Source organism: Aotus nancymaae, unplaced genomic scaffold, assembly GCF_030222135.1.
Source record: "Aotus nancymaae isolate 86718 unplaced genomic scaffold, 86718_ANA_hifiasm-v0.15.2.pri h1tg000124l, whole genome shotgun sequence".
Taxonomy (NCBI): domain Eukaryota; kingdom Metazoa; phylum Chordata; class Mammalia; order Primates; family Aotidae; genus Aotus; species Aotus nancymaae.
The window spans coordinates 1,957,977-2,092,755 of NW_026988539.1; the positions used below are offsets into that span (position 1 = coordinate 1,957,977).

The following is a 134,779-nucleotide window of genomic DNA, read 5'->3' on the forward strand; positions in this document are numbered from 1 at the left end:
ACTATCTGTACACACCCAGGCTAGACCATCTGTACACATCCAGGCTAGACCATTCATTCACACCCAGGCTAGACCATCATTCACACCCAGGCTACACCTTCCATTCACACCCAGGCTAGACCATCCATTCACATCCAGGCCAGACCATCTGTATTCACTCCAGTTAGACTATCTGTACACACCCAGGCTAGACCATCTGTACACATCCAGGCTAGACCATTCATTCACACCCAGGCTAGACCATTCATTCACACCCAGGCCAGACCATCCGTACACACCCAGGCCAGACCATTCATTCACACCCAGGCTAGACCTCCTCTGCTCCTCCTGGCCAGAGCCCAAGACCCCTGTTCTAGGAGGCTTGGGGCTGAGAAAAGCAGTCATGCCTCTTCAGGAATTACCAGCAGGGAATGCCCAGCCCTCTTGATGGTAGCAATAATTAATAGGTTTATCCCCAAAGGAGCAGAACTGTGGGGTCCTCCCTGGCAATAGGACTCAGGGTAGGGGCTAAATCGAGCCCTCAGTGCCTGGGACGCAGGTCCATCCTACCCACCAGCCGGCCCCAGGCCTCCATTCCTCAATCCTTCCAGGATATCGTCAGGGGTTTTGGGATCCCCAAGTGGTCTGAATCCAGGTTTAGGGAGTGTCCGTGGGATATAAATTAGACTCTGCTGTGGCAATAAATAACAGGGGGTGGGGGGGCCTTGGGCGCCAGGCCCAGGCCTGTCCTGCAGGCTCACACGAAGTTCTCTTCCTCCTCCGCCGATTCACCATCTGGGGGCTCCTGAGGGGTGCCTACAAAGGTGCCTGCAAGTGTCGATAAGAGCAATGAGGGCGCAGGGCAGGAGGCTCTCTGTTCCCCAGGACAGGCCTGTCTCCCCCGCCCTGCATCGGCACCTGCGCAGCTGCCTGAGTGGCGCACGCCGATGGAGCGGCCCAGAAAGCAGGTGGCCTGGCGCAGGTGGCACGAGGAGATGTAGGTGACGTTGTTGTTGCCGCAGAGCTCCTGGCCGGGGCTGGCGGGCACAGGGCAGGGTGCCGCCCGACACACCACGCAGTGGGCACTGCCAGTCTGGTCCACGACGCACGACTGCGGCCGTGAGCACACCACACGATCACAGGACTCTGCAGGCCAGGTGCCAGGGGCGGTTCAGGGGGCATCTCGCTGAGAACCCCGAAGGGCTCTTGGCCCCAAGACCCGCCCTTGACCCCCAAGTTTCGAGAACCCTCTGGTGGGAGACACAAGCCCCGCCACCTCCGTAAGCCCCACTCCACCCGACCCCTCGGGCTCCACCCACAAGCCCTGCCCCTCCGATTGTACCCAGGAGCCACACCCCTTTCGAGAGCTCAGCCCCTTATGTTACCCACAAGTCCCACCCCCTACAGCTCCCATAAGCCCCGCCCCCGATTGTACCCAGGAGTCACTCCCCTACCAGAAGCCCCATCCCTTGCATTAGCCATAGGCTCAACCAGCTTACCACCCACAAAGCCCCGCCCACATCAGGCTCCACCCCCAAGCCTTGCTCTTCCTATTATACCCAGGAGTCACACCCCTTCCATGAGCCTCGCCCCCTTGTTACCAACAAGCCCCGCCCCTCGATCGTACCCAGGGGTCACTCCGCTTCCAGAAGGCCCATCTATTACCTTAGCCATAAGCTCCACCCCTTACCAACCACAAAGCCCCGCCCCTCCACCAGCTCCGCCCACATATCAGGCTTCACCCACAAGCGCTGCCCCTCCCGTTGAACACAGGAGCCACACCACTTTCGTGAGCCCCGCCCCTTGTTACCCACAAGCCCGTCCTCCTCGAGCCCCGCCCACTAAAGCTCCACCCACATCCCGCCCGTCTCCACCCAGGAACCACGCCCCTGACAAGAGCCCCGCCCCTTACAGTCTCGCCCCGGTTCCATCTGGCCACTCTGGTTGCCCCCACCAGCCCCTCTCTAAGTCATGCTCCCACTCTAGTCATGCCACGTATCTCCTGCCCAATGTGAGCCCCAGAGGCCCCTCGGAAGTACAAAAGCGCCCTTAATCCTTAATTAGGCCCCACCCCAACCCGTGTAGCCTACACTCGGCCGAGGCCCCGCCCCTAAGCACTGCGGCAGTGACCACGCCCCTCCAGCCGGCCCCGCCCTCACGCATTGCGGCAGCAGCCCGGGTACGTGACGCGCAGGTCTGGGCGGCCCCGCCCCATGCCCCTCCCCGACGTACTGCGGCAGCGGCCGGGGTACATGACGCGCAGGTCCGGGTGGCCGCGGCAGCGCGCGGCGCGCAGTTCGCACTCGTCGCGGTAGGTGGCGCCGTCCGAGCCGCAGACCTGCAGGCGCGCCGGGAGCCCCGCGCAGTCGGGCGTGCACTCGCAGCGCGGGCGGCCCCCCAGCAGGCGGCACGCCTTGCCCGGGCCGCACTCCACCCCGTCGCACGAATCTGCGGACACAGGACACGCGCGTGGGGCCGGGCGCGGGGAGGGTCCCGGGGCGCGGGGCCGCGCGGAGGCCTCGGGGCCCTTCCCCGCGCGCCCCCTGCAGGGCGGAGGCGGGGGCGCCGTCCCAGGTCAGGGTCAGTCGGAGTCCGGGCGCTCGCGCTCCCGGGGGCGGGGGCGGGGTCCGGGGTCCCGGGGGCGCCTGCGCTGGGGGCGAGGGCTGGGGTCTCTGCCCAGAATCGGGGTCCGGCCGAGCTGCACGGCCCGGGCCGCTCCCCCTCGCAGCTGGCTGACGTCTGTGCCGATGCACGCGCTCTTCTGGGAAGGCCGGAGGGGGCCCGGCTGCGTCAGCCCGGAGTGTTCCGTCCTTGCCAGGCGCGAGTCTCGGGCTGCCAGGACCTTCCCCCAGGAGGCGTCGCGGAGGGCGGGGCGCTGGACGCCCCTCCTGGCCTGGGGAGCGTTTCCAGGGGAGGGGGCCCTCCGCAGCCCTAGGCCTCCGAACCAGGAGTTCCCCTGCACCCCCAGTGCTCAGGCAGGGATCCTGAGGTCCTGCTAGGGAAACTGGGGTCCCCGCTCCCGCTTTTAATACGCTGCCCGTCGCCTCCCACGCTCATTGCATCCTCCCAAGTCGTCATTTTACAGATGGGGAAACTGAGGCCTGGTCGCAGATGTGAGTGCAGGGGACCAAGCACCTCAGCTTGAAAGCTGCAGCCAGGATCCAGATGACCGACCCCCTTTCTGTTGTCTGGGGGTCTGGTGGGGCCTCTGAACACAGCTCTTGAGTTATGTGCCAGCCTCAGTTTCTCTGTGTGTAAAGCGGGGCTGACGGGGGAGTGAGTCCCACTTAGGGGATTGTCAGCGCCCCCCACGCAGCCCCTACAGGGCATGTGGGCCGCACCTGGGCGCCCCCACACACAGTGGCTCACAGGCACATCTGGAAATGCTCTGCCAGGGTGCTTTCATGCAAGTGAGAACGGAAGGGGGCCTGACCTCCCATCCCCGGGGGCCAGATAAGGTTGGGGGTGTGGGGTCCTAGGCCCTCTTACGCCCAGGCCAGGCACTTTTTGAAGTCTGTCCTCCCAGAAGCCAGAGGGGTTCTGGAGGGAACAGGAGTATGTCGCAGTGAGTTCAGGACCACCCAGCCAGGCTGATGTGGGATTAATCACATCTCAGGGGCCAGCTGAGTTTCTCATCCTGGCCTGCCTGTCTTCAGCCCTCAGCTCCAGCGTCTCCCGGCTCTGCCTGACCCCACCCACCAGGACCCAGCCTTAAGCCATGGTCTCTCCTGAGCCCCTCTCCCTTACCAGCTGCATCTGGCAAATTCCTAATCATCCCCCTGTAATGCCCCCCTCCTTCAAGTAGTGCCCCAACAGGCCGAGCACGGTGGCACACGCCAGTAATCCCAGCACTTTGGGAGGTCAAGGCTGGCAGATCACTTGAGGTCAGGAGTTTGAGACCACCCTGGCCAATGTGGTGAACCCCTGTCTCTACCAAAAATATAAAAATTAGTCGGGCATGGTGGCGGGGATGCCTGTAGTCCCAGAACTGGGGAGGAGAATCGCTTGAACCCGGGAGGCGAAGGTTGCAGTGAGCCGAGATCCCACCACTGCACCGTAGCCTGGGGGTGACAGAGCGAGACTTCATCTCAAAAAAAAAAGGGGGGCCAGTCGCAGTGGCTCACGCCTGTAATCCCAACACTTCAGGACGCCGAGGTGGGTGGATCACCTGAGGTTGGGAGTTTGAGACCAGCCTGTCCAACATGAATAAACCCGCTCTCTATTCAAAATACAAAATTAGCTGGGCATGGTGGTGCACGCTACTTGGGAGGCTGAGGCAGGAGAATCGCTTGAACCTGGGAGGTGGAGGTTGTGGTGAGCCGAAATTGCACGACTACGCTCCAACCTGGGCAACAAGAGGGAAGCTCCGCCCGGGGGGGGGGGGGGGAACCGTTATCTTCCAGTTTAGAGAGTGTATTTTAACTCCTTCATTTGTTCTGTGCCACCCACCAAGAGCCCCTAGTCTTGTGTGGGAGGCATCATCTCAGAACTGCAAATGCTCATTAAACACGCAGCCGTGACCCCACCACAGACCCTGGACTCTGCAGTGAAGGGCCCTGGTGTGGACATTTGGGGTCACAGGCCAAAATGGCAAACCCACCTTCCCAGGAGCTGTAAGCAGGCCTCTGTCGACCAGCTGGGAAGAGCCACCCAGGCAGAGAGCTCAGCCCCAGCAAAGGCTGGAGTCAACCGGGGGGTCCTCAGAGCCTCTTCCTGAGTCCTGAGCTGCAAGAGGCTGAAATGTGGGACCTGGGAAGTGCCCCCCAGTCCCTTTCTGAGGCTGGGATCCCCCTGCAGCCTCCTGCATACCCCTGTGACGGGGAGCTTACTCCCGGACGTCCTGCCCTCGACCACCTGACTGTTGCTGGCTGATCCCGAGCTGAGATGCCCGCCGCCCAGGGTCTCACCTCTGCAGGGGAGGCAGCGGGCGAGTCCCAGGAAGCCAAGGAGGTTGACCTTGTTCCCCGGGTGGGTGACGTTGGACCAGGCGGTGTCAATGTTGCCGGAGGCGCAGCACTCGGCCCTGGTGACGTTAGTCTGGAGCACCAGGCTGCAGGTGGCCTCCTGGCCCTGCTGCAGCCAGCAGACACCAGCTGCGGGCACAGGGACGGGGTGCTCTCCTGGGCCACTCCCGACACCCAGCCTCCACCCACCCCAACAGATGCACGCAGGCGGTGCGCAGTAGTTACGCAGGGATGATCTACCCCGACCCAGGAGGAAGGCACAGGGAACCACGTGGGTGTCCCCACCCTGGCTCTGGATCCTGGAGATCCCTCCTCCCCTCTGAGCGCCAAGGCCCCCTGCAGCCTCACCACCAACCCCCACCCATCCGGGGAGGCCCTCCTCTTTCCCTCCAAGCCCCCAGACAGGGGACTGGCACCCTGCCCAACCCCTCAAATACCACCAAACACCAGGCACTGGGCATGTCAGGGTCAGCGGGCCCGGGAGCCGCTTCTCCCACCTCTGCCCTCTGTCTAGACAGCACCCGAGGACGAAGGCACTCGGGAGCCCCGCGCCTGGCAGCCCCCCCCACCGCCGGGCCCGCCTCTTACTCACTCCAACTTGGGAACATTCCCCTCGCATGAGCTCACTGTCTCCCCAGGGACGTGGCCTTCGGGGAGGGGGCTCTGCTCTCCCTTTGGCGTGGGGCTGGGGTGGGGTGGGGCTGCAGGGATGGGGGCTGGGGAGGCAGAGAGCCCCCAGTTTCTTCCCCCATCCCTGGGGGCAGGAATGGCCGCAGCCCCCTTCCCAGAGCACTTGCTGGTTCACAGACACTGCCAGGAACCAGCTTGGGGAACTTGGCACCCATCATAGGAGGGGAAACTGAGGCCAGAAGTGGGTCTATCTCCTGCCTGGCACCTCCCAGCAAGTCCCAGCTGTGAGTCTCCACGTCCCATCTACCCGGGACTCGGGGAGGCTCTCAGCCCCAGCTGGAGGGCCTGGCTCCAGACACCCAGAGATGCCTCTCGGGACACCAGGACCATCCCAAATGGTCGCAGCTTGAATCCTGGCTTTGCCGCCTACAGGCTGTGTGACCCTGAGCCTCAGTTTCCCCATCTGGAAGACGGAGATGAAGAGAGCCCCCGGCACTCCTGGGGTCGTCGGGGTTCAGGGAGGGAAGAGGTAGACACTAGGCGCCCAATAAATGTCGGCGGTGGTTGTGGTGGGAAACCCGTGCTCTGCTGACCTCCTGGTGACCCCCTTCAGGCCCTCCTGGCTTCGGCTCGCGCTGGACACCTCCCGCGCCCCCGCCGCGCCCCCCGACATCCCCCGGCCCGCAATCCGGGCAGCCCCACGTGGGTGGCCCGCCCCGCCCTCCCCTCCGGCCGCCCCACTCACCGGGCGCGGGGTCCCCCGAGCCCATGGAGCCCACGAAGCCCACGGCCCAAGCCAGGGCCCCCCAGGGCAGAGGCCAGAGTGGCCCTGGCGCCCCGGGACGCATGGCGAACGCGGAGGCGGCAGCGACACCGACTTCCCAGCGCGCGGCCGGCGCTCCCTATAAAGGTCCCGCGGGCCGCGGGCGGGGCGGGCCGCGGGGCGGGGCGCGGCGCGGGAGTGGCGGGGGCGAGGCCGTGTCCCGCGCGGGGTGGGCAGCTGGGGGCGCGCGCCCGGGTCCCCTCCCAGAGCCAGGGAATGCGTGTGGGGAGATGCGGCTGTTCCCACGTGGAAATGGGACGGGGGCGTGAGTTCCAGGTGGTGGCCGCCTTCTGGGTGGATTGAGGGGCCGCCTCCAGGAGTCAAAGTGGGTTTGGGGGTCTTCAGTTGCAGGGGTGGCCGCTAGCTGGCAGGACCCCGGGAGGAGCACATCTGGATCCCTGCACCCCGCTTCTGTGATTTCCATGTGGTCACTTTCATGGTCCTGAGCCCCCAGCCCGGCCTCCTCGGGCCTGACCCACCCCACGCACCGAAAACCTCAGCCAGACATGGTTCCCTGCTCTCAGTGCAAGCCGCCCACCCATCCACCTGGCCGCTGGAGCCGGCATGTGGGTGGGGCGAGGTTGGGTGTGGGACAGACCCAGAGACCCAGCTCCTCCCAGCATCGTGGACGGCAGCAGGCCTCGCCCAGCCAAGGCCCCCAGGGAGGCCCCTGCGTGTGCGTGCGTGTGTGCCTCCCGCATGTGTGTGCACGCCTGGCTTCTGTCCTGGGCCCCCAGGCAACGCCGCCCCCAGCCCGCCAAGCCCTTGCCAGCGTTCCCTCGGGTCACATCCACAAGAATGTTTACTGGGTTTCTTTCCCTCTCCCTCTGAGATTCAGCAGACGCTGTTTCCAGCAGAGGCGTTTCCCGCAGTTTATGACAGCGACACTGCGTGGGCCTGGAGGCGCTGCGCCCGAGGGGGCTCTGGCGCAGACACACGCATTTCCTACTTTGGAGCCGATTTCGGTCCCGGGGGCCTCTGGATTTGTCAGGGCGCCCTTGACGAGCTCAAGGGTTCTGCAGAGGCCCTCTGTGCTCCTGCTTCTAGGGAACCGTAGGTGAACATCTGCCGTCAGGAAGGACCCTGCAGGGGGTTGGGGTACCTCGGGGACCAAGGCAGACCTTGTCACTCCCTCACCCAGCTCCTGGTTGGGAGAAGCCATAGACAACACAATACGAAGACAAATTAATCTTTTTTTTTTTTTTTTTTTTTTGAGACAGAGTCTCGCTCTGTGGCCAGGCTGGAGTGCCCTGGCGCGATCTCAGCTCACCGCAACCTCCGCCTTCTGGGTTGAAGCTATTCTCCTGCCTCAGCCTCCCGAGTAGCTGGGTGTACAGTTGTCCACCACCACGCCCGGGTAATTTTTTGTGTTTTTAGTAGAGACGGGGTTTCACCGTGTTAGCCAGGATGGTCTCAATCTCCTGACCTCGTGATCCGCCTGTCTCAACCTCCCAAAGTGCTGGGATTACAGGCGTGAGCCACCGCGCCCAGTCTCAAAGACAAATTAATCTGTAACTTCAAAGAGTGGTAAATGCTTTAAGGAAAATAAAAAAGGTTGATGTGGTGGCGAGCATTTGGGCATCTCCTGGGGACGCCTGCGTCTGGTCACCTGCTGTTCCGGCACTGCTCCCCCCCCCCAGGTGTGGAAACCGAGGTGTCCAGCAGCCTCACAGCACAGCCTCTTTGCCTGGCATGAGTGAGATCTGCGCCTACAGAAGCCACACCCATACCCTTTCCCTGACCTTAGCTGCCCAGCCGGACTGTGTCCCCCAGCAGCCAGTGGCCAGGGGCCAAGTTCCTGCCCTAGTGGCACTGAGGGAGGGCACCCCACTGTCTTGCCCTGGCCTTGGCCCCTGGCATTCCCCCGGGATTCTCCCCGAGTTGGGGAGTGGGGCAGGGACAGGACCCTGTGTTCTCACTGAGGGTATGTGGGGGCTGGACAGTGTGACCTCAGCCAAAACCTGACCCCGCTGTAGCTCAGCCGCTCCGGCCTGGGCTGTGCGAATCAAAGGGTCATTGTCTGGCTGACGTGGGTTCCGGCCTCTCCGGGGAAACCGAGGCTCACTGCCAGTGGCCTCCTGCTCCCGGCTCTGTCTTCCTCCCTAACCCAGAGGCTGTGTGCGGGGTGACCTCAAATAGGTCACTGACCCTTTCTGGGGCCCCCCTCCTCCTGAGACCCCTTTCTGAGGCAGCCTCCCCCCTCCCACCTCTGCCCCTCTCCCCAGCCTGTCCAGGCCTGAGGTTCATCCTAGGACTTCCAGCCCCAGCCTGGCGCCTGCAGCCCACCTCCCACCCCAGCCGTAAGGCTTCTCCGTGGCTCAGACTCCCACCGCGGCGCCCTGTGCCTCTGCTCACCTCCCCAGGCTTCTGTCTCCCTCGAGGTAAACCCCGACAGGGAAACAGACAGTGAGAATCCCATGTTGTTGTGTGTCAGAGGATGCCCAGATAGCAAAGGTGCCCCAGGCCTGACGCAGCCTGGGGGACACCGAGGAAGACTTTCCAGAGGAAAGGGACGTGGACGCTGAGACTCGTGGAACGGCCGGGGTGCGCGCTGGGCACAGACGGTTGCGCTGTGAGCGAGTGGCAGTGCAATCGGGGTTGGTCAGCAGAACACAGCCCCAGAGACCACAGGGGCCTCTTCCCTGGAACCCGTGGGTGTCCCACCCTCCCTGGCCACGAGGGCTCTGCAGATGGGCCTGAGTTGAGGACTTTCAGACCGGAGCTCGTCCTGGGTTCTCTGGGTGGCCCACTGTCCTCAGAGGGCAAGGACCCTTTGAGGAGGAGACGCCTGGCCCGGCGCAGTGGCTCACACTTGTGGTTCTAGCACATTGGATGGGCAGATCACTTGAGATCAGGAGTTCAAAACCAGCCTGGCCAATGTGGTGAAACCCCGTCTACTAAAAATACAATAAAAAATAGCTGGGCCTGGTGGCGTGTGCCTGTAATCCCAGCTACTTGGGAGGAGGCTGAGGCAGGAGAATGGCTTGAACCCAGGAGGCAAAGGTTGCAGTGATCCGAGATCGTGCCACCGCACTCTATCGTGGTAACACAGTGAGACTCCATCTCAGACTGGGCACGGTGGCTCACGCCTGTCATCCCAGCACTTTGGGAGCTCAAGGCGGGCGGATCACCTGAGGTCAGGAGTTCGAGACCAGCCTGACCAACATGGAGAAACTCCATCTCTACAAAAAATACAAAATTAGCCGGGCATGGTGGCTCATGCCTGTAGTCCCAGATGCTCCGGAGGCTGAGGCGGGAGAATCGCTTGAACCTGGGAGGTGGAGGTTGTGGTGAGCTGAGATCACGCCGCTGCACTCCAGCCTGGGTGACAAGCAAAATGCCATCTCAAAAAAAAAAAAAAAAAAAGAGAGAGACCACCTGCTCTCTATGGTTAGAGACAGGACTAGAGAAGGACTTGGCTGCCGTTGGGGGATTTGGAGATGAAGGAAGGGGCTGGAGCCAGGGAATGTGGCGGCCTCTAGAAGCCGGGAAAGGCGTAGAACAGATTCTCCCCTGCAGCCGCCAGAAGGAACGCAGCTCTGCCAATACCTTGATCTTCCCCCGCCCAGACCCATGTGGAACTGTTTTTTCTGTTTGTTTTTTTTCAGTTGGAGTCTCGCTCTGCCAGCCAGGCTGGAGTGCAGTTGTGCGATCTCGGCTCACTGCAACCTCCGCCCCCTGAGTTCCAGTGATTCTCCTGCCTCAGCTTCCTTAGTAGCTGGGATTACAGGCGCCTGCCACTATGATCGGTTAATTTTTGTATTTTTAGTAGAGACCGGGTTTCACCATGTTGGCCAGGCTGGTCTCAAACTCCTGACCTCAGGCGATCTGCCCGCCTCAGCCTCACGAGGTGCTGGGATTACAGGCGTGAGACACCGTGCCCCGCCCGTGTGTTGCTTTAAACCACGTAGTTTGTGCAGATTTGTTAAAGCAGCTGTCGGTGCCCACTGTGGACCAGGCCCTGGGACCCCTCTATGCCTGTTTTTTTTTTTTTTTTTTTTTTTTTGAGACGGAGTCTCGCTCTTGTTACCCAGGCTGGAGTGCAATGGCGCGATCTCGGCTCACCGCAACCTCCGCCTCCTGGGTTCAGGCAATTCTCCTGCCTCAGCCTCCTGAGTAGCTGGGATTACAGGCACGCGCCACCATGCCTAGCTAATTTTTTTGTATTAGTAGAGACGGGGTTTCACAATGTTGACCAGGATGGTCTCGATCTCTTGACCTCGTGATCCACCCGCCTCGGCCTCCCAAAGTGCTGGGATTACAGGCTTGAGCCACCGCGCCCGGCCTTTTTTTTTGTCACTCAGGCTGGAGTGCAGTGGCACGATCTCGGCTCACCACAACCTCTGCCTCCCAGGTTCAAGTGATTCTCCTGCCTCAGCCTCCTGAGTAGCTGGGATTACAGGCACCTGCCACCACACCCGGCTAATTTTTGTATTTTCAGAAGAGACAGGGTTTCACCATGTTGCTGAGGTTGGTCTTGAACTCCTGACCTCAGGTGATCTGCCTGCCTCAGCCTCCCAAAGTGCTGGGATCAGAGGCGTGAGCCACCACGCCCAGCATCTTTTTTTTTTTTTTTTTTGAGACAGAATTTCGCTCTTGTCGCCCAGGCTGGAGTACAGTGGCATGATTTTGGCTCACTGCAACCTCTGCCTCCCGGGTTCAAGTGATTCTCGTGCCTCAGCCTCCGAAGTAGCTGGGATTACAGGCATGCACCACCACGCCTGGCTAATTTTTTGTATTTTTAGTAGAGACAGGGTTTCACCATGTTGCCCAGGCAGGTCTTGAACTTCTGAACTCAGGTGATCCACCCGCCTCGGCCTCCCAAAGTGCTGGGGTGCCAGGCGTGAGCCACCGCGCCCGGCCTATGCCTGTTTTCTTATCTGTGAAATAGACACGGACCCCAGTGTCACAGGTTTCAGCTGGGATGTGGACAGTGCCGGGGACAAACAGTAGGGCTACAGGGTGCGTGCATGGGTTCCTGTTCATGACCTAGTTAATAGGTCCTCGCCCAGGACGGAACCATGATGAGGCCGCCTCGCTGCCTTCTGGGACGCTAGGCAGGCACCCAATTTACAGCGGCGCAAATGAGGTTGGAGGGTGGGAAGTGATTTTCTTGGAGTCACACAGCCCTGCAGAGTCAGACCTGGGGTCAGCACCAGGTTTGCAAGATTCCAGGACCTGTGTGCCTCCCATGGACTGCACGATGAGGGCCAGCCCAGGGCTGGATTCCCTCCTTCTGCCCACAGCACCATATTTTCCTTTGGGGAATTATCTCCTACCCTCCCAGCCCGAGGGACCTCAGGAGTGGACACCCACCCACTCCCAGCCAATTAGTGAGGCTTATCTGGCACACAGAAAACCGAACCAGGCACAGTGGCTCCCGCCTGTAATCCCAGCACTTTGGGAGGCCGAGGCAGGTGGATCATTTGAGATTAGGTGTTCGAGACCAGCCTGGCCAACATGGTGAAACCCCATCTCTACTAAAAATACAAAAATTAGCCGGGCATGATGGCACATGCCTGTAATCCCAGCTACTTGGGAGGCTGAGACAGGAGAATCGCTTGAACCCAGGAGGCGGGGTTGCAGTGAGCCAAAATCAAGCCACTCACTCCAGCCTGGGCGACAGAGTAAGACTCCGTCTCAAAAAAAAAAAAAAAAAAAGAAAGAAAACCAGGATGACTCGGCCCCCTGGAATTTTTGCTGGGAGAGGGACCCCCGCTTCCTGTCTGGGCTGAAAGCCTGTGAACCTGAAGCTGCAAGTGGCTCTTTCTGATGGCCAGGGAGAGGCCAGCCCAGTGGGCCACAGAGCTAAAGGGGACAGCAGTAAATCCCAGTGACATTGGAGGTTCCTGGATCCAGCTGTGCCTGAACTCCTCCTCCACAGGGAGATGAAGCCAGTTTAAACCGAGTTTCTGTCCCTTGGGGCTGACAATACCGCCTTTGCAATAAAACAATTTGCATTTATTCAGGGGGAGCCTTTAGGACCCAGAGTTGCGGGCTCTGCGGGGCCCTAGGGATCTCACCCTGAGGTGCCACCCTCGGCCTCCAGGATGAGATGTGGGTCATGGCTTGGTACCAGACACAGGGACACCCGGCCCCATGTTCCTGAGCCAGAAGATATTTGTCATTGGCTCACCGTCTGTTGTCTGCAGCCTCTGAGCTAGAACTTGTAACCCCCTTGCTCCAGGAGGCAAAGCCTTGCCGGGCCTCTGCTAGGGGCTGTGCTGGTGATCGCCACGGCACAGCGCTGAAGACTTGGCCTGCTGGGCAGTGTGAGAACGCAGGGACATGAGTTGGGCCCTAAAACAACCCCATTGGCTGTATGCACTGCCTCCCACCTGTGATCCCAGCACTTTGGGAGGCCGAGGCGGGCGAATCACTTCAGGTCAGGAGTTTGAGACCAGCCTGGCCAACGTGGAGAGACCCTGTCTTTACTAAAAATGCAAAAATTAACCAGGTTTGGTGGCGGGCGCCTGTAGTCCCAGCTACTCAGGAGGCTGAGGCAGGAGAATCGCTTGAACCCGGGAGGCGGAGGCTGCAGTGGGCCGTGATCACGCCACTGCACTCCAGTCTGGGCGACAGTGAGATTCTATCTCAAAAAACAAAAAACTGGTCAGGCCTGGTGGCTCTTGCCTGTAATCCCAGAACTTTGGGAGACCGAGAAAGGCGAATCACTCGGGTCAGGAGTTTGAGACCAGCCTGGCCAATACGGTGAAACCCCATCTCTACTAAAAATACAAAAGTTAGCTGGGCGTGGCAGTGGGCACCTGTAATCCCAGCTACTCAGGAAGCTGAGGCAGGAGAATTGCTTAAACCCTGGAGGTGGAATTGCATTGAGCTGAGATGGCACCACTGCACTTCAGCCTGGGTGACAGAGCAAGACTGTATCTCAAAAAACCAAAAACATAACAAACGCACAAAAAACACTCCCGTCAGAGGTACCTCCGCAGCTCAAAGACCACACGTGGCTCCTGACGGCCCTGGGACCAGTCCAGCTCCTTCCCATAGCAACTCTCCATGCTGGTCCCCGAGCATCCCCACCCCATAGCTGGCTGTTCTCTTTCCCTGACGAGGGACCTTATATTGTGTGAGATTCAGGCAGCCAGATTTATAAAAGAAGGCAGGGCCGGGCGCGGTGGCTCACGCCTGTAATCCCAGCACTTTGGGAGGCCGAGGCGGGTGGATCACGCGGTCAAGAGATCGAGACCATCCTGGTCAACATGGTGAAACCCCGTCTCTACTAAAAATACAAAAAATTAGCTGGGCGTGGTGGCGCGTGCCTGTAATCCCAGCTACTTGGGAGGCTGAGGCAGGAGAATTACTCCATCTCAAAAAAAAAAAAACCAAAAAACAGAAGGCAGGGCCCTACCTCAGCCCCAAAGGTGAACCCTGATTGGCCAAAAAAGATCACAGTGATGTCAGTCATCCCCCTTGCTGGTCATTGTGCTGGAAATAGATGCTCGGTGCCTCAAAGAAAATCAGCACTGAGACAAAGGATCTTTCAGCAACGCAACTTTTACTTCCCGGAATGCAGGAAGGGGACCCTCACTAGCCATCGTGCCACAAGAGTACAAAGAACAAAGGAAAACACGCAAATTTATCCCTTACGCATTTGGGGTGGTCCTTACTGCCGTGTGTGATCTCCGTCGGCTGGAGCCAGACCTCACAATCTAAACTAAAACCCAACTGGCTGACAACTTACAACTTTTCTTTTCTTTTCTTTTCTTTTTTTTTTTTTTTTTGAGACGGAGTTTCGCTCTTGTTACCCAGGCTGGAGTGCAATGGCGCGATCTCGGCTCACCGCAACCTCCGCCTCCTGGGTTCAGGCAATTCTCCTGCCTCAGCCTCCTGAGTAGCTGGGATTACAGGCACGCGCCACCGTGCCCAGCTAATTTTTGTATTTTTAGTAGAGACGGGGTTTCACCATGTTGACCAGGATGGTCTCGATCTCTTGACCTCATGATCCACCCGCCTCGGCCTCCCAAAGTGCTGGGATTGCAGGTGTGAGCCACCGCGCCCGGCCTATTTTTTCTTTTTTTTTTAAGATGGGGTTTCACCATGATGGCCAGGCTGGTCTTGAACTCCCAACCTCAGGTGATCCACCCACCTCAGCCCCCCAAAGTGCTGGGATGACAGGTGTGAGCCACCGCGCCCGGCCGACTTAAAACTTTCCTAACCAGGTAAGAGCCGTGGAGAGCTGGGACATGCCTGTGAGCACGTCCAGCACAGATATTCTGGTTAAAGTGCAAGGACATAGGATGTACTACGTGCCCGTAAGCATGGCGGGTCTGACAGCTACGGAGGACGGGGCTTAACGAAGTTATTAGCACACTTACTCTTCAAGAAAGGGAACTTTAAAAAGGAACTTTCTGCTTCTCCCATTGGTTCAGGTGCAACCATGTGACCCGTCTCTGGCCAATGACAGAAGGGGCCACCTGCAGCTTCGAGGCCTCTGGGAAACCCCCAAACACCCAGACTGACTGGGGGCAACCCGTCATAGCTTGACGTTTGAGTGTCCTATCTGCTGCTGTAACAAACAGCCCAAGCACAGCAGCTGAAAGCAGCACGGACAAATTACCTGACTGTTCTGGGGATCAGAAATCTGACATGGTTCTTGCTGGGCTAAAATCAAGTGTGTTTGCGGCCTTCATTCTTTTCTCTTTTTTGAGACGAAATCTCACTCTGCCTCCCAGGCTGGAGTGCAGTGGTGCGATCTCAGCTCACCGCAACCTCTGCTCTGGGTTCAAGTGATTTTTGTGCCTCAGCCTCATGAGTAGCTGGGATCACAGGCGGGCATCACCAACCCTGGCTAATTATTTTTTGGGGGTGGGGGGTACAGAGTTTTGCTCTTGTTGCCCAGGTTGAAGTGCAATGACGAAATCTTGGCTCTCTGCAACCTCAGTCTCCCAAGTTCAAGCGATTCTCCTGCCTCAGCCTCCCGAGTAGCTGGGATTACAGGTATGTGCCACGAAGCCCGGTTAATTTTGTATTTTTAGTAGACACGGGGTTTCTCCATGTTGGTCAGGCTGGTCTCGAACTCCAGACATCAGGTAATCCTCCCACCTCGGCCTCCCAAAGTGCTGGGATGACAGGTGCCCGCCCGCGCCTGGCCATTTTTTTTGTGTTTTTAGTAGAGATGGGGTTTCACCATGGTGGCCAGGTTGACCTCAAACTCCTAACCTCAAATGATCCACCCGCCTCGGCCCTCCTAAATGCTGGGATTGCAGGTATGAGCCACCGCACCCGGCCCTGGCCCTTTTTGGGGACTTTATTCATCTGGTCATGGTGCTCGCCGCTGGTTGGGTGGAGGGCTGGTTTCAGACAGGCGTTTGCTGCATGGGTTCCCTGCCCTGGCACACAGCAGAGGCTCCACGGCGCCTGATGGAGGAACGGTGACACAGCCCCTGCCAGGATGACGGGGGGAAGGACTGTTTCCTTCCCCAGGAGGCAGCCAGTTCAGTGTACCCCGGGCAGTCGGCCTCCTCTGGGGGCTTGAATTTCCTTGTCTGTGAAATGGGGGTAGTTGGGGCTGGGGCAGGGCGACTGGGAGGAGTGACTGCACAGTGATGCCCCTCGGGCTTGGTTTACCTGGGATGTGACAAGAGCTGTCAACAGACTTCCCTGCCCCAGCAGGAGGGGTCCTTGTCATTCCTTCATGAGTCATTGAGGCTCCTGTGGGCAGAGGCCCCCAGGCTCCACGGACCGGACTGGATCCTGAATGGAAAAAGGGGCCAGGAGAGCTCATGGCCCTGATCCAAGCCCACAGCTGTTGAGGTCTCTGGGGAGAGGAGCTAGGAGACAGCAGGATGCCAGTGTGTGGAACCAGGGTGCAACCAGGGTGTCCGTGTGTGGAACCAGGGTGGCCCGTGTGTGGAACCAGGGCGCAACCAGGGTGCCCATATATGGAACCAGGGCGGCCCGCGTGTGGAACCAGGGCACAACCAGGGTGCCCGTGTGTGGAACCAGGGCGCAACCAGGGCGGCCCGTGTGTGGAACCAGGGTGCAACCAGGGCGGCCCGTGTGCGGAACCAGGGCGCCCGTGTGTGGAACCAGGGTGCCCGTGTGTGGAACCAGGGTGCAACCAGGGCGGCCCGCGTGTGGAACCAGGGCGCAACCAGGGCGGCCGTGTGTGGAACCAGGGTACCCGTTTGTGGAACCAGGACGCAGCCAGGGTGTCCGCGTGTGGAACCAGGGTGCAACCAGGGCGGCCCGCGTGTGGAACCAGGGCGCAACCAGGGTGGCCGTGTGTGGAACCAGGGCGGCCCGTATGTGGAACCAGGGTACCCGTTTGTGGAACCAGGGCGCAACCAGGGTGTCCGTGTGTGGAACCAGGGCGCAACCAGGGCGGCCCGCGTGTGGAACCAGGGCGGCCCGTATGTGGAACCAGGGTACCCGTGTGTGGAACCAGGGCGGCCCGTATCTGGAACCAGGGTACCCGTGTGTGGAACCAGGGTGGCCCGTGTGTGGAACCAGGGCGGCCCGTGTGTGGAACCAGGGCGCAACCAGGGCGGCCCGCGTGTGCAACCAGGGTACCCGTGTGTGGAACCAGGGCACAACCAGGGCGGCCGTGTGTGGAACCAGGGCGGCCCGTGTGTGGAACCAGGGCGGCCCGTGTGTGGAACCAGGGTACCCGTGTGTGGAACCAGGGCAGCCCGTGTGTGGAACCAGGGCGGCCGTGTGTGGAACCAGGGCGCAACCAGGGCGGCCGTGTGTGGAACCAGGGTACCCGTGTGTGGAACCCGGGCGCAACCAGGGCGGCCCGAGTGTGCAACCAGGGTACCCGTGTGTGGAACCAGGGCGCAACCAGGGCGGCCGTGTGTGGAACCAGGGCGGCCCGTATGTGGAACCAGGGTACCCGTTTGTGGAACCAGGGCGCAACCAGGGTGTCCGTGTGTGGAACCAGGGTGCAACCAGGGCGGCCCGAGTGTGCAACCAGGGTACCCGTGTGTGGAACCAGGGCGCAACCAGGGCGGCCCGCGTGTGGAACCAGGGCGGCCCGTATGTGGAACCAGGGTACCCGTGTGTGGAACCAGGGCGGCCCGTGTGTGGAACCAGGGCGCAACCAGGGCGGCCCGCGTGTGCAACCAGGGTACCCGTGTGTGGAACCAGGGTGCAACCAGGGCGGCCGTGTGTGGAACCAGGGTACCCGTGTGTGGAACCAGGGCACAACCAGGGCGGCCCAAGTGTGCGACCAGGGTACCCGTGTGTGGAACCAGGGCGCAACAAGGGCGGCCGTGTGTGGAACCAGGGTGCAACCAGGGCGGCCCGCGTGTGCAACCAGGGTACCTGTGTGTGGAACCAGGGCGCAACCAGGGAGGCCGTGTGTGGAACCAGGACACAACCAGGGCGGCCATGTGTGGAACCAGGGTGCAACCAGGGCGGCCCGTGTGTGCAACCAGGGTACCCGTGTGTGGAACCAGGGTGCAACCAGGGCGGCCCGCGTGTGGAACCAGGGTACCCGTGTGTGGAACCAGGGCGCAACCAGGGCGGCCCGAGTGTGCAACCAGGGTACCCGTGTGTGGAACCGGGGCGCAACCAGGGCGGCCGTGTGTGGAACCAGGGTGCAACCAGGGCGGCCCGCGTGTGCAACCAGGGTACCCGTGTGTGGAACCAGGGCGCAACCAGGGAGGCCGTGTGTGGAACCACGACACAACCAGGGCGGCCATGTGTGGAACCAGGGTGCAACCAGGGCGGCCCGCGTGTGCAACCAGGGTACCCGTGTGTGGAACCAGGGCGCAACCAGGGCGGCCCGCGTGTGGAACCAGGGCAGCCCGTGTGTGAAACCAGGGCGGCCGTGTGTGGAACCAGGGCGCAACCAGGGCGGCCGTGTGTGGAACCAGGGCGGCCCGTGTGTGGAACCAGGGCGCAACCAGGGCGGCCCGCGTTGGAACCAGGGTACCCGCGTGTGGAACCAGGGCGCAACCAGGACGGCCCGCGTGTGGAACCAGGGCGCAACCAGGACGGCCCGCGTGTGGAACCAGGGCGGCCATGGGGCTCGGGGCAGGCCGCGCGTCTGCGTCTGCGCGCGTCTGCGCCCGTGCGTGTCTGCGTCTGCGCGCGTCTGCGCCCGTGCGTGTCTGCGTCTGCGCGCGTCTGCGCCCGTGCGTGTCTGCGTCTGCGCGCGTCTGCGCCCGTGCGTGTCTGCGTCTGCGCGCGTCTGCGCCCGTGCGTGTCTGCGTCTGCGCGCGTCTGCGCCCGTGCGTGGCTGCGTCTGCGCGCGTCTGCGCCCGTGCGTGGCTGCGTCTGCGCGCGTCTGCGCCCGTGCGTGGCTGCGTCCGCGCGTCTGCGCCCGTGCGTGGCTGCGTCTGCGCGCGTCTGCGCCCGTGCGTGGCTGCGTCTGCGCGCGTCTGCGCGCGTCTGCGCCCGTGCGTGGCTGCGTCTGCGCGCGTCTGCGCCCGTGCGAGGCTGCGTCTGCGCGCGTCTGCGCCCGTGCGTGGCTGCGTCTGCGCGCGTCTGCGCCCGTGCGAGGCTGCGTCTGCGCGCGTCTGCGCCCGTGCGTGGCTGCGTCTGCGCGCGTCTGCGCCCGTGCGTGGCTGCGTCTGCGCGCGTCTGCGCCCGTGCGTGGCTGCGTCTGCGCCCGTGCGTGGCTGCGTCTGCGCGCGTCTGCGCCCGTGCGTGGCTGCGTCTGCGCGCGTCTGCGCCCGTGCGTGGCTGCGTCTGCGCGCGTCTGCGCCCGTGCGTGGCTGCGTTGGTGCTCACTGGCCTGTTTGAACATGCTGCCCCTTCGGGGAAGAGCAGCGGCTTTTTGGTGTGTTTCGTATAAGGGGTGTCCGGCACTGTGGTGCTCCCCTGTAATCCCTGCACTTTGGGAGGCCCAGGTGGGAGAATCCTTTGAGCCCAGGGATTGGGGATCTCTCTGGGCAACACAGCAAGATCCTGTCTCTACAAAATAAAAATTAAAAAAAAATTAGTCGGGCGCGGTGGCTCATGCCTGTCATCCCAGCACTTTGGGAGGCTCAGGCAGGCGGATCACCTGAGGTCAGGAGTTCGAGACCAACCTGGCCAACATGGTGAAACTCCGTCTCTACTAAAAATACAAAAATTAGCCAGGTGTGGTGGCAGGCGCCTATAATCCCAGCTACTCTGGAGGCTGAGGCAGGAGAATCGCCTGAACCCAAGAGGGACATTGCAGTGAGCTGAGATTGCGCCACTGCACTCCAGCCTGGGCAATAGAGTGAGACTCTGTCTCAAAAAAAAAAGGCAAATTGTGAATAATGGGGTTGAGGGTTGGGGTGCCCGGGGCCCTTTCTAGTATTCCTGCAGCTTTTCTGCAACTTGTAAATTATTTAAAACAAAGCAGCCAGGCGTGGTGGTCACACCTGTAATCCCAGCACTTTGGGAGGCCCAGGCGAGCAGATCATTTGAGGTCAGGAATTTAAGGCCAGTCTGGCCAACATGGTGAGACCCCATCTCTACAAAAAATACAGAAATACAAAAATTAGCTGGGCGTGATGACGCGTGCCTGTAATCCCGGCTACTCAGGAGGCTGAGGCAGGAGAATCACTTGAAGGCTCACTGTAAGGTGAGTGGAGATCGAGCCACTACACTGCAGTCTGGGCGACAGAGGGGGACTCTGTCTCAGAAAAATAAATTAATTAGGCCAGGCGAGGTGGCTCACACCTGTAATCCCAGCACTCCGGGAGGTCGAGGTGGGTGCATCATGAGGTCAGGAGGAGACCAGCCTTACCAACGTGGTGAAACTCGGTCTCTAATGAAAATACAAAAATTAGTTGGGCATGGTGGCTCGTGCCTGTAATCCCAGCTACTCGGGAGGCTGAGGCAGGGGAATTGCTTGAACCGGGACCCGGAAGGTGGAGGTTGCAGTGAGCTGAGACTGTACCATTACACTCCAGCCTGGGCGACAGAGTGAGACTCCATCTCAAAAAAAAAAAAAAAAGCTGTGCATTCCTTCACGTTCCCACTGTTTCCAGCACCTGCCTGGGCCCAGCCCACGGTAGATACTCACCAACTGTTCATGTATTCGAAATCCAGGGAGCACCTATGGTGCACTGGGTATGGGCGTCACACATGGGGAGACGCCATTGATAACCCGTGAATTTGAGGATGGCCGTGGGGGATGGAAAGGGGGCTGAGAAGTGGGGTGCAGTGGGGGATGGGGTAGCCCCCAGGAAGGGAGTGGGGCAGCCTCCTAAAAAGCAGGGGGAAGGCCCAGGTGAAGTGGCTCATGCCTGTAACCCCAGCACTTTGGGAGGCTGCGCTGGGTGGATCACGAGGTCAGGAGATTGAGACCATTCTGGCTAGCCTTGTAAAACCCCGTCTCTACTAAAAATACAGAAAAAAAAAATTCGCCAGGCGTGGTGGCCCACCTGTAATCCCAGCTACTCAGGAGGCTGAGGCAGGAGAATCGTTTGAACCCAGGAGGTGGAGGTTGCAGTGAGCCAAGATCATGCCAGTGCACTCCAGCCTGAGTGACAGAGCAAGACTGTGTCTCAAAAAAAAAAAAGCAGGGGTCTGGTCAGGCGCAGTGGCTCACGCCTGTAATCCCAGCACTTTGGGAGGCCAAGGCGGGCAGATCACCTGAGGTCAGGAGTTCGAGATCAGCCTGGCCAACATAGAGAAACCCCGTGTCTACTAAAAATACAAAAATTAGCCAGGCATGGTGGTGCATGCCTGTAGTCCCAGCTACGAGGGAGGCTGATGGAGGTGAATCACTTGAACCTGGGAGGTGGAGGTTGCATTGAGCCGAGATTGTGTCACTGTACTCTGGGCGGCAGAGCCAGACTCCATCTCAAATAAAATAAAATTAAAAGCAGGGGGAAGGGCCAGTCGCTGTGGCTCATGCCTGTAACCCTAGCACTTTCAGAGGCCAAGGTGGGCCGATCACCTGAGGTCAGGAGTTCGAGATCAGCCTCAGCCTGACCAACACGGTGTAACCCCGTCTCTACTAAAAATACAAAAAAACTAGCTGGGCGTGGTGGCGTGTGCCTGTAGTGCCAGCGACGTGGGAGGCTCAGGGAGGGGAATCGCTTGAACTCGGGAGGTGGAGGTTGCAGTGAGCCGAGATCACCCCACTGCACTCCAGCCTGGGTGACAGAGCGAGACTGTCTGTAAAAAAAATAAAAATAAAAATAAATAAAGCAGAGAAGTAGAGGGGACTTGGGGAGAGGAACTACCAGCAGAGGCTATGGCCTTGCAAGGTCCAGAGGGGTGAACCTGCTCAGCCCACAGAAGGGGGCCAGTGAGGCTGGGGAGGGGTCAGCGAGGGCCAAGTGACTCAGGGCCGGCAGTAGAGAGCAGAGCACAGGAGGACTCCGGAGGGGCCAGGGGTCCTCATGTCTGCCCTGAGCCTACAGAAAACCAGCATGTTCTGCTGCATGCTCAGAGAGGCTAAGCCACTTGCCCAGGGACACACAGCCAGTTTGCGGTTTGGTGTCGTTTGAACCAGGCCTGCTGCTCCTCCTACAGAGTGAAGGCTGGCGCCAGGGCTGGGGCTGCGAGGACTGGGGTTGAATCTCCAAGTCTTGCCTCTCCCGGGCCTGGGGTTTCCTGGATTCCCAGGGACGGGGCCCATGCGCCCTCTGGTGGTCAGAGCAGGAATGACTGCATTCCCACCGCTGAAAAGACCAACAGGAAGAAAGGAGTCTCAAGTCCCTGTCCCCAGCCTCTAGACCTTCAAAACCCTAAATGCAGGCCTGGTGCGGTGGCTCACGCCTTTAATCCCAGCACTTTGGGAGGTCGAGGCAGGTGGATTACCTGAGGTCAGGAGATCAAGACCAGCCTGGTCAACATGGTGAAACTTCGTCTTTACTAAAAATACAAAAATTAGCAGAGTGTGGTGGTGCCCAGCCGGTAATCCCAGCTACTCAGGAGGCTGAGGCAGGAGAATCTCTTGAACCCGGGAGGCAGAGGTTGCAGTGAGCCAAGATCGCGCCACTGCACTCCAGCCTGGGCGACAGAGCCAGACTCCATCTCAAAAACAAAAACAAACTCTAAAGGCACAGTCTCCAACTCTTAATTCCTCAACAGTCTGGCTCCAATGCCTCACTTTGCAGGAAGTCCAACTCCAGCGAAACCCTATTCATCCCTCAAAGCCCTGATTCCAATGTCCTTTCCCCTTAGAGGCCTTTTTTGTCTCCCCAGGCAGAGCCAGGGCCACCCTCGAGTCCCATCCTCCGGTCCAATCTCATGGGGCTGGAGGTGTCTGCGTGCATTCAGCACAGGGTCTGGTATGCAGTGAATGTTGAGTGAATAAAGAAATAAATGCATGATTGGGCCAGAGCTGACCTCAGAAATCATCCTGCGCTGGGTGATGCTACTGTTTCTTCTGCTTAATTTTCTTTTTTTAATTTCTTTCTTTTTTTTTTTTTTTTTTTTTTGAGAGGGAGTCTTGCTTGCTCTGTTGCCCAGGCTGGAGTGCAGTGGCGTGATCTCGGCTCACTGCAACCTCTGTCTCCTGGGTTCAAGCGGTTCTCCTGCCTCGGCCTCCAGACTAGCTGGGATTACAGGCACCTGCCACCACGCCCGGGTAATTTTTGTATTTTTAGTAGAGACGGAGTTTCACCATATCGGCCAGGCTGGCCTCGAACTCCTGACCTGGTGATCCGCCCACCTCAGCCTCCCAAAGTGCTGGGATGACAGGCGTGAGCCACCGCGCCCGGCCTCCACTGCTTAATTTTGGAAGCGGGGTTAGGTTTCCTGCCCTCTCCTCCCTCGAAAGGCGCCTGGGCGTAGCATCTTGGAAAGTAAGGCCACACCCCACAGACCTGAGCCTGTCTGACCCCCGGGTCCCGGTGAGGCGCAGACTGCAGCCGAGGTCTGCACGCGCTTCGCAGCGCAGATGGAATGCCTGCCGGGTGTCAGGCGCTGCCGTGGGTGCGAACGTCCCTTTGCTGCGCGGCTGGCCTTACAGTGCATGGGGTGGGGATCAGTGCCGCGGAGCCGGAGGGCGGCAGAGGAGACCCTGGGAGCTGACATTTGAGCAAAGACCCGGAAAAAAGCCACGCGGGCGTCGCGGGAGGGGCACCGGCCCCGGTGCAGACGCCCGGAGCGGAGAGAGCGCCTGGAGAGCCCCGGGAACAGTGGGGACAGGCGTCTGCAGTACCGTGAGGGGACAGGACGATAAGCAAGGGAAGCTCTGAAGGAAACGAGGGCCTTGGCAGCTTTGAATGGCGAGGAGGGCCTCGGCCCTGCCCCGCTCCGGCCACGCTCCTCGTCTCTGCCGCCTGGGCTTGGCCCCGCCCCTCCAGAGCCCCGCCCCTCTTGCCCCGCCCCCGTGCTGGGCCCCGCCCATCGGCTGGGCCTAGTTTGTCTCTCAGCGGCTACCGTCGCCCGGGCTGCCGCCCGCCGAGTGCGTAGCCTTACGCCGCTGCCGCTGCCGCGCCCCGCCCCACGTGCCGTGCGTGCCGTGCGTGAGCGTGCGTGGGCGCGTCGGCCGGCGAGGGAGCAGCAAACGGCCGGCGGCGGGCGCCGCGCAGGGGGCGGGCAGCGCGGAGTAGGCGGCGGCGGCCATGGCCGAGGCGTCGCCTCAGCCCGGACGGTACTTCTGCCACTGCTGCTCCGTGGAGATCGTCCCGCGCCTGCCGGTGAGACCCGGGCCGGGGCGGCGGGCGGTGGGGTCTGTTCCGCAGGCCTGAGGCAAGGCCCGGCCCGGGATGGAGGTCGCCGGCGCCCGCTCCTCGCGCGAGGTGGTCGCGACTGGGGAACTGAGGGTCGGGGCAGCGCCGGCCCAGGGTGGATCCGCGGGGAGCCCGGGCGGTGCGGGCGCGAATCCCGTCCTATACATGCGGGAAACTGAGGCCCGGAAGGGGGGAGGCGGGGCCTGGCCGGGGCGGCGCAGTGGGGTCGGGTGACCCCACGTCCGCTGCCTTCTCGACCCGAGGGGCCGCGGGGACCCCAGGTGGGACCCCTCCCCCGAACTCGGTGAGGCTGGTTTTGTAAACGGAGAAAGTGAGGCGAGCAGAGGGTATTGCCCAGGGGCGCGGCGCGGGGCACGGGCCGGGCCTGGGGGAGCGCAGACCCCGAGAATAACGCCAGGGGACGCCCGCCGAGCGCGCGGTCGGGGGCGCCACTGCCTCGTGGAGCCCTGGCCGCCCCCTGGGAGTCAGGCCCAGGCCCGGAAGGCTCCAGGCACCGTCCCGGGGTCCGACCGCGGCCCGCCGGCAGGGCTTTGTGACCGGAGCCTGCGTTCTTCCCCTCCCGCGGCTTGGTGGAGCAGCCCACCCCTTCTCGAGGTGTTTACAGCCACCCCTCGCCCAAGGGGACCCCGGGCCTGGGTGTTCTGAGTGTCACTTCCTGCTCATTTAGGGCGATGTTTCCCACGCGGACCTGATGTCACCTTGGGGGGGAGGTGGGAGCGGTGCTCGTGGAAGGTGCCATTTCCAGGCCCCTTCTCCGGGGTTTCGGAGTCAGCAGGTCTGGAACGGGCTCGGCAGTTGGCGTTTCTATTATTATTTTTAGGGACAGGGTCTCACTGTGTGGCCCAGGCTGGTCTTGAACTCCTGGGCTCAAGTGATCCTCCTGCCTCGGCCTCCCAAAGCGCTGGGATTACAGTTGTGAGCCACCGTGCCCGGCGGTGGTTTCCCTTTCTCAGGCTAATGTGGAAAGTGGTGATTTTGTCGAGCCACGCTTGCAGATGGGGAAACTGAGGCCCGTGGTGGCTCAGCAGAAAAGCGGCAGAGCCTGCTTAGTCGGGAGCTGCCTGGCCAACTTGAGGGGAGCAGGTGCAGGAGGTGGAGGGGTGTCTGGACTCCCTACCCTGTGCCCACGGGAAGAGGCTGCAGGCGTTGAGGATTTTCTGAGCTCTCTCTGTGCGTTACCACCCTGCTGTTGCTATGCTTTGACCCGTTAGAGGTGCCCAAGCCCTCCAGAAGCAATAGCGTTCCCTGGGAGCGGAGACCCAGGAAGGGGCTGGAGGGAGTCAGGAGAAGCGGCTTGTGTCTTGGTCACGGAGGAGGAACCAGTGCTAGAGTTGGGGCATGGCTGGAGAACGGTGACACAGCCCAGGAGTGGAGAGAGTAGAGAGGTGTGGCTTCCTCTCTGCTGAAGCCACAGGGCTTCCCCTCCCCAGCAGGAGGAACAAACCAAGTGAAATCCTGGGTGCGGGGTGAAGATTAGGGAGCCGAGGCTGAGCCTTGTCTTGCTCCTGTGCCTCCCAGGGGTCTCACTCCTGCCTCTTCCTGTTTCCTGTGCACCCTGGCCGTGACAGAAGGGGTTGGTTGCCTGACAGCCTGCCTGCTGGGGTGAGTTTCAGGGCAGCCCCTCACAGCTGTGTGAGCCCTGGGACAGGTCCTGGGAAGCCCCTGGAAAGCCTGGAGTCGTGGCTGTTGGAGGCGGCCAGCTGGGCATCCACAAAGCAGCCCTGACCTGCTGACACTTAGCTGCTCTGGGAGCCTGCACAGGGCTGGATCCTGGTGTGGTGGAGCCACTTCCTGGCCCTGTGGCCTTGGACAAGGAGGACCCTGACCTCTTCCGACTGTCACTGGGCCTGGGGAGGACCTTCCTTTAGTCACGGGAACTCAGTGGTGTCTGGTAGTCCTGGTCTGTACTCTCACGGAATTTATACGCTGGCCAGGGAGCCAGCATTGAACAGCGATTGACAAATATTTAATCACGAACGTTGGTAAATAACTGCAGGGAGGGGGTGCGGGGGTGGGGGGAGTGCCTGTCTTCACCCTGCAGTGATCCCGAGGGCACCTGCTTGTGCCTTTGGAGCAGGACATAACAAGGTGCCAGCAGACAGTGTGGCAGTGTCAGGACTTCATTGTACAGGGCAAGACTCTGTCTCTACAAGACATTAAAACAACAATTAGTGGGGTGTGTTGTTGTTGCACGCCTGGAGTCCCAGCTACTTTCGGGGCTGCGATGGGAGGAGCGCTTGAGCCTGGGAGGTGGAGGCTGCATGGAGCCGTGACGGTGCCACCACATTCCAGCCTGAGTGACGAGCAAGATACTGTCTCAAAAAGAAAAAGAAAAACGAATTTTCTGTGCTAGGAGGTGGGTGCACCTGTTGTTCTGGGTCAGGAAGGCTGCTCCAAATCTGGTAATGGGGAAAGTCCCCAGCCACCACCAGCACCCTCGAAGTGGGCGTCTCTGCCGGTTTCTCTCTGAGAAACCCTGTCTCTGCCGGGCGTCTCTCCTCGGGGCGTCTCTCTCCTCAGACTCTTGCCCCGAGGCTGAGTCTGAGGCAGCGCCACTGCTGCTGAGACACCTAGGCTGGTGTCAGGAAGCTCCTACGGGCCTCTGACATGGAGGGGACTGGCTGCCGGGGGCTGAGTGCCTGTGTGTGGTGGCTTCTCCCAGGCAGCTGGGCAGTTGCAGGCCTCCATTGCCATTCTGGCTCTGGGATCAGGCTGAGGCCCTGAGCGGCTGGGCCACTCTGATCTGGGCAGCCTTGGCCTCAGTCTCCTACCTGCCAGGCGTGTTTGGTGATGCGATCCCCTCCCGTGGCATCCGGTGGGTGCATGTGCAGAGTGGCTGGCACCTGGCCACTCTCCTGGCGGCTCGTCGTGAGGGCGCCCTGAGCGGAGAGCTGCATTTGCAGTCGGCGGCTCTGACAGTTGTCCCCATGAAAGGCAGTGATGGTCGGGTGCGGTGGCTCATGCCTGTAATCCCAGCACTTTGAGAGGCTGAGGTGGGTGGATCACTTGAGGTCAGGAATTCCAGACCATCCTGGCCAACATGGTGAAACCCCCTCTCTATTAAAAATGCAAAAAATTAGCTGGCGTGGTGGCAGGCAACTGCAATCCCAGCTACTCCAGAGGCTAAAACAGGAGAACTGCTTGGATCCAGGAGGCAGAGGTTGCAGTGAGCCGAGATCGTGCCACTGCGCTCAAGCCTGGGTGACAGAGGGAGACTGTCTCAAAAAAAAGAAAGGCGATGACAAGAGCCTCTGGGTGTCTGAGCAAAGAAGCCTCAGCTGGAGTGAGGCGTGTGGCTGCGGTACCGTGGCTGTGGGGTGCGGGCGAGAGTGCCCCGTGGGCAGGGACTCGCTGAGCGCACTGAGGCCCCGGTAGCCGAGTGGGCGTGGGTGGTGGCCCTGGGTGCCGGCCTCAGCCCTGAATTCCCTGTCTCCAGGTTGTCCCTAGGGCAGTCCCAGCACTGCCTGCCCACCGCCCTCCCCCAGTACCTGCGCGGTCTGCAGTGTCCCTGAGTGGTGGTGAGAGGACAGCGGGGTGCCAGGTCCTGCTGCCCACAGTGGCGGGGAAGAGCTGGCGTGGGCGGGGAGCCTCCCGGAAGCGAAGGCTGCTGCACCCTGTGTCACTATTGGCGCTGGGCAGGAAGTCTCCCCAGCTGCCCCCTCTCCCCTGCCCTGCAACCCACCCTGTCTTTTCCTCACACCTGCGGTGGCCTGGCCCTCCCGGGCCTCCTGAGCAGCCCTGGCCACAATCTTCAGATGATGGCCCAAGTCCTCCCAGGCTGTGCAGTGTCTGTCTCTGGCTACCACCTGCTCTGTGTGTCTGCGGTTGTGGCAGACACTGTGACGGTGACTTCCGGCCAGCACCCTGGAGTGGCTCCACGTGGCTGGGTTCTCGGGAACTGGCTCCCAACAGCATCCTGTGAGCATGGAGCCTGGCATTGGGATTGGGTGCTAGCAATACCCAGGGAAGCTATGGATGTTGGCCCCACCCTCTTGGGCAGGCTGGCGCAGGGGTCTGTGTCAGGCGGGTGCTGAATTTCCTCCCACTTGGAACTCTGCCACCACAAAGACCTTCCTCTGAGCCTCCGCCAAGCTGTAGCACCCAAGCACTGGCACATACGGGCACATGTGGGGTCCCGGTCCCTATGGCAGTTCCTGAAGCTGCCTGGGAAGAAGGAGAAGGCAGAGTTCCAGGCCTGGGCCTAGGCACCTCTGGGATGTGAGGCGGAGCCCCCACAGGCCCCAGCAGGTCCAGGCAGCGGCTTCGCTCATGCCTCCTCCGTCCAGCCCGTCCCAGGAGGCCCAGGGACAGACGGTGTGAGTATGGGGTATGGTGGCAGCTGCTGGGGCGGGAAGGAAGGGGTGCAAGGCGCCGCGCGTGCCCATGCCTCTGGGGCTGTGGGGCCCACACACCAGATCAGCTGAGAAGCTCTGGCATCCTGTAGGAAAGCAGGCTCCTGCCGAGGGCTGCGCCGTGACCTTCCCTGGGGCCTCCTGATGCGCACAGCTGCCTGAGGGGCCTGCTGCCCACGGGGCCTGAGTCACCGTCGCTGGGCAGTCATCTGGGGCCAGCAATTTCCCCAGCCCACTCTCTCCACGTGCCTGGCCCTGGGCCCTCAGGACGTGCAGGCCCTATGGATGAAAGGCCCCTGCTGCCCTGCCGGGTCCCACCCGGGGATGCGGTGGTGGCTCTCCCAGGGCTGTGCGGTGGAGGCCGGCTCCTCCTACCCTTGCTGCCTGGCCAGCTGTCGCTATGGTGACGATGTGGGGAGATCTGGTCTCCTCCACCTGTCCTCCAAGGGAGAGGTGAACAGATTCACTCCTGGGAGCCGTCCTCTGCTAGCGCCAGAGGCTCCAGTGGGGCTTCTGTGGGGGCCCCCAGTGCACACCGCCCCCAGGAGAAGGTGGAGCAGCTCCTCATCTGGGCCCCCTTGCCTGGGCACTTCTACCTGTGGCCTCTGTGGTCTGGTATGACACCGAGCCGTCTCTGGGCTGTGCCCTTGGAGGAAGAGGGTGGCTGGAGACCCCAGGTGCAGCGCCTCCCACCACCTGCAAGCAGAGACTCAGTTTCCACCCTGGGCATCTGCGATCCACCTGTCACCAGCCTCGGTTCTGGTCTTTGGTGGCCCTGGAGGGGCTGGCCGGGGGCCTGAGGGACAGAGCCCAGGAGTTGGGTGGCAACCCTTGGTGTCCTTGATGACAGCCGGATTTTAGACACGAGTGAGTGTCGAGGCCTTCTTCCATGACAAGGTGGAGGCTTGGAGCAAAGAGGTGACCTTTGAACCCCCCGGGGTGGGTATTCCAGCAGCAGGCGGATGTGCGCAGGCCCTGACCGCGGAGTCGGTGCTGCAGGGAGGGTTCTGGGCAGCACGGTGGCACCAGGTCCTACGGCTGCTGTGGGTGGGACAGCTGGGGCAGAGAAGTGTGCGTGTGGCCAGGTCGGGCTGTCTCGAGTGGCAGTGCGGGTGGCGGCCAACAGGATAGAAAACCAGGTGATGTGCAGGGGCTGAGCTCGGCACGGCAGGGCCTCTGAGCGTGTGCGGGGCCCTCACGAGTGCTGTGCGGGGCTCCGCACTTGTCCGGGAGAGATTGGGGGCTGGGGCTGGCAAGCCCGGTTCCTCAGAGGGAGATGGCTTCTCCCTCAGGTCCTTCCGGGGCTGCCCATCCCGGTGGATGCACCTGGCAGGAGAGACAGCGGTCTGGGTGGCGGCACAGCTGACACGTCCTGTCCTGAGTGGGGGCCGGCGCAGCTGCTCCAGGTCGACTGGGTGGTGCTAGCCTTGGGAGCCAGCCGTGCAGGGAAAGCCTGTGCCCTGAGCCCACCACGCCAGTCCCAGAGATCCACGCGGGCCATGGAGTGGCCCTGGGCTCCCGGTCGGCTGGCGGGCGGACGCCTGCAGACCCTCGGCCCAGAGGAGCCCTGATAAACCTGACATCAGCAGAAACCAGGGGTTCAGATTTGACTGCGAAGTCTCAACATAGTTAAATAGGGGCATCTAAGTCCTGACACCCTAAACTCACCCCCAAGAAACCTATGCCTGGGGGGAGTTGCCACAGCCACTGTGACAGAGCCGCCCCTGCTTCCGAGCACAGGGCTGTGGGTGGTGGGTGCTGGCTCGCCTCTGGCTTGCTTCTTTCTCTTCTTTCTCTCTTTTTCCTTTCTCTTTTTGTTTCTTTCTCTTTCTCCTTTTTTTCTCTTTCTTCTGTTTCTATCTTTTTTTTTTTTTTTGGAGACAGAGTCTTGCTCTGTCACCCAGGCTGGAGTGCAATGGTACAGTCTCAGCTCACTGCATCCTCCGCTTCCCGGGTTCAAGCGATTCTCCTGCCTCAGCCTCCTGAGTAGCTGGGATTACAGGCATGTGTCACCATGTCCAGCTAATTAGTAGAGACAGGGTTTTACCATGTTGGCCAGGCTGGTCTCGAACTCTTAACCTCAAGGGATTTGCTCACCTTGGCTTCCCAAAGTGCTGGGATTACAGGTGTGAGCCACCGTGCCTGGCCCTTTCTTTTTCTTTTGGAGACGCTGCCTCACTCTGTTGCGTCCGTCTCGACTCACTGCAGCCTCTACCTCCCGGGTTCAAGCGATCCGACCACCTCAGCCTCCCTAGTAGCTGGGACCACTGGGCCTACTTATTCTAATAGCTTTATTTTGATATTTTCACACACCGTACAATCCACCTGTTTAAAATGTTTGTAGTTTATTCATAAAGTTGTACAACCACCACCACAGTCCAATTCCAGAGCGTTCTCATCACCCCAAAAAGAGACCAGCTTTGTTCCTATCGGCCGTCACTCCCCTTCTGTCTCTGGACGTTTCATAGAAACGGGACCACACACCGCGAAACCTTCTGAAGCCTTCTGTGTCTGGCGTCCCTCACTGGGCGGGACATCCTCAGGTGTGCCACCCCCCACCGCCCCGCCAGGGTCTCAGCCTCGCTCTTCTCCGTGCTTGAGCCTGTTTTATGCTGTTTCCACCTGCTGGTGATATTGAGAACTGCGCTGCTGTGAACATCCACTGCCAGTTTTGGTGACGAGTGTCTTCTTCCTCTGACGTGTACCTGGAGGGAAAATGCTGGGTCGTGGGGTAATCCCATCTCGGGGACTTCCGGGCTCCCAGCAGGCCTGGATGGGGTTGCGCGCCTCCTCCTCACTGGCCGGCTCCACGGGACTTGTGGTGGGAGCTGCTTTTCCGGTGTATGTTTTGGAGGTGTGCCCCTTACGTGTCCTTTGCCTGATTTTAGTTGGGTTGTCTGTTTCTCTTTTTCTTTCTTTTTAGAGGCAGGGTCTTGCTCTGTCACCCAGCTATAGTGCAGGAGTGGGACCACAGCTCACTCCCGCCTCAACTTCCTGGACTCAGGCGATCCTCCTGCCTCCCCCTCCGTAGTAGCTGGAACTACAGGGACACCCCAGCACATCCAGCTCGTGTTTTTTGTAGACATGGGGTTTGGCCATACTGATCTCAAGCTCCTGACCTCAAATGATCTCCCCACCTCAGCTTCCCAAGGTGCTCGGATCGCAGGCGTCTTGCTACGCCCAGCCAGCATGTCTCTCTTGTTTGTCTTTGAGACAGAGTCTCATTCTGTCTCCCAGGCTGGAGTGCAGTAGCTCGATCTCGGCTCACTGCAACCTCTGCCTCCCGGTTTTAGTGATTTTCTTGCCTCAGCCTCCTGAGTAGCTGGGATTACAGGCTCGTGCCACCGTGCCCAGCTAATTTTTGTATTTTTAGTGGAGACAGGCTTTCACCACGTTGGTCAGACTGGTCTGGAACTCCTGACCTCATGAGCCACCCACCTTGGCCTCCCAAAGTGCTGAGATTACAGGCGTGAGCCACCGTGCCCGACCACTTTTTTTTTTTTTTTTTTTTGAGACAGAGTCTCACTGTCACCCAGGCTAGAATGCAATGGTGCAGTCTTGGCTCACTCCCAGGTTCAAGTGATTCTCCTGCCTCAGCCTCCTGAGTAGTTGGGATAACAGGTGTGCGCAACCGCACCCAGCTAATTTTTATATTTTTAGTAGAGATGGGGTTTCACTATGTTGGCCAGGCTGGTCTTGAACTCTTGACCTTAGGTGATCCACCCACCTTGGCCTCTCACAGGTGTGAGACGTCACACCCGGACAGCACTTTTTATATATTGTAGATAACGTCTTGTCACCCTCCTCTCTTCTCCCCGCATGCTGGGTTCGTGTGCTCCTGGGGTCCTTTGCTCACCCGGCCTCAGCCCCTTCTACCCGCCCAGCCTGTGCTTCAGCGGCAGGAACAGTGAGGCGGCCATGGCGCAGTGTGGGCTGCAGGACCCAGCTATTGGCGCTCCCCTTGGGCACTGCCCTCCAAGCCCCCATTTTGCCCCAGAGTCAGCGGGTGAGGCTGGGATCTTGCTTGCTGGAGAGGGGACCACAGCTGGCCAAGTTCCAATCACCAAGAAACTTGTGTCCCCAGAGCCTGGGGTCCCCCACGGAACCTGCATCTTCAGACCCTGGGGTCCCCGTGGAACCTGCATTCAAAGCCTGGGGTTCCCGTGGAACCTGCATCTCAGAGCCTGGGGTCCCCGTGGAACCTGCATCTCAGAGCCTGGAGTTCCCCATGAAACCTGCATCCCCAGAGCCTGAGGTCCCCATGGAACCTGCATCCCCAGAGCCTGAGGTCCCCATGGAACCTGCATCCTAGAGCCTGAGGTTCGCCTTGGCTCCCCTCACAGCAGTGCCCCATGCACCATGGGAGCCTCCTCTCCCTGTTTTTGTCTGTGTTACCTGGGGATGACCTGGGGACCCCGGTGTGAGTCCCTGACGTGATGACAGGTGCTGTATAAGGCCGTTTTCACATTGCTGTAAGGAACACTTGAGACTGGTAATTTACAGAGAGATGTTGATGTGGCTTCCCGTTCTGCAGGCCACGTAGGAATCGTGGCGCTGGCATCTGCCTGGATCCTGCTAGGCTGGAGGCACCACATGCTTTTCAGCCCAGGTCCTACGAATGCTTGGCGTGCCCCCATCAGCAAAGGCCAAGCCGTCCGTGAGGGGCCCGCCCCGCAAGCTGGCGCCCCCAGCAGCCCTTCCAGCCCAGGGTGAGGTCTGCAGAGTACGGCATCCAAACTGCCATGTGGCCTGCTGGGCGAGGCTGTGGCTTGAGGCCAGTTCTGGGGAGCTGTGACCTTGGTTTTGGGGCTCACACACAGCTGTCTTCTGGCAACTTCTGGGACATCACTGTGTTGGCCTTGCGTTGGTCCTTGGCTCTAGGGGGACCTGGGGATGGGGTCTTGCACAGGTGTGACCAGCATGGGCGTGGCCTCCCCCCAGCCAGGGGAACGGGCTGTGTGGGGCTGCCAGAGCGTTTTGGAAATGCCACTCTGTGGTGTCCGGGCAGTGCCTCCTGTGCGAGGAGGTGCCAAGGCACTGGTGATGCCTGTCATGGTGGGGGCAGGTTGGGGTGGCCCAGATCACTGGGAGCCATAGCAGGGTCAGTTGGTGGCCGGCAGAGCCAGGTTTCCTCGGCCTTGTTGAGGGCCCCGCCCACCAGGACCCACAGATCGGAAGTGGCCCCTGCCTTCGAGCGCCTGGCCAGCCAGAGACCGCTGGGTCAAGAGCCCCTCCGTCCTCGCCCTTGAGGGGCTTTTGCAGGTGACCTTGAGGTGGTGCCGGGCGTTGCTGTGACCCAGCCTCCCGTTCTCCCCTGCAGGATTATATCTGCCCAAGATGCGAGTCTGGTTTCATCGAGGAGCTTCCGGAAGAGACCAGGTAATGCAGCCCCTTGTTCGAGAGGCTGGAAGAGCCGTCGTAGGGGTAGCAGGGCCCGCTGGGTCTGTGGCCAGCAGGGCCTGGTGCCCGTGGCTCTCAGAGCACTTTTCTCTGTGCAGGCAGCAGCACGCTGTTCCCGTCTGTGATGGCCGGGCCGGGGCCAGAGGGGAGGGCCGGTGACCTGTGGTCTGTGATGACCGGGCCAGGGCCCTGTGCAGCCACTCACTTCCCCCAGCCTCGGCGCCTGATCTGGTGACCCAGGCCCTCTGGGGTAGGGGCCATGGGGGCTCTGTGCACGTCCTCACACCCTGGAGGTTGTTGGGGTCTGCACCAGTTTATAGAGACACCTTGTGGATTACCGGCAAGGGAAGAAACGGCGGGTTATGGCGCCATATGCTGGTGTGAGGCCACCCACACACGTCAGGGTCGGCTCCACGTGGCGCTGTGGCGAGGGTGGCCCAGGGAACTCCCTAAGTCTGTGGTGTTTCCGTGGTGACTGCAGGGTTTCGTCCTGAGGTGGTGGTGGGCGGGAAGCTGTGCCGAGGACAATTTCTGCTTTTCCAACACAGGCATTTGAAGGGAGGGAGCGCCTGGCACGTGGGGGCCCGGGGTGGCTCTTTCTGCTGACACGCACTCTCTCCCCAGGAGCACAGAAAATGGTTCTGCCCCCTCCGCAGCCCCCACGGACCAGAGCCGGCCGCCTTTGGAGGTGAGTTGCCCACCCCACCCCCGCCGTGCTCCTGAGCCTGTCTGCCTTGCTCGGGGCCCGCCTCACCTCCCAGGGCTCTCCCTGTCCGCACAGCGGAGGAAATGTGTCCCTGCCGGGGGCCAGGGCCGGGGCTCACTGGTGGCCCGTGCTGCTTGGTTGGGCTGATGGTTTCTCAGGTGAAAGTGAAACTTTTGTCGAGGCGTCTCTGCCTGCGCCATCTCACACTAGCGGGGCAGGCTGTGCCCGATTCCCGCCTCCCTTTCTGTGTCTCCCTCCCACCCGGCACCCAGCAGGGCCCGGCGTGCTGTCTCCTTTGTATTTGTCCCCTGGCGCCCCCAGCAGACCGCACGAGCCTGAGCCCCCTTGGCCGCCCCGGCCGCTGAGCCTGCTCTGAGGTCACACCCACCTCTTCTCCCCAGAACGTGGATCAGCACCTGTTCACGCTGCCTCAGGGCTACGGACAGTTTGCTTTCGGCATCTTTGACGACAGCTTTGAGATCCCCACGTTCCCTCCCGGGGCGCAGGCTGACGACGGCAGGGACCCCGAGAGCCGGCGGGAGCGAGAGCACCAGTCCCGGCACCGGTACGGCGCCCGGCAGCCCCGCGCCCGCCTCACCACGCGGCGGGCCACCGGCCGACACGAAGGCGTCCCCACGCTGGAAGGGTGAGGGGGCCCCGGGGGTGGCCAAGAGGGCCCCACATTGTGAGGTTATAGGTTCCGGTGCTTAGAATCCAGCATGGGTTCCATGGAAGCCCGGCGTCATCCGCAGGCTCTCTTGAGAGACCTCTTGGCCAGGCGCTCCAGCGCCCCCCAACCCGGCCCCCATATTCTCCGAGAGCCTCGGGCTGTGTCCCATTGGGAGCACGGGCCCCACACGGCCCTTCGGAGACAGAAGTGTGCTGGTTCCGGGTGTGTGGGCTGACCACAGAGCGGGGCCCACGTGCATGGGAGGCTGCTGTCCACGTGCATATTGTCAAACGCTGTCCTGACCTTGGCCTGGACCAGAGCCTGGGGGACGTGGCTGGGCCCACTCCTGGTGGACCAGAGCCTGGGGGACGTGGCTGGGGCCCACTCCTGGTGGACCAGAGCCTGGGGGACGTCACTGGGGCCCACTCCTGGTGGACCAGAGCCTGGGGGACGTGGCTGGGCCCACTCTGGCTATTGATCCTTCTGTGGTTGCGTGTCTCACCTGCTGGAAAAGTCATCTTTAAAAGCGGCTAGTTTTGCCAGGCGTGTGGCTCAGCGCTGTGATCCCAGTGTTCTGGGAGGTCGAGGAGGGAGGATCGCTTGAGAACTGGCTTTCACGAGCAGCCTAGCAACATGGGGGGCCCTGTTTCTAACTTTAAAGAAGTAGGCGGGAGCGGTGGAGCTCTGCTGTGGCCCCAGCTTCTCAGGAGGCTGAGGCAGAGGATGAGCCCAGCAGGCCGGGGCTGCAGTGAGCCAAGATGGAGCCACTGCTCTCCAGCCTGGGCATCAGAGTGAGACCCTGTTCGTGATAAAACAAGTAAATAGAAGCTGATTTAGAAGCCGATGCTGGCTCTGCCCTTGGTGCCCACCACGACCTGGCAGGCCTGGCCCTCTCCTGTACGTGGGGCGTCCTCGCCCCATGACTGCCCCCTCTCTTCCAGGATCATCCAGCAGCTCGTTAACGGCATCATCACGCCCGCCACCATCCCCAGCCTGGGTCCTTGGTGAGTAGGTGGGGGCTCCTGTCTCCACCCCCAGCCGGTACCCCTGGTGAGTGGGGTGGGGGAGGCGCCTGCCCTAGCCGCCCATCAGCCACTCGAACCCCACCTTCCACCCCCAGGGGAGTTCTGCACTCAAACCCTATGGACTACGCCTGGGGGGCCAACGGCCTGGACGCCATCATCACACAGGTACAGTGTGGCCACCGCCCGGAGTGCCTGCTGGGTGCGGGGCTGGGCTGCCCAGACCCAAGAAGCCCCACAAGGTCAAGGGGGATCGGGCATGGAGGCACCTCTGGCCTTCCTCCTGCCGTTTCTGAGTCTTGGCAACCTTGGGGCTTCTCCTCCTGAGTTCACGCGGAGAAACACTATAGCAAAACCTCGCAGAGGACTCAGGCAGCCACACGGTCCCTCAGCCCTGACCTGGTTCCAAGCGTTGCCAGTCCCAGCCTCGCCGAGGGGCCCTTGGAGCATTTGGTCACTGGCGGGACCTGCCCCTCACAGCAGCCCACCCCACTCCGCCAGCGGGGACCCGGGAGCGGGGCAGTGCCACGTGGGTGCCACAGTGGCCTTCAGCCCAGGACAAACGTGGCCTCGGTGCTTTTGCAGGTTCTGCAGCCTCGAGTTTCCGAGCCCCGGGCCGGGCCCCTGAGGAGCTCCCGCACTCTCGCCTCTTGTCTTTCAGCTCCTCAATCAGTTTGAAAACACGGGCCCACCACCGGCAGATCAAGAGAAAATCCAGGCCCTCCCCACCGTCCCCGTCACCGAGGAGCACGTAGGTATGAGAGCCCAGTCGCACCGCCTCCGCTCTCAGGGTGTCTGTCTGCTTCTTTGAGACAGAGTCTCGCTCTGTCTCCCAGGCTGGGGTGCAGTGGCGCGATCTCAGCTCACAGCAACCTCCGCCTCCTGGGTTCAAGCGATTCTCCTGCCTCAGCCTCCCAAGTAGCTGGGACTACAGGCGCCTGCTGCCATGCCCGCCTCGTATTTATAATTTTAGTAGAGATGGGGTTTCACCATGATGGCCAGGCAGGTCTCAAACTCCTGACCTCAGGTGATCCGCCGCCTCGGCCTCTCAGAGTGCTGGGATCACCGGCATGAGCCACCGTGCCTGGCCTCGGGCATTTTTCTGAAGGTCGGCTTAGAGGAGAGGGTTCTGTCCAGGTCCCTCCAGCGGCCCAGGGGGCATACACAGTTTTTCCTCCCCTGGCTGAGCTTGGGGGTGGCCTCTGGCCGAGGCTGTGGAGAAACCTGCCCTGGAAGGCTTGGCAGGCCCCCACGCCACCGTGACCACACCCCCCCCACAGGCTCTGGGCTCGAGTGCCCCGTGTGCAAGGACGACTATGCGCTGGGCGAGCGCGTGCGGCAGCTGCCCTGCAACCACCTGTTCCACGACGGCTGCATCGTGCCCTGGCTGGAGCAGGTGAGTGTCCGCCCGCCCGCCCTCGCCGCCGCCGCCTGCCCGCTCTAACCCGCCCCTTCTCCCGCCCTTGCCTCTGTCCCTACAAAGCACGACAGCTGCCCCGTCTGCCGAAAAAGCCTCACGGGACAGAACACGGCCACGAACCCCCCGGGCCTGACTGGGGTGAGCTTCTCCTCGTCGTCCTCCTCCTCCTCCTCCAGCTCGCCCAGCAACGAGAACGCCACAAGTAACTCCTGAGCCCGCGGCGGCCGACACCCACCCCTGCCCGCGGCGCCCGAGGCTGCGGGGAAAGTGCGGGGCCTCTCCCCCCCACCCTCAGCCGGCGCCACGTGGCACCCACAGACCGGGTGCCCCAGCGGTGCCGCTCTTGGCTGGTCAGCACTGCAGGCCCGGCCTGTTCCAGGGCAAGACCCGGGCCCGGCTCACCGGCCCCCGGCTTGGGAAGGCGTGGGCCACACGGTCCCCTCTGGGGCACCCCAGCCTGCCCGTCCTCTGTCTAACCTCACCCTCTAAACATTCAGCGGTGGAAAGATTTTTATAATTTTAAATTATTACTGCTTTGAAATAAATGGACGTTTGAGCTCACATGGCGGCCATGCATGATCTGTGGCAAGATGGGACCCAGCTGCTCCCCCAGCGCTGCGAGTGCCGCCAGGACAGGCTGTGCGGGCCCCCGCCTCCGCCTCGGGGGCTCGGGACCATGAGGATGACCAGCAAAGTTAAAGAACAAAACTGCTCCAGCAGACTTTTTTAAAGGAAAAAATATGTGTATCTTGAAAGCTATTTAAAATACACCACTTAACAAAGAGAAGCAGGTGGCGTGGCGTGGCTTTCCTTCTGCGCCCGTGTGGCAGGAAAGGGCCACAGAGCTGCGAGGCTGGCTGGGCTCTGCACGGCTGCATCTGCCGCCAGGCATCTGTGCCTCCTGCAGGGCCTGCGGCTCGGGGCCCGGGGCTCACTAGCGAGCTCCCGAGCTTAGGCCCAGTAGGGCCGACCTGGCGACGTTCCGCAGGGTGGCAGTGTTGCTGGGCTGTGACATTTAAAACCAGAAACGCGAACCAGTGTTAAAGTGTCAGGGCCCAGCACCTCCACCTCACCCTTGGTCGCCCCTCCACCACTCGGGGACCGGGCCCCTTCTGAAGAGCCGGGCCTCGCTGCTCAGGGCGGTGGGATGCCTGACCTGGGGCGCAGGGGGCACGGGCACAGCTGGCGGGGCGTAGGGGTGTGTGGGCTCAGGGAGCCTAGGTGGTGGGTTCATCTCAGTTGCTGAAGATCCCACAATCCCGGGACCCAAGCATCAGGCAGTGTAGACGGGTAACAAAGAGGAGACTCCGCAGGACCACGCGTGTCCCCCGCTGTGGATTGCTCCTGTGAGTGGGAGGCACGTGCCCCCGTCCCCACCTGTACTCCAGAGACTCCTGCCCTCCGCTTCTCTCCATGGTCTTCACCGCCATGTCCCACGACGTGTCTGCGTCAGCCTCCTCGGCCAGGCAGCTCGGATCCCACCTGTCTGAACCGCGCCCTGGCAGCTTCTGGGCTTCTGCTGCTGAAACAGCGCCATGGTGAGCCCTCCGGGTGGACGCACTCGGGGTCACGGAGCCCGAGAGAAGCGTTGTGACTTCAGCGACCGTGGCCAGCAGGGCAGAGTGCCAGCCCTGAGGACAGCCAGGCCACCTGCCCGGGGCCCGCGGACTCAAGGTAACAGCCGGCGCCCGACGATGAGGTTGTGTTGAGGACGCTGACGTAGGGAGGCGACTGCGGATCGTCCTTGACTTCAGGACTTCTGACCTCTGCACTGAGAGAACAAATGTGTTTCAGGCGCCGAGTCTGCGAGATTGATGCGGCAGCTGGTGGGGGCTCTTGCAGGCCGAAGCCGGCTTCCTGTTGGAAAGACAGAAGCTTTGAGTCGGGAGGCGTCTAGGGAGGCGAGGCTTGGGTTCTATGCGTCTGTGGTGCTGCTTGGGAGTTGGAGCTGGAGGGGAGAGCTGGGCAGGTGAGGCCTGGGGACTCAGCTGGACGGCCATGTCAGAGGTGCCGCCGGGACGTGCCTGCACACAAGGCTGGCACTTCCCTCCTGTGGGGCGGCCGGAGGAGCAGGACCGGCCACGTCGCCCCACCCGGGCACGAGCCTCGGGGCGCTGGGCCCGGAGGACACTGGCACCCCGGTGGGGGCTGTGAGGCCACGTTGCTCGCAGATGAGACAGCGGTAACGAGCGGCTGACCTTGGTGCCTTCACCGCCCCAGGTGCCTGCTGCACGGGCGGAGGTGGCGCTGTGAGGCCCGCACTGCTGCGTCCCCGGCCCCTGGCACCGCTGCCACCCTCTCGCCATCGGCCCTGTCGCTCAGGAGTTTTGTAAGCGGAAGCACAGTTTGCAAGTTTGGGGTTGGCTCATTTTTGCTGCTTGCGACCTCCTGGAGAGTGGCTGGTGCTGTGTCCCCCTGGCTGCTCCTCTCTGTTGTGGGGCCCCCGCCCCACTGCCTGAGGATGCCGGAGGCACCCAGGTTCTGGCCTGTGAATCCGCTGCTGAGAGCATCTGCGTTCTGCCTTCTGTGTGAACAGGGGTGTCTCTGCCCTGGGTTGTCGGTGCCCAGAAGTGCTGGCTGCATGCTCGTTTCACGTTACAGTTTGGAACGAACTGCTGACCCTTTTCTTTGCAGCACATGTAATGTTCCTGCGTGGGTGCCAGCAATGGTTTTACTTCAGCGGTGGACCATGTGCAGCCCCAAGCAAGAGAACTCAAACAGCGATGCCCTCTGAGCTGACCGGCAGGGGCAGAGCTCCCCTCACACTGCCACCCTGGGGCCGTCCTGGGCGCGGCAGGGTGCTGAGCACGGCCCTGGCCTCCACCCGCTCCACGCCAGCCAAAAGCGTCTGCTGGGGAGGGGTCCCCTTCTCTGCAGGGCGAGCAGAGGTTCTCGGGGGTGGGCACAGCCCTCCCTTCCCAGAAGGGTGTTTCCTCTCAGGCTGCTAAGTGCCTCCCAGCAAGTGTCTCGGCCCAGTTGTCCTGGATGTATGTGGAAGGCGGCAGCTGGGGCTGGAGCCCTGGCCATCCCCGGGGACTGTCCCCTTCACCAGGAGGAATGCCCCCCGCCCCGGCAATGGTGCTGTCACCCCATGTGCAGACCCAGAGATGGGCCCATGGGGTCGCTGCCTGGCCCAAGGCTGTGGAGCGGGGGTGGACCTGAGCTCTGGGCTCTGCCCTTTTCTCTGGCTGGAGTTTGACTCCCAGGGCTGCAGGGAGAAGCCCCAGCAGAATCAGGATGTCAGGAGGGCGCTGGGCACCGGTGAGGCCGCCCCCACCCCATGGCTGGCCCTCCCTGCACCCTGCAGGATGGTGGCACAAAGCCCCCAGGCCTGGCCTGCACTGGCACGGCTCCTGCCCTCAGCTTCTGCCATTCCCGGGGGGGTCCGAGGAACACTGAGGCTTATTTCATCATTGAAACAATTTCAGATACTGCGAATTTCTGACATTGCTATAACGAAGGACCACACACTTGACAGATTAAAGCAAAACATTTATTTTCTGGCAGTTCTGGAGGGCAGAGTCCAAGATGGGTCCCACTGGGCTAATATCAAAGCAGGGCAGGGCCTGTCCCTCCCGGGGGGCTCCAGGGGCTCCCGCCTTTCCCAGTGTCTGGAGGCACCCGCATCCCTCGGCTGGGGGCTCTTCCTGCCTGTCATGGCCACAGCACAGCCCATTCCCATCTCTCTGGCTCTCACCCTCCCACCTCCTGCGTGGGGACCCCATGAGGACACTGGGGCCCCAGACCCCCCACCCCGATGCCCGCCTATCTCCGTCCCACCTGCAGGTCCTTTTGTCCTCGTCAGGCACCGCATCTGCAGATTCCCGGGACAGGAACGGCTTCGAGGTCTATGTCACCATCTCCCTGGCCCATTCCTCACCCTTCCCCTTCCCTCCTCTCTTCTGCCTTCCCCTGAGCGCTTGCCTCTGTGGGGCCCTGCCTGGGACGCCGCCTCCACCTTCCAACGTCCGCATCTTCAGCCCAGGAGGCGCTGTGTGCTCCTCGAGGTCCCATCTCAGGACCGGACCTGACTGGTGGCCGCCCGCCCGCCCCTCAGGCTGGGGCTCCTGTGCTGTGTCCCCAGTGCCTGCACACAGAGGGCACTCAGTGTTTACGGAGCCAGCAAGGGGACGAACAGGCGCGGCTGGGGCCCTTCACCGCTGGCCCAGGCACCTTCGGGAGCCTCTCGGGGCCTCAGGAGACCAGGACAGGCAGGAAGTGGGTGGACAGGTGGTGCCGCCGTGTCTGGCCGCCCAGCCGGGCCGCCCCCTTCCTGTCCAGTGCCAGGAACATGGGCTGGCCGTGGTGGCGCCAGCGCTGAGAGGCGTAGGTGTTGTGGCCGTTCTCTTCGATGCGCTCCCGGAACCTGCAGTCAACGGTGTAGAGCCGCTGACGGGGGTGTGAGGCCAGCCGACCCTCCCCACCCGCCCGAGTCGCCCAGCCCTGCCCGGCACTCACCGACCCGTAGAGGCGGCCCCGGTGGTTCATGGCCACGTAGAAGCCTGAGGACACTGCTTTGATGGCCACGACACCCACGCGTACAGAGCGGATCTCCAGGATGCCTGGGGGAGGCAGGGGGCAGGCAGGGCTTTGCTGGCTCACACCTGCTCACACTGGCATGAGCTCACCCTGAGCGCTGCTGGGTGTCCACCGTGCTGCGTGCAGGGTCCTCAGGACCACGACAGGCACCAGAAGCCCCCCCACCCTCAGACCACGATGGACACCCGGGACCACCCCTGGGACCACGAGTCCTCTCCCGACCACAACAGAAACCCGGGAGCCCCCTACCCCGAGACTGTGATGGACACCTGGGAGTCCCCCCAGCCTCCGGACCACGATGGACACCGGGAGCACCCCCCCAGGCCACGACAGATACCCAGGATCCTTTTGGGGACCACGAGGGACACCCAGGAGCACTCCTAGGACCTCGAGTTCTCTCTCGACTATGACAGACACCTGGGAGCCCCCCCCAGGACCACGACGGACACCAGGATCCCCCCAGAGACCACGACGGACACCAGGATCCCCCCAGGGACCACGACGGACACCAGGAGCAGCCCCAGCACTTGAGGGAGAAGCAAGGAGCAGTCGGAGGGAACGGGAGGTAGGATGGCCCCCACAAGCTGTAGAGAGCGCAGGGATTGATGAGGACCCCGTGGGAGAGCCCACCAAGCCCGTCAGCACTGTCCCTGCAGCTCAGCCCAAGAGCAGCATCTGTGCAGGGGTGTGGGGGGTCCTAGACACCCAGAGGGACACCAGGGGTGCAGGAACACGAGGGAGGTTGGGAGAGGGATGTGGGAGTCAGAGGGGCAGGGCCTGCCCGGACTGCTAACGGTAAATGGGCCCAGTGACAAGCGCCACCCCGTGGAGCCCCCAGTCCCGGCGCTGACAGCTCAGCAGCTCGGCCCACGCAGTCACTGGGACTCGGAGCTCCGGACTGGAGGCCGGGGATTTGTGGAACACCACAGGCATGCTTTGAGCGCTGACTGTATGCCAATTGTTCTATGCCCTCTGCACCCTACCAAGCCCACTCAGCAGCCCCAGGTGGGAGGTGCCAGCTGTGCCCATGTCGCAGAGGGGCAAACTGAGGCCCAGGAGTGGCAAAGCCAGATTTGGACCCATCATCTGTGGGTGGCCCTGGGTGAGCCCTGCCCCACCCTGAGCGTAAGTTTCTTGTCCAGCAAGGACCCTGGGCCTGGCCCACACTCCTCACCCACACTTGCTCACCCTGGTGCCTGCCGCTCCCTCAGCCAGGTGCACAGTTCTTCATGTGCCTGGCCGGCTCCCTGTCAAAGGGCAAGCTCCTCAGGGCAGCCTCCCGGCCCAACCTTCCAGAGCACATGGGAATGTTTTTGAGACCGTTCCGTGGCATCTGTCACCATCTCCCCGGCAGGGTGCCTCCCAGCACCACTGTTCTCTTCCCTGTGCACCCACCTGCACCCTGTTCACATGTCTAACTGCTCTGGGAGCCCCAGGACAGTGGCCATCTGTCACCGCTGGGTCCCCCATGCCCCGCACAGCACCCGTGAGGTGCCCGATGGGTGACCAGCGAGAGCATGCATGTCAGGAGAGCCCTCAGCTAGCCCTGACCCCATCACTGTCTCAGGCCACGCAGCGGAGCCAGGCCTCTGCCCTGGCCCAAGGCCACCCCGCCTGGCCATGCCCGCCACGGATGGACCGGCCCAGCCAGTCCCCCATCCGCCCTCGTCGCGTGCAGCCTAATGACGGCCTTGGCGCCCAGATGAAAGCTCTGGGAAGGGCAGGGGATGATTCAGGCAGCCGCCAGCGGCACTGGCCAGCGGGGACACCGACTCCCCTGGCCTCCAGGTTAGGCCCTCATCCCCTGCTATGCCTGGCTCTCCTCTCCTGCCAGTCCCCTAACACTGAGTGCCTGCTGTGTGCTGGGTAGGCCCTGGGGATGGGGACCGCGCTTCGCCACCCATCAGTGTGACCCTGGGGAGGTCCCGTCCCCTCTGTGGCCTCCTCGTCCTCACCTGCCACGTGGGGTGTCTGGGAAGAAGCAGAGGGGCCCCCGCTCAGGCTGCCTGACGATTTTGTGATGTCAGGGGTCCGGAGGTCAACCTGACCTCTGCCCCCATGCAGCCGGGCCAGCCCCAGCTCCTCTGGAGCCTCAGTTTCCCACCTGCAGATGGAGGGGACCCTCTCCACCCCTGAGCCGGGCCCCCCACTGCAGCCTTCGCTTTAACAGTCCAACCCTCCCACGAGGCGGGCTGCGTCCATCGCACAGTCGCGGGAAACTGAGGCCGACGCTGCACAGAGGAGCCTCCGGGACTCCCCCGCGGGCGCAGGTCACCGTCATGCCGCTGGCCGCCCCCCGCCCGGGCCCCGCCGCCCCGCACTCACTGTCCTGGCCGTGGCGCCAGCGGGTGCCCTGCACGCGGCCGCCCGGGTCCACGCGCAGGAAGAAGTGAGTGGAGGAGAAGAGGCGCCGCCAGCGCACGTCGCCCTCCAGGTGCGGGTAGCTGCGCGGTTTCCGCGGCGCGCTCGGGGTTCTCGTGGCGCCCCGCGCCAGCAGCAGCCAGGCCAGGCCCAGCCACAGGCGGCGGCGCATGGCCCGGAGCCCGGTCCGCAGCGGGCTCTTCGCTCCTGGGGTCCGCGGTTCTACCTTCTCTCGGCGGGGCCAATGGGACGCCTCGGGGGCGGGGCCCGACAAAGGAGCTGCCCAATGGGGGTGCCTCGGGGGCGGGGCCGACAAAGGCAAACCAATGGGGCGCCTCGGGGGCGGGAGGGGGCGCGGCCGTGAGGGACGCTCGGCCTCCGCGCGCGTGTTTGTCTCGCGGGGCGTGTCCGTGAGTCAGCCGAGTCCCCGGGCGGGCTAGGACCTCGGGCTGCGGGGACAGGAGGGTGAGACGCAGGCCGCAGAGACCCAGAGGGAGACAGAGACAAGAGACGGAAAAGAGAGACAAACCACCCAGACGAGGAGCACGGGGAAGATGGCAAGGAGAGACGCAGACGAGAGACAGGCGACAGATGGGGTGCCGGGGGACAGAGGGACGGGGAAGGTCCTGCCCGGGAGAGACGCAGACGAGAGACAGACAGGTGGGGTGCCCGGGGGACAGAGGGACGGGGAAGATGGCAAGGAGAGACGCAGACGAGAGACAGACAGGTGGGGTGCCGGGGGACAGAGGGACGGGGAAGGTCCTGCCCGGGAGAGACGCAGACGAGAGACAGACAGGTGGGGTGCCCGGGGGACAGAGGGACGGGGAAGATGGCAAGGAGAGACGCAGACGAGAGACAGACAGGTGGGGTGCCGGGGGACAGAGGGACGGGGAAGGTCCTGCCCGGGAGAGACGCAGACGAGAGACAGACAGACAGGTGGGGTGCCGGGGGACAGAGGGACGGGGAAGGTCCTGCCCCCGGCAGCCCCCACCAGCCAGGCTCCTGGGCATGCCGTGGTAGGACCCCCCCCACCCAGATGGTGCTTTCCTGAAAGCCAGGCTCACCAGAATTGGGGATGCAGGTATATGAGCAGCTGACGGCCGGGGACCTGTGTTTGGGCAGGTAGGTGGCGGGAGGGAGGATAGCCAGGCAGACCTGTGGGTAGCTGGCTGGCAGGGCACATCGGAGGCGGCAGGAATGCGGCGGCCCTGTTCACACCCACACTTGCTCCTCGCTTCAAGCCACGCCCCAGGACCCACAGGGAACCACCCAGCAAGGTGGTTGGCCGCCACCGCTCCCCTGCCTGCCCCATGCCCTGGGCCCCAAAAGGTGAGCCCAGTGCCCCTCACAGACTCACAGCCAAGAGGAGGCATTGACAAGTGGGGAAACCGAAGCCTGGGGTACAGCGACCTCCAATGTGGGGACACAGGGCACAACCCCAGATTCCATTCCCTTCCCTTGGCTCCCAGCAGCCCAGTCCTGGTCCTGCGGCCACAGCCCCAGGTGGCACACGCCTTTAAATAGCACCAGGGTGAAGACATGATGACCAGCTTGTCCTGCCGGGGAACCCTCTGCAGGGACAACCGGTCCAGCTGGACACCGGGATGCCTTCCTCGTGGCTCAGCGATCTCCTGACCCTCTCTTCCTGGCTTAGGCGGGTCACACAGAGGGTGTGGCAGGTGCCACAGTCTCAGGGCCCTGCTACTGAGATGAGGTCAGGGTCCCCGTGTCTGAGGTCCAGCCTGGCCTGGCTTCCCCCACTAGAGCCCTGTGGCTGGCACCCCAGGGACCCTGCAAGCCTCACTCCACCTCCCCAAGCTTCAGTTCCGCCTCTGTAAAATGGGCCGGTAAAGAGCCATCTGGAGGAATAAAATGAGACCCTCCACGGAGCACGCTGGGCAGAGGGCACAGCAGCAGGCACTGAAGAAACGGCCTCCACCTTCTCGCCAGCAGGAGCACAGGTCTTCCTTCCCGGAAGGGTGATCTGGGGCCCTGTGTGGAAGGACAGGGTATGGGACACACACCTGGGAGGCCGGCCCCACCGCAGGCTTCTGTTTCTTTAATGACTCCTTGAAAAGTTCATTCATATACCACAAAATTCACCCACTTATACCCTGTGGCTCAGTGGTTTTAGTACCTCACAGAGCTGTGCAACTACCACCGCCGTCTAGTTCCAGAAAATTCCATCACCCCAAGAAGAAGCCCCTTCCCCATCAGCCGTCACTCCCCATCCCCTCTGCCTGCCCCCGGCACCCACACATCCCCTTCCTGCCTCTGTGGACAAGCCTGTCCTGGACATTTCATATAAAGGGGATCACATGCTGAGTGGCCTTCTGTGTCTGGCTTATCTCACTGGGCGTGGCGTCGTCAAGGTGCATCCCCGTTGTGGCGGGCATCAGAGCCTCGCTCCTTTTCACACCTATAATCCCAGCTGCTAGGAGGCAGGGGCGGGAGAATCGCTTGAACCCAGGAGGTGGAGGTTGCAGTGAGCTGAGATTGCGCCTGGAGCCTTCAGAAGCTGGGAGAGGCAGGAAGGAGCCTTCGGGGCCTCTGGAGGGAGCAAGGTCTGCACACGCCTTGATTTCAGCCCAGTGTTTCCTGATTTAGGACTTCCCGTTTCCAGAAATGTAAGAAAATGAATGTTGCTTTGGCCGGGCGCAGTGGCTCACGCCTGTAAGCCCAGCGCTTTGGGAGGCCGAGGTGGGCGCATCACAAGGTCAGAAGATCGAGAACCGTCCTGGCCAACAGGGTGAAACCCCATCCCTACTAAAAATACAAAACATTAGCTGGGCATGGCGGCACACGCCTGCTGTAGTCCCAGCTACTCCAGAGTCTGAGGCAGGAGAATCGCTTGAATCCGGGAGGCAGAGGTTGCAGTGAGCAGAGATCGTGCCACTGCACTCCAGCCTGGGTGACAAAGTGAGATTCTGTCTCAAAAAAAAAAAAAAATAGAATGAATGTTGCTTTAAGGCACCGTTTGTGGTCATTTCTCACAGGGTCCACAGAGACCTGGGGCCGGCCCCTTCCATCTAGCGATTCTCGACTTTCTGGGGTTTGTTTTGTTTTGTTCTGGTTTTTTATTTTATTTTTTTGGGACAGTCTCCCTCTCTTGCTTAGAAGGGAGTGCAGTGGCACAATCTCGGCTCACTGCAACCTCTGCCTCCCAGGTTCAAGTGATTCTCCTGCCTTGGCCTCCCAAGTAGCTGGGATTACAGGCACATGCCCCCATGCCCGGCTGATTTTTGTATTTTTAGCAGAGACGGGGTTTCACCATGTTGCCCAGGCTAGTCTTGAACTCCTGACCTCAGGTGATCTGTCCGCCTCAGCCTCCCAAAGTGCTGGGATCACAGGTGTGAGCCCTCATGTGCGGCTGAGAGTAACTTTCTTGCTGCTAAGAATCGGGAACCTGGCTCTTGGGGAAACACTGGTTTAGGGGGTCTGATGTCTCATCAAACAGAAGAAAAGACTAACCCATAAGGGATGGTGAAATAGTTCAGAAGTCTTGGTTTCCACCTAGGTTCCTGGCTCTGCCAGCCTGCAGGAGTGCAGGGGATGTCTGTAGGTCTTGGGACACCAGGCCCTGCTCATTCAGGAACAGGAAGGTAACCCCAGTAGTGAATGAGGTCTGAGGTCACAGCCCGCTGGGGCACCCTGGGGTGGACTGAGGCGGGTGAGGGAGGATGCTGCTATCTGTTGAAAACATTCCCAGCCAGTGGCATCAGCGCGCCCAGGCTGGCGTGGGCAGCAGCGTCTGGAATGTGCCGTAAGGAGGCTGCCAGGCGCTTCCAGAGTGAGGTCCAGTCCTCATTCTGGGCTGATGGGGAAAGTGATGACAGCTTGAGCCGAGGCCTCCCAAGCCCCAGTGTGGTCGTCCCCAGCCCCACTCTGCTCAAATTGCTCCAACGTTCACACTCGTTCCTGCCTCAGGGCCTTCGCACTTGTTTTGTTTTGAGACAGGGTCCTGCTCTGTCACCCAGGCTGGAGTGCAGTGGCATGATCTCAACCCACTGCAGCCTCAACCTTCTGGGCTCAAGTGATCCTCCCGCCTCAGTCCCCCAAGTACCTGGGACCACAGGTGTACACCACCATGCCTGGGTTTTTGTTTGTTTGGTTTTGAAAGGGAGTCTTGCTCTATCACCCAGGCTGGAGTGCAGTGGGGGGATCTCCACTTACTGCAACTTCCGCCTCCCAGGTTCAAGTGATTCTCCTGCCTCAGCCTCCCAAGTAGCTGGGACTACAGGTGTGTGCCACCACACCCAGCTAATATTTTGTATTTTTAGTAGAGATGGGGTTTCACCATGTTGGCCAGGCTGGTCTCGAACTCCTGACCTCATGATCCACCCTCCTCGGCCTCCCAAAGTGCTGGGATTACAGGCTTGAGCCACTGCGCCTGGCCCTTTTTTCCCCCCCTTTGGTAGAGACTGGATCTCACTATCTCAGTTGCCCAGTCTGGTCTGGAAATCCTGGGCTCAAGCGATCCTCCTGCATCAGCCTCCCAAAGTGCTGGGATTACAGGCGAGAGCCACCGGACCCGGCCCCCGTTGCACTTTTTATTTTTTGAGATGGAGTCTCGCTCTGACATCCAGGCTGGAGTGCAGTGGCGAGATCTTGGCTCACTGTAACCTCTGCCTCTGGGGTTCAAGCGATTCATGTGCCTCAGCCTCCTGAGTAGCTGGGATTACAGATGCTTGCCACCACACCCAGATAACGTTTGTATTGTTACTAGAGACAGGGTTTCACCCTGTTGGCCAGGCTGGTCTCAAACTCCTGACCTCAGATGATCTGCCTGCCTTAACCTCCCAAAGTGCTGGGATTACAGCATGAGCCACCGAACCGGCTCCCCTTTGCACTTGTGACATCAGCTTGGAACGCAGTTACCCCCAGATATTCCTAATCTCACCCTTCACATGCCATCTGCCCCCAGAGCCGGTGCTCCCCGCTCTGGGCTGTTCCCCCAGCTGAACGACACAGGTGGGCACGCCTTCCAGGTTCCATTCTAAAGCTCTGGCCCTGCTTGTCCTGGGGAGGATCACGGGGAGACCAGGACAGGCTCCGGGCCCCGGGGGTTATTTCATTCCCGTGACCTTGCCCCACTTAGCAGGTGAATCCACGCCCGCTGCTCCATTCTGCCCCTGCCCCTGAGGGCTTGGGGACTAGAGGGTAAACTGATGCTGGAGGCTGGAAGTCTCGTGGACTGGGGCTTTCTCTCCTTCCAGCCTCCCTGAGGTCGCGCGTGCTGTGTCTCCGGCAACTTGGTCGACTGCTCTGAGCCTCCGAATCCTCCACGAAGACGGGATCCTAATAGCTCTTACCCCAAAATTGTCATTGGAGCAATGAAGGTTGCGGACAGGAATCTCTAGATTGCAGACGCTGTCCTCATTATAATATGAGTATTCCATTTATTTTTATTTATTTATTTTTTTAAAGACGGGGTTTCACCATGTTGGCCAGGTTGGTCTCAAACTCCTGACCTCAGGTGATCCACCCACCTTGGCCTCCCAAAGTGCTGGTTACAGGCGTGAGCCACTGCGCCCGGCCTAGATGAGTGTTCCAAAAAAACCGGGGCACGGTGGCGGCGTCTGCAACCCCCACGCTTTGGGAGGCCGAGTGGTGAGGATCTCTTGAGCCCAGCAGCTCGAGGCTGTGTTGAGCTATGATCACGCCACTGCACTCCAGCCTGGGCCACACCACGTCCAAAAAAATAAAAAAAAAAGAAAAAGAGAAAGCATGTCCCGGGTTGAGGTCCTCGCGAAGACAGCCTGAGAGTCCACCCCCAGTTACCACGGCAATCTATCTGTCCCGCCCCCTCCTTAAAGACAGCGAGAGGAGCCAATCCGAGCGTTCCACTAGCGCATGCCTTCGCGCCTCCGGGCCCCGCTGCATCCTGGGAGTTGTAGTTCTGGAGGTGCACTTCCGGCCGCGGCGTCCCTTTGCGGCCGCCGTCGGCCACGAAACTACAACTTCCGGTAGGCGGGGTGGACGCATGCGCAGGCGCCGGCTGCGGCGGCCGGGGCGGCCGCTCGGAGTCTCGAGCGTGATGGCGGTTCTCTGGGGTCGCGGTGTGGCGCGTCTCGGACGGGGCCTGTGGCCCTCCGGCCGCCCAGGGCTCCCCACCGAAGAAGGTAAAGCGAAGGGAAACGGCCAGGCAGCCCGGGGGCCACGCCGCGGCCGCTCCTCCTCGTGCGGCCGTGATGTTTGGCTTTTCTGGCTCACGGGGCCCTTTGGCGCTTTGACCTTTGCCCTTTGCGGCTGGGTGTGCGGAGTCCACCGACCGAGCCCCGCTTTCCCCCGCCCTTGCCCGCTCTCCCGGCTGAATCTGCTCAGTGCACTCTGACCTTCGACTCGTGCTGTAGCCTCCTGACCCCACGTGTGGGGTTTAGGGCTCTTAACCTTTGACCCACTGCACCTGGAGTGCGGGGAGCCCTTTCTCCGCGGTTCTGCGCCCGTGTTCGCCGCGGCGGGGCCCTTTCCACCTTCGCTCTGTTAGTTCGTTTCCGACTTCAGGCCCGTGCTCAGCGAGTTTCCGCCGCGGTTAGGGCTCTTTTTCCCTTCCACCTGTGGCTTCTGCCCTTACGGAGACGCCCGCCCATACGCCCGGCCCGCCTCAGCCGCCCTCGTCTCTCCCGCAGGGACCCTCGGTGGCCTCTGCGGCCCCAGGAGGAGCTCGTCCGCCAGCCCCCGGGAACAAGACCAAGATCGCAGGAAGGACTGGGGCCACGTGGAGCTGCTGGAGGGTGAGCGCGACCCAGCACGGCGAACCCGGGAGAGGAGAGTCCGCTCCCGGCTGCCGGGAGGAAAGGCGGAGGCTCAGACTGAGACAGGCTGAGGGCGCTCTCCACCTCTCCGGTCCCAGGACCCGCCCAGACGGCGTTGCTGGAACCTCCCGCGCCGCTCCTGGGCCCGGTCCTTGCCGAGCAGGCTCCTAGGGCTCTCATAATCTCCCCTTCCCAGAACCTCACCAGGTACCCCCCCTTTGCAGGAACACAGGTGAAGCCCAAGGTTATGTCTGGAGAGACCCCCACCCCCGCTCCCACCAAGGCCACATGTGCAGAGCCAGGACGTGAACCCTGAACTGATTCCGCTTGCCTGCCCTGGCTCTCTGGGGGTGGGCGCCTGATGGAGCCTGGATGACTGCGGGGCCTGTGAGGGACAGCCTGGGTCCAGCGGTGCCAGGTCCTTGGCCTGGCCTGGCCCGGCCCGTGGTGTCGGAGGGAAGCGGGGGTTCTGTGTGCTTGCTTCCACCGGTGCTCCTGCCCCACCTCCTGAATGTGTCCATCAGCCAGCCAGGGGGAATGGGAGAGCCTTTGAAAAGGGAAAAAACCAGCCGGGCGCGGTGGCTCACGCCTGTAATCCCAGCACTTTCGGAGGCGGAGGCAGGCAGATCATGAGGTCAGGAGATCGAGACCATCCCGGCCAACATGGTGAAACCTCATCTCTACTAAAAATACAAAAATTAGCCAGGCGTGGTGGTGTGCGCCTGTAGTCCCCGTTACTCGGGAGGCTGAGGCGGGAGAATTGCTTGAACCAGGGAGTCGGAGGTTGGAGTGGGCCAAGATCGCGCCACTGCACTCCAGCCTGGCAACAGAGCGAGACTCCGTCTCAAAAAAAATTGATAATAAAAATAAAAAGGGAAAAAAGCCTATTACAGAAAATTCCAGCGTACTCGAGACGCAAGCTCAGGGAACCAGCAGCTTCACCGGGAACCTCGTTTTCTCTCTTGCTCATCCGATACTTCTTTTGAGACAGCGTCTCACTCTAGCCCAGGCTGGAGTGCAGTGGTACAGTCTCAGCTCACTGCAGCCTCTGCTTCCCTGGTTCAAGCGATTCTCCTCCTGCAGCCTTTTAAATAGCTGGAATTACAGGCGTGAGCCGCCACACCCAGCTAATTGTTGTGTTTCACCGTGTTGGCCAGGCTGGTCTTGGAACCCCTGACTGCAGGTGATCTGCCCGGTTTGGCCTCCTAAGTGCTAGGATTACAGGCATGCGCCACTGCGCCTGTAAATATGTTTTTTGAGACAGGGTCTCACCCACTGTCACCTGGCTGGAGTTTAGTGTCAGGATCACAGCTCTCTTTGTCTCAGCCTCCCAAGGAGCTGGGACCACAGGCGCATCACCATTCCTGGCTGTTGTAAATTTTTTGTAGAGACCGGGTGTCGTTGTGTTGCCCAGGCTGGTCTCAAATTCCTGGGCTCAAGCAGCCCTCCCACCTCGGCCTCCCAAAGTCTCCGGAACACAGTGATCCTTCGTGCCAGGCCTTGGTTGGGCTTTCATGTGTGACACGTGCCCCCCCGCCAGACCTCGTCACAGCTTCACGTGTTACCCATCTGATGTGATGGCAAAACCAGCTCTGCCCGGGTGCCACCTCCTCGGCAGGAAACCAGTGCCCGTGCAGCCCCCCACGTCACTGCATTTTCTTCTCAACGCATTCCAGCCTTACAAGCGCTCACCACTCAGCGTAGCTCCTGAGTTTTGGAGCACTCTGAGGGCGGACATCACGCTTGTCTTTTCATTTTATTTCAGCAATTTCTGTTTTGTTTTATTTGTTATTTGGGGGTGCGGAGTTTCACTCTTGTTGCCCAGCTGGAGTGCAGTGGCACGGTCTCGGCTCACTACAGCCTCCGCCTCCCAGGTTCAAGCGATTCTCCTGCCTCACCTCCTGAGTAGCTGGGATTACAGGTTCCTGCCACCAGACCTGGCTAACTTTTTGTATTTTTAGTAGAGACGGGGCTTCTTCGTGTTGGTCAGGCTGGTCTCGAACTCCTGACCTCAGGTGATCTGCCCACGTTGGCCTCCCAAAGTGCTGGAATTACAGGCATGAATCACCACACTCAGCTCAGTAATCTTTTTTTTTTTTTTTTTTTTTGAGATAGGGTCCTGCTCTGTCTCAGGCTGCAGCATGGTGGCATGATCATGGCTTACAGCAGCCGGAAACTCCTAGACTCAGGTGATTGTCTCACCTCAGCCTCTGGAGTAGTTGGGACCACAGGTGCACGGCCCTCCACCTGGCCCATTTCAACACTGTTTTTTTGAGATGGGGTCTCGCTCTGTCGCCCATGCTGGAGTGCAGTGATACGATCTTGGCTTACTGCAACCTCCGCTTCCTGGGTTCAAGCAGTTTCTGCCCACAAGTAGCGACGTCAGGCTAATGTTTTGGATTTTTAGTAGACACGGGGTTTTGCCGTGTTAGCCAGGCTGTTCTCGAACTCCTGACCTTAGGTGATCTTCCTGCCTCGGTCTCCCAAAGTGCTGGATGACAGGTGTGAGCTGCAGTGCCCAGCCCGCAGTAGATTTGCGATAAGTCTTTCTTAAACAGACGTAAAATGATTATGCTTTGACTGGTTGGGAAAAGTGTGACCTGAGGCAGGATGAGCAGGAGCCTGTGTTCCGCTGGGAGCAGTGGCTCAGCTTTTGCTAGCTCAGCGTCCACCAGTGTAGACTTGGGGAGCATAGGAGCGTGTGCGGGGTGGCCCCCACCAGCTGAGGGCCTTTCTGAGGCAGGGCGAGGAAGCAGGCAGGCTGCCAGCTTCAGGCCACTGTTGAGCCGGGTAGCAGGCCGTTCAGGGTCCTGGGAGCCTGTGCAGAGGCCTGAGCCAGACAGTGGGGCCGTCAGGGCTGGAGTGAGAGAGGCGCAGGAGCAGGTGAGGTGGGGAGCCAAAGGACCACGTGGATCCATTTTGGAGCCTGGAGGATGCCCTGAGGAGCAGTGGAGGGAGGGGGCAGAGACCCTGCGGTCCCGGGCCTGAGCACCTGGGTGCTTAGAGTGGCCGGTGGCCGGGAGGCGCGGTGCAGCGGATTCTGGTGGGAGCTTGTTTGGGCTGCTGAGTTTCGTGAGGCTCGGGTGGAGAGGTGTGGGCAGGGCGGTGGGGTGCGTGTGTCTGGAAAGGAGCGGGGCGACCTTAGGACGTCGGCATCGGCAGGTATGTGGAATCCACACCTCGGGACACAGTGAGGTCAGCCGCCTGTACCTCCTGGCCCAGCTTGGGGTGTGGAGAGGTCGCTGCTTGCGTGGGGGTCCCTCACGTCCTCGCCCTCTGCCCCTCACAGTGCTTCAGGCGCGCGTGCGGCAGCTGCAGGCTGAGAGTGTCTCGGAGGTGACGGTGAACAGGGTGGATGTGGCGCGGCTCCCAGAACACGGCAGCGGAGATGGCGGCCGCCAGCCCCCCGCGGAGGTCCAGACGGGGGCCGAGGGCGCCACCCCGGCGCTCTTTGTCCACTGGGCGAAGAGACTGGACAAGGATAAGCGCATCCAGCAGATGCGCAGGCAGCGTTTGGAGAAGCAGCTGCAGAGGCGGGCGCAGAACCCGGGCTTCTCGTCGGAGCCCAAGCGCCTGCACGTGGAGCCCCGGCTCCTGAGCACGCAGCTGACCACCTGCCTGCAGGGCTGCAGGCGAGAGGTCCCCGAGAGGCCCTGGGAGGAGCAGCTGGCCCGGGTGCTGCAGGAGGCCCCTCGGAAGCTGAGCCTGGACAAGAAGCAGGGCCAGCAGCTGAAGACCCGGTTCGCCAACAGGCAGCAGAAGATCCTGGCCTTCCTCAAGTGCTGTCTGCTCACCGGCCACCAGTCCCTCGCCCACCACTTGCTGGTCACCCACCACAGCCAGGGGAGGAGTCAGAAGCTGCTCACGCTGGACATGTACAACACCGTCATGCTGGGCTGGGCGCGGCAGGTGAGTGCAGCGGGAGCCGGAGCCGGGGACTCGGCCTCACACCGGCGTCTCTGCCAGCCCTGTGGTTCAAGTCCTTTGTTTTGCATCTTAATAATCCTTTTAGGCTTTTCAAGCACAAATCACATGTGACTCGCAAAGTATATTTTGAAAGTGACCCAAAAAGTAGGGAGGAATTCTGCTCCTATCTTCACGCGTTTCCTTCCGGCCTTTCTCGGGCCTCGTGAACCCGCCTGGGCAAGGGGTGCTTTCGGCCCCTGGGAGCAGCCTGCAGACCCCTCCTGAGGAGGAGGCTGTGGTGTTGGGGTTTACCTGGCTCTGTTTCTGGTCTCCTGGGGTGGAAGGTGGGACTGCTGTGCTGAGACCTTTGTGAATGTGGGTGTTGGCCACAGTCACTTTCCCTCTGAGCACAGCTTTAGCTGCAGCCCATCCGTGTCCCCTTTGTGCTTCATCTGGAGCATTCTCTAATTTTCCTGGCAGTTTTTTTGTTTCCGTGTTCTTTTTTTTGAGACGGAGTCTCGCTCCGTCACCCAGGCTGCAGTGCAGTGCTGTGATCTCGGCTCACTGCAGCCTCCACCTCCCGAGTTCAGGGAGTTCTCCTGCCTCAGCCTCCCGGGTAGCTGGAACACAGCTGTGTACCACCACACCTGGCTAATTTTTATATTTTCTTTTTTTGGAGACGGAGTTTCGCTCTTGTTACCCAGGCTGGAGTGCAATGGCGCGATCTCGGCTCACCGCAACCTCCGCCTCCTGGGTTCAGGCAATTCTCCTGCCTCAGCCTCCTGAGTAGCTGGGATTACAGGCACGCGCCACCGTGCCCAGCCAATTTTTTGTATTTTTAGTAGAGACGGGGTTTCACCATGTTGACCGGGATGGTCTCGATCTCTTGACCTCGTGATCCACCCGCCTCGGCCTCCCAAAGTGCTGGGATTACAGGCGTGAGCCACCGCGCCCGGCCTATATTTTCATTTTTATATTTTTAGTAGAGATGGGGCTTCATCGTGTTGTCCAGGCTGGTCTCAAACTCCTCACTTCTGGCGATTCTGGCGCCTCGGCCTCCCAAGGTGCCGGGATGACAGATGTGAGCCGCCGCGCACGGCTGGGGATTCTCCTCTGACCCATTGGTTGTTAAGGAGGGTGGTGTTTTCAGAGCCTTTCAAGAGAGAAGACGTACCCAGCATTCTCCCACCTCATGGTCCTTCAGCCCTCATTTGAGAAACAGCGGTAAAAGACTGTCTGATATTGGGGTGAACCTGGGATGTTTTCGTAACGTTAAGACCAGTTCGTGGTAGAGAACTCGACGTGCTTTTTTATTAACGCAGCAGGCAGCAGTGCCCTTAGCACGAGGCCCAGTGGACCGCTGCCGAGTTCACTGTTGCTGCAGGTGTACTGGACCCTGGGATCCCGAGGATGAGAGTCGTGTGTTTTCACTCCAAGGTCACAAGCTCCCTAATCCTAATTCCCTCAGCAGAGAGCGGGCACCGTAACTGGACGCTTTCGTGATCAGCCTTGGGCTGTAGCAGAGTGTCCTAAACCTGGCCGCTCATGTGGCCGAAATTCACTGTTTCTCAGCACTGGAGCCCAGAAGTCTGAAATCACGGTGTCTGCAGACCTGAAGTCTCTCCAGAGGCTCGAGCAGAGGGTCCCTCCTGCCTCTGCCGGCGTTTGGGAGCGGCCAGCAATCCGTGGTGTGGCTTGTCTTGTAGAGGCGTCACCTTCATCTTTGCTTGTTTTGTTTTTCTGAGATGGAGTCTGGCTCTGTTGCCAGGCTGGAGTGCAGCGGTGCCATCTCAGCTCACCGCAAGCTCAGCCTCCTGAGTAGCTGGGATTACAGGTGTGCACCACCATGCCCAGATAATTTTTTTTTTATTTTTAGTAGAGGCGAGGTTTCACCATGTTAGCCAGCCTAAGGCATTACTTTTATCTCTTGTTTTTTTTTTTTTTGTTTTTTGTTTTTTGAGATGGATTCTCACTCTGTGGCCCAGGCTAGGGTGCAGTGGCATGATCTTGGCTCACTGCCGCCTCCACCTTCCAGGTTCAAGCAGTTCTCCCTACCTCAGCCTCCTGAGTAGCTGGGATTATATGTGCCCACCACCACACCCAGCTAATTTTTGTATTTTTAGTAGAGACGGGGTTTCACCATGTTGACCAGGATGGTCTCGATCTCTTGACCTCGTGATCCACCCGCCTCGGCCTCCCAGAGTGCTGGGATTATAGGCATGAGCCACCGCGCCCCACCTAATTTTTGTATTTTTAGTAGAGACGGGCTTTTGCCAAGTTGGCCAGGCTGGTCTCGAACTCCTGACCTCCCAGAGTGCTGGGATTACAGGCGTGAGCCACAGCTCCCAGCGATGTATTCTAATGAACACCGTCCAGTAGAACTTTCTGTGATGTTGGGAATTTTCCACGTCTGCTGGTAGCTGTGTGTGTCTCCTCAGCACTTGAAACGAAGCTGGCGAAAGGGAAGGACTGAGTATTTAAGTTCAGTGACTGTGTGGCCAGTTGAGGTATACCGGCCACACATAGCTGAGGCCACTGGCTGCCGTCATCTGGACAACTGCCCTAAAACTCAGGTCTCTGGTTGTGGCCACCTCATGTCACAGCATTTCTTGAGCTGGGCTGCAAGACGATGGGGTGGGAGGATATTGGGGATTTTTTCCCTTTGGAATAGTCTGTTAGAGTAGAAGACAACCACTTCTGGGCAGCCACTGGGTCAGAGGAGAGATTGCCCCGAACAGGGATCTGAGGAAGAACGAATGTGAGGAAAAAATTAAATTAAAAAAAGAAAAGAAATTGCAAGGGAAATTTAAGACTACAAGGCTGGGCCAGGCACGGTGGCTCCCACCTGTAATCCCAGCACTTTGGGAGGCCGAGGCGGGCAGACGACCTCAGGTCGGGAGTTGAAGACCAGCCTGACCAACATGGAGAAACTCTACTGAAAATACAATATGAGCCGGGCCTGTTGGCACGTGCCTGTAATCCCAGTGGCTTAGGAGGCTGAGGCAGGAGAAAGGCTTGAACCCGGGAGGCGGAGGTTGTGGTGAGCCGAGATAGCATCCCTCACCTGGGCAACAAGAGTGAAACTCCATATCATAAAAAAAATACAAGGCTGGGCAAGGTGGCCCATGCCTGTATTCCCAGCACTTTGGGAGGCTGAGGCAGGATGATTGCTTGAGCCCAGGAGTTTTAGGCTAGCCTAGGCGACCGAGCAAGACATCTCTCTCTACCAAGAAAAAGAAATTAAATAAAATTAAAAAAAAAGAAGTAAACTATGAATTGTACAAACACTTGGAGGTGGCCGGGCACGGTGGCTCACGCCTATAATCCAGCACTTTGGGAGGCTGAGGTGGGCGGATCCCCTGAGGTCAGGAGATGCGCGACTATTCCAGCCAACACAGTGAAAGCCCATCTCTACTAAAAATAAAAAATTGGCTGGGCGTGGTGGTGGGTGCCTGTAACCCCAGCTACTCTGGAGGCTGAGGCAGGAGAATTGCTTGAATCTGGGGGCCAGAAGTTGTAGTGAGCGGCTGGGCATAGTGGCTCACTCCTGTAATCTCAGCATTTTGGGAACTGAGGTGGGTGAATCATGAGGTCAGGAGTTTGAAACCAGCCTGGCCAACATGGTGAAACCCCGTTTTCTACTAAAAATACAAAAAATTACCTGGGCATTGTGGCTGACGCCTTTAATCCCAGCTACTCTGGACGCTGAGGCAGGGGACTCACTTGAACCCGGGAGGCGGAGGTTGCAGTGAGCTGAGATGCCTGGGCGACAGAGTAAGACTCTGTCTCAAACAGAAACAAAAAAAATCACCATGTTGCATAGACAGTGCAGATAGTTCTAGTTGTTTGTTCAACAGACAAAAAACAAGCTCTTTAAATGCGTGGGTCGGATATTAAAAAAAAAAGAAGTTGTAGTCAGCTGTGATCACGTCCCTGCAGCACTAGAACCTGGGCGACAGAGAGAGACTCTGTGTCAGGAAGAAAACAAAGAAAATGCAGACGTCTACCAGAAGTTCTGGGATGCAGCTAAAAGCAGTGCTCAGAGGGAAATTTATAGCCAGAAGATGGCTACATTAAGAAAAGTGATGGCTGGGCATGGTGGCTTATGCCTGTAATCCCAGCTCTTTGGGAGGCTGAGGTGGGTGGATCCCCTGAGATCAGGAGTTCAAGACCAGCCTGACCAACGTGATGAAACCCCGTTTCTATTAGAAATACAAAAATTAGCCAGGCATGGTGGCGTGCCTCTGTAATCCCAGCTACTCTCTAATCGGGAGGCTGAGACAGGAGAGTCGCTTCAACCCAGGAGGCAGAGGTTGCAGTGAGATGAGATTGCACCACTGTATCCAGCCTGGGCAACAGCGAGACTCCGTCTTCAAAAAGAAAAACAAAAAGTGAAACAGTTCAGACCAGATTCATCACCTTTCACCTGAGGAAGCTAGGAGAGGTCTCATTAACCCTAAAGCCAGCGGGTGACAAAGGAAGTTACAAAAATTAAAACAGAAATGAATGAAACAGAAGGCAGAATCCCCAGAGAACAGCAAAGCCACGTCCTTTGAACAGAGCAGCACGGTCGGCAAAGCTGTAGGCAGGCTGTCCGCAGAAGGGTCAGCTTTAGGACCCCACGTTGGGCACATTTGTATTCTCAAAGAAGGAAATTTAAAAACACTGACAAGCCTCCTCCCAGAGAAAGGTGAGCCTCCCACAGCCCCACCCGGCTGTCCATGCGGCCTCCACAGCCTCTGCAGTGGAGCCTTTGCGTGAGAATCTTAGGGGGATGTGTCTCCGTCGGCCCAGCTGGCCCCTCCTGAGCTGGTGGCTACAGGGAGCGGTCTCCAGGGAGCAGGGGTGATGTGGACGTTGGGCCCATCCCCCAGACCCTCGCCTGGCTTGGTCCCCAGGGCGCCTTCAGGGAGCTGCTGTATGTGTTCATCATGGTGAAGGATGCCGGTTTCAGCCCGGACCTGGCCTCCTACGCGGCTGCCCTCCAGTGCATGGGGCGGCAGGACCAGGACGTTGGGACCATCAAAAGGTAGGCCCCACCCCACTTCCACGTTCCTGGCGGGACTCAGGTTCTGGGACGGTGCCTGGGCTGGGGACTGGGGACCCCCGAGGACCTCACAGCCTCCCAGAGGCCTGCAGGATCAGCAGGAGGTGGTCAGGCGGCGTCCCCCCTTCCGTGGAAGCCCCGCGTGGGGCTGCCCTGTCCCCCCAGCAGGCCTCTGCTGTCCCGCAGGTGTCTGGAGCAGATGAGCCAGGAGGGGCTGAAGCTGCAGGAGGTCTTCACCGCCGTGCCCCTGTGCGAGGAGGAGCGGGCCGCTGTCCTGAAGGCCGTGCTGAAGGCCAAGCCCACCTTCAAACTCCCGGAGCGGCCGCCATCCCCGGTCAACACCTCAAAGCTGCTCAGGGACGTGTATGCCAAGGTGAGCCGCGGCAGGGCCCAGCAGACACACGGACTTCGGTCCCACAGCTGCCCTGCGCGGGTGCTAGGGGCTCACCTGGGCAGGGCCCTGGGTTCCTCTTGTCCTCCCAGAAGACTGAAGGAGCCAGAGCTGGGACGGTCTTGGCCCTGAGGGTGTGGGCGCGTTTGAGTGGGGCCACCGGCTGCAGGCACTGGGCTTGTCTTTGACTGAGGCGCGATCCATCTGCCATAAAACTCACTCTCAAAGGTGTAATTCAGCGATCTCAGCATATTCACAGTTGTCTAGTTCCAGAATGTTAGGTCATCCCAAAAGGAAGCCTCGTCCCCGTCGGCCGTCACTCCCCGTCCCCTCCCCAGCCCCCGCACGCCCTCTCCCCGTCTCTGGATCGGCCTGCCCTGTGCATTTCATAGACATGAGACCACACACCGCGTGGCCTTTTGTGTTTGGCCTCTCCCGCTGAGTCTGGCGTCCTCAGTGCATCCGCCAGGCGGCCTGGGTGAGGGCTGAGTCACGCTCCTGTGTGCGGACGGCCGCGCTGTGTCCGGCGATGGTTGCCTGGGCTGTTTCTGCTTCTCGGCTACTATGAGTCATGCGGCTGTGAACGTTTGTGTACAAGGGATTTTTCTTGTAGACGTGTGCCTTTGATCGTCAAAGCGCTGGGCTTTGGTTACTATTTTTAATTCATCTATTTCTGGATGGGTCACACAGTTCCCAGTTTGAGGAGAAAATGGCCATCATCTGGGGGTGCAGTGAACTGTCTCCCCAGGCTCTGCCGGCTCCCAGCACCGCCCCCCCATGGTGCCCAGTGTCCCGTCCCGAGGGGCCGACTGTCGCCTTGTTTGTGCCAACGGCACTGTGCCCACCGCCCCTGACAGCCCGCCTTCCCCGGCGTCAGCGATGGCAGCAAGCAATTTGCAGGGGACGCGGAAGCAAGTGCAGGGTCCCCTGGGGCCGGGTCACCAGGCCTCACTGCCCCGTCCCTGCAGGATGGTCCCGTGTCCTACCCGAAGCTGCACCTGCCCCTGGAGACCCTGTGGGACCTCTTCAAGCAGCAGCTCCGTGTGGAGCTGGCCAGCAGCGTGCGTTTGAAGTCCGTGGAGAGGCCTGTGGCAGAAAGCAAGGAAGTGAAGCGTGCGGTAGGGACTGAGCCGTGGTCCCGCGCGTGTCCCCGCCCCACGGGCTAAGCTCCGCATTGCTCGTGCCCTGGTCTGGCCATGCAGGGCGTGGGGCGTCAGCCTGGTGGTTGCTCGGGGACGGCTCATGGTCCCGAGGTTGGGTCTTGGCCGTGTCGCTGCCGTTCGCCGTCTGCGGCTTGTGCTCTCGGCTGCCAGGCGCACAGAAGCCGGCAGAGGCCAGCCCAGGGCAGGAACTGCCTGGAACGTGCGGCAGGGACCTTCCACCGACCTTGAAGCCTGGGTCCCGTCAGCCGCCACGGGGCTGACCGGGCCCGTTCGTCCCCCGCAGCGGGAGACCCTGAAGGCCCTGCGACTGCAGTGGGAGAAGGCGCTGTGGGAGGCGCTGCAGGAGACCAAGGAACGCCTGGAGCGGGAGGCGCACACGGGCTTGCCCTCGATGTTCCCGTTTCTGTGCCTGCTGGACGAGCAGGAGATGGTGCAGATGCTCCTGCAGGTGCGTCTTCCTCCGCGCGGCCGGGTCCCGGGCGGGGCGGGCAGGGAAGGCGGGCCCTCACGGTCTCCTCCCGCAGGCCCTGCAGGCGCTGCCCACCCAGGGCGAGTCCTTCATGGGCCTGGCCCGTGACCTGGGTGCGCGCACTTTCGGCCGGCACGAGGTGCGGAGGCAGCAGTTGGGCGGCCAGGTGGAGGCGCTGAAGCGGCGGTACAGGCAGTACCTTCACCTGCTGGCCTCCGACTCCAAGGTGAGCCCACCCCTCCTGCTGCCGGGGCGCGGTGGCTGGGCGTTCTCCCTGCCCCTCCGACTCCGAGGTGAGCCCACCCCTCCTCCTGCCGGGGCGCGGTGGCTGGGCGTTCTCCCTCCCTGGGGCCTCTTCCTCTCTACGCTGGGGCTGACGGTGCCACACGCGGTTGGGAGCAGGCACGGGTGGCGGGGTGTCCGGCTGGGAGGCCCCGGTGCCCAGCTCGCCAGACCGCCCCGCCCCACAGGTGCCTGAGCCCTGCCTGCCGCGGCAGTACTGGGAGGCGCTTGGGGCGTTGGAGCCCCCGCAGGAGCAGCCCTGGCCCCTGCCGGTGCAGGTGGAGCTGGGTAGGCTGCTGGCAGAGATCCTGGTGCAGGCCACTAAGATGCCGTCCAACCTGGCCAAGCCTCGTGACTGTTCCCGGCTCGTCCCCCTGCTCTACCACGTGTACTCCTTCCGCAACGTCTATCAGGTGCGTGCGCTCTCTGGGCCACCGGTGCTAGGCAGCAGTGCCCTCCTGAGTTTGGGGGTTGGGTCCTCTAAGCGGTGTCTTCATCTCAGCGCGGCCGTCGGCACCTCCCGGGACTTGAGACACACAGAGGGTCTGCACGGCTGTCTCTCCGTTTCTAGAGGTGGCTTCTGTTGTGGGAAGCCGCACCGTTTCCTGTTGGCCGGGGAGCCAGCCCCTCTCACCCAAGTTTGAGGGGCGGTGGCAGCGAGGCTCCAGCCCTGGGGTCCTGACCTGTACACCTGTCCCGCCCCAGATCGGCTTCCTGAAGCCGCACCCGGCCTACGTGCAGCTGCTGGCGACGGCCGCGGAGCCCACACTGACCTTCGAGGCGGTGGACGTGCCCATGCTGTGCCCGCCGCTGCCCTGGACCTCGCCGCACAGCGGTGCCTTCCTGCTCAGCCCCACCAAGCTGATGCGTGCGGTGGACGGCACCATGCACCACCAGCGGCTGCTGGAAAACTGCCCACCCGCCGCGCTGCACGGCGCCCTGGACACGCTCACCCAGCTGGGCAACTGTGCCTGGCGCGTCAACGGGCGCGTGCTGGACCTGGTGCTGGAGCTCTTCCAGGACAAGGGCTGCCCCAAGCTCGGCGTGCCGGCCCCACCGTCCGAGGTGGCCCCACCGCACGAGGCCCCCCTGCCTTCCAGCACCGGGCTGGTGTGCAAGGCCGAGCTGCGCCGAGAGCTGGCGCGCTCCCTGAAGGAGGCCCGCGAGATGCACAGCCTGCGCGCGGACGCGCTGTACCGCCTCTCGCTGGCGGAGCACCTGCGGGACTGCGTCTTCTGGCTGCCGCACAACATGGACTTCCGCGGCCGCACCTACCCCTGCCCACCGCACTTCAACCACCTGGGCAATGACCTGGCGCGGGCCCTGCTGGAGTTCGCCCAGGGCCGCCCGCTCGGCCCGCACGGCCTAGACTGGCTCAAGATCCACGTGGTCAACCTGACGGGGCTCAAGAAGCGCGAGCCGCTGCAGGTGCGCCGGGCCTTCGCGGAGGAGGTGATGAGCGACATCCTGGACTCGGCAGACAATCCCATGACGGTAGGGGCGGGACCCAGGCGCCCACCACACACTTGGCCTTGTCCCGTGTCCCCCGCCCTCCTCCCCAGGCGCCTCTGGGCACACTTGCCGCAGCCCCGTCCATCCGCAGCCTGCACGTTCCTTCCGTGGCTGTGGGGACTCGTCCAGCCACCTCCCCATCTCTTACCCACGTGGGTCCCGTGCTCCCTTCTCACATGTGCGTCTCCCCGCCCCCCGCCCCCGTGTTCCTATGTCTCCATACCACAGCCCCCCAGCGGGCTGAGCGACTCCACCCGGACCTCACTGTCCCCTGGCCCTCACTGTCCCCCCGTCCCTCACTGTCTCCCGGCCCTCACTGTCCCCCCGGCCCTCACCGTCCCCACGTCCCTCACCATCCCGCGTCCCTCACCGTCCCGCGTCCCTCACCGTCCCCCTGTCCCTCACCGTCCCCCGGCCCTCACCATCCCCCAGCCCTCACTGTCCCCCGTCCCCACAGGGCCGGAAGTGGTGGATGGGCTCGGAGGAACCCTGGCAGACGCTGGCCTGCTGCATGGAGATTGCGAAGGCTGTGCGCACCTCCGACCCTGCCACCTACGTCTCCCACTTCCCTGTCCATCAGGTGAGCTGGAGGGGTCGGCCCCGAAGCCGTGTGCACTGGGCCTGGCGCTCGACTCGAGGGGTGAGATTTCACCTTCCTTGTGGTATCTTCTCAGGGAGGCTCTCACGGGGCCAGCCGACCCGCCTCTCCCAAGAGCATGCAGGCCCCTAGTAATGGCTTCACCTGGGGGCTTGGTTGGGGCCCCTACACGTCCCTGAGCCTCAGTGTCCCGTCTGCGCTCCCCCCTCCAGGACGGCTCTTGCAATGGCCTGCAGCATTACGCTGCCCTGGGCCGCGACAGTGTGGGTGCCGCCTCTGTGAACCTGGAGCCCTCAGACGTGCCGCAGGACGTGTACAGTGACGTGGCCGCGCAGGTGGGGCGTGCCCTCCTACCTGCCTCCGGGGGCATCTTGGTGTGGCGGGCATGTGGGCCTGGAGTGTCTGCCCACACGCCCCTGCCTTGGCCTGTCCTGAGAATGTGGTGGGGCTGGGGGGTTCCCAGGCAGATGTTCAGGGGCTCCATGGGTGCCCTGTGGCCCCTGGGCTGACCTGCTCCCCAACCCGCAATGCAGGTGGAGGTTTTCCGCAGGCAGGATGCCAGGCGCGGCTCGCGGGTGGCGCAGGTGTTGGAGGGCTTCGTCACCCGCAAGGTGGTGAAGCAGACGGTGATGACCGTGGTGTACGGGGTCACCCGCTTTGGCGGGCGCCTGCAGATTGAGAAGCGCCTCCGGGAGCTGAGTGACTTTCCCCAGGTGCGCCAGGCCTCAGCATTGGGTCCCTGTTGATTTCATCGCCTTTTAAAAATCTGACGGTTTCACTGCCGCTTGAAAATGAGATGGTTTTGCCCCAGACCACTGGCTGCCTGCTAGGGCTGGGGAGTCTCTCGCCGACCGCCTGAGTGTCAGGCCCCAACCCCTGGGCCCTGGGCCAGTTGCTCTGTGCAGTGGGAGAGGAGGGTGTCTACGGGCCGCCCCTGAGGGACCCCCTCCTGCCGACCACCCTCTGCAGGAGTTCCTGTGGGAAGCCTCCCAGTACCTCGTCCGCCAGGTCTTCAGGAGCCTGCAGGAGATGTTCTCGGGCTCCCGGGCCATCCAGGTGCGTTCTGTCCTCTGTCCCTGCCTGACCAGGGCTCCCCGACCAGGTGGACGGTAGCCCCGGCCTGAGCTCCCCGCCCTGAGACGGCCTGTGTTCCGCAGCACTGGCTGACTGAGAGCGCCCGCCTCATCTCCCACATGGGCTCGGCGGTGGAGTGGGTCACACCCCTGGGCATCCCCATCATCCAGCCTTACCATCAGGAAATAAAGATCAAGGTGAGTGCTCCACGCCGTCCCCCTGCTGTGCTGGGCCTCGGGCGGGACTCACAGGCCCCTTCCTTTCCCTTTAGCAGGGCGGAGGTGGGCTTCAGAGCATCTCCTACTCTATCAACGCAGACAGCAGCCTGTGAGTTGGGGGCCTGGGCTGGGGAGCTTGGGGGGCACCTGCAGTGGAAACGGGTCAGTGTTTGGAGGGGCCCAGGCTGTGGAGATCACGGTACCCACAGTGGAGAGACAGTGGCCAGTGAATGAGGGAGGTGGCCTGGGCTGGGGCATTGGTGGGGGGAACCCACAGTGGAGACAGCAGTCAGTTAGGGGGTCCCTAGGCTTGGGGTGCACTCTGACCCCCATTCTATCCCCAGGAAGCCCAACAAGCTGAAGCAGAGGAACGGGTTCCCCCCCAACTTCATCCACTCGCTGGACTCCACGCACATGATGCTGACCGCCCTGCACTGCTATAGGTGGGCGTGGCTGGGAGGCGTGGGCGTGGCTGGGAAGCGTGGGCGTGGCTGGGAGGCATGGGCGTGGCTGGGAGGCGTGGGCGCTGCTCTCCTCCCAGTGGCCTGTGTGCCAGCCTGTTCTGGCTATCAGGGCACAGCTGACGAGGCCAGGTCCAGTAGGGGACAGTGCTGGAGGGCAGGGACTGGGGGGAGTGGATCTACTGTGTCTGTGAGGCCTGTGCAGAGGCTCTGAGGCTGTGCTGTGTGCCGGGGACAGTGGGGCACGCCAAACGTGCAGGCCCTGTGAGCTCCCCTCCACCGGGGTTCCTGTGGCCTGATGGGGCGAGTGGAGTGTGGCTCTGCCCCTTCCTGTTGGGCGTTTCTAGGTGGGCACTGCAGTGTGTGGTCTGATCTGTGGCATGTGGAGGTTATTCCAGCAGAATTCACCAGCCATGGGGGCTGGGAACAGCTGTGATGTGGGGGTGGTGGCCGCGGCAAGAGGGGAGAACACAGCTGCCCTTGAAGCTCAGGCTGGTAGCGGCCTGGACGGTGTCGGGTGTGGGGCAGAGAGGCTTTTGAGAACCTTTGAACGGCCTGTTTGGGGCAAGGCCTGGAGGCTTGGAGTGGGTGGGCTTCCCTGGACCTCGAGTGGAGGGGGCTGAGCATCGGAAGGTGGGGGCACAGGGCCAGGACGCTGGTTGCCGGGTGCCCCTCGCCTCAGGAGCTCCTCTGCTCTGCCTCAGGGAAGGCCTGACCTTCGTCTCCGTACACGACTGCTTCTGGACCCATGCAGCTGATGTCCCCATCATGAACCAGGTACCGCCCCCATCCACGCCTCATTGCACCCATGGGTGGGGCCCAGACCGTGCCTGATCCCTGGGAAGCCCCTCACTCCTGACCCCCCTGGCCAGGTGTGCCGGGAGCAGTTCGTCCGCCTGCACAGCCAGCCCATCCTGCAGGACCTGTCCAGCTTCCTGGTCAGCCGGTTCTGCTCCAGCTCCAGGTGAGGTGCCCCCCCAACCTGGCACCCAGAACCCCCTCCTCGCTGCCCTCAGCCTCACCCTCCCATGCTCCCTGACCCAGGCCCCAGAAGCTCTCCCAGCGTCTGGAGGACAGCAAGCTGAGGGAGACGCTGCTGGCAGTGCCCAAACCAGGTATGGTAGAGGGCGGCCTGGCATGGGTGGTGCTCACTGCGGGGCCGTCTCGCTGCCCGCAGCCCCTGCCCATGTCCCCCGCTCTGCTTCCTCCACAGGGGCCTTCGACCTGGAGCGGGTCAAGCGTTCCACGTTCTTCTTCAGCTGACATCTCGTGGTGCCATTGTGTAAATAAAATAAAGCTCCTTAGCCACCCGCCGGAGCGGCTACCTTCAGCGAGGGTGAGCACCCAAGCAATGAGACGCGGGCAGGCTGGGCGCCAATGCGGTCGTTTATTGCGCGGAATGGGGGTGTGGGGGTTAATGGGGCGTGGGAGGGCATGGCTGCCTCGGCTCGTCAGTACATTCATCACGGCGGCGGGACCCCAGCCTCGCCCCCGCGCCCTGCGCAGCCAGCACGGCCCGCCCCTCGGTGCCAGTGCTGGAGGGAGCCGGGCTGCTGCTCCCGGAGGTCACCGCGGGACGCCAGGTGACGGGGCTGGGCCGGTTATTGCGTGAGCGCGATGGGGGCAGCGGGAAGCCAGCGGGCCAAGTATTGCACTTAGAAAACAATCCTCGTCGGACAGCGGGGCAGCTTGGGGGGTGTGGGGGGAGCGCCACAGCCGGCTCCTCTCGGTCACTGGGCTGCCCCGTCCATTTTACAGCTAGGGAAACTGAGGCACCGAGGTGAAGGGAGCCCCCTCGCACGCGAGGCCGCCGCCGGGGGCAGGACCGATGGGGGTGGGCGCAGGGCGATGAGGGGGGGACGGCCGGGGGCGCAGAGGGGGCTGCCCCACCAGCCCATCCGTCCGACTACAGCTACCTACGTCTGTCTATGGCTTCTGGGCAGGCTGGCGGCCGGGGCAGCGCAATGGCATGGCTTTGGTCTGGATGACGGCCCCGCCCCCGGCCCGCCTGGGCGCGTGGGGCGGTGGGCAAGGGTCACAAGTTGGACGAGAGGCGCGAGCGCGCGGAGTCCTGGGGGTCCAGGCCACCGGCGGGGCCGGGCGAGGCCGAGTCCCTGCGGTCCGGGCTGGGTGCAGCGGCCCTGGCGGCGGGCGTGGGCCCCAGGCGCGGCGTGGAGCTGCTGGCCGGACGCGCAGAGGCCGCAGGGCCGGGCGCTCCGTGGGGCAGCGAGGGCTGCGAGGCGGACAGTGGGCGCGACGCGCGGCTCAGACGGCGCGCAGGCAGGGCGGGCCCGGCGAGGGGGGCGGCGGGGGAGCCGCCGTAGGGCGAGGTCCGCGGTGCCCGGGGGCTGGCGGGTGCGCCTGGGGAGCTGGCGGGGGGCGGGGGCCCCGGCGAGGCGGCGGCAGGTGCGGGCCCCGGGGGCGGACGGCGCACCAGGCGCGGAGAGCCCAGCGCTAGCGGCCCCACGAGCGGCCGAGCCACCTGCGGGCAGAAGCTCATGGCCACGGCCTGCTGCAGCGTGGCGATGGCGGAGGTGACCTGCGGCGGGGGCGGCGGCGGGAAGAGGCCCACGCGCTGGCCCAGCTCGGCCTGCTGCACCATCTCCCGGTCGTACTTGACGATCTCCTGGATGATGGCGTTCTCCTGGTTGTTGAACACGCCCGAGTTGAGGTCATGCTGCACCTTGTGCAGGAGGATGGAGTTCTTCTTGCCTGCGGGAGAGACGGGGTCAGCACGTGCATAGGGAGCGCCTGCTGCATACAGCAACCAGGCAGGCATCTAGCACCTGCTGTATACAATAAGCACACATGTCACAGCTCCTGCCCACAATATGGATACTGAGTACCTGCTGTATATAGGCCGAGCACCTCCTATGCACAGCCAGCATGCATAGAAAAAGCAGGTATTTAATGCCTGCTGTGTGCGTGGAGCAGGTATCACTATATACCAAGGATGCATGTGTACCATCTGTATACACCGATTATGTAATTAGTGCCTCCAGTGTGCAACAGGTATACACCTGTCCGTACACAGCAAGTGCTGAGTGCCTGCTGTATACACCAGGGATAACCTAAACACCCATACCCACTATATAGAGCGACTTGTGGAGTGCTTCTTACTGTACACTGGGGAGCTCCCTGGTACCTCTCCATCGCACCTGTCCAGCACTTCGGCCATGGTCTTCATTTCCATTCCCACAACAGCAGCACGCGCCACCATCTCCCTGCCGCCTGCATCCAGTCATCAGGGCTCTGCCCTTCCCTGCCCTGGAGACTGCCACAGCCCCCCACCCCACCCCCAGGATACCAGGTCCTCCACCCACCTAGAACCCTACCCCTGAGGCTCCTACTTTAGTCTAAACTCTCCTCACCACCCAGTGGCCCCCTGTGTGTCTGACCCCACCTGCCTCCCCAGATTCCTCCTCTAGGCTTCCCTGTTTCTGGACTCCAGGCCTCCTCCCCACCCTAGGGCCTTGGGATCTGCTATGTCCACTCTGGGAACGCACCTTCCCTCTATCCGCATGGCATCGCCTACTCACCCTGTTCTCCACGGTGCATTCCCAACTCAGGGAAACCCACTGGACCCACCTCCCCTGCTGGCACACAGCCCAGTGTGTGCGATTTGACCACCAGTCCATAAGCCTCCCTGGGAGTCCGCGTCGGCCTCCTGCTCTGACCCCTGCACCCCCAGCACACAGCAGGTGCTCGGCAGACATTTGCCAAATGAGCCTTAGGCACAAGTGCGCACACCCCGTGCATCCCCTTCCTTTGGAAATACACTATGTGGCCTCACCCCCATCCTACTGCACCCGGGTAGGACGACAGGTCAGAAAATGAGCCTGTAAACCGAAAGGAAACCCAGGAGTGGCTAGCCACGCCCCTCAGGCCTTGATCACGCCCCGACCCCACCCCTCAGGCCTTGGCCACGCCCCACCCTGACCCTAGCCACGCCCCCTCCCGCGCCCGTCCTGCTCACCGATGCGGTCCAGGCGGTCGATGGCTACCGTCTCGAAGGCGCGCCGCATCATGGGGTACTCCTCCAGCACCTCGTTGAAGTTGTCCACGCTCAGCGAATAGAGGCGGCAGTAGGTGTCGGCCCGCACGCTCGCCGTGCGCCGGCCCCGCGTGAGCAGGCAGATCTCTGCGCGTGGCGGGCAGGGGGTCCTCAGCGGCGGGACCCCCGCCCTGCCCAGGCACACGGCCCGGCCTCTGCACTTCGCCCACCGCGGGCCCTTCCACCCCGGTGTCCCTGGTGCTCGCCCCGCCCCCCCCCACAGCCCCCTGGCTCTGCGCCCCGCAGGGGGCACGCACCCCCTTCCCCCCGACTCACCCCCGAAGTAGGAGCCGTCGGAGAGCTTCATCTCCTTGTTGCCCTTGGTGAGCACGCTGACCACGCCGTGCTGGATGAAGTACATCTTCTTCCCGATGGTGCCCTCACGGATGATGTAGTCACCCGGCTGGAACACCTCGAACTTGAGTTTGGTCAGCATGGCCGTCACGAAGTTGGGGTCGGCGTTGGCGAACAGTGGCATGGAGGCCACCAGCTTCCGGCAGTTGAAGTTGACAATCTCCTGTGGGTCGGGGGGAGGCGGGGCTGGGTCCAGGCAGACCTCCGAGTCCCCCCTCACCTGCCTTTGGGGTCCCACCTCTTGGGCTCCACTTTGTCTGTGACATGGGCTCGGCCCGCAGCGGACAGAGCTGCTGCCTCCAGGAACGAGAGAAAGAAAACACGCTCACTGCTCCTTCCCTAAGTGACGCCGCGCTGGCGACACCAGCCAACAGAATGGGACGTGGAGGGGCAACTGCAGACGTGCCGATTGCAAGGGGCGCAGCAGGGGGGTGGCACTAACGCCTGTAATCCCAGCATTTTGGGAGGCTGAGGCAGGACTGCTTGACCCCAGGAGCTCTAGACCAGCCTGGGCAACATAGTGAGACCCCCGCCCCCATACAAAAAGAAAAAAAAACCAGGCATGGTGGTGGGTGCCTGTAGTCTCAGCTACTCAGGAGGCTGAGGTGGCACGATGGCTTCAGCCCAGGAAGCTGAGGTTGCAGTGAACCCTGGTCCCCACACCACGGCACTCCAGCCTGGTCCGCAGAGTGAGAACCTGTCTCAACGGAAAAAAAAACAAAAAAGGCCAGGCTCGGTGGCTCACGCCTATAACCCCAGAACTTTGGGGGGCCAAGGCAGGTGGATCGCCTGAGGTCAGGAGTTTGAAAACAGCTTGACCAACATGGAGAAACACTGTGTCTACTAAAAATACAAAAAATTAGCCAGGTGTGGTGGCCCACACCTGTAATCCCAGCTACTTGAGAGACTGAGGCAGGAGAATCGCTTGAACCCAGGAGGCAGAGGTTGTGGTGAGCCGAGATCACGCCGTTGCACTCCAGCCTGGGCGACAAAAGCAAGACTGTGTCTCAAAAAACAAAACAAAACAAAACCCCACAGCATTAAGGTTAGACCGGAGGAGCAGGATCTTGAAGCAATCCACACACTGAGCTCACAGCAGCTCCATCCCCACAGCCAAAAGGCGGAGGAGCGTGCCTGGAATCCCAGCTACTCCGGAGGCTGAGGCATGAGAGTCTCGAACTCGGTAGGCGGAGGTTGCAGTGAGCCAAGACTGTGCCACTGCACTCCAGCCTGGGCAACAGAGCAAGACTCTATCACACACACACACACACACACACACACACACACACAAATCAGTGGAAAACTGCAACATAACGGACCTTGGTCAAATGAGCAGGTGATTTTTTAAAAATCAACGTGAAAGCCAAGGGCCGTAGTAAGATGAATGAGTGGAGGTGGAAGTCAGAGTGAGCTCCCTGAGCAAGGCTCTGTTGCCCAGCCTGGAATTTTAGCATAAGGTGAAACTGACCCCGCCCCCCACCGAGTCACAGGGTGAAGAGGGGTGTTCAGCCCTACAGCAGATAGACATGAACGTGGCCTCACCCTGTACCACCAGTTCCAGAGGATCCCCAAGGATCTAAAAGTAAAAAATGAAACCGGGCCGGGCACGGTGGCTCATGCCTGTAATCCCAGCACTTTGGGAGGCCGAGGCGGGTGGATCACCTGCAGTCAGGAGTTTGAGACCAGCCTGGCCAACATGGTGAAACCCCATCTCTACTAAAAATAAAAAAAATTAGCTGGGCGTGGTGGGGCACGCCTGCTGTAGTCCCAGCTACTTGGGAGGCTGAGGCAGGAGAATCACTTGAACCCAGGAGGCAGAGGTTGTGGTGAGCTGAGATCGCGCCGCTGCACTCCAGCCTGGGCAACAAGAACAAAACTTCGCCTCAAAAAAAAGAGAAAGACGGTATGGAACCCCACATACCGACTGTGTATAGTAGGCACACATGGTACAACTCCTGTATACATCAAGAACTTATTCAGCACCTACTGTGTACAGAAAACATGCATAAAACACCCGCTGGACACAGCATCAAAAACTTGCCCAGAAAATACGATCCTAAGTTAAAAGGCAAATGGCCGGCCGGGTGCAGTGGCCTGTCATCCCAGCAGTTTGGGAGGCCGAGGCGGGTGGATCACTTGAAGTCAGGAGTTCGAGACCAGCCTGGCTAACACGGTGAAAACCTGTTTCTGCTAAAAATACAAAAGTAGCCGGGTGCGGTGGTGCATGCTTGTAATCACAGCCATTGCGCTGGGCAGGCTGAGAACGTTCTGGAGCTGGTTGTGGTGACCACTCTGTTAATACTAAAAGCCACTGAATGTTATGCTCTCTGCGGTCTGTGAGTTACGTCTCCACAAATGAATGAAGATCGCAGTCATCAAATGCAATTAAACATTTTTGCAAAGCAAACCGCAGTGCATGCCCCCTGGGAGGCAGCGCGTGTAAATGCCCCCCCAGAAGCATTCCTAGGACCGAGGCGCCATCTCCAGACCCCCACTGAGGGCCCCCCAGTACCCCCTTCCCTAGGCCCCCGCTCCGAGGGCCCCCCCAGCACCCCCTTCCCTAGGCCCCCGCTCCCTGAGGGCCCCCAGCACCCCCTCCCCTAGGCCCCTACTCCCTGAGGGCCCCCAGCACCCCCTCCCCTAGGTCCCCGTTCCGAGGGCCCCCCAGCACCCCCTTCCCTAGGCCCTCGCTCCCTGAGGGACCCCTCCAGCACCCCCTTCCCTAGGCCCCCGCTCCCTGAGGGCCCCCCTCCTTAGGCCTGGACCCCTGGGGCTTCCTCTCCCTAGGCCCCCTCCCCGAGGGCGGGACCTCCAAGCACCCGGCAGGGGACGCAGCTGGTGCTCAGTAACTGCTCGATGCCTGTCACGGGTGGAACCACATCTCCCAGAAAGACGGGCTGACGGGCCGACCCCGGGTCCTGTGAATGGGGCCTCATCATTAAACAGGGTCTTTGTGGATGTGACCCAGTTAAGGAGAGGCCAGGAGGAATCGGGGGGCCCTGATCCAGCGACTGACGAATTTACAGGAAGAGACAGAGAGACAGAGACACACGGGAGGGTGGGGGGGCTGCGAGCAGGTGCAGACTGCAAGCCGAGGGCACCTGGGCCGCACATGGGAGAGGCAGGAAGGACCCTCCCAGGGGCTGCGGAGGGCGCTCGGCCCGGCCCACACTTTGATTTGGGGCCTGCGGCCTCCAGGAGGAGGGAGGCTGAGCCTCTGCCGCTCTGAGCCACTCAGCCTTGGGTGTTTGTTCCTGCGGCCCGGGGAACCTGCCCAGGGTCACCCAGGCTACAGGGGCAGAGCTGGGAATTACACCCGCTCCTCCGCAGCCTGAGCGCCCCCAGGGCCCAGCGCTCAGCAGTGCGGCTCCTCCCTCCCCGCCCTGTCTGGCACACGGCGCAGGTATGCTGAGGGCAGCGGGAGGTAACACGGGGCGGCGGGGGTCTCGGGGGTGCAGAGGCTCACGGAGGGGTGCCTGGGGCGGGGAGGGGTGCCTGGGGCGGGGAGGGGTGCCTGGGGCGGGGAGGGGTGCCTGGGGCGGGGAGGGGTGCCTGGGGCGGGGAGGGGTGCTGGGGGGGAGGGGTGCTGGGGGGAGGGGTGCTGGGGGGGAGGGGTGCCGGGGGCGGGGAGGGTGGGTGCGTGCGCAGGCCCAGCTCACGTCCCTCCTGCCGTAGCCGAGGCACCGCGTCTCCCTCCGGGACCGGCTCCTGGGTGCCAGGAGAGGGAGGCCGCCCCGTGCCCGCCCGCCCGGCGCCCGCCTCACCTCCCGCAGCGGCCCGTTGAGCTCGCCCAGGATGCTGTCCTCGTCGAACATCTTGCCCTGGTAGCGGTGCTCGTAGTAATCGTGGATCTTCTGGCGGAAGTCGGCCGGCAGCTTGTGGAAGGACATGTACTGCTCCACCTGCTTGTACTGTGAGGGGGCAAGGCTGGGTCAGACGCCGCCCTCGGGCCACGGCTGGGAGATGCGGGCACCTGCCGTGGGTCAGACGCCACCCCCGGGCCACAGATGGGAGACACGGGCACCTGCCGTGGGTCAGACGCCACCCCCGGGCCTCAGATGGGAGACACAGGCACCTGCCGTGGGTCAGACGCCACCCCCGGGCCACAGATGGGAGACACGGACACCTGCCGTGGGTCAGACGCCACCCCCCGGCCTCAGATGGGAGACACGGGCACCTGCCGTGGGTCAGACGCCACCCCCGGGCCACAGATGGGAGACTCGGGCACCTGCCGTGGGTCAGACGCCACCCCCGGGCCATGGCTGGGAGACACGGGCACCTGCCGTGGGTCAGACATCGCCCTTGGCTGGAAGCAGGAGACAGGCCTTCGTACCTGCTTGTACTGTGGGGACTGGCGGGGACAGGGCTGGGTCAGACACAGCCCCTGCCTGCAGCAGGAAGTCAGGCTCCACCCTACCCAGGGGCTTCCAGCTTCAACAACAGCAAATAAAGAGGCTTCCATTTAAACCACAGTTGAATTCACTTCCATGATAAACCCAATTTTTCTTCTCAGAGACAGGGTCTTGCGCTGTTGCCCAGGCTGGAGTGCAGCGGCACAATGACAGCTCACCGAAGCCGCCACCTCCCGGCTCAAGGGATCCTCCCACCTCAGCCTCCTAGCAGGGAACACAGGTGTGTGCCACCACGCCTGGCTGATTTTTGGTAGAGATGAGGTCTTCCCATATTGCCCAGGCTGCTCTTGAACTCCTGGGCTCAAACGATCCTCCCACCTTGGCCTCCGAAAGTGCCGAGATTACAGGTATGAGCCACCTTGCCCAGCCAACTCAAATCTTTTTTTTTGAGGAGTCTTGCTCTTAACACCTAGAAATCTGGAGTGCAATGGCACGGTCTCGGCTCACTGCAACCTCCGCCTCCCGGGTTCGAGCGAGTCTCCTGCCTCAGCCTCCAGAGTGGCTGGGACTACAGGCACCCACCACTACACCCGGCTAATTTTTCTACTTTTAGTAGAAACAGGGTTTCGGCCGGGCGCGGTGGCTCATGCCTGTAATCCAAGCACTTTAAGAGGCCTGACTAACATGGTGAAACCGTGTCTTTACTATTAAAAAAAAAAAAAAAGAAAGAAAGAAAGAAAGAAACAGGGTTTCACCATGTTGACCAGGCTGGTCTCCAACTCCTGACCTCAGGTGATCCACCTGCCTTGGCCTCCCAAAGTGCTGGGATTACAGGCGTGAGCTACCGTGCCTGGCCTGATTCAATTCTTAATTAAAATTCTGTATAACTGATATTGATATCGTAAATAATACTTCTAAAATAGTATTAAATTTAATTCTCAGGGGCAGGGTTGGAGGATAAAGTTCAGGATCTCCATTTAAAGTTGAATTGCAGGCTGGGCGCGGTGGCTCATGCTTGTAATCCCAGCAGTTTGGGAGGCCAAGGCGGGTAGATCACGAGGTCAGGAGTTCAAGACCAGCCTGGCCAACATGGCGAAATCCCATCTCTAACAAAAATACAAAAATTAGTCGGGTGTGGTGGTGGACGCCTGTAATCCCAGCTACTCAGGAGGCTGAGGCAGGAGAATCGCTTGAACCCAGGAGGTGGAGATTGCAGTGAGCCAAGATCGCGCCACTGCACTCCAGCCTGGGTGACACAGCGAGACTCCGTCAAAAAATATATACATATAAAACATTATCCGGGATGGTGACGGGCACCTGTAATCCCTTGAACCTGGGAGGCAGAGGCTGCAGTGAGTTGAGATTGTGCGTGGGCATCAAAGGGACAGTCCGTCTCAAAAAATAAATATATAAGTAAATAGAAATGAAGTTGGATTACAGAAAAATAAGAATAATGTTTAGTGTAAGTATATCCCTTATAATATTTAAAATATACTAAGAAAACTTATTTGATGTTTCTCTGAAATTTCGTAACTAGGTGTCCTGAATTTTTAGTTGATATTTCTCTGAAATTCGTATGTAACAGTGTTCTGAATTTTTTATTTGATGTTTCTCTGAAATTTGTTATGTAACTATGTGTCCTGAATTTTTAAAAAATTCTTTTTAGCCTCCAGACTTAAGCGAGCCTCCCACCTCAGTCTCCTGAGTAGCAGGGATTACAGGTGTATGCCCCCGCACCCGGCCAATTTTTTGATTTTTTGTAGAGATGTTGGCCAGACTGGTCTTGAACTCCTGATCTCAAGTGCTCTGCTCATCTCAGCCTCCCTAAGTGCTGAGATTACAGGCGGGAGCCACCGTGTCCAGCCTACCTGGCAACCCCACCCGTGGGGAATGGGTGGGCGCCTGACTCTTTGAGAGGAGGGACCAGGCACCCTGACACACAGAACCTCTTTCTCAGGGCCTCCAACCCTGCAGGCGCTCTGACCCCCTTCCCTGATGATCTTTCTAGAAACCCTCGGGTCAGCCCCTCCCGAGCAGGCTGGGTGGGGGTGCCAGGCCCTGCCGTCCCCAGGACGGTGCCACCCGGGGGCTCCAGCCTCACTTCCGACCCAGTGCTGCCCGGCCGCAGCTGCCCTGAGCTCAGCGGACCCCGTGACGGCGGGCGGGTGGTGGCACCAGCTTATGTTTGGGTGTGAGGCCCGTGGCTTCCGGACAGCCGGGCGACTGGCATGGGGCCCAGCTGACCCGGCCGACCCTGCCAGCCACTGCCAAGGGGGGCACGTGGCTCCCAGCCAGGAACAGCCAGCCGGGCCGCATGCTGGACAGACAGGGCTGCCTCACAGAGGGAAACTGAGGCACAGAGAGGAGCACAGGGCCCAATCCCCACCTCCCTCCACTCGCCACGGCGGAGTCCAGGATTAGCCCGGTGGTCACTACAGGCCAGAGGCCGCGGCGGGGCAGACCTGCTCTCCCTGAAGCCTGGCCCCAACTGCCGGCCACTGGCGTGTCCTCAAGTGACCCCAAACCCCTCAGACCCCACCGGGCCCCTTCCCCACCCAGCCTAGAGACCCCCAGGTGGGCCCTCCTCCTGCAATGCACGTCTCTGCTGCTCTGGCTCCAGGTCCCCAGCACCATCTTCTGCCCCAGGAGCTTCCTGATGTCCGAGGACTGGCCCTGCCCTGACACCAGCTCAGCCTCTTCCTGCCCAGCCAGCGTCCCTTCCCCAGCTCCTCCTTCACACCCATCTCCAGGCTTCGGACCTCCCTCCCCTTCATAGGCTCAGCCCACCGTCTGCAGAGGGGTTTCGGTTCCTCCTCCTAACCACAGCCACAGACCCCCTAGGGTCCCCCCTCCCAACCATGTTGCCTCCGCCCTGAGCATGCCACTTGCAGCTGATGGAGGGCCGGCTCTGCCTCCCCACTCAGACCCCAGGGCCGGACCCGCCTCCCCTCTCAGACCCCAGGACGGAACCCGCCTCCCCTCTCAGACCCCAGGGTGGAACCCGCCTCCCCTCTCAGACCCCAGGGCGGGACCCGACTCCCCTCTCAGACCCCAGGGAGGGACCTGCCTTCCCTCTCAGACCCCAGGGTTGGCTCTGCCTCCTCCCTCAGAACCCAGGGTGGGGCCTGCCTCCTGTCTCAGATCCCAAGGCTAGGCCTGCCTCCCCCCTCAGACCCCAGGACGGGACCTGCCTCCCCCCTCAGACCCCAGGGCCGGACCTGCCTCCCCCCTCAGACCCCAGGGCCGGACCTGCCTCCCCCCTCAGACCCCAGGGCGGGACCTGCCTCCCCCCTCAGACCCCAAGGCTAGACCTGCCTCCCCCATCAGACCCCAGGGCCAGGCCTGCCTCCCCCCCTCAGACCCTAGGACAGGATGTGTCTTCCCCTCTCAGACCCCAGGGCGGGACCTGCCTCCCCCATCAGACCCCAGGCCAGTGCCCGCCTTTCTCAGACCTTCTCCTGGTACTGGCGCCGTGAAGAGTCCAGCGACTGGATGAGGGCGGTGGCATGGCCGATGAACATGGCGTAGCAGGTGGCGCCCACGATCATGCTGAGCATGGTCAGCCAGATGTCCGTCATGCTCTCGGGCGCCTGCCGGCCGTACCCGATGCACAGCATGTGGCTCATGGCCTTGAAGAGCGCAAAGGAGTACAGCTCGCTCCACGAGTGGTTCTGCAAGGGCACCAGGAAGGGCGGCAGTGGGCAGCTGCTCACGCCCCGGGACGCCCCCCACCGTCCCCGAGGGCCCACTGCCCGTCCTCTCCCAGGCAATGGAGGTGGTGAGCTCCCCATGCTCAGAGGTAACCAACAGAACCAGAGACCCAGGCAGATGACATGGTTTGCACATTTGTCATGGTGGGTCGGTGGTAGGGCCAGGGCTGATGCTCCCTGCCCACTTTGCTCCTGGGGAAACTGAGACCCCAAGGGCGAGTCTGGACCCCGCCTTTTGCAGCTTCTGAGATCGGAACATCTGTGAGGTGAAGAGGATGTCAAAGTTTCAGGGGGCACCCGAGCCAGACCACAGGGGCAGAGTGGGCAGAGGCACCAGGCTGGCCCAGGAGGTCCTGCCCCACCGAGTCCTCAGCTGACCCGCCCGGGGAAGGGGGGCCGTGGGGCCCTGTTCAGGAAATGGGACCACATGTGCGGGTGAGAGCCAGACAATGAGCCGACTCAGCCTGGGCAGCTGTGCCAGGCTCCGGGAGGGGCGCTGGCGGGCTCTCCCTCTGCAGCTCTGACCCCATCAATGCCCACCTGCTCTGTGTCCAAACCAAACACATCCCAAGTCCCGTATGTGGCCGGAGGCTGGGGCACAGCACTCCCCAGGCGGGGACAAAGGCTCGCTGGGGCGCTAACCTGACTGTGACACCTGATGGCTCCTGTAACTGCTCTTAGCAGGTAGCACATCTCGGCTGAGAAGCACGGGGCATCTGGGCCCGCCTTCATTTATTATTCCTGTTTCTCTCATTTATTTTAATTTATTGATTATTTTCTGAGACAGAGTCTCATTCTGTCGCCCAGCTGGAGTGCAGCGGTGTGATGCTGGCTCACTGCAACCTCTGCCTCCAGGTTCGAGCCATTCTCCCATCTCAGCCTCCCAAGTAGCTGGGATTACAGGTGTGCGCCACCACGCCCGGCTAAATTTCCTGTTTTTAGTAGACACGGGGTTTCACCATATTGGCCAGGCTGGTTTCCAACTCCTGACCTTGTGATCCGTCTGCCTCGGCTTCGCAAAGCAATTACAGGCGTAAACCACTGCGCCTGGCCTATTTATTTTTTTTGAGGCAGTCTGGCTCTGTTACCCAGGCTGGAGTGCAGTGGTGCCATCTCAGCTCACTGCAGCCTCCGCCTCCTGGGTTCAAGCAATTCTCCTGTCTCAGCCTCTCGAGCAGCTGGAATTACAGGCCACGCCACCATGCCTGCCTAATTTTTGTGTTTTTTGGGGTTTGTTTTTGAGACGAAGTCTCGCTCTGTTGCCCACGGTGGGGTGTAGTGGCATGGTCTTGGCTCACTGCAACCTCCATCTCCCAGGCTTAAGCAGTTATCCTACGTCAACCTCCAGGGTAGCTGGGATTACCATGCTTGCTTAATTTTATTTTTAGTAGAGACGGGGTTTCACTGCGCTGGCCAGGCTGTTCAACTCCTGACCTCATGATCCGCCCACCTCGGCCTCCCAAAGCGCTGGGATTACAGGCGGAGCCACCGCACCCGGAGACATAGTCTGGCTCTGTTGCCCAGCCTGGAGTGCCGTGGTGCAATCATGGCTCACTGCAGCCTAAACTTCTGCGCTCAAGGAATCCAACCCCCCCAGTCTCCTGAGCAGCTGGGACCACAAGCGAGCACCACCATGCCTGACTCTTAAATTATTATTTTAAATAAACGTATGCAAATTAGGCTGGGCGCGGTGGCTCATGCCTGTAATCCCAGCGCTTTGGGAGGCCGAGGCGGGCGGATGACGAGGTCAAGAGATCGAGACCATCCTGGCCGACATGGTGAAATCCCATCTCTACTAAAAATACAAAAATGAGCCGGGCACGGTGGTGCACGCCTGTAGTCCCAGCTACTTGGGAGGCTGAGGCAGAGAATCACAGCAACATGGGAGGTGGAGGTTGCAGTGATCCGAGATCGGGCCACTGCGCTCCAGCCTGGACAACAGAGGGAGACTCCATCTCAAAAAAAAACCCAAAAACACAAAGCTCTAAGCAGATGTCTGAGTGACAGAAAAAGCCATAATCACACTCAGCTGTTCTCCATGGACCATCCCAGGCCTGAAAGGCTCAAAGTGGCTGTTTCAGCCCCAGGGGCACTCACGGGGCGTGTGGGGGTTGCAGTTCTGGGTCCTCTCCCCCTCTGTAAGCGGGATAAGGGGCGTAAGGGGCCCGGGACCCCCCGCCAGGCCCCGCGCTCACCACCATGCCGTTGATGGACACCCAGCAGTTGCGCGGGAAGTCCTGCAGCATGGGCACCAGGAACTGCAGGCAGCCGTCCCAGTGGCAGAGCAGCAGCATCATGCTGATGAGGTTGCAGATGCGCATGACCGCGCTGGCCAGGTCATAGGTCATGTGGAAGATCTGCGGGGAGGTGCCGTGAGCCCACCCGCCCGCCGCACCCCCTCCCGCCGCCTCAGTGCCCCAGTCCCACGTGCCCCCGCTGCGGGAGCTCCTGGCCCCGCCCCCCAAATCCACTGTCCCCACCCCAGAACCCCAGCCCGACTCCACGGGCCCCCCCACAGGACTCCCACCCAAAGCCACCACCCCTACCCCAGACCCCCCACCCCACCCTGCGTCCCCGCCTCAGGATCACCACCAAAATCCACAGCTTCCCCTTATCCCTTTTACAGAGCTCCCAGGACCGTGGCCCCAGCCCCCAGGCCCCAGCCTGCAGTGTCCTGGAAGACGTGGGACAGTCGCCAGGTGGCCACGAGTGGTAGACTTAGTCCAGGGACAGGATCGAGGCGGGGTCTGGACTTAGCGGGAGGGAGAGGGGGAGTGGCTTAGCTTTGCTGCTCTGGCCTCAGTTTCCCCAATGCTCAAACAAGACAGAACGAATAAAACTGACATGCGTGTGTCCAAGGGTCCCTGCTGCGCCCCACGGGACCCCACTCTTGGCTCCGCCCACTTCACCCCCATGGCCTTCCTCAACATCCGGGACCCAAGTGCCCAGTGCCCCGTGTGGCCCCGCCCTTGTAGCCAAAGCCGCACCCCTATGGCTGTGGCCCCGCCCCCCCATCGCCACACCTCTGCAGCATCCACCGCCCTGCCCCTGTAGCCCAACTCCTGGCCCTGTGGCTAGGCCCTACCCCTGCAGTACGCTCACAGCCTCACCCATGAAGCCACAGCCCAGCCCACACCTCTCATGGCCCTACCTCTGCAGCCGTGGACGGGAACCTCATCCGCCACCTGGCCTCTGCAGTCTTTCGTGGCCTTGGTCCCACTGCTGTAGCTCTACCACTGCGGACTTGGCCACAGCCAGCACCCCTCAGCCCCACCCCTGCTGCCTGACTCCGCCCAAGCACCCTCACAGCCCCGCCCCTGCTATCTAGGCCCCCATCCCAGAGCTCTTATAACCCCACCCTGCTGTCTTGACCCCGCCCTGCACCATGGTAGCCCCGCCCCAGTAACCTCACAGCCCCGCCCCTGCTGCCTTGAGCTGCCCCAGCATCCACCACTGCAGCTCCGCCCCTGTACCCTCATAGCCCCGCCCTGGCTGCCTTGGTCCCACCCCAGCATCCTTGTAGCCCCGCCCCAGCACCCTCATAGCCCCGCCCCTGCTGCCTTGGCCCCACCCCTGCACCACTGTAGCTCCAGCCAGCACCTCATAGCCCCGACCCCACTGCCTTGGCCCCACCCCAGCACCCTCACAGCTCCACCCCTGCTGGCTTGGCCCCACCCAGGCACCCTGAGAGCCCCGACCCCGCTGGCTTGGCCCCGCCCAGGCACCCTCACAGCTCACCCCTGCCGGCTTGGCCCCGCCCAGGCACCCTCACAGCCCCGCCCCTGCTGCCTTGGCCCCGCCCAGGCACCCTCACAGCCCCGCCCCTGCCGGCTTGGCCCCGCCCAGGCACCCTCACAGCCCCGCTCCTGCTGCCTTGGCCCCATCCACTCTCAGCCCCGCCCCTGCTGCCTTGGCCCCGCCCAGGCACCCTCACAGTCCCGCCCCTGCTGCCTTGGCCCCGCCCAGGCACCCTCACAGCCCCACCCCTGCTGCCTTGACCCCACCCAGGCACCCTCACAGCCCCACCCCTGCTGCCTTGGCCCCACCCAGGCACCCTCACAGCCCCGCCCCTGCTGCCTTGGCCCCGCCCAGGCACCCTCACAGCCCCGCCCCTGCTGCCTTGGCCCCGCCCAGCCACCCTCACAGCCCCGCCCCTGCTGCCTTGGCCCCGCCCAGGCACCCTCACAGCCCCGCCCCTGCTGCCTTGGCCCCGCCCAGGCACCCTCACAGCCCCGCCCCTGCTGCCTTGGCCCCACCCCCACCCCGCCTCACCTCCTCCCACTGGTGGATGTAGCGGATCAGGCGGGACAGGCGCAGCAGCCGCAGGAGGCTGAGGATCTTGGTGAAGCGCACGATGCGCAGGGCGCGCGCCGTCTTGTAGACCTCGGAGTCGATGCCCTTCTCCACGATGAGGAAGATGTAGTCCACGGGGATGGAGGACACGAAGTCCACCACGAACCACGTGCGCAGGTATTTCTTCTTGATCTTCTCGGGGTCCAGGATGATCTCCGTGTTGTCCTCGATCACGATGCCCGTGCGGAAGTTCAGCACCAGGTCCATGAGGAAGAAGGTGTCCGAGACCACGTTGAACACGATCCACGGGGCGGTGGTCTCGTCCTTGAAGAAGGTGATGCCCACTGGGATGATGATGAGATTCCCCACCATGAACAGCAGCATGGTGAAGTCCCAGTAGAACCTGGGGGCGAGGGGCGCCCACACCTCAGGCCAGTGCCTCCCCGGGCGCCTGCAGGACCGGCCCGGGCCCTCCTCCCTGGGGCCACCCAGCCCCGAGAGCCCAACGCCCACTGCGCAGCCCCAGCCCAGGTCCCTTCCTCGGGCCCAGCTCTGACCCCGTGTCCTTGAAGATGCGGGAGACCTCACAAGCCCCAAGAGGTGGCTCAAAATAGATGAAATGCTTCACACGACCAGAGGGGGACCACGTGCCCGGCAGAGGCTGCCGTTAAAATATACGCAGACAGGACAGCGAACCAGCAGAGAGAGGCAGGGGTGTGGAGAGGAGATGGGCGCCGGGGCAGCAGGGCGGCAGAGCAGCGGGCACAGAGGGCAGAGGTGGGCAGCCAGTGTGGGAACCGAACCGTGCTCAGCTCGCGCCGGGAGGTGAGGGCCCCAAACGCCTTACTGAGAGGTGGAAGCCTCCACCGGGGCCACAGGAAGGCTGAGCCAGGGGAGCACCGGCTGCATCTCCAGAGGAAGTGGGGTCCACGCAGGAGGAGAGAGGAGGAAGTGCGGTCCACGCAGGAGGAGAGAGGGGGAAGTGGGGTCCATGCAGCAGGAGAGAGGGGGAATTGGGGTTCACGCAGGAGGAGACAGGGGTAAGTGGGGTCCACGCAGGAGGAGAGAGGGGGAAGTGGGGTCCATGCAGGAGGACAGAGGGGGAAGTGGGGTCCACGCAGGAGGACAGAGGGGGAAGTGGGGTCCACGCAGGAGGACAGAGGGGGAAGTGGGATCCACGCAGGAGGACAGAGGGGGAAGTGGGGTCCACGCAGGAGGACAGAGGGGGAAGTGGGGTCCACGCAGGAGAGAGGGAGAAGTGGGGTCCACGCAGGAGAACAGAGGGGAAGTGGGGTCCATGCAGGAGGACAGAGGGGGAAGTGGGGTCGACGCAGGAGGAGAGAGGGGGAAGTGGGGTCCACGCAGGAGGAGAGAGGGAGAAGTGGGGTCCACGCAGGAGGACAGAGGGGGAAGTGGGGTCCATGCAGGAGGACAGAGGCAGAAGTGGGGTCCACGCAGGAGAACAGAGGGGAAGTGGGGTCCACGCAGGAGGAGAGAGGGGGAAGTGGGGTCGACGCAGGAGGAGGGAGGGGGAAGTGGGGTCGACGCAGGAGGAGAGAGGGGGAAGTGGGGTCCACGCAGGAGGACAGAGGGGGAAGTGGGGTCGACGCAGGAGGAGGGAGGGGGAAGTGGGGTCGACGCAGGAGGAGAGAGGGGGAAGTGCGGTCCACGCAGGAGGACAGAGGGGGAAGTGGGGTCCACGCAGCAGGAGAGAGGGGGAAGTGGAGTCCACGCAGGAGGACAGAGGGGGAAGTGGGGTCCACGCAGGAGGACAGAGGGAGAAGTGGGGTCCACGCAGGAGAACAGAGGGGAAGTGGGGTCCACGCAGGAGGAGAGAGGGGGAAGTGGGGTCGACGCAGGAGGAGGGAGGGGGAAGTGGGGTCGACGCAGGAGGAGAGAGGGGGAAGTGGGGTCCACGCAGGAGGACAGAGGGGGAAGTGGGGTCCATGCAGGAGGACAGAGGGGGAAGTGGGGTCCACGCAGGAGGACAGAGGGGGAAGTGGGGTCCACGCAGGAGGACAGAGGGGGAAGTGGGATCCACGCAGGAGGACAGAGGGGGAAGTGGGGTCCACGCAGGAGGACAGAGGGGGAAGTGGGGTCCACGCAGGAGAGAGGGAGAAGTGGGGTCCACGCAGGAGAACAGAGGGGAAGTGGGGTCCATGCAGGAGGACAGAGGGGGAAGTGGGGTCGACGCAGGAGGAGAGAGGGGGAAGTGGGGTCCACGCAGGAGGAGAGAGGGAGAAGTGGGGTCCACGCAGGAGGACAGAGGGGGAAGTGGGGTCCATGCAGGAGGACAGAGGCAGAAGTGGGGTCCACGCAGGAGAACAGAGGGGAAGTGGGGTCCACGCAGGAGGAGAGAGGGGGAAGTGGGGTCGACGCAGGAGGAGGGAGGGGGAAGTGGGGTCGACGCAGGAGGAGAGAGGGGGAAGTGGGGTCCACGCAGGAGGAGAGAGGGGGAAGTGCGGTCCACGCAGGAGGACAGAGGGGGAAGTGGGGTCCACGCAGCAGGAGAGAGGGGGAAGTGGAGTCCACGCAGGAGGACAGAGGGGGAAGTGGGGTCCACGCAGGAGGACAGAGGGGGAAGTGGGGTCCACGCAGGAGAGAGGGAGAAGTGGGGTCCACGCAGGAGAACAGAGGGGAAGTGGGGTCCATGCAGGAGGACAGAGGGGGAAGTGGGGTCGACGCAGGAGGAGAGAGGGGGAAGTGGGGTCCACGCAGGAGGAGAGAGGGAGAAGTGGGGTCCACGCAGGAGAACAGAGGGGAAGTGGGGTCCATGCAGGAGGACAGAGGGGGAAGTGGGGTCGACGCAGGAGGACAGAGGGGGAAGTGGGGTCCACGCAGGAGGACAGAGGGGGAAGTGGGGTCCATGCAGGAGGACAGAGGGGGAAGTGGGGTCCACGCAGGAGGACAGAGGGGGAAGTGGGGTCCACGCAGGAGGACAGAGGGGGAAGTGGGATCCACGCAGGAGGACAGAGGGGGAAGTGGGGTCCACGCAGGAGGACAGAGGGGGAAGTGGGGTCCACGCAGGAGAGAGGGAGAAGTGGGGTCCACGCAGGAGAACAGAGGGGAAGTGGGGTCCATGCAGGAGGACAGAGGGGGAAGTGGGGTCGACGCAGGAGGAGAGAGGGGGAAGTGGGGTCCACGCAGGAGGAGAGAGGGAGAAGTGGGGTCCACGCAGGAGGACAGAGGGGGAAGTGGGGTCCATGCAGGAGGACAGAGGCAGAAGTGGGGTCCACGCAGGAGAACAGAGGGGAAGTGGGGTCCACGCAGGAGGAGAGAGGGGGAAGTGGGGTCGACGCAGGAGGAGGGAGGGGGAAGTGGGGTCGACGCAGGAGGAGAGAGGGGGAAGTGGGGTCCATGCAGGAGGACAGAGGGGGAAGTGGGGTCGACGCAGGAGGAGAGAGGGGGAAGTGCGGTCCACGCAGGAGGACAGAGGGGGAAGTGGGGTCCACGCAGCAGGAGAGAGGGGGAAGTGGAGTCCACGCAGGAGGACAGAGGGGGAAGTGGGGTCCACGCAGGAGGACAGAGGGAGAAGTGGGGTCCACGCAGGAGAACAGAGGGGAAGTGGGGTCCACGCAGGAGGAGAGAGGGGGAAGTGGGGTCGACGCAGGAGGAGGGAGGGGGAAGTGGGGTCGACGCAGGAGGAGAGAGGGGGAAGTGGGGTCCACGCAGGAGGAGAGAGGGGGAAGTGGGGTCGACGCAGGAGGAGGGAGGGGGAAGTGGGGTCGACGCAGGAGGAGAGAGGGGGAAGTGCGGTCCACGCAGGAGGACAGAGGGGGAAGTGGGGTCCACGCAGCAGGAGAGAGGGGGAAGTGGAGTCCACGCAGGACAGAGGGGGAAGTGGGGTCCACGCAGGAGGACAGAGGGGGAAGTGGGGTCCACGCAGGAGGACAGAGGGGGAAGTGGGGTCCACGCAGGAGGACAGAGGGGGAAGTGGGGTTCACGCAGGAGGACAGAGGGGGAAGTGGGGTCAACGCAGGAGGAGAGAGGAGGAAGTGGGGTCCACGCAGGAGGACAGAGGGGGAAGTGGGGTCCACGCAGGAGGAGAGAGGGGGAAGTGCGGTCCACGCAGGAGGACAGAGGGGGGAAGTGGGGTCCACGCAGGAGGACAGAGGGAGAAGTGGGGTTCCTTACAGAGGGGGAAGTGGGGTCCATGCAGGAGGACAGAGGGGGAAGTGGGGTCGACGCAGGAGGAGAGAGGAGGAAGTGGGGTCCATGCAGGAGGAGAGAGGAGGAAGTGGGGTCCACACAGGAGGACAGAGGGGGAAGTGGGGTCCACGCAGGAGGAGAGGGGGGAAGTGGGGTCCACGCAGGAGGACAGAGGGAGAAGTGGGGTTCCTTACAGAGGGGGAAGTGGGGTCCATGCAGGAGGACAGAGGGGGAAGTGGGGTCGACGCAGGAGGAGAGAGGGGGAAGTGGGGTCCACGCAGGAGGACAGAGGGGGAAGTGGGGTCCACGCAGGAGGACAGAGGGAGAAGTGGGGTTCCTTACAGAGGGGGAAGTGGGGTCCATGCAGGAGGACAGAGGGGGAAGTGGGGTCGACGCAGGAGGAGAGGGGGGAAGTGGGGTCCACGCAGGAGGACAGAGGGAGAAGTGGGGTTCCTTACAGAGGGGGAAGTGGGGTCCATGCAGGAGGACAGAGGGGGAAGTGGGGTCCATGCAGGAGGACAGAGGGGGAAGTGGGGTCGACGCAGGAGGAGAGAGGGGGAAGTGGGGTCCACGCAGGAGGACAGAGGGGGAAGTGGGGTCCACGCAGGAGGAGAGAGGAGGAAGTGGGGTCCATGCAGGAGGACAGAGGGGGAAGTGGGGTCCACGCAGGAGGAGAGTGGGGAAGTGGGGTCCACGCAGGAGGACAGAGGGAGAAGTGGGGTTCCTTACAGAGGGGGAAGTGGGGTCCATGCAGGAGGACAGAGGGGGAAGTGGGGTCCATGCAGGAGGACAGAGGGGGAAGTGGGGTCGACGCAGGAGGAGAGAGGGGGAAGTGGGGTCCACGCAGGAGGAGAGAGGGGGAAGTGGGGTCCACGCAGGAGGACAGAGGGGGAAGTGGGGTCCACGCAGGAGGACAGAGGGGGAAGTGGGGTCCACGCAGGAGGAGAGAGGGGGAAGTGGGGTCCACGCAGGAGGAGAGAGGGGGAATTGGGGTCCACACAGGAGGAGAGGGGGAAGTGGGGTTCACACAGGAGGAGAGAGGGGGAAGTGGGGTCTTCACAGGACAGAGAAGGAAGTGGGGTACATGTAGGAGGTGAGAGGAGGAAGTGGGGTGTCCCCGCAGGAAGAGTGAAGCCCCAGCTGAGATGGGGCTGGTCCCACGAGGGAAGGGCCGCGAGGATGGGAGCAATGCTGAGCGGGAGTCGGCACCGTTTGGCAGTCCCACACGATAAACACCCGTGGACAACACTCCAGACGCTGTTTCCACTCCCAGATACCCCCGGCCAGAGTCCAAGTCCCCAAGGCTGACCCCAGAACTCCCCCGGGAAGCTCTGGCAGAAAAGGGCCCGTCCATTCAGGGACACTGATGGCGGGCCAGGCGCGGTGCTGTGAGCGCAGCGTCCGCACAGGAGGTCAGAGAGAGTCAGCAAATGGCCACATGGACAGGTGCCCGGCCCTTCCGCTATCGAGAAAATGCAGATCAAAACCACTCCGAGCCAACACTGGTGGCTCCTTAAAGACACAGAGAATTACCAGCGCTTCCCTCCCGAGTATACACCCGAAGAAATGAAAACAAGGACGTGGAGAGAAGCCCGAGCCGTGGCGTTCACACGGCTTGAGTCACAGCAGCCTCAAGGCGGAGCCAGCCCAGGTGCCCGTCACAGGAGGGAAGGACAAACGCTCCACCCGTGCACGGTGCGGGTGCAGCTGCAGGACGTCACGCTCAGTGAGAGACGTCATTTATTTATTTATTTATTTTCCAAGACAGAGTCTGGCTCTGTCGCCCAGCCTGGAGTGCAATGGCATGATCTCGGCTCACTGCAACGTCTGCCTCCAGGGTTCAAGAGATTCTCCTGCCTCAGCCTGCTGAGTAGCTGGGATTACAGGCGCCCACCACCACGCCTGGCTAATTTTTGTATTTTTAGTAGAGATGGGGTTTCATCATGTTGGCCAGGTCTCCAACTCATGACCTCATGATCCGCCCGCCTCAGCCTCCCAAAATGATGCTGGGATTACAGGCGTGAGCCACCGCACCCGGCTGTGTAATCCCATTTCTCTTTTTTTTTTTTTTTTTTTTTTTTTGAGACAGAGTCTCACTCTATCCCCCAGGCTGGAGTGCAATGGTGCCATCTCGGCTCACTGCAACCTCCACCTCCTGGGTTCTAGCAATTCTCCTGCCTCAGCCTCCCGAAAAACTGGGATTACAGGTGCCAACCACCACGCCTAGCTAATTTTTCTATTTTTAGTAGAGATGGGGTTTCACCATGTTGGCCAGGCTGGTCTCGAACCCCTGACCTCAGGTGATCCGCCCGCCTCAGTCTCCCCAAATGCTCGGATTACAGGCATGAGCCACCTCGCCCAGCTGTTTTTATCCCGTTTCTATGAAACGTCCACGACAGGCCAATCCCGAGAGATAGGAAGGGGATGCATGGGTGCTGGGGGCTGGGGGTTGGAGGGGTGAGGGGCGGGTGTGTGAGAGGTGCAGTTTCTGTCTGGGGAACGAAAAAGGTATCAACCTGGGTAGTGGTGACGATTGTACAACAGCATGAATGGGCTTAATGACACTGATTCTCAGATTTTAAAATAGTTAAGTGGAAAATTGTCTGATAAAGAAGAAGAAAACCAGCTGGGCGCAGTGGCTCACACCTGTAATCCCAGCACTTTAGGAGGCCGAGGTGGCTGGATCACTTGAGTTCAGGAGTTTGAGACCATCCTGGCCAACATGGTGAAACCCCGTCTCTACTAAAAATATAAAAAATAAGCTGGGTGTGGTGGTGTGCGCCTGTAGTCCCGATTGCCTGGGAGGCTGAGGCAGGAGAGTCACTTGCACCCAGGAGGTGGAGGCTGCAGTGAGCCGAGATTGAGCCATGCACTCCAGCCTGGTGACAGAGCGAGATTCAAACAAAAAAAACCACCCCACAACCGAGGGGACCCCTCCCCACCCCTGATCAAGTCATCCGCACCCCAGGCCCAGCCCCCTCCTCATCATGGCCGGGGTCCCCACGCCCTTCCGGAGGACATGCTGAGGGGCTGCAGGGACTCCCCAAAGTCAGCACCAAAACCCCGCAAGCCCCGTCCCCGGCATGGCCGCACAGAGCTGTGTTTCAGGAGCTGAGGAAAGCTGGCTCCTGCCTTCCGGATGGCTCCTCCAGGGAAGAGCTATTAACACCACACCTGCGGGCGACCCAGACGTTCCACTTCGGGGAATTGATCCCGAGGAAATCGTCCAAAAGAGAAAAAAAAAATTAAAAAACGATTTGTACCGAGATGTTCACAGCAGCTTGGTCTGCGAGAGCCAAAGGCTGGAAGGGACCCAGCGTCTAGCGTCCTGGAGGTGTCAGCCAGACCTGGGCTGGCACCCGCCTGCTGGCACTGTGACCTTGGGTGAGTTCCTGGAGACCCTGAGAACCTCAGACTCTTCTTCCGTGCATCAACCCACTAGGGATTCAGCCTGCTTCAAAAGGACACGGGACCATGACGGGGAAGGGCTGAGCCTTTGGGACAACCCAGAAACCATCCAGGCTGGGGACAGAAACCCAGAGAGACTGAGAAAGGCTCACTCAGGCCAGGCACGGTGCCTCATGCCCGAAATCACTCTGGGAGGGTGAGGCAGGAGCACCTCCAGGGCTCAGGAGTTCCAAACCACCAGCCTGGGTGGCAAAGCAAGACCCCCAACTCTTTTAAAAAAAGAGTTTAGGCCGGGCGTGATGGCTCACCCCGTAATCCCAGCACTTTGGGAGGCCAAGGCGAGTGGATCACGAGGTCAGGAGATCGAGACCATCCTGGATAACACGGAGAAACCCCGTCTCTACTAAAAATTGGCCAGGTGTGGAGGCGTGGGCCTGTGGTCCCACCTACTCAGGAGGCTGAGGCAGGAGAGTCACCTGAACCCGGGAGACGGAGGTGGCAGTGAGCCAAGACCACCCCATTGCACTCCAAGCCTAGGCATCAGAGAGAGACTGTCTCCCAAACAGTAACACTTTTAAAAATCAGCTAGGTGTAATGGCACACACTGTGGTGCCAGCTACCTGGGAGGCTGAGGTGGGAGAGTCGCTTGAGCCCAGGAGGATGAGGCTGCAGTGAGCTGAGATCACACCACTGCTCTCCAGCCTGGGCAAGACAGTGAGATCCTGTCTCTACAAAAATTAACTGGTGTGGTGGCGCGCACCTGTGGACCCAGCTACTCGGGAGGCTGAGGTAGGGGGATCACTTGAGCCCAAGAAGTCGAGGCTGCAGTGAGCCAGAACAGCACCATGCACTCCAGCCTGGGCGACAGAGCGGGACTACGTCTCAAAAAAAAAACAGGCCGACGGCTGGGTGTGTGGCTGCGCCTGTAATCCCAGAACTTTGGGAGGCCAAGGCGGGTGGATTACCTGAGGTCAGGAGTTCAAGACCAGCCTGGCCAACCGGGTGAAACCCCATCTTAAAAAATAAAAAATTAAAAAAGATTTTTTTAAAAAGGCTGACTTGATGTTGGGGTGTGGAGGGGTCCCCTCAGAAGCCTGCAGGGTGAAATGAAATCACTAAATGACTCAACATTAATGCCTTCCTTTCCCTGAACCTAGACAGGGTGTGAGGGCTGAGACCCCCAGCCTGATGCATCTGCTCAGCACCGAGAGCCTCAGAGTCCCAGCACCCAGTGGGCCTGAGGCGATGCCGCCACCTGCCTGCCGGGCTCCCTGCCCCTAAGCCCCTGGACTGGTCACTGCGGAGTCCGGCCCCAGGATCGCCCTCTGGACTGAGACCTGCCTCCCACCTTCCAGCACGAGCCTTGGGGCAAAACAAGCAGGAAAGATCAGTCGAGAAGCCCACAGGGCTGAGAAACCTCCCTCCGTGCGTGGGGATAAACACCCAGGGGGACCTGGAAACCTCCAACAGGACCTAGAAATCACCAAGAGGGACCTAGAAACCAAAAGGGGGGACCTAGAAACCCCCAAGGGGAACCTAGAAACCACCAGAAGGACCTAGAAACCGCCAAGAGGACCTAGAAACCACCAGAAGGACCTAGAAACCGCCAAGAGGACCTAGAAACCACCAGAAGGACCTAGAAACCGCCAAGAGGACCTAGAAACCACCATAAGGACCTAGAAACCGCCAAGAGGACCTAGAAACCACCAGGGGGGACCTAGAAACCCCCAAGGGGACCTAGAAACCCCCAAGGGGACCTAGAAACCGGCAAAGGAAAGCTTGGAAACCACCAAGGTGGACCTAGAAACTGCCAAGGGGACCTAGAAACCGCCAAGAGGACCTAGAAATCACCAGAAGGACCTAGAAACAGCCAAGAGGACCTAGAAACCGGCAAAGGAAAACTCGGAAACCACCAAGGCAGACCTAGAAACTGCCAAGGGGACCTAGAAGTCACCAGGAGGACCTAGAAACCACCAAGGGGACCTAGAAATCACCAAGGGACCTAGAAGCCACCAAGGGGAACCTGGAAACGGTTTAAACGGCCTATAACATGAAGGCCTCCTTTCCAGGCGACGATTCATAGAACCAGGCATGTTGGGAGACCCTCTCCTGTCTCTCGCCCTGGGAGGGGAACCAGATCCAGGAGACAGGGCTGAGAGAGAGGACCTGGGGTGGGGCAAGCCGAAAGCCCACTCTCCTCACACTCTGCAGCCTCGTCTGGCAGCCCCGGGCACCCTGTGTCCCCCTTGTCCAGTTCCAGTGCTGAGCAGGGACAGGCCTCCTCAGCTGTCACGAGAACCTCAACGACGTATTTAAAACCCATCCCCAACAGGTAACAGCGAGGCCCCTACGAAGGCCCCTTCCTCGGAAACGTGAAGGTCCCACCGCTTTATCCAGCTCAGCCCCACAGGCAGAGAGGGAGGCCAGCTCCGGAGGCCAGGGATGAGGCTGGGTCCCCGGGGAGACCTTCCAGCCTCGCTCTCACGCCTGGGGGCCGGAGGAAGCCTGGGACCCCCTCCTCCCACGAGGGTGGCTTCAATGGGGCCCCCAGCAGCCAGTACCAGTGTGGGCTGAGCTCTCCTCCAGCAGCTGCCCAGCCATCCTCTCAGCTCAGACAGGGAAACGGAGGCTCCTCCAGTCGTGAGCAGAACAGTGGGATGGGAGCCCCCCCAACCCACCCAGGTCCCCATCACTCTCCTGCCTGAGCTTGGCGTTCTTCCCCTGGAAATTCCCAAAGAGATGGAGGGCCTGTCTCTCCAGGGCCAGATGAAGCTCAGAGCATGAGGCCTCTGACCCTGCTCCCAAACCGCACGAGGCCGTCAGGTCCCCTGGCAACAGAAGGCCCAGGACCCTCCGCCCCTCGGGCACCCGGGGAGGGCTTGCCCTGAGGGTCTTCAGCCCCTGCTGGAACCGGAGTCCCAGGTTGGGGAATGGGCGAGGGCAGCCGGGCCCTCCCCACGGGAGCCCAGACTCAGGCCCGAGGCCGTCCTGGACTTACAGATGGGGCAAATCCGGGAGAGGATTAGGGCCCAGAGGTCGGTGATTAAGGGAGAGCCTGGGACGGGAGATTAGGAGACTGAGCTCTCAGCTGTGGAGTCACAGGCAGATCCGCGGCAGGTGTGAGGGATTAAGACAGGGAGACGCCAAGGGGGAGATAATGGGTTCCAGGTGATCCCAAGGCGGGGCAGACATTCACCGGACTGTGCGGGGCGCGGGGCTCATGACACACAGGCCCCGTCCCGAGACAGACACATGGGATGCCTTGGGGGGTACCATGAGGAGACCAACCTGGAGAGCGCCCGTCAGTCCCAGGCGGGCGGGAGGGCTCCTCGGAGGAGGTGGCGTATGCGTGGATGAGATGGTGCAGGGAGGGCGGGGCCTGCAGAGGGGCAGCAGGTGTGAGGGTGGATATGCCCGGCTCCCTTCTCCGGTGGGGGTGCTGGGACCTCGGGAGCAGGGGACGTGGGTGGACACGACGGGGAGGGCTGGAGCCAGGGAGGCAGAGGGGACGGGGAAGAATGACTGATGTCTGGAGAGGCCCACGCTAGCAGCTGGAAGGCCAGAAAGGGGGCTGGGTAGCGTCTGGCAGGAGACAGGCGGCCAGTGCCATTTGGGTGTGGGCTGAACCGTGGGGTCTGCCCATGGCGGGTGAGGCGAGGCCTGGCCATCGGGAGTGGGCAGCTGATGAAGGGCCTCTAAGTGTCCCCCAGGACACCCCTGGCTCGTGCCTGGGCTGCTGAAGAAGGGGGCTTGAAGATGTCATGGGATTTTGGGGGTTGTTTGGCTTTTGAGACAGGTTCTAACTCTGTGGCCCAGGTGCCAGCATAGCTCACTGCAGCCTCAACCTCCTGGGCTCAGGTGACCCTCCTGCCTCAGCCTCCAGAGTAGCTGGGACTACAGGTGCACACCACCAAGGCAGGCTAATTTTTTAACTTTTTGTAGAGATGGGGCAGGGGGTGGGGGTCTGGCTATGTTGCCCAAGCTGGTCTCAAACTCCTGAGCTCAAGCAATCCTCCCGCCTCAGCCTCCCAAAGTGCTGGGATTGTAGGTGTGAGCCACAGAAGCCAGACAAAGATGTCTTTTTGAGCTGGGAATTAAGGGATGGCTCTGAAGAGAGCGAGGAGGCCTTGGCTACCCGGCCCCTGATGGCTCCATGAAGACCAGAGCGGGGTCCTGGGTCCCAACCCTGCCACCTGGGATATAGGTCTGCGCATGCTCCCCCATCCTGCGCTCGCTGGGCCTTCCAGCTGGACCGGAGCCAGAGAAACCCTCACCCCTGCCCCCGGGGCCGTCCCCACATGGGATAATGTGGGGTTTATTCCCGTGCCTAATGCGGGGATTCATCACCGCGGATTTGCAGAGCTGCACCCCCAGGCTGATCCGCTCAGCCATCTGAGGCGAGGCCCGAGGGCCTCCTGTCCTGGGGGGTCTTGGAGCAGCCCCTCCCCGACCAGTCTCCTCGAGGACATAACAGATCCGGCTTTGGGGCCCGGCTCCTCTGTCTCCCCTCATTCACGGGTCCTCCCCAGATGAAGACAATCCAGGAACACAGCCCTAGAGCTGGAGGGAGGGCAGTCAGGAAGCCGCCAGCCCCTCCCCACCCGACACCCGCCCTGTGCTCCCAAGAGACAAGCCCCGGATCTGCCCAGGTCTCCCCCCGCCCCCCGCCAGGCCTGCGCAGCTGCCCCGCCCCCTACACCGTGACGGTCCGTGTCCCCACGAGCCCCAGCCCCTCTCCTGCAGAAACGCCCTCCTTGGGATGAAAGGAGGAAGAATGAACTGCACGTTTTTTTGAGATGGAGTCTGGAAGTGCTGCCCGGGCTGGGGTGTATACAGTGGTGTGATCTCAGCTCACTGCAACCTCCATCTCCCGGTTCAAGCAAATCTCCTGCCTCAGCCTCCCGAGTAGCTGGGATTACAGGCTCCCACCACCACTCCCGGCTAATTTTTTGTATTTTTAGTAGAGACGGGGCTTCACTATTTTGGCCAGGCTTTCACCATGTTGGCCTGACCTTGTGATCCGCCCGCCTCGGCCTCCCGAAGTGCTGGGATGACAGGCGTCAGCCACTGCCCCCGGCCGAACGATACTTATTTTTAAACTAATTTTGCTCTGGGAGGCACAGAAGACCCTGCCGCAGCCCTGGGGATTCCACAACGCCAAACCCCTTCCTTCCTTGGTTTTCACGCCTGTTCCAATTCAGGCACGAACCATAATCACTACAAAGAAGAAAACTCAAACCTTCTGAACCCAAAACCTTGAACTTGTGTCCTCGAACCTGCTTTTCCAGCAACAAACACCCCAGGGAAGTGCCAGAGACGCCTCTGGGGACTTCGGACATCAGCCTGGGTCTGGGGCCATCCACGGCCCCAGAGGACTGCTGCATGAACGAACCAACGGCATTTTTTTTTTTTTTTTTTTGAGATAGAGTCTCGCTCTGTCACCCAGGCTGGAGTGCAGTGGTACAATCTCAGCTCACTGCAACCTGCACCTCTGGGTTCAAGTGATTCTCCTTCCTCAGCCTCCCGAGTAGCTGGAATTAACAGGCACCTGCCAAGACGCCCGGCTAATTTTTGTATTTTTAGTAGAGATGGGGTTTCACCATGTTGGCCAGGCTGGTCTGGAACTCCTGACCTCAGGTGATCTGCCCGCCTCGGCCTCCCAAAGCGCTGGGATGACAGGCCTGAGCCGCCGCGCCTGCACCAACTGCACTTCTAAAGGGGCCAGCTGTCCAGGAGTGAGAGCCAAGATCCAGGACCCGTGCCCCGCCCCTCAGCAAATTCAGCAAATATGCGACACCAGCTGTATACCGCAGCTGGGACCTGAGGCGTGAAAGAGGCCACTTCTGAGCACAGGAGCAGGACGGCCTTGGGCGTGGCAAAGACCACAGGGCGGGAGTGAGGACGTGCCCGGGGGCCCAGCCTGGGCAAGGAGCCCAGCTCTCTCTCAGCAGGAAGGGGAGGCCACAAGACACTGCCAAGACTGTGGAAGACCCTCGCCCCTTCTCCCTTATACCACCCCCACCTTGCATTTGGGGGAACTGAGGCAGAGGGGCCCAGGAAGGACCCAAGACACTGGCCAGTCATAGGAGGCCTTGGGACTGAAGCCAGCTGGGGTCTCACTACTCAATCAGCTGCCTCCGAAAACACCCTCCACTGCAGGGTCCGGCCCTGGACGATCCTTGATGCTCCTCCTGGCCTAGCCCCACCCAGCTCTTCCCTCAGCCCGGCCGCCTTTCTGCACGCCTTCCCATCACCGATCACCCCCACCCCGCGCGCCACCTCCCCCCACCCCGCCACCTCAAATGCCTCCTCCAGCCAGGGCTCCCCTGCGTTCCCCCCCACTCCTCAGCCCAGCCGAGTGGCGGTGGTTCCGGTTCAGCAAAGACTAATGGTTCCCTTCCTGGTGCCAGGCGGACGCGGGCCAGTTTCCCACAAGGGAGGGGCGATGCCGGCCTCTGCACGGGGACCCGGGGGCTGGGGCAGGAGTTGCCCCCCTTCTCCCTCTTAAACCTCCCATGGTGCCTGCAGACACCTCGCCATCGGGGACGGTTTCTGCACCACCAGGTTGTGAGTTAAAAGGGCGAATGTGTAAAGGCAGTTAACGGAAAGGACTCCCCCCCAACTCCATTTTCAAAAAAATTAATATTCTCAGGCCGGGCGCGATGGCCCACGCCTGTGATCCCAAGCACTTTTCGGAGGCCGAGGTGGGTGGATCACTTCAGGTCAGGAGTTTGAGACCACGCTGGCCAACATGGTGAAACCCCATCTCTACCAAAAATATAAGAATTAGCCAGGTGTGGTGACCGGTGCGACCTACTAATCCCAGCTACTTGGGAGGCTGAGGTGGGAGAATCCCTTGAACGCGGGAGGCGGAGGTTGCAGTGAGCAGAGATCACACCACTTGTACTCCAGCCTAGGCGACAGAGCAAGACTCTGTCTCAAAACAAATGAAAAATTAATATTCACACAAATATCACCCACCACCCACCCCTAGGCGCCCCCAGAATGCCTTCCTCCTCTCTTTGGCCTGGATGAGACCTAGGCAGAGGCTGGCTGCCTGGCGGTTAAGACTGAGGACACTGGGCTGGGCTGCCCAGAGGGAAACCCAGATCCGCCCCTGAGTAGCCGTGTGGCTCTGATCGAGCAACCTGACATCCTGGGCCTCTCTTTCCTCCTGGGTAAAATGGGTTAGCGCCCTCCTCACCACTACAATAATTCATATTATTAAATTAACCCTCAGAGGTGCTTCCAACAGCCGCTGGCCCAGCGCGGGCTTAGGGAACCTTGCTTTTGAGATATTCTCGGGGTCCCTTTTCCACACAGATTGAGGACATGAGTCCTGAGCTATGGGGGGTGGTGGGGCCCCGTGTACCCCAGCTTGACAATGTCTAAATCCTTTTATAAATCTGATTTTAAAATGCCCGTAACTCCCCTAGTCCTGAAGACTGGCCCCGCTAACCCCATTCCCTGCCTACGTAGTTCCCCTTCACCACTCATCTGCCCCGGTGGGGCTCCCTTGGCCCACACCGGGGCCGGTGAACCCTGCATACCTCAGAGTACAGAGCAGGGCCTCAGCCTGCCCAGGCCTCCAGGTGACCTCACTCAAGGTAGGTGCAAGGATGGAGGGCTTCACTCCTCCTACCAGCCTTCCCCCCAAGCCCCAGGATCAGCCCACCTGCCCTCCAGCCCACCGACCACCCCTCTACAGCCAGGGGTCGCTGGAGCTGCCCAGGGGAGCGGGTGGCTGGTGTGGGCCTCCACCTGCCAGCACCCACCACTGGAGGTCATGCTGGAGGGGATGAAGGGGAGTGGGCACTTTCGGCAGCTCCCTCCCCAGTGCAGCCCTCTCTGGTCAATGGGTGCCGAGCCGGATTTGCAGTGGGGCCAGGCCAACCAGCAGCTCTGGAAGTCCCGTCCTTCCGGCTCACTGTCCGCATTTTGCAAGCCAGAGCCCAGACGCTGACCAAGCTTTCCCAGTGGGGCCAAAGGCAGGGTGGGAGGGGCCGGACAAGATCCCTCTGGGGGTTTCAGGGCTCCTCCCACCCCTGGCCTGTCTTGAAATCCAGGCTTCTGGTCAAAGCTGTATCCGCCTCTCAGGAAGGCCTCAGGGTGAGGAGGCGGATCCCAGGGCCTTCTTCCAGGCTCTGGCCAGGACTTGTGTGCCCTAGGCCTCAGTTTCCCCAGCCAGTTACTAGGGGCACGGAGAAGTCAGGGGAAGAGAGATCCCCACAGCCTCCCTGCCAAGCTCTAGGGGTCCAGGGTCCATGGGGGACGTCCTGGGGCGCCCAGGCCTGGAGGAGGAGCGACAGGCGGGAAAATCGTAGCCCTCCCAGGCCCTGTGCGCTGTCCGTGGTGCTGAAACCGCGCCCGCCCCGCGCGCCCGGCTTTGCTGTCCCGGCGGGCCCCCCTACACCCTCCAGCTACACCCTCCACACCCCACCTCACACCGCACTCGTGGACGCACAGACACACACGCAGCCTTCCACGGCCGCGCGCGTGACACCTGCCCACGGCTCACGCTACTGCCCACCGGTGCGCACCGGCCCCGGGCGCACACGCGGACGCCACCTCGTCCCACCTCGTCCCAACACCCAACACAACCCCCCCCGGGGCACACGCGCGCTCGCCCACCACGCAGACACACCCCTGGAGACACACCTCCCTCCCCAACCACAGGCTTGCGCCCCGGGAACCCCGCCGCCGTCACGCGCCCCTGTTCGCACACAGCCCACGGGGACACACGCCGCTCTCACTCTCCGGCCACCGCGCGCACAGCCCGGGAACCAGGAGCGCAAACACGGGTGGCGGTGGCCCCGCGACGGCCCCGCTCCGCGCCCTCCACGCATCAACCGGCTGAATCTACAGCGGCGTCTACACACCCACCGCCACATGGGTGCACAGCCCGGGCCGAGCGGCTCCGGGAGACACAGCGTGGGGACCCGCACGCTTCCCAGGCCCGGGCGCGCCTCCTCGCAGGCGGGGCGCAGGTGGACGCCGTTGGAGCCGCTTAACCCCCTCTCCCCCGGCCTCCCCCGGGCGCGTCCTTCCCGGGCGCCCTTCGTCTTCCTCCCTCCCGCTCCGCCGCCCTCCGGGGCCCACGTTCCCCTCTATTCGTCCTCTCCAACCCCCGGCGCTCAGACCCCGGCTCCGCGGCCCGCGACGCGCGCCCACCCCACCCGCCGCGCCGCAGGGCGGAGGATGTCGGGGTTCGTGGGAGGGGGCGCTCCGGGGTGACCCCGGAGCCCCCCCCAGAGGCGGAGCTCGCGCGCCCGGGTCACTCCGGGGCGGGTCCCGGGCACGCCCGAGGTCACCGCGGAGCTCCGAGGTCACCTGCCGCGCGCGCCGCCCCGCCCTCCCCCGGCGCTCCAAGGACGGCCCCCGCGCCCCGCGCCCCGCGCCCTCCCGCGCCCTCCCCCGGAGGCGGCACCTGAAGTCGCTGTACGGGTGGATGATCCAGGCCCCCGCCGACTTGACGCGCTCCTGCTCGCGCTCCACGGCCTTCTGGCTGCCGAACATCCGCAGCGAGAACTTGTTGACGCCGGGCTGCAGGAGCGCGCCGAACTGGCGCTGCATGAAGCTGGCCTGGCTGCCGCGCGGCTCCCCCGCCGGGCCCGCCTCCTCGCCGCCCGCCTCCTCCGCCGGCCCCGGCCCCGGCGCGGGCCCCGAGGCCGCCCCGCGGCACGAGAACGACACCTTGGGCCCCCGCGCCGGGCCCTCGGGCCCCGCGGGGCTGCACTGCGGCTCGCCGCGCCCGCACTCGCCGTTCGGGCTGCCCTTGGCCGCGCTCGCCGCGCCCGGGGTTCCGGGGCGGCCGCACGAGCTGTCGCGGCTGCGGAGCCGGGCCCGCGGGCCGCCCTCGTCCGCCGCCACCGCCTCCGGGGCCGCCGCCTCGGGCCGGGGCGGCTGCTGGGGGGGCGCGGGCCCGGGGCCCGGGGGGGGGCGCGGGCGGAGGCGGCGGCGGCGGCTGCGGCTGGGGGGGCGCGGGCGGCGGCGGCGGCGGCGGCGGCCCCGGCGCGGGGGTCGCGCCCGGGCTCTCCCCGGGCCGCCCGCCGCCCCCGCGCGCGTCCATGGCGAGGCGGCGCCGGGCAGTGCGGAGCGGAGCCGCCGCCGCCGCCGCCGGCCGGAGCCCGAGGGAGGGGGGAGGCGGGGGCGGGGCGGGGCGGAGCTGCGGGGGGCGGAGCCTGGGCGCGGGGGAGGGGCGGGGGCGGGAACCCCGCCTCCACTGCGCCCCTCGCCCGTCCGCGCGCCGCCTCCGCCCCGCGCTGGGAAATTGGGGCCGCCGGGTCGGGGGCGCCCCAAGGTCACGCGGCCCGCGGCCTCGGAGCCCCGCGCAGGCCTCTCTCCAGGAGGGGAAACTGAGGCCCGCGGAGCGGAAGGACGCGCCCAAGGTCACCGAGCCCCGCTGCCTGGCCGGGGCCGCCGCTCCCGCGCCGCGGTTTCCGCTTCTGTCCGGAGGACGGTGACGCGGGCCTGGAGAGTGAGGCCGCCGCGGCCGGCGCCTCCCCGCGCTCTGTAGGATTGAAGATTCCCCAGTAAAAGAGCTTTTGCTTGGTCGCCTGCGGGCCCTGGACCGAGACCCTCGAGTGCGTGGGGAGGGCTTAGGCGGGCTCGGGGATCGGTCTGCGAATCTCGGACACTCCTCGCCCTGGTCTGCATTTGAGGAAACTGAGGCCAAGCCCAGCCTGACAAGGAAAACTGGAAGAGCCACGGCGCGTGTGGGGCTCCCACCCAGCCCTCCACAGTGCCTGGGGAGCAGCGCGGGGGGTTTCCTCTAGGTCTTGGGGGGGGCTTTAGATTGGGGTCACAGGGAGACTTGGAGCCCCCTGCCCCGGGGCTGGCTCCTTCCCCGACCCCTCGGGCTCCGGCGCAGCTGTGCCCCCAGTTCCTAGTCCCCAGCTCTGAGAAAGTAGCTTCCTGAAGCTCTGCTTCTGGGCCACAGCCATGCTGGGCGTGGGGGCGGCTTGGTGCCAGGCGACGTGGGGCCTCTGTCCCCAGCCACTCAGTCCACCAGACAGCCAGGAGAGGGCAGGTGAGGAAGCTGGCAAATGAGAGAGAGGGGAGAGACAGAGACACACAGAGAAGCGGGAGCTGACCCCCACCTGGAGGCAGCAGGCCCTCCTGACACCCTCTTGGCACCTGGCCTGATGTCCTATTGGCCAGGATGTCCTGTGTGCTGGGTGACCCCACCCATCTGTACCTCTGTGCCACTGGGACAAACGCGGCCCCCTTCCTGCACACGAGAGGAACTCAGTGGTGCTTGAGGGAGGACCGGCATGTGCCCAGCTCACAGTGGATGGGCTGAGCCTGACTGTCTCGCGCCCTGGCCAGGCTGCCCCACACCCTGGGGACCCCTTCGCCCCCACACCGGCCCGGCCGGCCTCCTCCAAACAGGCGGGTGGGACAGCTGTCTGTCCTGAGGTGGCGCGGGAGAGGCTGGGCGGGCAGCACAGTTGGCAGTGCCAGGCTGCGGCCCGCCCAGAGGCAGATGCCTGCTCCAGCTGAAGTGGGATCTTTTATGTTCACCCTGGGAAGATGTTAGGCTGGGCAGGTCGCCAGAGCCCCGGGAGTCTCGGCTGGGAGCAGGGAGGAGGTGGGACCCGCACAGCCTGAGAACCCCACCGCCCACCCCACCGCCGCTGGGCCTGGCAGTGCGAGAAGCAGAAAGACAACGCCTCCCCCAGGCGCCGGCGGTATGTGCAAGTCACAAGGAAGGCTGGCTCATGGTCCTTGTCACCAGATCCTGGTGACTCCTCTCCAACCCACAGCCTCACCCAGGCCAGTACCTGCCAGCGTGCACAGGGACCCTCCCTGGCCTCAGCACACTCACTCTGATCCCTTGCCCAGGCCGGAGTACTCTGCATTTATCTGTTTATTATTTATTTATTTATTTTGAAGATGGAGTCTCACTCTGACACCCAGGCTGGAGTGCAGTGAAGTGACCTTGGCTCACCGCAACCTCCCCCTCCTGGGTTAACGCAGTTCTCCTGCCTCAGCCTCCCGAGTAGCTGGGATTACAGGTGTGCGCCATCACGTCTGCCTAATTTTATTTTTAGTAGAGACAGGGTTTTGCCATGTTGGCCAGGCTGGTCTCAAACTCCTGACTTCAGGTGACCCACCCGCCTTGGCCTCCCAAAGTGCTGGGATTACAGGCGTGAGCCACCACACCTGGCCATGCTTATTTTAATTTTAAAAATATTTAAAGATCGAGAGCAGTCTCGCCAACATGGTGAAACTTCATCTCTATTAAAACTACAAAAATTAGCCAGGCGTGGTGGTGCACGCCTGTAACCCAGCACTTAGGAGTCTAAGGCAGGAAAACTGCTTGAACCCAGGAGGTGGAGGTTGCGGTGAGCCGAGAGTGTGCCATTGCACTCCAGTTCTGGCAACAGAGCAAGACTCCATCTCAGAAAAAATACATATACACATATTTACAGAGATGGGGTCTCGTTATGCTGCCCAGGCTGGTCTTGACCTCCTGGGATCAGGTGACCCTCCTGCCTTGGCCTCCTAGCATGCTGCGATTAGGGTTCTAAGCCACTGCGCCCGGCCTGTCCATTTATTTAAAAAATACTTGGCTGGGGCTGGGGCTGGGGCTGGGCTCCATGGCTCACCCCTGTCATCCCAGCACTTTGGGAGGCCAAGGCGGGCAGGTCACCTGAGATCAGGAGTTTGAGACCTGCCTGGCCAACATGTAGAAACCCCCGTCTCTACTAAAAATACAGAATTAGCTGGATGTGGTGGTGTGTGCCTGTGATCCCAGCTACTCAGGAGGCTGAGGCAGGAGAATTGCTTGAACCCAGCACGCAGAGGTTGCAGTGAGTCAAGATTGCAACACTGCACTCCGGCCTGGGCAACACAGCAAGACTCCGTCTCAAAAAGGAAAAAGAAATAAACACCTGCTCCAGGGGCTGAGCGTTCGGAGCGCGGCTGACTCGGAGAGCCAGGCAGCAGGGAAGCCGGCATCACAGTCACCCTCAGGCTTACAGAGCCAGGCAGCGGAGAAGCCAGCATCACAGTCACCCTCAGACTCACAGAGCCAGGCAGCGGAGAAGCCAGCATCACAGTCACCCTCAGACTCGGAGAGTCAGGCAGCGGAGAAGCCGGCATCACAGTCACCCTCAGACTCACAGAGCCAGGCAGCGGGGAAGCCGGCATCACAGTCACCCTCAGGCTCACAGAGCCAGGCAGGGGAGAAGCCGGCCATCAGAGTCAACCTTATGAGTAGCAAGTCAGACACCATCCAGAAGGCGGGGAGAAACACTGGAGCAGGGAGAGGGTGAGGTGCTGGGGGAAGGCCTGGAGGAGGGGTTGCGGTATCCCAGGAAGCTGCAGGAAACGTGCGAAGGCCCTGACCACGTCAGGCTTGTGCAGGGAGATGGAGGCCAGGGCCTGGCTCCTCAGTCGGTCACATTGGTCTGTGGCCTAAAGCCAGCCACGACTCCTAGTGCTTTGGAAGAAAGCCCCATTGACCAGATGCAGGGGCTCATGCCTGTAATCCCAGCACTTTGGGAGGCTGAGGCGGGCGGATCACCTGAGGTTGAGAGTTTGAGACCAGCTGACCAACATGGAGAAACCCCTTCTCTACTTAAAATACAAAAATAGCAGGGCGTGGTGGCAGGGGCCTGTAATCCCAGCTACTCAGGAGGCTGAGGCAGGAGAATCACTTGAACCCGGGAGTCAGAGGTTGCAGTGAGCCGAGATCCCGCCACTGCACTCCAGCCTGGGCAATAAGAGCAAAACTCCGACTCAAAAAAAAAAAAAAAGAAAAAGAAAGCCCCATCCCTCCTGCAGTTTGTACCCCTCCCCCACCCACCTCTGGCCTTTGTGTGCCTGGGTCACTGGCCCGGGACACGCAGACCCCAGACCCCTCCTGCCTGAGCCTCCCCACCCCCTGCAGCCTCTCTCAGGCTTGTTGACTGCATTTACCAGCCTGGGACCTCCATTTCCCACTTGGGCAGGACAGGTCCAGCTCGGAAGCCCTGGGAGCTTACACAATCATGGGGCCTTCTGAGTGAAAAGCAGTTTAAGACCAGGAAGGCAAAATCAGGCCAGGGCAGGCACAGAGCCAGCCTGGAAAATCCGCTGTTCAACTCGATGAATACTAAATGAGCCAGGTGGAGTGGCGTGTGCCTGTGGTCTGGGCTTCTCGGGAGGCTGAGGTGGGAGGATCGCTTGAGCCCAGGAGGTCGAGGCTGCAGTGGGCCGAGATCACACCACTGCACAGCAGCCAGGGTGATGGAATGAGACCCTGTCTCAAAAAAATTTTTTTAATAAAATAGATGAACTGTGCATGGCAGGCCTGGGCCGGAATTTACAGCTGAGGAACCAGAGGCTGAGGAAAGACGGTGACGCTCCAGTCTCAGCCACACACACAAGCTCCATCCCTGCCACGGCACGGTCCTGAGGGCCCCTGACTAGGCCTGTTTCTGCAGCGTCTGCCATGAGGGTGCTGCCCTATCTCGCCGGCCCGGGATTCACACAGTTTCCTTCTCCCTGCTGAGCTCACCTTGCCCCAGGAGCCTGGTGAAAGACGGGGGGAAGACTGACGTCTTTCTGCACAGGCCCGTTCCATCCCAGCAGCCCTTAGCCCTTCAGCTCTGCCTCCACCTCGAGGAGAGGAGGCCCCCCCACTGTAGGCCTCGGAGGTGTCACTGTCCACCATGGGCCCCTGGAGTGGAGATACTGCTTAGAGCCGCAGCCCAGAGTGGAGGGGCAGGGGGGCTGGGAACCTTCCTGCCCGGCAGGCCCTGTCCTTGTGGGCTCCAACTGGGGTGGGGGGATAAGAGGGAGGAGAGGCTACTTAGCCCAAGACAGGGACAGGCAGCTCCACCTCATGGTGGAGTCCAGCCCATGAATGAACTCGTGTTCCTCTGTGATTCTCCATCTCACCTCTGGGGAAACCAAGGCAGGCCTGAGTTGCCACCAACACCCAGTGATGGGGTGGACATCCACCGCTGCACCCCATGCTGGGGCACGGCTGCACACCACAGGCGCTCACTAAATGCCTGTCACCGGGCACGGCTGCACACCACAGGCGCTCGCTAAATGCCTGTCACTGGGCACGGGGCTGCATACCATGGGTGCTCTAAATGCCTGTCACCGGGCACGGCTGCATACCATGGGTGCTCTAAATGCCCGTCACCGGGCACAGGGCTGCATACCACGGGCGCTCGCTAAATGCCTGTCACCGGGCACGGGGCTGCACACCACAGGCACTCGCTAAATGCCTGTCACTGGGCATGGGGCTGCATACCACAGGTGCTCGCTAAATGCCTGTCACCGGGCACGGCTGCATACCACAGGTGCTCGCTAAATGCCTGTCACCGGGCACGGCTGCATACCACAGGTGCTCGCTAAATGCCTGTCACCGGGCACGGCTACATACCACAGGTGCTCGCTAAATGCCTGTCACCGGGCACGGCTGCACACCATGGGTGCTCTAAATGCCTGTCACAGGGTATGGCTGCACACCACGGGCGCTCACTAAACGCCTGTCGCCGGGCACAGGGCTGCACACCACGGGCGCTCACTAAACACCTGTCGCCGGGCACGGGGCTGCACGCCACAGGCGCTCACTAAATGCTTGTTGCATGCACAAGAACGCTTAGTGCCGAGGGCTGGTGTGGAAGCTACACGCTGACTGGTTGTGCTTTTGCGAATCAGGTTTGTATTTTTGTGTGCAAAGAAAAACGGTGAAGGAAGCACCTGGGTCTGAGTGGCTGCTTTCTGGGGGGATGAACCTGCAGGGGCCCAGGCCCATCTGCTGGTCGGCACCCGGGGAAGCCCGTCCGTCTCCCAAGGCTGTCCTGACCTGTAACTCCCGCACCTTCCATCCGGTACAGAACACGAGGCGTCCACAGGTACCGTGGGCCCACGCCTGGGGCCGGGGGTGCAGCAAGAAGATGGACAGAGCCTGGGACCCTTGGGGAGGATTGGGCCCCGGTAGGGAGGTGGGGGGAGACCGAGCCAGCGGCCCATCTGCGCCGCGTGCCCGGTGATGCCCACCCAATGCGACCCTTCCCAGTCATCCTGTTGGCACCGTCTCCACCCCACTGGACCCGTCTGCCTGTTGTCCATGCACAACCTCGACCCAGGTATACTACAAGCGCCTAATCAATGAACGCAGGGTGAGTACCCCTATCCACAAGTCACTGAGCACACGTTCAGTGGGTGGTGCTGGGACTCCAGGTCCCTGCTGAGGAGGAGGGGCCGCCAGGCTGCCCGGGCAGAAGGGCTCCGTGACCTTCTGGCCTCGCTCAGCGTGGGCGTGTGGCGCCGCCTGGTGGCAGCCGGTGGGAAGGGCCTGGCTGCAGAACCCCGCCAGGGACCCCGTGCTGGCCTCAGCTCCTCCAAGGCTGTGCGGCACCAGCCCCAGAGCGTGGCTCGGGTGCGGGCCCCGCACGTCCCCTGCTCGCCTCCAGAAGCCGGCCCAGCACGCGGGATCAGTGCTAGGAGGGGCTGCCGCCCTTGGCACAGCCGTGTAAAGCCCGAGGCTGTGGACCATGTTTCTCAGCCTCTGTGACATTAAAATGCCAGATCTCCCCAACACTGAAACACGCTGCCGTCCTGTCCTGACCCCCGGCTTCCCTGGGAACCCACCCAGCGTCTTCTGCCAACCTCTACCCCGAGACCCCCGCTGAGACCAGAGTTAGGCCCAGTGCTGCAGGCTGACAGCATCTGCCAACCTCCCTCCAGACCCGCTCACTGGCCCTGTGCCTTGGTGACCCCGCGGCTCCATGCTCCTGGTCCCCCCCAGCCCGGCAACCGTGTCTGTTCCGTGTGCTGGGGGCAGGTGCCAGGCGGCTCAGCCTCAGGCCCAGCTTCACACACTTGCTCTCCAGGAGCCACCAGGACCATCCCCCCGGACCCTGCTGGAGCAGCCTGCCCAGGAGGATGGATGCGGACAGCTTCGGGTAGGGCAGGCAGCAGAAAACCTCAGCCTCCATCGGAGAAGAAAAACAGGCTCGGGGAAGGCTCCAGTCAGCGCCCACGCTCTACGAGGTTCTCAGGCACTGAGGCAGTCCCAGCCGCCTTGCAAGTTTGCTGACAGCCTCAGGCCCTGTCCAGCCCGTGCCCTCAGCATCCCGGCCCCCACCGGGATCTCAGCAGACCTGTGCTCGCTGCAAAATCTCAGCACTGGATGGGCCCCTGCTGTGACCACCAGAGCCCAGGGGCGACCCAACCCCAACAGGCACAGACAGGAGCCAGGAGAGGGTGAGGGTGGGGCATCTTTATTGTGGTGGTGGGTGGGATGGGTTCCCACGTGAGCCTTGGCGCTGTGAAGAGCCGGCCGCCCGAGGGGCGAGCTGGGGAGGGGCTTCTACGGTTCTGGAGTCCTGGCTACGGCACCAGCTCCCCGGCAAACCCCCTCCAGAGCCGCCCAGACAGCCGGCCCCAGACGCACAGACACAGGGGGGTTGGGGGTCACCTGAGGCCAGGACAGGGTCGCCGTCTGTGTGGACAGGCGAGTCCCCTGTGGCCAAGAGGTCAGAGTCGTCCCTGAGGCTGAGTCACACACAGACCTGTGGCCTTCAGGAAATGGAACATCAAAGCGCAAGGTGCAACCAGACAGCACTGGCTTCAGACAGGCAGGACGCGGGTCCTCGGGTGACCTGTGACCTCCCGCGAAGGGCAAGGACTTGGCACTGACTTGAGCCGGTGGGGAAAGCAGTGCCTCCCACCCCCCACGACTCAGACCCAGAGGCTCAGAGCCACAGACGGGACCGCAGCAACTCCCTGGGCTCTCGTCAAACAGCTAAAGAGGAAAAACCTAAGAACAAAATCCCGAATGAACAGAACCCTACTTTGTAAGGGAGAAAAAGAAAAAAAAAAGGAGAGGAGGAGGCGTACGGTGAGAATCTATGGGGTGGGTTTTCTTTTAAGACGCGAGAACTTGGAATCTTGCAAGCACTGGGAGTGGGCTCCAGCTGCAGCAGACATGGGAGCAGGGAGCGTCCTTGGGCCACCTGGGGGCAGGGAAGGGGCGCTCAGAGTGGACCCTCCCAGCAACCCACAGGCGGGACCCAGGAGCCCACCGCTACCCCAAACCCACTGCCCATGGGAGGAGCTCCCGCCCACCGCCCCGGCCCCACCCGCCGCCCCGGCCCCACCCGCTGCCCCGGCCCCACCCACCATCCCTGGCTCCACCCACCACACCTGGCTCAGGAGTTGTTCCTCTGGCGGATGTTCTTGCCTTTGTCATTCAGGTGCTTTCCGCTGCTCTTCCTGGGGCACAAGGGGCCGGGTGAGAGGGTGTCCCCCACGAGTCACCGCTACCCGCCCCCAGCCCCCGGGACCCCTGAGCACTGAAGCCTGGGGGGGGTCTGCCTTTGTGTTTTAAAGGCCTGGGGCAGCAGCCAGCGGCTCCTTAGGACCCCCGAGCCCCACAGCCAGGACTTACAGGGGTGCGGAGCCTGCGTCGTCATCTGAAGAGGGACGGCCACCATGAAAAAGAGGAGAGGACGGCCTGTCAGCGCTGGCCCCACTCAGGCAGCTGTGCTGCAGGCCCAGCCCTCGGTGTCCCCAGGGGTGGCTCCAGGCAGCTCATCAGCCTCAGCCATGCGGATCTTCTGAGCCCCTCCCCACGGAGAGCTGTCTCGGCCCCATGCGTGGGCCTCAACCCCGCCCCGCAGCGCTTTCCAGGAGCCTCCACCACAGGCCCCACAGGCCTCGCCCCAGCACATGCAGCCCGAGGGGCAGAACAGCTGCGCGGGGCGGCAGGCAGGGCAGGGACTGCCGGAACCCTGGGCCGACGTCGGGTTCCCAAGCCCCATCGTGCAGGGGCCAGGGCTCCCTGGTGCCACAGCCTCAGGCTCCTGGCAGCTGCCTCAAGGTCCAGTGGAGCGGCAAGGGCTGGCTTACCATGGAGGACGCCAGCTTGCAGCCAAGTGAGGGAGAGAAGGGCCGGGTGAGGCTGCAGGGCGGAGCTGGGCCGCTCCCTCCTCCCGGGTCCAAGCCCGCTGCCCACTGAGCCGCAGCTGCCCCGGGACGGACCCTCCACCCCACACTTTCCTTCAGGGTTCCAGGAACTCCCTGCCTGGGGCTCCTTGGTCCCAAGCTCTGGGTCAGCAGTGGAGCTCCAGGGACTGACCAGGGGTGGCCCCAAGAGCAGGGCATGTGGGCAGGGGGCTCAGGCTCACCGTCCAGGACATCGTCGGGCTTCCGGCGCTTCTCATAGATGAAGATGACGGTGACCAGCACCAGCACCTCAGCCACGATGCCCAGGAAGGGCCACAGGGCGGCCAGGTGGCTGCGTACGCGCAGTGTGATGACAGCCTGGTCGGTGCCCTCGGAGCTGGTGCCGTTGCACGCATACTTGCCGGGGTCGGCCTCCATGTTCAGGTTCTTGATGTGCAGCTCAGACCGGCCCTGCGAGGAATTCACGAAGAACCTGCTCTGGGAGCCGTTCACGATGACCTAGGGGGATCAAGGACAGAGAGGCTGAGCCCGGGGCCCCCAGCTCCGGCCCCTCACCTGGTCCTGAGGGCTGAGCCCGGGACCCCCAGCTCTGGCCCCTCACCTGGTCCTGAGGGCTGAGCCCGGGACCCCCAGCCCTGGCCCCTCAGCTCCTCACCTGGTCCCCAGCGTCAGTGATCCTGTACCACACCCAGTCGGTGACGGGAGGCGCAGACTTGGACTCGCAGACCAGCACGGCCGTCTCGCCCTCGTTGATGTGTTCCGACGACTTCACAGCCTTCACTCGGGGGGGCCCTGACAGGAGGGTGGGAGAGGAGCCTGGAACCGCAGGGCCCACAGGAGAGGCCGTTCCCCTCCAGCTTCTCCGGGCGGTGGACAGTCGGCGGTGTCCGGCAGCCCTGGCCTCAGACTCACCTCGGAGTGGGATGCTGGCCCTGCCCGTGGGCTCAGGGAGGAAGACGCAGGAGTACTCTCCCCAGCGGTCATCAGGGTCCACCCTGCAAGCACAGCAGGCGGGTGAGCCACGCACCGGCTCTGCCGGACGCCTCCCAGGACCCGGGGTCCAGTGAAAAAGCAAGTCTGAACCTCAGCACAAGCCCTGGTCTCCCGCAGGCCCAGGGAGAGCCAGGCTGGCAAGACACCACGGGAAGAGGTGAGAAAAGAGATGGCCCCGCCCCTGGACCGACGCACCCACACCTCTGGTCCCTACTCTGCACCCCACACCCTGTGACCATCTTCCCAGCGAGCCGGAACACAAAACGCTCTGTGCTCCCGGGGCCGCCCCGCCCGGTTATGACGAGGCTCCGGCCAGGGTGGCTGGCATCTGGGGTCCGCGCAGGGCAGGCCTCAGGGTGGCGCTCTCTTGTGTCAGAAGCATGCGCCAAGGACCTGGCGAGGGAGCAACAGCTTAGCTCCCGGGGCGGCCCTCAGGACCCTCCCTGGGGCTTCCCTCTGGGGTCTGAGCAGGTCTCATCCCTAACTTCCGCCTGGATTGAGCCTGTTCTCACGGCCCACAGAGGCCGCTGGCAGCAAGAGCACTGTGAGAAGGGCTCGCAGCGGTGTCGCGGGGTCCGGCACTCACTCCAAGTTCATTTTCTGTCCGGGCTGCGAATCCTCCTTCAGCACCACGTCCCCTTTCAGCCAGCGGTGCCCGGTGACCTCCGTGGCGTTGTCACTCAAGGAGCAGGTGAGGAGCGTCTTGGAGCCGACGTTTTCTACGGAAGTGGAGACTGCCCCAGCTGCGAGGCCCGAGGAGACGCAGTCGGCACAGAGTGGAGGAGCAGAGCCCGTGCTGCCTGCCTGACACCCGGGAACCCGCAGCTCCCCGCTGAACGCCTTGTTTTCAGCTCTGAAACTACACCGTGGCCCTGACACCCCAAGGGGAACGTCTGGCTGCACCTCCGGAAGGCGCCTTTGCCGGCAGCTGGTGGGTCCCGGGCTAAGGCCCCACCCGGTGATGCTCCTGTCCAGAGACACAGGAGGCTGAGCCCCAGGGGTAGGGACAGACAAGGCACCCGACCCGTCCCTGAGCAGGGACCAGGGCACAGAGCTCTTGAGCAGCCCCAGCACAAACTGGAAATTCCTGTCTGAAAAAAACAGCCACATCGCCCCCTGGCCAAGGCTGCCTCCTTCGACGGCCCCTCAGATGCCCGCTGGTGGAGACCTGCCCCCTGGATGGGCTCCCAGGCACCTCTCTAGGAGGGACCCAGGTGACCCCATGCACACCCCTGGTTCCAGGCCGATGGCAATGCAGCAGCGCTGGGAGCACCCCGGTTCTCCTGCCAATCCCCACCGAGCAAATCTCTTGGTTAATTTACAACGTTCCGGTTAGGAACTGAATGTGAAAATCCCTTAGGACAAGACGCTGAGCAGGACACACAAGGTTCTGAGGGCAGCAAGCCTGGACCGAGGCTGGAGGGCCCCTCAGGCTGGCAGTGTGGATGCAGGCTCAGGGAAGGAGCCAGGCAGGTGCCCCGGGGGAGCAGAGAGGGACGGCGGCACAGACAGCGCAGGGTCAAGGGAGGACAAGGACCCACCTGCTGGAGGGCAGAGCTCTACCCGCCCCAAGCCAGGCCACCCAGCGCTGGCGGTCAAGGGCGAGCCCACCCCTTCAGGTCCGGGCCCCTCTGTCCCAGCGGTGGGCCCAGTGGGGCAGAGAGGGGCAGGAGGCATCTGGGTTCTACCAGCAGGAGCCGAGGGCGAGTGGCACAGGAGGGAACCGAGGGAGGCGGGGAGGGAGGCGCCCGCCACTCACGTTCCAGGACTAGCACCACCGCCTGGGCGCGGACCCACTTGACCCTGGGCGCCCGGGTCAGGTGGTTGCGGTCCGGGTCGCTGGTGGCCCGGCACTCGTAGGTACCCGAGTCCTCCTCTGCGAGCGTGTCGATGGAGATGCTGCTGGCTGCGTGCTGGCGGTAGGTGGCGTGGATGTGGACGCGGTCCAGCCGGGCGCCGTCCCAGAGCTGGGAGCAGGTGTCGTTGGGACCGTGCCCCTCAAACCACCACTGGATCTCCGGCACCGGGCTGCCCACAGCCTCACAGTGCAGCTCCACACGGCCCCCCACCCGCCTCTGCTGGGACAGTGGAGCCCGCACAAAGCCAGCTGCGGGGAGAGCGGGCGTGGGGCTTCATTAGTGCCGCCCTGGAGAAGGCCTCGCCCATGGGACTCCCGGCCAGGGCTGGGGGAAGCTGCTTCCTGTCAGCTTGTGGGAGAGTGACAGGGTTGGGCTGCCAAAGCGCAGCGCATGAGAAAGACCGTGGGAGCCACCATGGATGTCCCCCCGACAGCCACCCTCCCAGCAGCCACACTGGCTTCTGATGGCACAAATGAAGAATCACACGTAGCTTAAAACACAAAACCCATGAAACTGGGCAGAACATCCAGGAGTTTAAGCCCCAAGGGCCACTCTGTCAGAGGACCGTGGGCATGGCTGTCCCAACTTCCAGACTGCAGTTCCCCAGGGCAGCGTCCTCTGCCTTCTGCCCAATACCCCGACCCAAGAGATCCAGTGAGCTGCTGAGAAAAGCAAATCCCAAAGCCCACAGGGGCAGGTGGGCTCTGTCCAGGAGGCCCCACTCAGGCTCTGTTAGGACGGCCTGCGGGTGGAAAGTGCTTGTGTCCTCAGCAATCTCAGGGCGGCCACCCAGAGGAGAGGGTTTGGTAAGACGGAGCCGGCAGGGCCTCGGGGGCCCTTACCTCTGGCCCCTCGCCACTCCTCCCTTCAAAACAGAAGGGAAGGCCCCAGAGCTGAAAGGAGCACAGGAGAATCCACACGGACCCTCCCACTGTGCCTGGCACCCGCCTGCCAGGAACTGCCCCGCCCAGGAGAAGTACGGGGAGCGGGCATGGGGACTGTGCAGCCCTTCCCTGTAACACCCAGGGTAAACATGCCTCGCCCACCTGCGCCACCTCCTGCCAGGACCGTGCAGCCCCTCTTAGAACACCCAGAGGAAGCACGGGGAATGGGCAAACCCCATCCACCTGCAACTCCCGCCAGGACTGTGCATCCCCTCCTAGAACACCCTCTGAGGTCAGGCTCCCAGGCACCGCTACAACACATGCATGCAAGGACACACGTCTGCAGACACATACCACACAGGCGCACACACACCACACAGGCGCACACACACCACACAGGCGCACACACACCACAGGCAGACACACACCACACAGGCGCACACACACCACACAGGCGCACACACACCACACAGGCAGACACACACCACACAGGCAGACACACACCACACAGGCACACACACACCACACAGGCGCACACACACCACACAGGCAGACACACACCACACAGGCGCACACACACCACACAGGCGCACACACACCACACGGGTGGACACAACCCACACAGGCGCGCACACACCACACAGGCAGACACACAAAACACAGACACACGCCACACAGGCAGACACACACCACACAGGCACACACACACCACACAGGCGCACACACACCACACAGGCAGACACACCACACAGGCACACACACACCACACAGGCGCACACACACCACACAGGCAGACACACACCACACAGGCGCACACACACCACACGGGTGGACACAACCCACACAGGCGCGCACACACCACACAGGCAGACACACAAAACACAGACACACGCCACACAGGCAGACACACACCACACAGGCACGCACACACCACACAGGCAGACACACACCACACACAGACACACACTACACAGGCGCGCACACACCACACAGACATACACCACACAGGCAGACACAACTCACACACAGGTGGACACAACCCACATACAGACACACATCACACAGGTGCACACACACCACACAGGTGCGCACACACCACACAGGCGCGCACACACCACACACAGACACACACCACACAGGCGCGCACACACCACACAGGCAGACACACACCACACACAGACACACACTACACAGGCGCACACACACCACACAGACATACACACAGGCAGACACAACTCACACACAGGTGGACACAACCCACATACAGACACACATCACACAGGTGCACACACACCACACAGGCGCACACATACCACACAGACACACACCACACAGGCAGACACAACCCACACACAGGTGGACACAACCCACACACAGACACACACCACACACAGGCAGACACACACCACACAGGCGCACACACACCACACAGGTGCACACATACCACACAGACACACACCACACAGGCAGACACAACCCACACACAGATACACAACACACAGGCGGACACAACCCACACACAGACACACATCACACAGGCGCACACACACCACACAGGTGGACACAACCCACACACAGACACACACCACACAGGCGGACACAACCCACACACAGACACAACCCACACACAGACACACATCACACAGGTGCACACACACCACACAGGCGGACACAACCCACACCCAGACACACACCACACAGGCTGACACACACCACACACAGGCAGACACACACCACACAGGCGCACACACACCACACAGACACACACCACACAGGCAGACACAACCCACACGCAGACACACACCACACAGGCGGACACAACCCACACACAGACACACACCACACAGGTGCACACACACCACACGGGTGGACACAACCCACACACAGATGCACACACACCACATAGGCGCACACATATCACACAGACACACACCACACAGGTGGACACAACCCACACATAGACACACACCACAGAGGCGGACACAACCTACACACAGACACACACCACACAGGTGCACACACACCACACAGGTGCACACATACCACACAGACACACACCACACAGGTGGACACAACCCACACACAGACACACACCACAGAGGCGGACACAACCTACACACAGACACACACCACACAGGTGGACACAACCCACACACAGACACACACCACACAGGCGCACACACACGCTCACGACTCCGAGGCTGCGTAGCAGCGCACGTGTCACGGGCCCCAAGGCCCCAGGGACAGGGGATGTTCACATCTGACCTCCTGAGGTGAACTCCAGGCAGGTGCAATTAACAACGTTTGGCAGCGCCACTTTCACAAATGGTCCCCTCCTGGTAACCTACAGTTCCCAGACTGCAAAACGGCAGCGACGTGCAGAGCCGGGCGAGGGGATCAGAGGCAGCCCAGCTGGCAAGCTCCTTCCAGCCCCACAGTGGCCCCTCTCCCCCTCCTCCTCCTCCTCCGGCCCTGCGAGGCTGCCCTCCACATCCTCCTCACCGTCCTCACCTGGGGTGCTAACAACACACCCCACCTTCAGGCGGGGCAGGGCCGAGGCATGGGGCAGAGAGGAGGACCCGGCGGCCTGCGGCCAACCTGCCCCCACCCACCTTCCCCCCAGGCCCTGAAGAGTCCCCGTGATCCAGCCTCCAGCCTCAGGAATGCCCAGGCGTCCTGTGGGAAACCGAGCCAGCCTGTGCCTCAGAGTCTGAGGGGACATCTGCACCGGTGACTGTGCTGCCACTGGGTCCGCCACCTTCTCGGCGGGTGGACAGCGTCACTCCCAAAGGGACCAAAAGGCTCTGGACAGAACAACCGCCCGTGGTCCCTCCGCACACTGATGGCGCTGGTGTCTGTGTACTGAAGTGCCGCTCGTGTGGGCCGCAGGAAGAGAAAGCCTCCACAGAGGCTCCTGGGGACACTGGAGAGCCCCCCACCCCACCGGGCAACCCGCCTGCAGTGCCAGGAGCCTCCACTCAGGAGCACTAGGAGGGGCAGTGCCTGACCCTCAGCCACAGGCCCCAGAAAGGTTAGCATTAGATTCTGGCCCATGATCCATAACCCATGTTCTCAAGTAAAGTCACCTTCATCTAAAAACAGCCACCGCCTCCTTGCCCAATCGGCAGCCAGGCTAGGGCTCAGGGCCAGGCAGGCCTCGTGGTACACAAGCAGCCCCACAGGATAAGGCCGGCCGCCCGCCCCCATCCGCCCTCCTCCCCACCCACTGCAGCACTCTGACAGAAGCCAGAGAAAACAGCTCTGGGAGGCGTCTGCAGGCACCTCCCCCCTCCCCCCATCCCCACCTGCTGCAGTCAGGCACTCCCACTCCTCCCATCGGAGGCTCAGGGGTGAAGCCCTCCGCCCTCCGAACCCAGCCGGCACACCCAGGCCCTCCAGTCTCTGACAAGCCCACAGGAGCCATGGACGGCAAACCTCAGGCACTTGCCCCACCCAAGCCCCAGAGGCCCCTGAAGCAAGGTTCAGGAGAGGCAAACAGGGTCACAAATACACAGAGCAGACATCAGTGTCCACCCCACGCAGGACAAGGCTGTGTGGCCCAGACCTTCGGGTCTTCAGGAGTCAGTCCCCTGCAAAGGTGGCGTTTGTTAAAAGCACAGAGACGCTCTGAGGACGGGGACCCAGGTCCCACCCCCCACACGTGTGCTCGAGCACACACACACGAACACACTCACACGCGAACACACGCACACCTGCACAGCAGCGCTCCCAGCATCACAGACTCCACCTGCTTCCCAGGCTGCAGCTCTGGTCAGTAAGCCCCATGCTAAGCTTTCTGCTGAGGACAAACGATTCTCAGTCTTGAGCACCAGAGGAACAAAACCGTGAACCACGCTACTCAGCAGGGAGAGACCAAAGGTCTTTCACCCACTTGGCTGTCAAATTAGCTCAATGTGGGAACCTCGTGCTATGCTTGAAACCTGGTCAAGCCCGGCTGGCTCCCGACACTGAGGCCGTTTCCACAGGGCTAGGGTGGGCTTATCTCCAGCCTTCACCTCCCCAGTGGGTTCCTATCTGTCTCCCCAGAGAGCTGGCCACAGTGCTGAGGCCAGGCCCTTGCCCAGGAGGCATTCGATAAAGGGCCACTTTGGTGAGGATGAAATCTCAGAAGTGGGTCAGGAGTTCGCCGGCAAAGCCTCTACAACAGGGAGCCCCTCCCCAGCCCCTGCCCAAGGCAAGGCCCCTACAGCTCAATGCCCAGGACAGAGGCTCAAAGCCCTGTTCTTGACCCTTCAGGAGCCCAGATCCTCCGGCTCTGCACCTTGTTTCCAACACTTCTTTTTTTTTTTTTTCCTTGAGACAGAGTCTCGCTCTGTCCCCCAGGCTGGAGTGTACTGGCCCCATCTCGGCTCACCGCAACCTCTGCCTCAAGTGATTCTCCTGCCTCAGCCTCCCGAGTAGCTGGGATTACAGGCATGCACCACCACACCCGGCTAATTTTGTATTTTTAATAGAGACAAGGTTTCTCCATGTTAATCAGGCTGGTCCCAAACTTCCGACCTCAGGTGATCCGCCTGCCTTGGCCTCCCAAAGTGAGCCACCTCGCCCAGCCTAGGTTTTGTATTTTTTAGTAGAGACAGGGTTTTACCCTACTGGCCAGGATGGTCTCGATCTTTTGACTTCGTGATCCACCCGCCTAAGACTTCCAAAGTTCAGGCATTACAGGCATGAGCCACCGAGCCCAGCCGGTCACTATAAATCTTTAACCCAGAACCAAATGAGGAACTCAGTAAAGGAAGCCAGTCTGCCCCCACAAGCAAGAAAGGCTGTCGTGCTTTTCTCCTAGAAAAATCACACCTCGATCCGTTTCCCAAGTACACTCTCCAAACCACGTTTGCCCACCCCCAACACAGGGCCCCCTCCTGCCAACAGCACTGAAAACCGAATGCCCTGTCAAGAGTCTGCTAGAAACGACTTTCTCACTATTTCCTGCGCTCCCTGTGACCTTGGAACATGAGCTCCCCACAGGCCTCAGTTTCCTCGCCTGTAAAACCAGGAGGGGCATCCAGAGACCACCTCCTTGCGTGTCCCGAAGCCAGGCGCCTCTGGAGGGAGGTTCTGCGTTCCGTTCCAGGCAGGGCCCCTCGAGGAAGCAGCCTGCCAGGGCTGAAGAGTGCGGGAGAGCAGCCGGGGGCAGGTGCACACCCGAGGCAGCACGCCAGGGCCTAATCCCGCGAAGAACGATAATCCCTTCCCGATCCCGAGGGCTGACCGGCTCAGAGCCTCCGCGTGAACTTGGAGGACAAAAGCCCCTTCTCCAGATGAGGGCGCCAAGATGACCGCTCCAGGCAGCACGGGCCCTGCGGGGGCCCCGGAGAGTCCCAGGGTGGGGGGGTCTCTGACCCTAACGCTCCCGGGGGTGGGGGGGGCCGGTCCTCGCAGGACGCGCCGGGCAAGCACCACCCCGGCCCCTGACCCCCGGCTCCAGGCCAAAGGGGGCGCTCACCGAAGCTCCGGGTCTCCCTTCTGTGCGGTGGGACGGGCGGTTAGAGCACCTGCGACCCCCTTGGCGACCGCCCTGCCCCGGGCTGACCCGAGATCCTCCACCTCCGCCGGGGAGCGGCCGCCGAAAAGCAGGACGCTCTGTCCCCAGAGCGAGACCGGCCCGGCCAGAACCCCGCAGCTCCCGCCGCCAAGCAAGCGGCTTCAAGCCCACGCAGAGGCCCAGGAGCCGGGCGGGCAGCCCCGGGAGGGACCCGCAGTTCCCCTCAAACGCTGGGGCTTCACCCGCAGGCTCCACGCTGCCGCGGGAAACCCCCGGGCCGGCCTTTCCTCCGCCGGACCGCCCCGCGCCGAGGCCCAGGCTCCCGTCGGCCTCGGGTCCGCACCTCAGCCTCGGCCCCCGCGGGCCCGCACCGCCGCCCCCCGCCAAGTCCTCACCAGCCCCGGAGGCTCCGTCGACGCCCAGCAGCGCGAACCCCAGCAGCACGAGCCGCGCGGCCGCCATGACACCTCGTCCCCGCCGGCACCGCCGCAACCAACTGCCGCCGCCGCCGCCGCCCGCGGCCGCTATAAGAACCGGCGGGGGAGGTGCGGGCCGAGCGCGCGCACGCACGGCGGCGACGCAGGGACGGGGCGCGCGCGGGGCATGCCGGTCGCCACATCTGCGCACGCGCGCACACGCACGCGCTAGCTCCCACAGGCTCCCGCTACGGAAGCCGGCCGCCGGCGCACGTGACGCGATGTTGCTAGGAAACGGGAGGGGCCTGCGGGGACGCGACTGGAGCATGCGCATTTCTTCCTCTCTGCTTTCAAAGTCGGAGTGCAGGGCGGTGCGTTCGGTGAATTGCGGGCTGGCAGCTGTGGCTCACGTCTGTAATCCCAGAGTCTTGGGAAACTGAGGCGGGCGGATCACGAGGTCAAGAGATCGAGACCATCCTGGCCAAGATGGTGAAACCCCATCTCTACTCTTGTTTAAAAAAAAAAAGAAGAAAAAAAACAAAAAACATTTGAATCTGAATCTCAGAAAAATGAACAATTTGTTTGTATAAACGTCTCTCCACCATTTGGGCATAGTTATATAAATAAAGTGGTTGCTTTTGGGAGGCCGAGGCGGGCGGATCACCTGAGGTCAGGAGTTCGAGACCGGCCTGGCCAACATGGAGAAACCCCATCTCTACTAAAAATACAAAAATTAACCGGGGCTGATGGTGGACACCTGTAATCCCAGGAGGAGGCGGTTACAGTGAGCCCAGATCGTGTCACTGCACTCCAGCCTGGGCGACAGAGTGAGACCTATCTCAAAAAACAAACGGCCGGGCGCGGTGGCGCGTGCCTGTAGACCCAGCTACTCGGGAGGCTGAGGCTGGAGCAGTTCTGGGCTGTAGTGCGCTATGACGATCGGGTGTCCGTGCTAAGTTCGGCATCAGTAGGGTGACCTCCCGGGAGCGGGGGACCACCAGGTTGCCTAAGGAGGGGTGAACCGGCCCAGGTCGGAAACGGAGCCGGTCAAAACTCCCGTGCTGATCAGTAGTGGGATCGAGCCTGTGAATAGCCACTGCACTCCAGCCTGGGCAACATAGCAAGACTCTGTCTCAAAAAAACTAAATAAATTAAGGAAGAAAAGGCCACACAGTGTGTGATCACATTTCTATGAAATGTCCAGGACAGGCCCATCCACAGAAACAGGGAGGGTACACATAGGCGCCAGGGGCTGGAGAGGGGAAGGGCAGTGATGGCTGACCAGGATGGGGCTGCTTTTTGGGTGATGAAATTGCTCTCAAAGTGGCCATGGTGATGTTGGTTGCACAATCTGTGAAAATGCTTAAAACTATCGACCAGGTAGCTGGGCGAGGTGGCTCACGCCTTTAATCCCAGCAGTTTGGGAGGCCAAGGTGGGCGGATCACGAGGTCAGGAGATGGAGACCATCCTGGCTAACAAGGTGAAACCCCATCTCTACTAAAAATACAAAAGAATCAGTCGGGCATGGTGGCCTGTGCCTGTAGTTCAGGAGGCTGAGGCAGGAGAATCGCTTGAACCCGGGAGGCAGAGGTTGCAGTGAGCCGACATCACACCATTGCACTCCAGCCTAGGGGTTTCACACAAGAGTGAAACTCCGTCTCAAAAAAAAAAAAAAACTACGGTGATGTGGGTAACTGAGGGGCAGCACAGGGTGGGCAGGGGCGGAGAAACCCCATCCAGGGAGGAGGCTGGACCCAGCCAGGGCAGGAAGATGCTGGACAGAGGCGATGGGGGGCAGAGGCCCAGGACTTGTGATAAAGGGGGCTGGGGCTGAGGGCTTCACTCTGGGAGACCCCCTCCCAGGGATGGCTAAGGGTCGGGAGATTCAGAACTGCCCAGCGCCAAAGAGCTCCCACCTGGCAACAGGCTTGGAAGGTCCTCCGTGGGGGTCTGAAGCTACGTGCGGAATGAGGACAGACAGCGGATGAGGCCCAGCAGGGCCAGCTGGCTTCAAAGCCCCTCCAGGGCTGTAAACAAGCACGGGGCCTGGCCCAACGCCTGCCCCCTCCTAAGCCCTCCCCTGGCAAGGCGCCAGTCTGGCCTGAGGTCAGGTCTGGGAACTTGGTCTTTGTTTACAAAATAAAGCCTGTGACTGATTTGAGACTTGAAGACCCCGTTTTGTGGTCTTGTCCCTGGAAAGCCTTTTCTGACCCACAGGCAGAGCCAGGGACTCCCCCTGCCCCCCACCCCCCAAAAACAACTCCCCTGCTCTGCTCAGTCCGAGAGTCCTCTTCTGCTTCCATAGGAGAGGCTTTTCAGGACCACCCCTCGTAGGGTGGCCTGATTTAGCAAATAAAAATAGGAGCTACACAGTGATTAATTAATTATCATTTATTTATTTTTTTTTATTGAGATGGAGTCTCACTCTGTTGCCCAGGCTGGAGTGCAGTGGTGTGATCTCAGCTCACTGCAACCTCTGCCCCCCGGGTTCAAGCGATTCTCCTGCCTCAGCCTCCAGAGTAGCTGGGATTACAGGCACTCTCCACCACGCCCGGCTAATTTTTGTATTTTTAGTAGAAACGGGGTTTCACCATCTTGGTCAGGCTGGTCTCGAACTCCTGACCTCAAGTGATCCACCCACCTCGGCCCCTCAAAGTGCTGGGATTACAGGCATGAGCCACCGCGCCTGGCCCCAGTTAATTTAAATCTCAGATTTTGAAAAGGCAGTGTTTTTTTTTTTTTTTATGTATTAGTGTAAGTATATCCCTGATGCTGCATGGGATATACTCATACTAAACGTTATCTGTTGCATATTGGAAACGCAAGTGTAACTGGGCGGCCTGGATTTCGGCCGCCTCCCCCACCTGGCAGCGAGCACCCCTGCCCTTCCCCTTGTCTCCTCTGCCCCTGCTGGCCCTCCGGGTGCCCTGAATTGGCGGCAGGCAGGTGAACACCCAGGATTCTCACTGGTTCTCCTGCCTCTGCCCTCTGAGGCTTGGAGCTTCTCTGGGAAGGAGATTTCGGATCCGGACATCTTTCTCAAACAGAAGTGTGACGAGGGCCACTCTCTCTTCTCCATCCAGCCTCACTCTTCAGCTCCGCCCTGAAGGGAGATGCCTGCCCTGGTTACAGCGGGCCACAGTGGCTCGCCGGTAATCCCAGGTCTTTGGGAGGCAGAGGCAGGTGGATCACCTGAGAGCAGCCTGGCTAACGTGGCAAAACCCCATCTGTACTAAAAATACAAAACTTAGCCAGGCCTGGTGGCGCACGCCTGTAGTCTCAGCTACTCTGGAGGCTGAGGCAGGAGAATCTCGTGAACCCGGGAGGCGGAGGTTGCAGCGAGCCGAGATCAAACCACTGCACTCCAGCCTGGCTAGAGTGTGAGATTTCGGGAGGGGAGCCCGAAGCTCCTCCTTCTTTGTTCCAGCAGTCAGACTCCTCCCAGCCGCCCTCAGGCCTGGCCCCACTACCTCCGTGGGCCCTCTGTCCCGAGCCTTCGCCCGGGCAGTGCCTGCAGCCGGTAAGCCCTCTCCAAGCGGCTGCTCCCTTCCGGCTCCTGGCCATCCTGTGTTTCCATTCAGTGTGCAATTGCTCTGGCCATTCCTAATCGTTTCCTGTTTGAGAGGGAGTCTCGCCCTGTCACCCAGGCTGGAGTGCAGGGGTGTGATCTCAGCTCACTACAACCTCCGCCTCCTGGGTTCAAGGCATTCTCCTGCCTCAGCCTCCCAAGTAGCTGGGACTACAGGCACGCGCCACCACGCCCAGCTAATTTTTGTATTTTTAGTGGAGACGCAGTTTCACCGCGTTGCCCAGGCTGGTCTCAAACTCCTGACTTCAACTGATCCACCCGCCTCGGCCTCCCAAAGTGCTGGGATGACAGATGCAGGCCACCACGCCCAACCCTTAATTAACAATTTTTGTTTTTTGCTTTGAGACTCTTGCTCTGTCACCCAGGCTGGAGAGCAGTGGCACAATCACGGCTCACTGCAGCCTCCACCGCCTGGGCTCCAGCGAGCCTTCCACCTCATCCACAGAGTAGCTGGGACTGCGGCCGTGAGCCACCACGTGGGGCTAATTTTTATTTTGTTTTCAGTAGAGCTAGAGCCTCCTTATTGCCCAGGCCAATCTCAAACTCCAGGGCGACGAGGGTCGGCCTCAGCCTCCCGAGGTTGTTAGCTGCCGCACCCCATTCTGAATTTTTCCTGTGCATTTTTCTGAGAGGCTTGGCTTTGAATTCTAGCCACTTTCCAGGTGGTTGAGACACTCCCCAGTGATTGGTGGGAGGAGTGCGGGTTTCACCCTAAGGGCACCGTGTGGGTCCCCACGTGACTGACTGGTGTCCATGAGGAGGCAGCGGCCAAGGTCAGGAACCCAAACAGGGAGGGCCGAGGCCGGGGATAGGTCGGTCCACGCAGAGATGGGTGTGCTGGGCGGGACGGCGACCCCCAAACAGTGTGACGCCCAGAACCTGTGAATGTGGTCCTGTTTAGAAAAGGGCCTTGATGAGGCTGGGCGCTGTGGCTCACGCCTGCAATCCCAGCACTTTGGGAGGCCGAGGCGGGTGGATCACCTGAGGTCAGGAGTTCGAGACCAGCCTGGCCAACGCGGCGAAACTCCATCTCTACTAAAAAAAAATGCAAAAATTAGCCAGGCTTGGTGGTGGGCACCTGTAGTCCCATCTACTGGGGAGGCTGAGGCAGGAGAATCGCTTGAACCCGGAAGGCAGAGGTTGCAGTGAGCCGAGATCACACCACTTCACTCCAGCCTGGGCAACAGATGGAGACTCTGTCTCAAAACAAAAAAAGAAAAGAAAAAGAAAAAGGGGCCGGGCGCGGTGGCTCATGCCTGTAATCCCAGCACTTTGGGAGGCCAAGGCGGGTGGATCACAAGGTCAAGACATCGAGACCATCCTGGTCAACATGGTGAAACCCCGTCTCTACTAATACAAAAAATTAGCTGGGCATGGTGGCGCGTGCCTGTAATCCCAGCTACTCAGGAGGCTGAGGCAGGAGAATTGCCTGAACCCAGGAGGTGGAGGTTGCGGTGAGCCGAGATCACGCCATTGCACTCCAACCCAGGCAACAAGTGTGAAAATCCGTCTCAAAAGAAGAAAAAAGAGAAAGGGCCTTTGCAGACGTGGCTGAGTGGGGTCCTGAGAGGGGACCATCTGGATTGCCCAGGCGACATGGGTTCTTTTCGGAGGGGAAAAGAACCCAGGGGAGGCCCCCAGTAGGTGGAGGCAGAGACTGGAGTGATGGGGGGACGGGAGCTGCCCAAAGCTGGGAGAGGCAGGAAGGGTCCTCCCGAGCCTCCCGAGGGAGTCAAGTCCCACCCAATCTTGATTTCGGATTTCTGGGCCCCAGAACTGAGTGAGAAGCAATTCCTGGTTTGTTTTGCAGCTGAGGAGACCCCGTCCTGTGGGGAGGAGCTGGGATGGCGGATTCCACACCTCCCTGGTGATGGAATGGGGGGGGCTGCGCCGAGGGTGCACGTGGGGGTTGGGGGGCCCTTCTTGGGGCAGGCTGGGTGGGCTGGAGTCCGGATGACCCCTGGAAGCAGGAGGCCGGGTCATCTGCCCAGCCAGCCAGGCACCGGGCTGGGCTTTATGGCCGGGCGCGCCCGGGCAGACGCAGCCGCCCTCTCACCTCCGTGGCTCCTCCCCAAGCCAGCTGGTATTTTCCTGGAAAAATGACGATTTCTACACATGGACCTGAGGCCTCCATAATCCTTCTCCCCGAAACTTTTGGCCGCAGGCACGTGGGTCCTGTCTCCACGGGACTCTGAAAGTGGAACCTCTCCCCTGAGCCAACAGACAGACTGTCCGAAAGATGAAAATAAAGGAAAAAAAAAAACATCAAAAAGAGAGGTAACTGGGTCCCCCCCGAGCGTCAGCAGCTGACCTCGTTTGTTTTATTGCTGTCACCATGAATAACTTAGAAAAATATCTCTTCTGGTTTTTGTTTATTGAGACGGTGCCTAGCTCTGTCGCCCAGGCTGGAGTGCAATGGCACGATCTCAGCTCACCGCAACCTCCGCCTCCCGGGTTCAGGCAATTCTTCTGCCTCAGCCTCCTGAGTAGCTGGGATTACAGGCACGCACCACCATGCCCAGCTAATTTTTTGTATTTTTAGTAGAGACGGGGTTTCACCATGTTGACCAGGATGGTCTCGATCTCTTGACCTCGTGATCCACCCGCCTCAGCCTCCCAAAGTGCTGGGATTACAGGCGTGAGCCACCGCACCTGGCCTGACTTCTGGGTTTTTCAAGGCGTGTTGTTGACGAGTCCTGACGGAATAGGAGGCTTCTTTTTCCCCAAGTATTGGTTTTGAAAAGTCCTCAACCCACAGAGAAGTGCTAAGGAGAGCAGCTACGCAGCCAGCAGCCGGTCACCTGCACTCCCAGGTCGGGAACACGTCAGCTGTCTCTCGTCTTTCTCTGGCTCTCTGTCTCTCTCTCCCTCTGTCTCTGTTTCCCTGTCTCTCTCTGTCTCAGTGTCTCTGTCTCTGTCTCTGTTTCTCTATCTCTCTGTCTCCCTCTCCCTGTGTCTCTCTCCCTCTCCGTCTCTCATACCCTCTGTCTCTGTCTCTCCTTCTCTTTCTCTCTGTTCCTTTCTACACCAGGAGGAACCAGAGAGGGCTGGCAGGGCACGGTGGCTCATGGCTGTAATCCCAGCGCTTTGGGAGGCCGAGGCGGGAGGATCACTTCAGCCCAGGATGTAGAGGCTGCAGTCAGCTATGATTGCACCACTGCACTCCAGCCTGGATGACCCTGTCTCTTTTTTTTTTTTTTAAGGCGAAGTCTCGCACTGTCACCCAGGCTGGAGTACAGCGGCACAATCTCGGCTCACTGCAACCTCTGCCTCCCTGGTTCAAGCGATTCTCCTGCCTCGGCCACCCAAGTCACTGAGATTACAGGCGCATGCCACCATGCCTGGCTAATTTTTTTGTACTTTTAGTAGAGACAGGGTTTCACTATGTTGGCCAGGCTGGTTTCGAATTTCTGAAATCGTGATCAGCCCACCTCGGCCTCTCAAAGTGCTGGGATTACAGCTGTGAGTCACTGCGCCCTACAACCCTGTCTAAAAAAGAAAAGAAGCCACAGACGGAGGGGCTGAAGCTCCCCAGGTACAGTGCGCCCCACGAAGGGTGCCAGCCTCCTGCCGGTGGCCGGCTGTGTGTCTCTACGTGCCCAGTTGCACTCACTGGGGCTGGGGTGGGGATGTCCCAGGAGGGAGCCACGGAGGAGGCACATCTGGGCTCAGAGATAAGCCATCCCCACGGGGCTCCAGCTCGCCAAACACCGGCCTGGCCCCCACTGATCTCTGTCCAGTTGGAGTCACCTCAGGACCCGGTGGGTGGCGTGAGTGGGAGTGGGTGGTGCCCTGTGACCTCTGGAGGAGGCTGGAGAGGAAGTTCAGCCCCGGCTTCTGAGCATTTCTGACGGGTCCACCCCACTGGGCTGGACGCTTCCTCCTCCCCAGCCTCCCTGACTCGAAATCAGGGTGTCCCTTGAGGATGTCAAGGAACAATAAAATTCGCAGCCTTGGCCGGGCGCGGTGGCTCAGGCCTGTCATCCCAGCACTTTGGGAATGCAGGGCGGGCGGATCACCTGAGCTTGGGAGTTCGAGACCAGCCTGGCCATTATGGTGAAACCCCATTTCTACTAAAAACACAAAAATTAGCCGGGTGTGATGGCGCCTGAGTAATCCCAGCTACTCAGAATACCCAGCAGGAGAATCACTTGGGCCCAGAAGGAGGAGGTTGCAGTGAGCTGAGTCTGCGCCACTACACTCCAGCCTGGGTGACAAAGAGAGACTCTATCTTAAAAAAAAAAAATCGCAGGGCTGGGCGCGGTGGCTCACGCCTGTAATCCCAGCACTTTGGGAGGCAGAGGCGGGTGGATCACGAGGTCAAGAGATCGAGACCATCCTGGTCAACACGGTGAAACCCCGTCTCTACTAAAAATACAAAAAATTAGCTGGGCCTGGTGGCGCGTGCCTGTAATCCCAGCTACTCAGGAGGCTGAGGCAGGAGAATTGACTGAACACAGGAGGCGGAGGTTGCGGTGAGCCGAGATCGCGCCATTGCACTCCAGCCTGGGTAACAAGAGCGAAACCCCGTCTCAAAAAAAAAAAAAAAAAAAATCGCAGCTTCTTTTGAGGCACGTGCGGGGGTCGTGTCGCTGTGGAACGTGACAAGTAGCCTCTGTCCAAGTTTCCGTGCAGGAAAGAAACAAAAGTCTACAATGAGCCAGGCGAGCTGGCTCACGCCTGTAATCCCAGCACTCTGGGAGGCTGAGGTGGACGGATCATGAGGTCAGGGCTTCGAGACCAGCGTGACCAACATGGTGAAATCCTATCTCTACTTAAAAATACAAAAATTAGCCAGGTGTGGTGGCGCGCATCTGTAATCCCAGCTACTTGGGAGGCTGAGGCAGGAGAATTGCTTGAACCCGGGAGGCGGAGGCTGTGGTGAGCCGAGAGCGGGCCACTGCGCTCCAGCCTGGGTGACAGAGCGACACTCCGTCTCAAAAAAAAAAAAAAGTCTGCAAGGTTCACAGCAGCCAGAGGTGGAAGAGGTGGAAGCAGCTCCCCCATCCCTCGAGGGCAGTGAGTGCACAGAAGGAACATGGTCCGGCTGCAGGAGGGAAGGACACCCCACCCCAGAACGAGAGCACCGGACCGTGCCACCCACAACGTGCTGGTCCTGCCCCTTTCCAGCTGGTGATTCCGAGGAACTGCAGGCTCAGGACCAGGTCTGTAAGGCAGTCCACGGCCACGAAGGAAATCCACACCAGCAACAAGCACTGCACCAGGAAGAGGGCTGCTCTGGGCAGCGTTCGTCACCGAGAGACTTTGTGGTTTTTTTTTTTTTTTTTTAGACGGAGTCTCACTCTGTCACCCAGGCTGGAGTGCAATGGCGCGATCTCGGCTCACCGCGACCTCCGCCTCCTGGGTTCAGGCAATTCTCCTGCCTCAGCCTCCTGAGTAGCTGTGATTACAGGCACGCGCCACCGTGCCCAGCTAATTTTTTGTATTTTTAGTAGAGACGGGGTTTCACCGTGTTGACCAGGATGGTCTCGATCTCTTGACCTCATGATCCACCCGCCTTGGCCTCCCAAAGTGCTGGGATTACAGGCGTGAGCCACTGCGCCCGGCTTTTTTTTTTAAATTTTTAGTAGAGACGGGTTTTCGCCATGGTGGTCAGGGTGGTCTCCAACTCTTGGGCTCAAATGATCTACCGGCCTCAGCCTCCCAAAGTGCTGGGATTACAGGCATGAGCCACCACACCTGGCCTTTTTATCCTTTTTTTAAAAAAATGGGCTTGTGTCTCGACCGGGGCGCTGGGAACAGGGGTGTGCCGGTTTGTGAGGAGTTATCAGGCTGTTCACCTGTGACCCGGGAACCTTCCACCCGTAGCCGATGTCACCATAAAAGGTTAAACGTTGGGCAGAGTGCGGCGGCTCACACCTGTGAGCCTTTAGGAGGCTCAGGCGGGAGGATTGCTGGAGCCCAGGAGTCTCTAAAAAAATAAAACAATGAAAAAGTTAAAGATTAAAAATGCACTTGCCCCTCCCAAAAACCTGTCACTCCAGTCCGGTTGTGAGAAAAACGTGACAGTCGGCCAGGCGCGGTCACTCCCGCCTGAAATCCCAGCACTCTGGGAGGCTGAGGTGGGTGGATCACTTGAGGCCAGAATTCACGACCAGCCTGGCCAACATGGTGAAACCCAGTCTCTACTAAAAACAGACAAAATAAGCCAGACGTGCTGGTGCACACCTGTAATCTCACTGACTAGGGAGGCTGAGGCAGGAGAATTGCTTGAATCCTGGAGGCACACAGATTGCAGTGATCCAAAGATTTGCTATTGCACTCCAGCCCGGGCCAGCGAGACTATCTCAAAAAAAAAAAAGAAAGAAAGAGGCCGGGGCGGTGGCTTACGCCTGTAATCCCAGCACTTTGGAGGTCAAGGCGGGCGGATCACGAGGTGAGGGTTTCGAGACCATCCTGGTCAACATGGTGAAACCCCGTCTCTACTTAAAAATACAAAAATTAGCCGGACATGGCGGCGCACGCCTGTAATCCCAGCTACTTGGGAGGCTGAGGCAGGAGAATCGCTTGAACCCAGGAGGCGGAGGTTGCGGTGAGCCGAGATCGCACCATTGCACTCCAGCCTGGGCAACAGAGCCAGACTCTGTCTCAAAGAAAAAAAAAAAAAAGCGTGTGCACGACCAGCGAAAACAAAAGCAAGAGCAGGCACTGGCCGTGTGATCTGCAAACTCCTCTCTGGGCATTTGGGTTACAGAAGTGGGAATAGGGGAGAGGGGCCCACTGGGTCCCCCACACGCTCCACCTCCCGCAGCCCGCACTGCACTTGCACAAAAGCTGCAAAAAGCCTTCCGGGGACTCTCCTGGGCGCCACACACCACAGCCCTCACCAGGGGTTCCAGGAGCACGTGTGTCTGCACGTGTCGCCGCATGGCACGGCATCCGGCTCCATCTGCCCTCGATCTGCCCGCTTTCCAAAGAGCAGGAGAGGGATGTGGGGAGGGAGGGGAGGAGGGAAGGGGGTAAAGGAGGGATGAGGGAGGGAGGGGGGATAAAGGAGGGAGGAAGGCAAGGTGCAGGGGCTCACGCCTGTAATCCCAGCACTTTGGGAGGCCGAGGCGGGCGGGTCACAAGGTCGAGAGATCGAGACCATCCTGGTCAACATGGTGAAACTGCGTCTCTACAAAAAATACAAAAATTAGCTGGGCGTGGTGGCGGGCAGCTGAGTCGGGAGAATCGCTTGAACCTTGGCGGTGAAGGTTGCAGGGAGCTGAGATCGCACCACTGCACTCCAGCCTGGCGACAGAGAAAGCCTCTGTCTCAAAAAATTTAAAAAAAGGAGGGAGGAGGGAGAGAGGAGAGAAGCGAAGCTGAAACAGCCCTGCCCCAGCCAGCCTGGCCACAGCCAGGTGCAGGGGGAGTCGTCCCGGGCCCTCACTGGCTTCGGGCTCGGGAGGGACCCTGGAAGGGGTAAACTCGCCTGGAGCCAGTCGCCCGCTGCGTGGTCAGAGCCTGGGTGGTGGCCAGCCCTCAGGCATGCGGGTGCGTTCGACTCTGCCGTGTTCCGAAGCGTTCCCAGTGAAGTAAAAGCTTCTGCAGGAACAGGGTGGCAGTGAAACAGTCACTGCAGACGCCGAGATTCCACTCCCAGGGTCTAATCCGCAGGGAGGTCCCTACGAAATCGGAATCGCACAGAGGCGGCTCCCAGCAGAGCTTCACACGGACGGACGCAGATGAAGCCGCCCAGCTGCGCACCCACCGAAGCGAACGCAGCGAGGTCTCCTCGAGCCGGAGCGCCACCCCCCGAGCAGGAGCAGGGCTCAGACCCGGGCCGCCACGAGGGTGCAGCTGGAGCACGCCGTGCTCCGTGGGAGGCGCCAGACACAGAAGGCCACGAAGCGGAATCCCGTTTCTTGAGAGGTCGCTCACTGCAACCTCCGCCTCCCGGATTTAAGTGATTCTCCTGCCTCAGCCTCCCCCATAGCTGGGATTACAGGCACCTGCCACCACGCCCGGCTAATTTTGTATTTTGTATTTTTCTTTTTTAATTGCATTTTAGGTTTTGGGGTACATGTGAAGAACATGCAGGATTGCTGCATACGTGCACACACGGCAGTGTGATTTGCTGCCTTCCTCCCCATCACCAATATCTGGCATTTCTCACCATGCTATCTCTCCCCACCTCCCCACCCCCCACTGTCCCTCCCCTATTTCCCCCCAACAGACCCCAGTGTGTGATGCTCCCCTCCCTGTGTCCATGGTATTTTGTATTTTTCTATGAAATCTCGGACAGGCCCATCCAGAGACAGGAAGGGGACGTGTGGGTGCCAGGGCTGGGGAGTGACAGCTGAGGGGGATGAACCTCCTTTTCGGGTGATGGGATGACGGTGAGGAGGGGCTTCCTTTCGGGGTGGGGAAGGGGCCTCTTTTCGGGATGCCGGGATGACAGTGGGGATGGGGCCTCTTTTCGGGGTGCCGGGATGACAGTGGGGATGGGGCCTCTTTTCGGGGTGCCGGGATGACAGTGGGGATGGGGCCTCTTTTCAGGGTGCCGGGATGACAGTGGGGATGGGGCTTCCTTTTCGGGGTCCTGGGATGACAGTGGGGAAGGGGCCTCTTTTCGGGGTGCCGGGATGACAGTGGGGATGGGGCCTCTTTTCGGGGTCCTGGGATGACAGTGGGGATGGGGCCTCTTTTCGGGGTCCTGGGATGACAGTGGGGATGGGGCCTCTTTTCGGGGTGCCGGGATGACAGTGGGGAAGGGGCCTCTTTTCGGGGTGCCGGGATGACAGTGGGGAAGGGGCCTCTTTTCGGGGTGCCGGGATGACAGTGGGGAAGGGGCCTCTTTTCGGGGTGCCGGGATGACAGTGGGGATGGGGCCTCTTTTCGGGGTCCTGGGATGACAGTGGGGATGGGGCCTCTTTTCGGGGTGCCGGGATGACAGTGGGGATGGGGCCTCCTTTCGGGGTGCCGGGATGACAGTGGGGATGGGGCCTCTTTTCGGGGTGCCGGGATGACAGTGGGGATGGGGCCTCTTTTCGGGGTCCTGGGATGACAGTGGGGAAAGGGCCTCTTTTCGGGGTGTCGGGATGACAGTGGGGATGGGGCTTCCTTTTCGGGGTCCTGGGATGACAGTGGGGAAGGGGCCTCTTTTCGGGGTGCCGGGATGACAGTGGGGATGGGGCCTCTTTTCGGGGTCCTGGGATGACAGTGGGGATGGGGCCTGTTTTCGGGGTGCCGGGATGACAGTGGGGATGGGGCCTGTTTTCGGGGTCCTGGGATGACAGTGGGGATGGGGCCTCTTTTCGGGGTCCTGGGATGACAGTGGGGATGGGGCCTCTTTTCGAGGTCCTGGGATGACAGTGGGGATGGGGCCTCTTTTCGGGGTCCTGGGATGACAGTGGGGGTGGGGCTTCCTTTTCGGGGTCCTGGGATGACAGTGGGGAAGGGGCCTCTTTTCGGGGTGCCGGGATGACAGTGGGGATGGGGCCTCTTTTCGGGGTCCTGGGATGACAGTGGGGATGGGGCCTCTTTTCGGGGTCCTGGGATGACAGTGGGGATGGGGCCTCTTTTCGGGGTCCTGGGATGACAGTGGGGATGGGGCCTCTTTTCGGGGTCCTGGGATGACAGTGGGGATGGGGCCTCTTTTCGAGGTCCTGGGATGACAGTGGGGATGGGGCCTCTTCTCGGGGTCCTGGGATGACAGTGGGGATGGGGCCTCTTTTCGGGGTCCTGGGATGACAGTGGGGATGGGGCCTCTTTTCGGGGTGCCGGGATGACAGTGGGGATGGGGCCTCTTTTCGGGGTGCCGGGATGACAGTGGGGATGGGGCCTCTTTTCGGGGTCCTGGGATGACAGTGGGGATGGGGCCTCTTTTCGGGGTCCTGGGATGACAGTGGGGGTGGGGCCTCTTTTCGGGGTCCTGGGATGACAGTGGGGGTGGGGCTTCCTTTTCGGGGTCCTGGGATGACAGTGGGGGGTGGGGCCTCTTTTCGGGGTGCCGGGACGACAGTGGGGATGGGGCCTCTTTTCGGGGTCCTGGGATGACAGTGGGGATGGGGCCTCTTTTCGGGGTGCCGGGATGACAGTGGGGATGGGGCCTGTTTTCGGGGTCCTGGGATGACAGTGGGGATGGGGCCTCTTTTCGGGGTCCTGGGATGACAGTGGGGATGGGGCCTCTTTTCGGGGTCCTGGGATGACAGTGGGGGTGGGGCCTCTTTTCGGGGTCCTGGGATGACAGTGGGGATGGGGCCTCTTTTCGGGGTCCTGGGATGACAGTGGGGGTGGGGCCTCTTTTCGGGGTCCTGGGATGACAGTGGGGAAGGGGCCTCTTTTCGGGGTGCCGGGATGACAGTGGGGATGGGGCCTCTTTTCGGGGTCCTGGGATGACAGTGGGGATGGGGCCTGTTTTCGGGGTCCTGGGATGACAGTGGGGATGGGGCCTCTTTTCGGGGTCCTGGGATGACAGTGGGGATGGGGCCTGTTTTCGGGGTCCTGGGATGACAGTGGGGATGGGGCCTCTTTTCGGGGTGCCGGGATGACAGTGGGGATGGGGCTTCCTTTTCGGGGTCCTGGGATGACAGTGGGGAAGGGGCCTCTTTTCGGGGTGCCGGGATGACAGTGGGGATGGGGCCTCTTTTCAGGGTCCTGGGATGACAGTGGGGATGGGGCCTCTTTTCGGGGTCCTGGGATGACAGTGGGGATGGGGCCTCTTTTCGGGGTCCTGGGATGACAGTGGGGATGGGGCCTGTTTTCGGGGTCCTGGGATGACAGTGGGGAAGGGGCCTCTTTTCGAGGTCCTGGGATGACAGTGGGGATGGGGCCTCTTTTCGAGGTCCTGGGATGACAGTGGGGATGGGGCCTCTTTTCGGGGTCCTGGGATGACAGTGGGGGTGGGGCCTCTTTTCGACGTGCCGGGATGACAGTGGGGATGGGGCCTCTTTTCGGGGTGCCGGGATGACAGTGGGGATGGGGCCTCTTTTCGGGGTGCTGGGATGACAGTGGGGATGGGGCCTCTTTTCGGGGTCCTGGGATGACAGTGGGGATGGGGCCTCTTTTCGGGGTCCTGGGATGACAGTGGGGATGGGGCCTCTTTTCGGGGTCCTGGGATGACAGTGGGGATGGGGCCTCTTTTCGGGGTCCTGGGATGACAGTGGGGATGGGGCCTCTTTTCGAGGTCCTGGGATGACAGTGGGGATGGGGCCTCTTCTCGGGGTCCTGGGATGACAGTGGGGATGGGGCCTCTTTTCGGGGTCCTGGGATGACAGTGGGGATGGGGCCTCTTTTCGGGGTGCCGGGATGACAGTGGGGATGGGGCCTCTTTTCGGGGTGCCGGGATGACAGTGGGGATGGGGCCTCTTTTCGGGGTCCTGGGATGACAGTGGGGATGGGGCCTCTTTTCGGGGTCCTGGGATGACAGTGGGGGTGGGGCCTCTTTTCGGGGTCCTGGGATGACAGTGGGGATGGGGCCTGTTTTCGGGGTCCTGGGATGACAGTGGGGATGGGGCCTCTTTTCGGGGTGCCGGGATGACAGTGGGGATGGGGCTTCCTTTTCGGGGTCCTGGGATGACAGTGGGGAAGGGGCCTCTTTTCGGGGTGCCGGGATGACAGTGGGGATGGGGCCTCTTTTCAGGGTCCTGGGATGACAGTGGGGATGGGGCCTCTTTTCGGGGTCCTGGGATGACAGTGGGGATGGGGCCTCTTTTCGGGGTCCTGGGATGACAGTGGGGATGGGGCCTGTTTTCGGGGTCCTGGGATGACAGTGGGGAAGGGGCCTCTTTTCGAGGTCCTGGGATGACAGTGGGGATGGGGCCTCTTTTCGAGGTCCTGGGATGACAGTGGGGATGGGGCCTCTTTTCGGGGTCCTGGGATGATAGTGGGGGTGGGGCCTCTTTTCGACGTGCCGGGATGACAGTGGGGATGGGGCCTCTTTTCGGGGTGCCGGGATGACAGTGGGGATGGGGCCTCTTTTCGGGGTGCTGGGATGACAGTGGGGA

At 61.5% G+C, this 134,779-nt stretch overlaps 6 protein-coding genes across 9 annotated transcripts in view; 2 read left to right on the top strand and 4 right to left on the bottom strand.

The window, feature by feature from the left end:
* FSTL3 (follistatin like 3) overlaps positions 1–6,421 on the bottom strand; it is a 7,740-nt gene extending 1,319 nt beyond the window's left edge. Inside the window, exons 1-5 of one of the 2 annotated variants that reach the window (XM_021676819.2) lie at positions 6,319–6,421; positions 4,887–5,072; positions 2,212–2,427; positions 898–1,125; positions 1–795 (exon numbers count right to left, since the gene is read on the bottom strand). The exon at positions 1–795 is cut by the window's left edge and continues 1,319 nt beyond it. In XM_021676819.2, the coding sequence (XP_021532494.2) occupies positions 737–795; positions 898–1,125; positions 2,212–2,427; positions 4,887–5,072; positions 6,319–6,421 (792 nt within the window). In that variant the 3' untranslated portion in view covers positions 1–736. Of the gene's footprint in view, positions 808–897; positions 1,126–2,211; positions 2,428–4,886; positions 5,073–6,318 lie in introns of those variants that run through there. The other variant, XR_002479583.2, reaches the window with a different exon arrangement.
* A 17,405-nt stretch (positions 6,422–23,826) lies between these two features.
* Positions 23,827–38,124, top strand: RNF126 (ring finger protein 126). 2 transcript variants are annotated; one of them, XM_012436354.3, is made up of 9 exons: positions 23,827–23,939; positions 33,666–33,724; positions 34,370–34,433; positions 34,853–35,097; positions 36,063–36,125; positions 36,242–36,311; positions 36,805–36,898; positions 37,424–37,539; positions 37,627–38,124. In XM_012436354.3, exons 1-9 carry the CDS (start codon positions 23,865–23,867, stop codon positions 37,774–37,776), a joined length of 936 nt encoding a protein of 311 aa, XP_012291777.1. In that variant the 5' UTR covers positions 23,827–23,864; the 3' UTR covers positions 37,777–38,124. The 2 variants fall into 2 exon arrangements, with proteins under 2 accessions (XP_012291777.1, XP_012291778.1); XM_012436355.3 differs by having other exon boundaries at positions 23,849–23,939; positions 34,853–35,016; positions 37,627–37,800.
* A 3,633-nt stretch (positions 38,125–41,757) lies between these two features.
* FGF22 (fibroblast growth factor 22) lies at positions 41,758–44,635 on the bottom strand. Its single transcript, XM_012436357.2, has 3 exons — positions 44,428–44,635; positions 42,022–42,125; positions 41,758–41,952 (listed from the first exon to the last, which is right to left on the bottom strand). The coding sequence occupies exons 1-3, from the start codon at positions 44,633–44,635 to the stop codon at positions 41,758–41,760; spliced, it is 507 nt and encodes a 168-aa protein (XP_012291780.2).
* Positions 44,634–67,653, top strand: POLRMT (RNA polymerase mitochondrial). The gene is made up of 24 exons (XM_012435812.3): positions 44,634–44,873; positions 45,518–45,585; positions 49,388–49,434; positions 50,280–50,585; positions 51,093–51,197; positions 54,508–55,127; positions 60,023–60,153; positions 60,358–60,544; positions 61,531–61,680; positions 62,009–62,173; positions 62,250–62,420; positions 62,665–62,889; positions 63,182–63,970; positions 64,446–64,568; positions 64,799–64,921; positions 65,120–65,299; positions 65,556–65,642; positions 65,744–65,857; positions 65,932–65,987; positions 66,223–66,321; positions 67,044–67,116; positions 67,212–67,303; positions 67,384–67,454; positions 67,553–67,653. The coding sequence occupies exons 1-24, from the start codon at positions 44,634–44,636 to the stop codon at positions 67,600–67,602; spliced, it is 4,272 nt and encodes a 1,423-aa protein (XP_012291235.2). The 3' UTR covers positions 67,603–67,653.
* Positions 67,654–68,374: 721 nt separating this feature from the next.
* Positions 68,375–100,728, bottom strand: HCN2 (hyperpolarization activated cyclic nucleotide gated potassium and sodium channel 2). Its single transcript, XM_021676739.2, is given in 9 exon segments — positions 68,375–69,051; positions 70,316–70,480; positions 70,670–70,910; positions 74,512–74,658; positions 78,552–78,770; positions 81,005–81,166; positions 83,082–83,505; positions 100,087–100,598; positions 100,600–100,728. Coding segments are annotated over 9 exon segments (2,676 nt in total).
* Positions 100,729–107,869: 7,141 nt separating this feature from the next.
* BSG (basigin (Ok blood group)) lies at positions 107,870–119,290 on the bottom strand. 2 transcript variants are annotated; one of them, XM_021676839.2, is made up of 9 exons: positions 119,215–119,281; positions 112,330–112,677; positions 111,157–111,313; positions 110,490–110,572; positions 110,233–110,369; positions 109,799–110,075; positions 109,060–109,084; positions 108,816–108,884; positions 107,870–108,625 (listed from the first exon to the last, which is right to left on the bottom strand). In XM_021676839.2, exons 1-8 carry the CDS (start codon positions 119,279–119,281, stop codon positions 108,821–108,823), a joined length of 1,158 nt encoding a protein of 385 aa, XP_021532514.2. In that variant the 3' UTR covers positions 107,870–108,625; positions 108,816–108,820. The 2 variants fall into 2 exon arrangements, with proteins under 2 accessions (XP_021532514.2, XP_021532513.1); XM_021676838.2 differs by lacking the exon at positions 112,330–112,677 and having other exon boundaries at positions 119,215–119,290.
* Between the last annotated feature and the right edge of the window lie 15,489 nt (positions 119,291–134,779).

Coding starts and splice junctions, on each gene's coding strand:
- RNF126 (XM_012436354.3), top strand. CDS start 23,865: ATGGCCGAGGCGTCGCCTCAGCCCGGACGGTACTTCTGCCACTGCTGC. Junction 36,312..36,804: donor TGGACGCCATCATCACACAG/GTACAGTGTGGC, acceptor CTTGTCTTTCAG/CTCCTCAATCAGTTTGAAAA. Junction 36,899..37,423: donor CGTCACCGAGGAGCACGTAG/GTATGAGAGCCC, acceptor CCCCCCCCACAG/GCTCTGGGCTCGAGTGCCCC.
- POLRMT (XM_012435812.3), top strand. CDS start 44,634: ATGGCCCGGAGCCCGGTCCGCAGCGGGCTCTTCGCTCCTGGGGTCCGC. Junction 50,586..51,092: donor AGGGCTCCCCACCGAAGAAG/GTAAAGCGAAGG, acceptor TCTCTCCCGCAG/GGACCCTCGGTGGCCTCTGC. Junction 65,300..65,555: donor AGCTGAGTGACTTTCCCCAG/GTGCGCCAGGCC, acceptor CACCCTCTGCAG/GAGTTCCTGTGGGAAGCCTC.
- FGF22 (XM_012436357.2), bottom strand. CDS start 44,635: ATGCGCCGCCGCCTGTGGCTGGGCCTGGCCTGGCTGCTGCTGGCGCGG. Junction 42,126..44,427: donor CTGGCGCCACGGCCAGGACA/GTGAGTGCGGGG, acceptor TGCCTCCCCCAG/GCATCCTGGAGATCCGCTCT. Junction 41,953..42,021: donor GGGGCCGCCTCTACGGGTCG/GTGAGTGCCGGG, acceptor CACCCCCGTCAG/CGGCTCTACACCGTTGACTG.
- BSG (XM_021676839.2), bottom strand. CDS start 119,281: ATGGCGGCCGCGCGGCTCGTGCTGCTGGGGTTCGCGCTGCTGGGCGTC. Junction 109,085..109,798: donor GCCCGACGATGTCCTGGACG/GTGAGCCTGAGC, acceptor GTCCCTCTTCAG/ATGACGACGCAGGCTCCGCA. Junction 108,885..109,059: donor GACGCAGGCTCCGCACCCCT/GTAAGTCCTGGC, acceptor CTTGTGCCCCAG/GAAGAGCAGCGGAAAGCACC.